Genomic DNA, 121,896 nt, shown 5'->3' with positions numbered 1-121,896 from the left:
TCGGGCTTTCCTGTACAAGGCAATCTCCCCACACACTATTTAGCTCCCGATTACTATAGATGTAAAAAGACTCTTTGTGGAATCTTCTATCAGTGTCAGTGTACTTCCCCTGCTGCATAACATCCCCGGCCCCTCGCGTGGCTATATCATCTAATCTGGCCTGGGCTTGGAAATCTGATAACTGAAGTTGTTACAATAATGTATTCATTATGTTAGCAAGGTTCTTCATGGTATTTGCTGGGTTCTCCCCTGAGGAAAAGACAACAGCTTTTGCTTACAGATTTTGTGGCATTTATGTGGCACACACTGCTTCTCAGTGTTTCTGTGAGCTTAAATATTTTAATTATGTTTTCATTTTTAGCTCTTCCTACAATGTCCTAACATTTACTGCTTAAAAATATTTAAGTAAAAAATGTCCCTAAATCAAATTTTAATTTCCATAAATGTCTAGAGCAATGGCTACAAATTAACATGAAATCTGCATTGGTGTTCTTTGGCAGTATGTTCAGAGAAATGGTGACCAGATCTTAATATCAGGAATTACGAAGAGTTGCCAATACGTTTTCTAGTGAGAAGCATTTTACTTCCTAGTGTTCATCGTGATAAGAAGGTTGATACTTCAAATAATTTATTGCTGCTTTATAGTATACATAATTAAATGAAGAAACATGTTAAACTCAAGGGAATTTTTAATAGTTACTTGCAATTGTTATTGCAGGCAACAACTTGTACATGATTTTATTTCCAAATCCACAAAAAACAAATTTTATACAAATCAGCACTGTAAAAATGTCAATTACAGCCCCAGAGGCTTTGCTGGCAGAATAATTGTCTAAATTCTAGGATATGGGAAACAGGTTTTTTCTGGATTCATTTTTTTCATTTTCAATTTTTTTACAAAAAAAATTTACAAGTGAAATGTTACTACAAAACTTTTTATAAGGAATTTTTGTAAAACATTTACATTTTACCATCAACTATTTGTTTTAAAATCATTATGTAGATTTAATACCCTATGCTGCACATCAATTTATGTGGGATGACAACTTAGTGACATGCATAAAAAAACACCACAAGGCATTAAAATGAAGACTTAAATACAAATATTGTTGCAATAAAACAGTTATAAAATTGAAAAATAGGACCTAAACATCATGCTTATCTAAGTTTGACAAATTAACTTTTTCTCCTAGATTACACACTTTTATTACTGCTCTCATGAGAGTGTGATAAATAATGACTTAACATCAAGTTCTAATGTAATCAGCAACACATACACAAACCTAACCAAAGAAAGTATACTGTAAGAAAAAACTATTCTAACACTGGAGTTCTACCATGATAAATACATATCTTTGCACTGATAATTACAATAAAGAAAAGTTTTATAACGGTGGCAAAGGGAATGAACAGTGAAATGCCATTAAATATGACTCTACTGCACATCTGTGCCCTATTACTTATAACAGCTATATCCCACTGAGTCAAATAAAGGACACTGAAATTTACGATTCTTATAAGACAGAAAAGTGGATTCAGAATGGTATGCAGAACAGACTGTCAAAATATTTCTAATTTCAGTGGTGAAATGTGCACCTGCTAACACAAATTAATATATTTTATATGCTATAAAGCTATCCAGATTCAGTTTGTTAAATTTATAATAGGCCTCATTGTTGATTAAAAAATAACTTCCATTTCTGATGAGCATACACAGGTATGCATTAAAACTGGTTCATGGAATAATGGTGCAGAGAGCTCATACTTGGTATTAACAACAACAAAAAGTGTCACTTTGAGGAAACATGATTCAAACATTAGGAAAGTTTCTTTGCATAAAAAAATTTATAGCACTGATTGTGTAGCATAATGATAGATAAAATATATATTTGATGTTTCAGCTCCTATATAATAAAATTAAAATTAACACTACCAAATGCTCCTCTGTACCAAACAAAACAACAAACTGATTCTGATGTTTTAAAGCCAGATACATCAGTTGTTAAGAGTACATTAAATAAAATATACAAAACAATTTACAAAATCCAACTAAAATTTAAAGACTTTGTTACAAGTCTACAAAAGCTTTAAGAAACTTGAAATTTATAACCACAGTGTAAAAATTTTTTTTCCTTTAATCTCAAAGCTTTTTTATACAAACTGAAAGCACAAAAGACCTTCAGTTTTATATAACGCTACAAAGGGCTGGCCTAAAGTGTACATAGTGTAAACAGTGATCATTACAGTATTTCTCCTTCATCAAAAATACAAGAAACATTATAATTTTGGAAGAGAATTCGCATGAGTAGTACTTTTCCTGAAATAATAGAGAATGCACAAGAAAACACGTACCTTTATTCAAACGGTTCCCAAACTAATAATGTTAATAAACCAGGCAGTTAAAAATTTTAGTTTTCCAATGGTCAATTCCAATTCCATTAATGTTTCCATGTAAATACATTTTTAAAGTAAGAGATATCTTACTAATACATAAGCTGTTGGTATAATCCAAAATTTTTCATGAGACTTTTGGCCATCTTTCCTATAAGACCCTTGCATAAACAATAAAATACAATTTTTTCCTTTAGTCACTTATTTGAACATTATTCTGATTTTTTAAAAATAACTTGCTTCGTAATATCACATTGTTATATATTTGTTAGGCTGTCTTTTTAGGGAAAATTCAGTTATCGGCATAACATAAAGACATTTCTATGTTATAAATTCGTAACCAGCCTTCTAACAGAGTTCTAGAAATAAATGAGATTGGCTAAATTTTAGTAGAGAGGAAAACGGAATTTGAAATGTAGTTAAAAGATAATTTTCTGCTGGCCTTAAAAAAAGGTGTGATAATTCCTTCTTTGGCTACCAAGTCAAAGCATAAAGAATTCTGCACATTGTCAACATAAATCATATTTACAGAATATGAAACTACAGAATGATTTATACTCTATGCAAATATTTCCAATATAAACATTTAAAATGAATTTTGTGGTTCAACCTAGGGTTAGGAATATAATCAATCCTAACTTCAAAACCTTACATGTTAAGTTGCCTCATTTTATTTTTCTGAAGCTATTATGAATTTTGTTTTAACCACCCTCCCCACCCCAGTATTTTTCTAAGGTTTCAATCTAAAATTTAACCTAAAGTTTAGCTCTAAGTTCCTCTTGTGTCTCCAAATGGAGAAAGTAATTGGACTTCACTGATTGTCTGCATACACACTACTATAATGTAGTGGTCATAAAGATCTGAGCTGCATCTCAGATTACTTTTTTGGAACTTACTCTAATTCAAATGTTGAAGAATTTCTAACATTTAGAAAAGACGGCCAAAACTATTTTCAGTTGATTTTCCAAAAACAAGCTAAGGAAATAAAGTATTATCCCTATCATTAGTTAACTGTTTTCTGTGCTATACGGAAAAAAAAAAAACCCTACATAAAAATATTACTGACTGAATTTGTAACAAAGTACTTCCAAAGAAAACAAGTCCAATTAAGGTCCAGCCTGCAAACACTGAGGTCTGTCTTTTTAAACATGTTAACACATGATGTTAAGAGAGGGGGAAGATTCAGTTTAAGGATTATGTGATCTATTTCCAAATAACTACAACTTATAGTATGGAGGAAATACTTTTCTGTTTCTAGTACATCAGTTTGCTTTTTGTATTTTTAAAAATTCAACATTTTATGTGTTGACCCAAAATCTTGGAATACTTAAAAGAAGCCAAGAATGAAAACATGATTTCCTACTCTGTAATCCACTTGACCAGCCCATTTCCAGATTTTCAAAGGTGTGTAAACTTAAGTGCAGCACTAGAGGTCTCTGTTATAAATAACTTTTCAGAATTCTTCCATGTTGGTTGAAACATTGGGAGTTGCTGGGTTTGAATCTTGAGAAATGGCTGCAACTGTGACAATTCTTGGGGAGCCAAGCACCTCTGTAACAGATGAGTCCAGTTCTCCCGAGGTAACAATGGCAAGAGCTGTCCCACCACCTTTCTTATTCTGGTGCGTTTTGACATGTTTGGAGAGATGATCACTCCGCATAAACCTTTTGGAACATTCTGGGCATTCAAATCTCTTTTCACCTAAACAAAAAAAATAGTAATGAAATCATACACATTTTATTTAAATGAAATTATAATTTTAAATAATTTCTCTTCAGATCATACTTTGCTTTTGTTTAACTTTTGACTAGCTGCAAAATATCTTCTTTCTGTTTTTATTTGAAAATGCCATCAAACAAGGGGTGCCTGGGTGGCACAGTCAGTTAAGTGTCCACTCTTGGCTCCGGCTCAGGTCATGATATCAGGGTTTCTCTCTCCCTCTCCCCACTGTGCTCCCTGCTCTCTCTCTCAAATAAATAAATCTTAAAAAAAAAATAAATAAAATGCTATCAAACAAGCAGTGCAGTATAGAAGAGCATGTGATGGGGAATAAATGACCTGAGTTAAAATCCTGATTCTACTAAGGCCTGGAAGTAAAAGCTGGAGCAAGTTAAGTACCACTCAGTTTCCCCATCTACGAAACAAGAGGATTTCTCTTTTTTTAAAGATTTTATTTATTTATTTGAGAGAGACAGCGAGAGAAGGAACACAATCAGGGAGATTGGGAGAGGGAGAAGCAGGCCTCCCGCTGAGCTGGGAGCCCGATGTGGGCCTTGATCCCAGGACCCTGGAATCATGACCTGAGCCAAAGGCAGACGCTTAACGACTGAGCCACCCAGGTGCCCAAAACAAGAGGATTTCTAACAGATGATCCCAAAAATCTCTTACAGGTGTAACAATATATAATGTTCGAGGCTTATGTCCACTCTTCCTTAAAAACTACTGTCTCCAGGGAACCTGGGTGGCTCAGTTGGTTAAGCAACTGCTTTTGGCTCAAGTCATGATCCCAGAGTCCTGGGATCGAGTCCCACATCGGGCTTCCTGCTCAGCGGGGAGTCTGCTTCTCCCTCTGACCCTACCCCCTCTTGTGCTCTCTCAAATAAACTAAAATCTTAAAACAAAACAAAAAACAAGCTATTGTCTCCATTTTAATTATAATACCTAGAGGCATAAACTATCTTAGAACTACTTAAAATAAAATCAGTTAACAATTTAACACTGTACCAAGTTTCTTCACAAGGGAAAAACGAGTCCGGCAAATACTCCATTTCAGATTTAATAGAGTTTTGAGGTGTCACAGAATAAGGCAGTTAGGTTCTTGTATACAAATTGATCCTTACATATGCTCTCCTTAAGATGTAAGATAATTCCACTGGAACTAACTACTTCGCTATTTTGGAATAAAAACTAAATTTTAACTAAAAAGAAAAAATGCATTTCACTTCTGTATATAATGGGTGGAGTGCACAAAAATTTGGTTAAGTGGTATATCATCATGTTCACAACAGATCAACTATTAGCTTTAGTCCTTCCCTCTAAAACTTGTTACTTAAGGGAAAGAAATGTTTTCAATTTGATACTAGAATTTGAATCCTAAGAAAATTGAGTTTGGCTGACTTCTTTACTTAGCCCTACTTTTGACTTATCAGTAGAAAATCTAGAGGCTCAACTTTGTCCATATCAGATAATCCCCCCTCTTCTTTGTGTTTGCTTTTATTTTTAAAAAATTACACTGACAGTATTTCATTAAATTTTTCTCTTTCAGTCTTGAAAAATTAAATGAAAGGATAAATATATGGTTTAAGCAAAATTCTCAAAAACATTTGCATTTTCTGAATGCTGATACTTAGACAAGGGCAAAAAACGATTAAATGCGGGTGTTAAGGTTAAGATAATCTTGAATTCTTCCAACCTTTCAAGTCTCCCATTTTATTACAAAAGAAAAATTCACAACTTACAAATTTTAAAGTTAAAAGAAATCTTAAAGATCTTATTTTACATTTTTCATTTTTTAAGTTGAGGCTCAGAAATTAATTAATCTTGGGAATCATACAACTTATTAATATCACAGTGGGATTCAAGGCACTGTACTTCTGGTTTGTGCTTTTTGTTCTAATCATCAAAGTGCAATTATAGACCTCCTTTCTTTATAGCAACAATGGCCAAGGATAATCAGAAAAAAATCAGGTGGTGATGGCTCCAAGACACATCATTTAGTAAGCACTGAATCAACTGGATGATTAACCTGCACATAGCTGTTTAGTAAGTCTTCGTTAGCTGTGATGCTCATGAACTCAATCATTTTGAACAAATATTTGTGCAACATCTACAATGTACCAGGCACCAGTGATACAAAAATGAACAAGTGAGAGTCTGACACTTTAAGAAGATTCTATTATCTTGAGATAGTCATTTGCAACCATGTGGAGCTATCAACACCAATTAAGAAATTTAAGTCCCAGCCAATCTAGTGGCAAACTGGGATATCATGGTGACAGGGTATGTATGTGGACCTTTTAGTCTGTCTATTCCTAACTGATGTGGGTGTGAATTAATTTTAAGCAATAAAAGTTGGCTAGAATCTCAAATTAAGTAAATTACATTGCACAATTAAACTAACATTATGGAAATGACATTTCAGTTTGCTACCCTTTTCCACAAAGAAGTACGTTTTCTGTAGTATCAATTTCTAAATTTCTTACTATTAGCAAACATTATTATCCTTTATCTCAAGGTCAGAGTTCTTATACTAATAGACTACAGTATCTTCCTTATATTTATAATTATCTTATTTTATAATTATTCTCAGGTTAATACTTCTGTAATTAGTATAACTAATTATTGAAACTTGATACTAGTTACTTATGATAAGCAGGAATGGCCATGCCTTAATCCTTGGAATTTGTGAATATGTTTTATTACATGGCAAAGGGATATAATGAAGATTACAGATGTTAATACAGAGAGATTATTCTGATTTATCTGAGTGGGCCCAACCTAATCACATGAGCTCTTAAAAGCTGAGTTTTCTTCAGCTGGAGTCAGAGTTGCAGCAGGAAAAATCAGAGAGATTAGAACTGAAAGGGACTTGACCTGCTATTGCTGGGAGGGTGCCACATGGAGAATATGACAAAGAATATGGACAGCTTCCAGGAGCAAACAACAGCCCCCAGGTGAAAGCCAGCAAGGAAACAGGGAACTGCGTCCTACAACAGCAAAAACAATTTGGTTGAAAGTGTCGATGAGTTTGGAAGCAGATTCTCCCCTAGAGCCTTTGACAAGGAGTAGCCCAGCTGACACCTTGATTTTGACTTTGTGAGATGCTAGGTGGAGGACCCAGGGCAAGCCTACTCAGATTTCTGACTTAAAGAAATTGTGATATAATAAATGTTCTTTTAAGCTGTTAAATTTGAGATACTTTGTTGTTATGGCAGCGACAGAAAACTAAGAGATATATATGGTATAATCTTGAAAAAAGTAAGGCCTAATAAGGAAATAAATGATAAATGATCTATCACATGATCCAAAATCTGTGAAGTATTTTCATTACAAGTATCCAAAGCATGTCAAGGACAAATCCCATATTTTACTTCTGTAAGAAAATATCAAGAACATAACCCAAACAATTTTGGTTTAATAAACTTGAGTATAGAAAAAAAGAACTGCTTGGGGTGCCTGAGTGGCACAGAGTCAGTTAAGCGTCTGACTCTTGGTTTGAGCTCAAGTCGTGATCTCAGGGTTGTGGGACTGAGCCCCAAGCTGGGCTCTGTGCTCAGCGCGGAGTCTACTTGAGATTCTCTCCCTCTCCCTCTGTCCCTCCCACTCATGTTTTCTCTCCCTCTAAAATAAATAAATAAATGAATGAATGAATAAATAAATCTTTAAAAAAAGAAAAAAGAATTGTTACTTTGACCTAGGTTATCAAGAGAATGCCATGTTGTATTACATGACTGTAAAATATAGTCTTTAAGGGGACGTAAATAGAAGACTCATATTTAGAAACTACTTTAGATTACTTCCTAGCATAATATTAAGAGTAATTTCTCTCAGAAAAGCTGCTGAGATTGTCAATGGAATCACAGATTTGAATAAATGCAACAAATCAGATTTTTTTAAGCTTTATTTGAAGTACCATCAAGAGCCAACTATCTTGCTGTCACAGTTCTGCCTGTATTCTGGTTTTCAACATGTTGCCCTCAAATCAAGCTAATACAATGTATAAAACATACCTTATGAATTATTTGTTTGTCATAACATATTTATAAATTAAAATTAATTTTTATTATATTTATAAATTAAAATTTACAAATTAAAATTAATTCCAGGAGCAAACTAAATGACTGTATTAGTTTCCCTGGATTTTTTTTTTAAGAAAGTAACACAAATTGGGTGGCTTCTAACAATATATATTTATTCTCTCACAGTTCTATATGCTAGATGTCCAAAATGAAGACGTCAGTAGGACAATGCTCCCACCAGACTCTAGAGAAGAATCCTTCCATGCCTCATCCTAGCTCTGGTGACTTCTGGGCAATCCTTGGCATTCAGTGGCTTGGAGCTGCATCCCTCCAATCTCTGCCTCTGTCTTCACATAGCCTTTCCCCATGTCTCTGTGTCTTCTTCCCTTCTTACAAAGATTATCAGTCATTGGATTTAGGGTCCACAGGTCCTGAATTTTAGGCACTAGGCATGGTAAGACCTCATCTTTAATTTTATCTGCAAAAAAACCTATTTCCAAATAAAGTCATATTCATCAGGGATTAGGACTTTGAACATCTCTAAGAGACACAATTCAACTCACTACACAGGGACACTTTTAAATGTCTGGCATTTGTTACAGCTAAGTAAAAAACATACCCCTTGGCTCATGAATAACTTTCACCAAATATCCATGTATAGCATATACAGTTGACCTTGGAACACCAAGGGGTTAGAAGCACTGACTCCCTATACCTGCAGCAGAGGTGAAAATTTGTGTGTAACTTTTCACTTCCCCAAAACTTAACTACTAATAGCCTATTGTTGACTGGAAGCCTTACCAATAGCACAGTTAACATATTTTGTGTTACACATATTATATACTGTATTCTAACAATAAAGTAAATCAGAGAAAAGAAAACATAACTAAGAAAATCATAAGGAAGAGAAAATGCATTTGCAGTTTATTTAAAAAAAAAACACAAATCTACGTATTAGTGGACCTGCACAGTTCAAACCTGTGCTGTTCAAGGGTCAACTATATACAATTTTTAAGTAACAATAACCACTTTTATAACCCACATTAAAGAAGTAATTTTTTTATTTGTTCTAAGAAGCCTAGTTACTCAAACTGTGAGGCTTGTTGGATCCCTCAAGTCCACCCCTCCAACACCTTCAACTTATTAGTCTCTCCTGGACACTCTTCTTTTACCTACCCAGCCTAGAATATCTAAATGAATCTTTTCATGAGTACCCTCAATTCTATTTTTACCTGTGGATAAAAGTAAATTAAAAGGGGGAGCAATGGTAATTTCCAAAAAGTTCCATGGCTTATATTCTTGATGTAGAAGAACTGGGAGTAAAGGAAGGTTGAGTGGGAAGGGCAATGGAAATAAGACTTAAATATTTTTAAGTAATCCCCACCCAACACAAAGCTCAAACTTACAACCCCAAGATCAAGAGTCACATACTCCACCAACTGAGCTAGCTAGGTCCCCCAACAAAATTTAGATAATTATTAAAATAATGAGGAATCTGACCAAAAAAATAATGTAATGCTACTCTGACTGATGGGCTGAGATTTGAGTCTATGACTTTATAGGGACATCAATTTGCAAAATGAGTAATTTTTCATTTACTTCTTAAGCAATTATCTATTTGAATATAGAAATCATTTGATCAATTTTATCACAAATGCTTTTTAAAAGTAATCTTATCTAATCTAATAGTTTTAACTATGATCTATAAAATGGATAATGGCATCAAGATTCAGATTCCTAAATCAAACTGAATTTCACATCTCTTATATGTGCCATACACATCATTCAATGTGTTACAAAATTCATCACTGTTTATTAAAGGAAAATGGCTGAATCTTGATTAGTACAGCAAATTTTATGGTATTTTAACTTCCCTAATTCCATTTTAAATTCCCCAGAAGCCTAGCAGCTACCAGAGGGAGAACAGAGCTGGAACTCTTTCAAAACCTCATTTCCAAGGAAATGATAATGGGATCTGTCTGTGGTTCTTCAGAAGACCTCACTTAAAAGACTATTGTATTGACCCTGACTTGGAGACAGCCCAATGTGAAAAGTCTTTTTCCAGGGATGGAAAAGAACGTGTGTTTGTCTAAAACAACTGTAGGTAACTGTTTTAACTTCATGGATGCCCAGGGCAATGGATAATACTTGGGACAAACAATAAAAAGACTTAACAAAAAGCTTAAAAGGAAAAACTGGGAGTTAAAAATATCCCATAGTGGCTTTGAAAAGTTCTGGCACACTCCCTGGAATCTAGATGACCACATACATGCTTTAAAGCTGTGAGCATGCTCAGGAAAGACCTGAGAAGGCCCAAACTCTCATGTGTGCTTAACTGTTGAGGGTCTGCATAGGCAGGAAGTGAAAGCTAAGGCAGAGTTGTCAATTGAGGGCTGAGGGCATTCCAACATACACACAAAACCTCTCAGCAAGGGGGAGAGATTTATTGATCCAAGATATTTAAGAATATCTGCAGAATATTTACAAATATTTGCAGAAAGGATAGCCAAATACTTCTCAAATTGATGAAAAACATTAATGTATACATCCAAGAAGCTCAATAAACCCCAAGTAGGTTAAATGCAATGAGATTAACACTGAGACATATCATAAACTGCTTAAAGTCAAAAAACAAAGAGAATCTACAAAACAGCAAGAAAAGTGATGCATCACCTACAAGGGATTGTCGAATAATAATAGCTGATTTTTTACTGGAGTTCATAGAGGCCAGAAGCAGTGGGATGATACCAGATGAAAGGAAAATCTTGTCAACCAAGAATTCTATATACAGCAAAACTATCTTTCAAAAATGAGCATGGGGGGGGTACCTCAGTTGTTCAGTCAGTTGGGTGTTTGACTCTTGATTTTGGCTCAGATAGTGATCTCAGAGTCATGGGATCAAGCCCTGCATTGGGCTTCTCACTCAGCAGGGAGTCTGCTAGAGATTCTCTCTCTCCTTCTGCCCCTACCCCAGCGTGCTCCTTCTCTCTCTCTCATATAAATAAATCTTTAAAAGAGATGAGGAGAAATTGAGACATTTCCAGATTAATAAAAACTGAAAGAATTTATTGCTAGCAGATTTGCACCTAGACTATTTTAAGATGTGAACTGTAATCCCCAAAGCAGGCAACCACTAAGAAAATAAAATATCATATTAGTATTATAGAGAAATAACAAGGGGATTAAAATAACATACAAAGAATATTTAACACCAAATGCTAATAACATAGGAATACAGGAACAAAAAAGAAGACACGTAGAAAACAAATATCAAAATGGCATTAACTCCTCATCAGTAATTGCATTAAATGTGAATGTATTAAATGTTCCAATTAAAAGGAAGAGGTTGCCAGAAAGAATTACAGAAAAATATGATCCAACTATACACTATCCTAAAAGAGGTTCACTTTAAACTCAGACATGAATAGGCTAAAAGTAAAAGTTAGAAAAAAGATATACCATGCAAAAGAGAGCTGAAATAGTTATATTAATAACAGACCAATATGATAAAAATAGTTACTACAAAGACACTTTACAATGATAAAAGACTCAATCCATCAAGAAGATATAGCAATTATAAATATATGTGCACCTAACAACAGAGCCCCAAAACAAACAACCATGAGAAACAAAACTGAGAGAACTGAAGGAAGGTAGACAATTCTACAATATACTTATCCTTCTGTAGTCTCCATTTCAACTGGTAGCAGTTATCACTGGTACCTATTATCTCTTTTCTCACATTTAATAATCACCAAGTCCTGTCAATTTTATTACACAATCATTTCTTGACCTGGTCCCACATACTCTTAAAACTTTAAAAAAGAAAAAGAAAAACTTTTGTTCTAGTTAGGATCGTCAACAATAGCTATTGTCTTCACTAAATGGTCTCAAAATTATTCCCTATAAATCTATTCTTCCTATATATACCAAGTGGTCTAAAATAAAAAGATGACCAATCTGATTAACTGCTGAAAACTTTCAGTGGTTCCCCATTTCCTAAGGCTGTGAAAAAAACAAAGTTAAATAGTTTATAACATACAATGGTAACTAACCTCTGCCTATTTTTTTTTTTTTAACCTATTGTCACAAATATTATGGTTCCAAACACTGAACTGCTTGCAGGTCCTGACGTATGATACTTTTGTTTTTCGTAGGAATTGGATTCTAGCTCAGGATTAAAATCTTGACTCTGCTCTACCTACCAGCCATGTAACTTTGGGCAACTTCTCTCGCCAATTCTCAGTTTCTTCATTTCTATTTTTTATTTTTTTAAAAGATTTTATTTATTTATTTGACAGAGAGAGACACAGCAAGAGAGGGAACACAAGCAGGGGGAGTGGGAGAGGGAGAAGCAGGCGTCCCGCCGAGCAGGGAGCTTGATGTGGGGCTCGATCCCAGGACCCTGGGACCATGACCTGAGCCAAAGGTAGACACTTAACGACTGAGCCACCCCGGCGCCCCAGTTTCTACATTTTTAAGTAGGAATAACAGAGATACCTATTTTGTGTTACTGTTCAAAGGATTAAATGAGAAAATGAATGAAAAAGAGCATTTAGAAAAACTCCCACACAATGAAAGGACTCAGAAATGTTAGCTGTGACTGTTATTGCCTGTCTGAATTTGTTTACTCTACGAATCCAATGGCTCATTCTTACTCATCACTTATCACTCAACTTAGTTCAAGGAACTAAGTTTGGGCCTTAGTAAAGAAATCAATCAACCTCCTAAGACTTCAGTTTAGTCCTTATTTATAAAATGATAGGGTTGCACAAAATCGTTTTTAGGTATTCCTCTGGCTCTAAATACTATTATTCCTGGAAGAGTTAAGAGAAGTACTGTATGTTACTGAGGCATATATATGAGGCTGAAAAGAAAATGGTTTTGGATTCTCAAAAAAGAAGAAAAATCTCTCTCCCTTTTTACATTAGAATTTCTCAAAAATGAGTTTGTCTCCCACTTTAAAACCTTATGTTTTCATTTATACAAAGTAAAATTATTCTTTTTGGGACACAGCTCTATGAGTTTCGACAAATACATGAAATCATTTAGTCATCACCAAAATAAAAATATGGAAGTTATGGCTTTCAAAAATTCCTTCACGATGCCTCTAGTTGAATTCTTTTCTCCCTTATGCCCTAGAAAACAATAATCTGTTCTCTGTCTCTATGGTTTTTATTTTTCCATGTATTGTCATACATAAATAGAATCATATAATAGGTAGATTTTGATGCTGGGATCATTCACTTAACAACGCATCTGAATTTCATCACTGTGGTTGTTTATATTAATAATTCATTCTTCTATGTTGGAGAGCAATACTCTGTTGTATATATCTATATGTTGGTACACCAACTGGTCCTGTACACAAAGGGTAAGGAGAAAACAAAAAAGGCAGACCATTCCACATTGGTAGGTGGCAATTTTATAAGAAAGGAAACTTGGGGCGCCTGGTTGGCTCAGTTGGTTAAGCGACTGCCTTCGGCTCAGGTCATGATCCTGGAGTTCCAGGATCGAGTCCCGCATCGGGCTCCCTGCTCAGCAGGGAGTCTGCTTCTCCTTCTGACTCTCCCCCCTCATGTACTCTCTCTCTCTCAAATAAATAAATAAAATCCTTAAAAAAAGAAAAAAAAAGGAAAACTTATGAGGCTTGTTTTGGATGGCCACCAGATGAATATATCTCTACATCTACCTGCCAAATCTTAAAAGTTTACAAAGCGGTCTTAACTGGGTTCAGTCATATATACTGTCCAGATGGTTTCAACATCTTTCTCTCTCAAGGTTACATCCTTCTAACAGCTCCCATTATGGGAACAGTGGGCAGAAAGTATATTCTAAGGACAGGGGACGGGGTGAGAAGCCTCTGATTACCCAGGTCCAACCTGCAGGTCAACCAGCAATCAAGTCTGTTGGATTACCTCCTCCAGCAAAATACCACAGCTCTTTAGCCATTCAACCAGCTGAAGAATATTTGGTTGTTTCCAATTTGGGGTGATTATAAATAAAATCTGCTATATATATTCATTGCTTTTTGTGTGAACATAGTTTTTATTTCTTTGGGGTGAATACTCAAGAGTGGATTGCTAGATCATAGCCTAAGTATATGTTTAAACTTTTATAAGAAAATTCCAAAAACGCTGTGCCATTTTGCATTCCCACCAGCTTGGCATTCTTGCCGGTTCTTCTAATTGTCAGGATTTTGGTGTCCTTGTTTTTAATTTTAGCCATTTTAATAGATGTGTACTGGTTTTTCACTGCAGTTTTAATTTGCATTCCTCAAATAAAGGTGATATAAAATATCTTTACTGTGCTTGTCAGATGTACATCCTCTTCAGTGAAATGTCCAAATCCTTCGCCAATTTTTAAAAAATTGGGTTGTTTACAAATTGTTGAGTTTTGAGAATTCTTTATAGATTCTGGATGAAAGTACATTGTCAGGTATGTTTTTCAAATGTTTTCTGTCTCTGTCTTATGTTTTCATTTTCTTAACAGATCTTTAACGGAGCAAAAGTTTATAGTTTTTATCTAGTCCCATGTATCAGTTCTTTTATGGATTGTGCTTTTGGTGCTGTATTAAAAACTCTAGCATACCCAAGGTCACAAAGACTTTTATATTTTATTAAAAAAATTTTATACTTTCAGGTTTTAGTCTGAGTAATTTTGAGTCAGTTTTTGTAAAAGATATGAGGTATGTAGCTCAAAGTTCTTTTCCTGCATGTGGCTTTCCAATTCTTCCAAACCATTTATTGAAAATAATTTCTCCATACAATTATTTTTGCATGATATGTGTGTGGGTTAATTTCTGAATTCTCTATTTGGTCTTATCTATGTGTCCTTTTTTTCACCAGAACCTCATACTCATAGCATTGAAATACTGTAGCTTTATAGGAAATCTTAAAATCATTTAGTGTCAATTGGCTGACTTTTTGTATTTCTTTCAAAACTGTTTTGACACTCTAATTGCTTTGCCTTTCATATAAATTTTAGATCAGCTTACTATTATCTACAAAATACTGCTGTAATTTTGAGAAGAACTGCACTAGATTTGTATATATATCTGGGAGAACTGACATCAAAACAATATTGGGCCATGGAATCCACTAACATCATCTTCAATTCTCTCATCAATATTTAGTTTTCAGTATACATATCTTGCATATATTTTGTTAGAGTTCCAGTGAAGTGTTTTACTCTTTTCACCTTATTAAAAATGACAGTATTAAGCTACTTGTATCCAGTTGTTCATTGCTAGTATGCAGTAAGACAATTCATTGTGTATATTAACCTTGTAATCTTGAAATCTTACCAAACACTTATTAGTACAAACAGCTTTCTTGTAGATACCAGGGTGTTTCTAAATAGACAACCAGGTTGTCTGCAAATAAAGACACTTATTTCTTTCTTTAGAATCTGCGTTGTGTCTTTTTTTTTGCTTTATTGCACTAGGTAGGACTTCCATACCAGTGTGAAGAGAGTGATAAAAATCAGTCATCTTGAGGCACCTGGGAGGCTCAGCTGGTTATGTGTCCAACTCTTGATCTCAACTCAGGTCTTGATCTCAGGGCTGTGACATCAAGCCATGTATTGGGCTCCATGCCAACTTAAAAAAAAAATCAGACATCTTTGCCTTGTTCCTGACCCTATGGATAAGTATTAGGTCCTTCATCAGTAAGTATGATGCTAACTATAGTATTTTAACAAATGCCCTTTACTTGGTTAAGGATATAACCTTCAATTCTTAGTTATGTGAGAATTTTTATCAAACTGAATGCAGATTTTCCCAAATACTTTTTGTATATATATTTAAGTAATCATGTGATTTTCTTTACTTCTCTTGTTCATATGATAAATTACATCAACCGATTGATTTTGGAATGTTCAGACTTCCATTCCTGGAATAAACACAACTGAGTCATGATAAATTATTCTTTTAATGTATTACTGGACTTGGTTTGCTATTTTGTTGGGGATTTTGAAATTTGTATTTATGAGAATACTGATCTGTTAAGTTTTCTTTTTCCCTAGTAATGTCTTTATCTGGCTTTGGTATCATGGTAATGAAGGCCTCATAAAATAGTTAACAAGTGTTCCTTCATTTATTCTCTAAAAAAGATTGTGCAGAATTGGTATCATTTATTACATAATAAAGCACTTTCCAATAAACAATCTGAGCCTAGAGTTTTCTTTGTTGAAAGTTTTTTGCTAAAATTCAATTTCTTTAATAGATACAGTACTATTCATATTATCTATTTCTTCTTGAGCAAGTATTGGTCAATTGTGTCTTTTAAGGAGCTGGTCCATTTCACCTAAGCTCTTTAATTCAGAGTGTAGAGTTATTCATAGCATTCCTTTATTATTATATTGTCTATAGGGGCTCTAGTGATATGCCCCTCCTCTTCCATTCCTGGCATTGACTGATAAATTTTCTTGGCCAGTCTAGCTAAAGACTTATTAATTCTATCTTTTCAAAGAAAAACAGATTTTGGTTTGACTGATTTTCTCTATTAGGTCATTTGTCTATTTTCAATTTCATTTATTTTTCCTATTTATTGCTTCCTAACTTCCTGTTTTGGGTTTAATTCGTTTGTTTTCTAGTATTTAAGATAGAAACTTATTCTACTTAAGAATTACTAAGGGATGCCTGGGTGCCTCAGTTGGTTAAGTGTCTGCCTTCGGCTTAGGTCATAATCCCGGGGTCCTGGGACTGAGTCCTGCATCGAGCCCCTTGCTCAGTGGGGAACCTGCTTTTCCCTCTCCTGCTGCTCCCCCTGCTTGTGTGCTCTCTCTCTCTCTCCCTGGCAAATAAATAAAATCTTAAAAAAATAATTACTGACTAAAACCTCTGTTACTAATAAAAGCACTTACTGCCATAAATTCCCTCCAAGCACTGTTATACCTATATCCCACAAATTTTGATATGTATTTTCATTCAGTTGAAAATATATTTTCTAATCTCCCTTAAGGTATCTTCCTGACCCAGGGAGTTAATCAGAAATGCAGTGATTAATTTCCAAAATATGGAATTCTCAGTTATTTTTGTTACTGACTTCTAGTTTAATTCTATTAATATCTGAGAATATACTTTGTTAAGGTGTAACTTATGGCACAGAACAAAAGTTCGAGAATGTTCCATGTATTTATGAAAAAAAGTATTCTGTTGCAATTGGCTTGAGTACTCCATGAATGTCAGTTAGGGTAAACTGATAATGTTCTAAACCCTTTCTACTTTTCTGTCTACTTGTATCAATCACTAAGAAAAGAGTGTCAACTCTACAAGAGTAACTGTGGATTGCTTTATTTTACCTTTTAGTTCTGTCAGTTCTTGCTTTTTATATTTTAGAGCTCTGTTGTTAGGTGCCTATTACAACCAAAATTGTTATCCCTTCATGTAAAATGAGCCATTCCATCATTATAGAATGTCTTGTCATATCTAGTACTTTTCATTGTTTTATCAAGTCTATTTTGCCTGTTATATTAATATAGCAACTTTGGTTTTCTTTTGATTAGTCTTTGTATGGCATGTATGTTTTTCCTATCCTTTTTAATTTATCCATATAATATTTAAAGTGGGCTTTTTGTACACAATATATAATCTGGTGTTTTTTTAATGCAATTCAACAATGTATATCTTCTAATGTTAGGTTTAGACCATTAACATTATATATAATTACTGATTTGTTTAGATTTAAGTCTATTATTTTGTTGTCTGTTCTCCATTTGTCCTCTGTTTTTTTTCATTTTTGTTTTTCCCTTCTCTCCTTTCTTTTGGATTATTTGAATATTGTTTAGCATACTAGATTAATTTATTCCCCTTTCCCCCCTGAATCTCTGTATTTTTGGTAATTGATAAAGGGATTACAATATACATAGCTAACTTTTCACAATACATATACACTGTGTTCTATATTTTCACCTGAAAACAACCATACAGGTTTCTTTACCCTCCCCACTTTATTTTATATTCGCATACATTGAAAATCCACCACTACTAAAATTTTTTACTTTAAAAAACATATTTTTTTAAAACTTAAGCAGAGGATTAACAGCCTGCTATATTTACCCAGGTATTTACCATTTATTTTGTTCTTCCGTATTAAATTCCCAATTTCCCGCTGGTATCATTTCCCTTCAGCCTAAAAAACTTCTTTAGCCTTTCTTTTGTGGCGCAGATCTGATGACAAGAAATTCTTAAGTTTCTCTTCATCTGAAAATCCCTTTGTTTTGCCTTTCTTATTGAGGACACTTTCACTGGATATAAAATGCTGAGCTGGCAATTCTTTTCCTTTTCCATCCTTCATAGTTTCTGAAGAGAAATGATTCATCATTCAAATTTGTATTCCTCTATACATAATGTGTAATTATCTTTAGGCTCCTTTCCAAATTTTTTCTTTACCTTTAATTTTTAGCAGACTGATTTTCATGTATCTGGGCATGACTTCCTGTCAATTCCTGTTTGGGATTCAATAACCTTCTCAAGTCCATAATTTACACCTAATATAGGAAGTCACAGCCATTATTTCGTCAAATATTTTTCTACATCGATCTATCTTTTCCTTTCTTCTGGACTCAAATGACACTAATTTTGTAAGTTCCACAGTTCCCTGAGACCCAGTTAATGTTTTCCTCCTGATCTTTTTCTTCTTTGGTCTTCAGACTGTATAATTTCTAGTGATCTGTCTTCAACTTCAGTGACGCTTCTATTATCTCTATTTGCTCCTGAGCACACATAAGGAATTTTTAACTTTGCAATAATGCATTTTTTTCCAGTTCCAAGATTACCATTTAGTTCATTTTTAGAGTCTCAATTTTGCTTCTGAAAATTTCTGCCTTTCTTTTTATTTCAAACATGTTTACCTTTACTCCATGGCTGATGGTTATAATAGCTGCTTTATAGTCACTGGCGGGTAATTCCAACATGAGGATCATCTTGACACAGTCAGATTTACTTGGATTCATAGTCTGTTGAATAATTTTGGGTTGTATCCTAGATATTTTGGATATTATATTGTGGTGACTCTGGGTCCTGTTAAAGAATCCTCTGCAAAATGTTAAGTTTTTGTTTTAGCAGGTAATTGACCCATTCAGTTTCATACTAGTTCTATCTTGCCTTCTTTGGGCATGAGTTCCAATATTAATTCATTTTCAAGGACTTTGTCATGTTTACGTCTGCTCAGCATATGCTGGCAATCAGGTGATGGTTTATAAGATAGTTGAGTTCTTGAAGCCTTTGCTATGGTTCTTTGGGTCTGTTCTGTGCATGTGCAGCTCAGGAATGAGCCCTGTATTTTTGTTCCATTAATGAAATTAGGGATCACCTTTTACAGATCTCTGCAAAATTTTCCTCATGCTTTCTCAACCTCCAGGTGTCCCTTCTTCTTGGTTCCTCTGGCCAGAAAGAATTGAGGCTTCCTATACCATTCTGCACATACATATGACTGACATAACTGTCAGAGTAAAATGGCAAGAGAAAAATAATAGTGATTCCCTAACATTCAATGGAAAAGAAGGTTCTGGTTCCTTTGGCCAGAGATATGGGTATTTTCTCAGGTTTTTAGTGTCTCTGCTGCCACTACTGCAGTGGAAAGTACAAAGAGGGCTGGCCTTAGAGCAAAGGGGCCTTTTTTCTCAGTCCTCTGGCTGGATGTGTATGGTGTTTACACCTGTTATTCAGGGCCCACAGGGTCAATGCTAGGAGACAAAGGAGGAAAAAAATCCTGTGAAACTCACTTGTGTTATGCAATGTTATACAAATTTTGATTGCATCAAATTTCTGCAGACTAGAACAGAGATTATTAAGAGGATATATCTAAAGAGAGCCAATCTGTCTTCTGTAGAATTATGTAGAAGTCTCAGACTCAAAATGGTGAGAGGGAGATATAAAACATAGAAGAGTAAATTAAAGTCTGTACATGGATTATTAATCCTACTATCAAAAAATTGGGTCGGAATATTTGATGATTTGTATCCACAGAAATGTGGTCCCACAGTTTATTACTGTATTTTGGTAATTATGTATCTTGCAGCATAACTCACAGTGTCCCTGCCCAATTGTCTAAAATGAAAGTCACCAGTCCATAAAGCTTTCTCCTTTACCTAAACATAGTTATCAGTCATCAGCATCAACTTGAATAAAAGCCAAGGACCACTGCACAATTCAGGAAAGCCTATAACATCAGAAAAAAGCAAGGTACAGAGAAAAAAATTACCTTGGAAGAAACATAAGTATTAAGAAAAAATATCTAGCTGGAAAACTCAGAGATTTTCAGTGAGCTCCTGCATCTCTACAATGAGAAGAGTATGCTATAAAAAAGGAAACAATAGGGGCGTCTGGGTAGCTCAGTCGTTAAGTGTCTGCCTTCGGCTCAGGTCATGATCCCGGGGTCCTGGGATCGAGCCCTGCATCGGGCTCTTGCTTGGCGGGAAGCCTGCTTCTCCCTCTCCCACTCCCCCTGCTTGTGTTCCTTCTCTCGCTGTGTCTCTCTCTGTCAAATAAATAAAAAATCTTAATAAAAAAAAAAAGGAAACAATAGAAAGCACTCTTGGAAATTAAGAAAAAATTCAAAAGAAATATCTGAATATAAAGTTTAGAAATCTCACAGAAAATAAAAAAAGTAAAAAGACAAAAAAGAAAGAAAAGCTGTAAGATATAAAAAAAAATCAATATAGGGAGGCCAACTTACACAAAGTAAGACCGCAAAAAGAATAAATAAAAAAGGGAGAATGGGGGGTTAGGAAGGGGATGGGGGAGAAAGAGTTGAAGAGCCCAACCAGTTTGCACAATAAATGAAAAACTACGCAACGTACATAATTATGAAATTAACAGAACATAAAGATTAACAGAAGCTCTTATGGTTAAAACAAACAAACAAAAAAACCAGGAGTATGTCAAAAGGACAGAGGAGGAAATCTAAAAAGACTTCCAAATGACCAAAGATGGAACAATTTGAGCAAGAAAATAATGACAATATTGAATTATAACCCAAAAAATAAAATACTCATGGGTCCATAATGGATTATAAATAAATGATTAAATACACAAATAACTGGGGAAGAAGGTATAACTCTTCCCTGCACAAGAATCAAAACTAAACACTGTACAAGCAAAGAGGGAAAGAGAAAATGACCTTTAAAACAAGGTAACTGCTGTAGGCAGGAAAATAATGAGGAATGCTAAAAGGGAAACCTTAGAATTATCTTGACAGAGAAACAGGATATTTGCATAGACTCAAAGAATCCACCCTCTCCACCCTGCCCCACACATTTACTAATCAAAGTGGTTGTTTTACAGTACATCCATAAATTCCTTGCCACTCCTCCCTCCAAGAGGTGGAGCTTACTTCATTGCCCCTTTAGTATAGACTGGACTTTAGTGACTTGCTTCTAATAAACAGTGTATGGAAAGGAAAAAACAATAACTTCACAGTGGTGATACCTGGCGCACACTATCTTAACCAATTCACCAGCAGTAAGACACTGACATTGTCTACTTCCTAATATGACGAAATGAAGAAGGGCAATGGTGTCTGTGATATTTTTCCTAACAATTCATAATCTCAGTCTAATCATGAGAAAATAAACCCAAATTGAGGGATATTCTACTAAGTACCTAACTTTCAAAACTGCCAAGGTAAGAAAAAACAAACAAAAACAATAACAAAAAGTAAAAAGAGTAAGGAAATTTCAGATTACAGGAGACTAAACAGCCATGATTAATAAATGCAATATGGTATTCTGGATTGAATCCTGGAACAGAAAAAGTATTATTTGTGGAAAAGTCAGTAATTTAATTACTAGTAGTATACCAATGTTAACTTCTTAGTTTTCATAAATTATGTGGATATGGAAGTGGTGTAGTATTAGAGGAAGCTGTGTGAAAGGGATAGATGAACGCTCTATACTATCTTTACAACTTCTTCTGTAAATGTAAAATTATTTCAAAGTAAAAATATAAATAAATAAGTAAATAAGCTCTTAAAAGTTGACAGGGGAAAATTAGCTCACCTACAAAAAAGGAAGAAATGGACTTCATATTAGTAAAAGAGCTGCAAGAAAACGACAGAGCACTGCCACTAATATTTTGAATATCATTTTCAACCTAAGATTCTGTATTAGCCAAGCCATCTATTAAGTTGGAAAGCAGTATAAGGACACTTTCAGACCAATTTACTCCCTAGAGCTTTACTGTAGGAAGCATTTCACAATGTTTTTCAGCAAATAAGTAAACCAAGAAAAATGAAGGCAGGAGATCTTGAGACTAGTGGATCAAAACCAATACAGCAGGGAAGAGAAGTCTCAAGATTATACCTATGCAGCAAGAAGAATCAGACTGATTAGAAAGCTGGAACCTCCAAAGAAAAGGAAAAATTGGATGAAGCTGATATTATTCTTTAAAAGGCGAAATAACAAAAGGAGGTGACAAAGTTAGCCAATGCAAGGGGGAAAAAGGCAATTAGAAACTTCAAGAAAAAAGAGGAAAGGATATGTAATTACACTCACCACATCAGAGTCATATCGTAATTATTGTTTATTGGTTTTCCATTTTACGAACTAAGCTACTAGGGTGCCTAGGTGGCTCAGTCAGTTAAGTGTCTGCCTTCAGCTCAGGTCGTATCTCCAGGGCGAGTCTGGGATCAAGCCCCAGCCCTGAAGAGAAGTGGGGCTCCCTGCTCAGCAGGCAGTCTGCTTCTATCTCTCCTTCTGCCCCTCCGTTCCCCCCTCACCTCCCCAGCCCTGCTGCTCATGCTCTCTCAAATAAATAAAAGCTTAGAAATAAAAAAGAACTAAGCTACTAAAAAAAGGAACAGTGCTTATTGGAGAGAAAGTAAACATTTTAACATCAAGAGAAAGAGAAGAGAGATAGTAAAATTTACGTAATTCTCGAGAAGTTAAGAGGTGAAACAATATGGAATGAAGGACATACATGCTAATATCTGTACCACAGAGTGGTGAGTCAAGAGATAGTGTTAGGCCTGCACTCAGTTAAAAAAAATGTGAATGTTGCCGGATGGTGTAAATTGAGGTAAATTCTTAACTCGCAATGCAAGAAGTCAAGAGACAGTGTCTACCATTGATAGATCAGTAACAATAAGCATATTTAGCTATATAACAATCATCACAGGAAGAATACAAATGCAAAAACAATTACAAAATTAAATATGGTTCTCTTGGGTATTAAAACAAGGGATGGGACAAAGAGTCCCCTAAATATTTATAAATGACATATCTAAAATATATAAAGAATTCTTAAAATTTAACACCAAAAAAAAATCTGATTTAAAAAATGGGCAGAGGACAAGAATAGACATTTTTCCAAAGACAACATACAAATGGCCAACAGATACATGAGAAGATGCTCAGTATCACTAATCATCAAGGAAATGCAAATCGAAACTCCAATGAGCTATCACCTCACAACTGTCAGAATGACTGGCATCAAAAAGACAAAAAATAATTCTTGGTGAGGATGTAGAAAAAAGGGAATCCTCGTGCACTGTTGGAGGAAATGTAAACTGGTGAGGCCACCGTGGAATATAATATGGAGGTTCCTTAACAAACTAAAATAGAAATACCATACAGTGCAGTAATTCCTCTTCTGGGAAGAAAAGGAACACTAACTTGAAAAGACATATGCTCCCCTACATTTACTACAGCATTATTGACAACAGCCAAATCTGGAAGCAACCCAAGCGTCCACTGACAGATAAATGAATAAAGATGTGGTACAGACTGATAACGGAATATTACTCAACCAAAAAAAGAATGAAATCGTGCCTTTTGCAAAAGATGGATGAAACTAGAGGACGTTATAAGTTAGTCCGAAGACAAATACCATAGGATTTCACTTATATGTGCAATCTAAAGAACAAAACAAACAAAACAAAACAGAAACAGAATCATAAATCCAGAAAACAAACTGGTATTTGCCAGAAGGAAGTGGGGTGGAGAGAAATAGGTGAAGGAGAGGCAAAATAAGTGAAGGGGATTAAAAGGCACAAACTTACAGTTATAAAATAAGTCACAGGAATGTTAAAGTATAGCAGAGAAAACAGTCATAACTGTACAGTGACAGACAGTAACTACTTACTGTGGTGAGCATTTCATAATGTATACAAATGACAGATCACTGTGTTGTACACCTAAACTAATATATAATGTCAACTCTACATCAAATAAAAAAATTAATTAATTTTTAAAAGCCCCTTAACATTGTAACCTCTGATTTAAATTTTTTTGTATATTTTATTTTTTAAGTAAACTCAACATGGGGCTTGAATTCACGACCCTGAGATTAAGAGTCCTGTGCTCTACTGAATAAGCGAGCCAGGTGCCCCAATGATTTGATTTTTAAATACCAGGTACATGTATCATTTGGAAATTCAAAAACATTTTTTTCCTAAAAAGCAAAAAAATTGGCATTATTTTCAAAAGTGAATAAAAATAACTCATATCTTCATTCACAGTAGGTACTGAGTTTCTACTCAGTGTAGTGGTTGGCCTTTAAATAAAACATCGTTCTTGCAATGAACGGCCAAGGCTTTCAATTTAACTTTTAAATGCTTAATCAATACTTATTTGTTTCAAAAGATACTGTTTCATATTCTCTTCAAAAATTTTAATAAATACTTAGAAGTTACTATATTCAGTCACTAGAAGTCATTTAAGTATACTGACATTAAGCTTGACAGTTTTCAACATAACGTTTAATTACACAATTTTGTGTATGATGTATTCAAGATGTTTGAAACACTGAAAGTAAGCTTAAAATACATTCAATTCTGAATTATTCCAGCTTGTAGATTATAATGGTGTGAATCATTAAAAAACAAAAGAAAATATGCCTTCAAATCATTAGTAATTTGATATTGAAGTATATGTGTTTATAAATCCTTGGATAAATTTTTGTGTATCTCTATGAGTGTGGATAGGGATAAGAGAGACTTTAGAGTCTCATATTTCTCAAATAAAATGATGAAATCACAATGTGAGTTTCCAAATCAAAGAAAGCGGCAATTTTTCTTGTTTTCCTTAACTTGTCCCACTGCTAATCCAGAGTGGAAATATTGCATCCTAACATAATGACATAAACAGCGGAATATTTTTTTTAAAAACAGACATCAATACTGTTATGGGATTAATCACAATATGTTTGCCAATATCAATGGTGAGGTGGCATTATTAGAAGCCCCAATGCAATACCATAAGGAAACCTTTTAAAACTTAAAAAAAAAAACAAACTAAAATTCTTAGTTTTAGTATTATGCTAACTCAGGAATTCAGCCAGTATACTGAGACTCATTTGCCTATTAATTTATTTACATATCAAACTAAACTTTTAATAAATTTAACATCTATTTTTTGTTTTCTGAGACAATTATCTGATCTGTAAAATGAAGCCAATTATCTATCTCATAGTGTTACCGTTAGAATCAAAGGAGATAATTTATTTGAAACATGTAATGCATATTAGCTGATCAATACATGTCAATTCTATTTCCTTTTCTATCCCCCATGTACCTAGGTATAAGTTAAAGGTTAAAGTCTAATTAGAAAATTTATCCAAGGGGAGGAGCAAGATGGTGGAGGAGTAGGAGACCTAAATTTCGTCTGGTCCCAGGAATTCAGCTAGATAGGTATCAAACCATTCAGAACACCTATAAACTCAACAGGAGAGCGAAGAAAAGAATAGGAGCTACTCTCTGAACAGAAAAGCGACCAGTTTCTGGAAGGTAGGACGAATGGAGAAGTGAATCCGAGGCGATATTCGGGAAGACAGACGGTGGGGGGAGGGAGCCTCCATCAGCCAGCTACTGGCAAATGATAGAGCAGCGGAGCACAAAATCGGAACTTGTAGAAGTTTGCTCCACTGAGGGATGTCGCTCCAGTGACTAAGCGGGGGTGGGGGGTGGAACCCTCGCTGGGACAGTGTGGTCTCAGGACCCTCGGGGTCACAGAAAGACTGGGGTGCCTGACTGTGGCAGAGCTCCCAGGTATCGGAGTGGGGAAGCCAGCTGCAAAGACGGAGCCGAGGAGTGGGCTCTCAGCTCTCGGTTGCCATAAACTGATCCGTGGCACAGTTGGGCCACTGCTCTTCCAGCAGGGACCCAACAAGCAGCCCATCTGGGGAGACTCCCCTTCCTCCCCTGGGAGGAGCAGCAAGGGAGCGCCAAGCAAGAATCTGCTGGGTTTGCAGACTCCAAATGGGGTCATGTGCCAGAGACAGAAACGCTCAGTCACAGGCCGGGTGAGCACGGAGTGCAGCCGGAGACCAGGGAGACAGGAGTCATTGACTGCTTTTCTCTAGGGGCGCACTGAGGAGTGGGGCCTGAAGCTGTCGGCTCCACCGGGACCAGAAATTGGGAGGCCGTCATTTTCATTCTCGTCCTCCAAAGCTGTATAGAAAGTTTACAGGGAACAAAAGCTACTGAGAGCAAACCCAAACAGATCACTTAGCCTGGCCCTGGCAAAGGCTATGCAAATCCGACTCCCACAAAGACATTAGAGAATCACTGCAACAGGCCCCTCCCCCAAAAGATCAGCAAGAACATCCAGCCAAGACCAAGTTTACCGATCAATGAGAATGGCAAAACCCTAGCGCTAGGGGAATATAGCACATAGAATTCATGGCTTTTTTCCCATGATGCCTTAGTCTTTCAAAGTGAATTTTTTAAAATTTTCTTATTTTTTTCTTTTTCTGTATTTTTATTTGAATTTTTCTTCTTTTTCAACCATCTATCAATTCCTTTTTAAAAATTTTTGATTTTTCATTTTTACAGTCATAGCTCTTCATTGTATTTAACCTTATTTTTTGTATACATGTAAGTTTTTCTTTCTTTAAAATTTTGGGATACAGTTTCTTCTAATAGACCAAAATATACCCTAAATCTAGTGTATGACGTTGTCCTAGTCTCCTGCCTGATCACATTCTTTTTTTTAAAAAATTTTCTTTTAAAGATTTTATTTATTTTTTTTTGAGAGAGAGAGAAACAGCATGAGAGGGGAGAGGGTCAGAGGGAGAAGCAGGCTCCCCACTGCACCGGGAGCCTGATGTGGGACTTGATCCCAGGACTCCAGGATCATGACCTGAGCTGAAGGCAGTTGCTTAACCAACTGAGCCACCCAGGCGCCCCTCTTTTTTTAAATTTTTTTTCATTCTTTTTTCAACTTCTTATCAATTCTTTAAAATTCTTTTTAATTTTCATCTTTACAGTCATATTCCATCCCTTCATCGTATTTACCCTTATTTTTATATATATGTAAAAGTTTTTCTTTCGTTAAAAATTTGGGAGGCAATTTCTTCTAACAAACCAAAATATACTGAAAATCTAGTGTGTGGCTCTGTTCTATTCACCAGCTGATCATATTCTCTCTCTTTTTTTTCCCTTTCTTTCCCCCGCCCGTTTTGGGTCTCTTCTGATTTGTTTAGTGTATATTTTTCTGGCCTCATTGTTACCCTTTTAGCATTTTTTTTAGCATTTTGTTCTCTCATTCATCTATTCCCCTCTGGACAAAATGACAAGATGGAAAAACTCACCTCAAGGAAAAGAACAAGAGGCAGTACTAACTGCCTGGGACCTAATCAGTACAGACATTCGTAAGATGTCGGAACTAGAGTTCAGAATGACGATTATAAAGATACTAGCTGGGCTTGAAAAAAGTACAGAAGACACTAGAGAATCCCTTTCTGGAGAAATAAAAGAACTAAAATCTAACCAAGTCAAAATCAAAAAAGCTATTAATGTGGTGCAATCAGAAATGGAGGCTCTAACTGCTAGGATAAATGAGGTAGAAGAGAGAAATAGTGATATAGAAGACCAAATGATGGAGAATAAAGAAGCTGAGAAAAAGAGAGATAAACAACTACTGGATCATGAAGGGAGAATTCGAGAGATAAATGACACAATAAAGTGAAACAACATTAGAATAAATGGAATCCCAGAAGAAGAAGAAAGAGAGAGGGGGGCAGAAGGTATACTGGAACAAATCACAGCAGAGAACTTTCCTAATTTGGGGAAGGAAACAGGCATCAAAATCCAGGAGGCAGAGAACTCCCCTCAAAATCAATAAAAAATAGGTCAACAACCTGACATCTAATAGTAAAACTTACAAGTCTTAGAGACAAAGAGAAAATCCTGAAAGCAGCTCAGGCAAGAAGTTGGTAAACTAAAATGGGAGAAACATTAGATTGGCAGCAGACCTATCCAGAGACCTGGCAGGCCGGAAAGGACTGGCATGATATATTCAGAGCACTAAACGAGAAAAATATGCAGCCAAGAATACTATATCCAGCTAGGCTGTCACTGAAAATAGAAGGAGAGATAAAAAACTTCCAAGACAAACAAAAACTAAAAGAATATGCGAACATGAAACCAGCCCTACAAGAAATATTGAAAGGGGTCCTCTAAGCAAAGAGAGAGCCTAAAAGTAACATAGACCAGAAAGGGACAGAGACAATATACAGTAATAGTCACCTTACAGGCAATACAATGGCACTAAATTCATGTCTTTCAATAGTTACCCTGAATGTAAATGGGCTAAATGCCCCAATCAAAACACACAGGCTATCAGATTGGATTAAAAAACAAGACCCATCAATATGCTGTCTGCAAGAGACTCATTTTAGACCCAAAGGCACCCCCACATTGAGAGTGAGGGAGTGGAAAACCATTTACCATGCTAATGGACATCTAAAGAAAGCTGGGGTAGCAATCCTTGTATCAGACAAATTAGATTTTAAAACAAAGACTATAATAAGAAATGAGGAAGGACACTATATCATAGTTAGAGGGTATGACCAACAAGAAGATCTAACAATTGTAAATATCTATGCCCCTAACATGGGAGCAGCCAATTATACAGGCCAATTAATAACAAAAGCAAAGAAACACATCGACAGTAATACGATAATAGTAGGGGACTTTAACACGTCCCTCACTCAAAGGGACGTATCATCTAAGCAGAAGATCAACAAGGAAATAAAGCCTTTAAATGACACACTGGACCAGACGAACTTCACAGATATATTCAGAACATTCCATTCCAAAGCAAAAGAATACACATTCTTCTCTAGTGCACATGGAACATTCTCCAGAATAGAACACATCCTGGGTCACAAATCAGGTCTCAAACAGTACCAAAAGATTGAGATAATTCCCTGCATATTTTCAGACCACAATGCTTTGAAACTAGAACTCAGTCACAAGAGGGAAGTTGGAAAGAACTCAACATGGAGGCTAAAGGGCATCCTACTAAAGAATGAATGAGTCAACCAGGAAACTAAAGAATTTAAAAAGTTCATGCAAACCAATGAAAATGAAAACACAACTGTTCAAAATCTTTGGGATGCAGCAAAGGCGGTCTTAAGAGGAGAGTACAGAGCAATACAAGCCTTTCTCAAGAAACAAGAAAGGTCTCATATACACAACCTAACCCCTACACCTACAGGAGCTGGAGAAAGAACAGCAAATAAAGCCTAAACCCAGCAGGAGAAGAGAAATAATAAAGATCAGAGCAGAAATCAATGAATTAGAAACCAAAAGAATAGTAATACAGATCAACAAAACCAGGAGCTGGTTCTTTGAAATAATTAATAAGATGGATAAACCTCTGGCCAGACTTATCAAAAAGAAAAGAGAAAGGACCCCAATAAATATAATCATGAATGAAAGAGGAGAGATCACAACCAATACCAAAAAATACCAACGATTATAAGAACGTATTACGAGTAACTATATGCCAGCAAATTAGATAATCTGGAAGAAATGGATGCATTCCTAGAGATGTGTAACCTACAAAAACTGAACCAGGAAGAAACAGAAAACCTGAACAGATCCATAACCACTAAGGAAATTAAAGCAGTAATCAAAAACCTCCCAACAAACAAGAGCCCAGGGCCAGATGGCTTCCCAGGGGAATTCTGCCAAACATTTAAAGAAGAATTAATACCTATTCTTCTGAAGCGGTTTCAAAGAACAGAAATAGAAGGAAAATTTCCAAACTTATTTTATGAGGCCAGCATTACCTTGATCCCAAAACCAGACAAAGACCCCATCAAAAAGGAGAACTACAGACCAATATCCCTGATGAACATGGATGCAAAACTTCTCACCAAAATACTAATAGGATCCAACAGTACATTAAAAGGATTATTCACCACGACCAAATGGGATTTAACAACTGCAAATCAATCAATGTGAAAGAATACATTAATAAAAGAAAGAAAAAGAACCATATGATCCTCTCAATAGATGCAGAAAACGCATCTGACAAAGTACAGCATTCTTTCTTGATTAAAACTCTTCACAGTGTAGGGATAGAGGGTGCATACCTCAATATCATAAAAGCCATCTATGAAAAACCCACAGTGGAGTATCATACTCAATGGGGAAAAAGTGAGAGCTTTTCCCCTAAGGTCAGGAACACGAGAGGGATGTCCACTATCACCAATGCTGTTCAACATAGTACTAGAAGTCCTAGCCACAGCAACCAGACAACAAAAAGAAATAAAAGGCATCCAAATCGTCAAAGAAGAAGTCAAACTCTCACTCTTTGCAGATGATATGATATTTTATGTGGAAAACCCAAAAGACTCCACCCCAAAACTGCTAGAACTCATACAGAATTCAGTAAAGTGGCAGGATATAAAATCAATGCACAGAAATCAGCTGCATTTCGATACACCAACAACAAGACAGAAGAAAGAAAAATTAAGGAGTTGATCCCATTTACAACTGCACCCAAAACCATAAGATACCTAGGAATAAATCTAACCAAAGAGGCAAATGATCTAGACTCAGAAAACTACAGAATACTCATGAAAGAAAATGAGGAAGACACAAAGAAATGGAAGAACGTTCCATGCTCATGGATTGGAAGAACAAATATTGTGAACACGTCTATGCTACCTAGAGCAATCTACACATTTAATGCAATCCCTATCAAAATACCATCAAGTTTTTTCAAAGAAATGGAACAAATAATTCTAAAATTTGTATGGAATAAGAAAAGACGCCGAATAGCCAGAGGAATGTTGAAAAAGAAAAGCAAAGCTGGTGGCATCACAATTCCAGACTTCAAGCTCTATTACAAAAGCTGTCATCATCAAGACAGTATGGTACTGGCACAAAAACAGACACACAGATCAATGGAACAGAATAGAGAGCCCAGAAATGGACCCTCAAGTCTATGGTCAACTAATCTTCAACAAAGCAGGAAAGAATGTCCAATGGAAAAAAGACAGTCTCTTCAACAAATAGTGTTGGGAAAACTGGACAGCCACATGCAGAAGAACGAAACTGGACCATTTCCTTACAACACACACAAAAATAGACTCAAAAGGAATGAAAGACCTAAATGTGAGACAGGAATCCATCAAAATCCTTGAGAACATAGGCAGCAACCTCTTTGACCTCAGCTGCAGCAACTTCCTCCTAGAAACATCGCCAAAGGCAAGGGAAGCAAGGGCAAAAATGAACTATTGGGACTTCATCAAGATAAAAAGCTTTTGCATAGCAAAGGAAACAATCAACAAAACCAAAAGACAACCGACAGAATGGGAGAAGATATTTGCAAATGACATATCAGATAAAGGGCTAGTATCCAAATCTATAAAGAACTTATCAAACTCAACACCCAAAGAACAAATAATCCAATCAAGAAATGCGCAGAAGATATGAACAGACAATTCTGCAAAGAAGACATCCAAATGGCCAACAGACACATGAAAAAGTGCTCAACTTCGCTCGGCATTAGGGAAATCCAAATCAAAACCTCAATGAGATACCACCTCAGACCCGTCAAAATGGCTAAAATTAACAAGTCAGGAAAACACAGATGTTGGAGAAGATGTGGAGAAAGGGGAACCCTCCTACACTGTTGGTGGGAATGCAAGCTGGTGCAGCCACTCTGGAAAACAGTATGGAGGGTCCTCAAAAAGTTGAAAACAGAGTTACCCTATGACCCAGCAATTGCACTACGAGGTATTTACCCCAAACATACAAATGTAATGATCCGAAGGGGCACATTCACCCCAATGTTTATAGCAGCAGTGTCCACAATAGCCAAACTATGGAAAGAGCCTAGATGTCCATCAACAGATGAATGGATAAAGAAGATGTGGTGTGTGTGTGTGTGTATATATATATATATATATATAATAGACACTATGGAATATTATGCAGCCATCAAAAAAATGAAATCTTGGGGGGGTGCCTGGGTGGCTCAGTCATTAAGCATCTGCCTTTGGCTCAGGTCATGATCCTGGGGTCCTGGGATGGACCCCACATCAGGCTCCCTGCTCAGCGGGAAGCCTGCTTCTCCCTCTCCCACTCCCCTATTTGTGTTCCTGCTCTCGCTATCTCTCTGTCAAATAAATAAATAAAATCTTATAAAAATTAAAAAATGAAATCTTGCCATTTGGAATGATGTGGATGGAACTAGAGGGTATTATGCTAAGCAAAATAAGTCAATAAAGACAAGTATCATATGATCTCACTGATACGAGGAATTTGAGAAACAAGACAGAGATCATAGGGGAAGGGAGGGAAAAATGAAACCAGACGAAATCGGAGAGGGAGACAAACCATAAGAGACTCTTAATCTCAGGAAACAAACTGAGGGTTGCTGGAGTGGAGCGGGGTGGGAGGGATGGGGTGGCTGGGTGATGGACATTGGGGAGGATAGGTACTAATGGTGAGCGCTGTGGACTGTGTAAGACTGATGAACCACAGACCTGTACCCCTGAAACAAGTAATACATTATACGTTAATTAAAAAAAAAATTTTATCCAAATTATTAATCTATTCAACAATTAAATAGTGAAACCCAAATGTATATCAGACACATTCTAAGTAAAAGGTAGTTGTTCTATGCAAAACTTAGAAAAAGAGACAAAACTTACAAAAAAGAAAACTTTAAAGCCATTAGAAGAAAATGTTTTTAAAAAGTTTACGATCTTGAGGGGCACCTGAGGGCTCAGTCGGTTAAGCATCTGACTTCAGCTCAGGTCATGATCTTAGGGTCCCGGGATCTAGCCCCAAGTCGGGCTCCCTGCTCATGCTCTTGCCTGCACGCATTCTTTCTCTCTCTCTCTCTCTCAAATAAATAAAATCTTTAAAAAAAAAAAAAACAACTTTATGATCTTGGGATAAGAGAGGATTTCATTAAAAATAAGGAAAGCAAAGGACAAGAAAACATATCTAACTAAATAAAAATGTACAACTTCCATGTGGGAAAAAATAGCAAAAGGACTAGCAATATAGGGGGAAATTTCAACATGTAAATCAGTAAGAAAAAGGAAAACAACCCAAAAGAAAACTGAGCGAGGAAATAATGAACAGAAAAAAATATATAAATGACCAATAAACATGAAAAGATGTTTTAGCTCATGGATAACCAAGAAAACTGCTACTTTAAAAAATGAGAAACCATTTTAGATTTACAAAAACTTTTTTTTTTTAAGCAATGCGCATGTTTTTATTTGTTTTTTAAAGTAGTTTCCACACCCAACGTGGAGCTTGAACTCACCACCGTAAGAGTTCCATGCTCTACCGACTGAGTCAGCCGGGTGCCCCAGACAACAATTTTCAAAGGCTAACACTACTGAGTATTGGTGAACACACAGAAAATTGGAAACTCTCAGTCACTGCTAGTGAGGCAGAGGTGGTTAACAGCCATTTTAGAGATTCTTTAGCAGTTATCTAGCAAAACACATAAATTCTCTGTGATCCAATAATTCTACTTCACATACATGTTCACTGTATGTTCACATCAGCAAAGTTTGTGATAGCAAAAAGCCTAATCATAATAAGCAATAGAGGGAATGGATTAATACAGTATGGTAGAGTCAGGTAACAGCATACTATATAGCAGTAAAAAAGTACTACAAACATGCATATATTCATTTATATGTACACATATATGAGCTCAGATCTTAAAACATAATGATAAATGAAATTATACTATATCATTTATGTAAAATTTCATAACACATAAAATAATATTTTACACATATGTCTATGAACCATATATGTAAGAGTATTAAAAACAGTACTAAAAACTTACACTTTAAATTCATGGTAGCTATTTTCCTTGAGAGGACAAATAGAATGTCAACTTTGTATAATTTGCCTTATTAAAAAATAACACATAGATTAACAGCTGTCAGTTCTAGGGGAGAGGTATATATTTGTTATATTAATCTTATACTTTAGTCAATTTTCTAAATTGTAAAAAAACGCAAAAGCTAGTAAAGGTAACCAATAACATTATAATTCAACTCTCTTAACCTATTTAAATACTGACAAAAACGAATATATGTGAATTCAACCTGCTAATACAAGATAAGCAAATGGAAATGAATATATTTCATGTTACATAATTATGCTGATAAACCTTACAAAAAGTAGAATAAAATATATCTCAGAAATGTTGTAAAAAAATTCGATCTTAAACATCTTTCATAAAATCACTAAAGTGAATTGTAGCTAAACTATCTTACAATTTTCACTTAAACACTAAAAAATAAGTAAAATGTACAAGCCCTAAAAAATAAAACAACTAACCTGTATGGGTTCTTCTATGTCTCTGAAGCTCATCACTCCTTGTGAATCTTTTGCCACAAAACATCCAGTTGCATACAAAAGGTCTTTCTCCAGTATGCCAGCGAAGATGTGCTCGTAGGTGAGATGTTTTGCCATAAACTTTTCCACATCCTTCAATATGACAGATATGCTGTTTCTTTTTTCCTGGTTCATTACTGCCTCTAACAAAAACAAAAACCAAACGTTAATTACACTCCCAAACACCAAGCTTGTAATTATGGAAAAAAAATAAAAGGGAATCAAGGTTCCTAAATGATGCATTTCTGAATGGGTTTTTAAAATCATGATGCCACAACTGTAATTCAAAATCAGAAAATTTTCAATTAAAAAAAGTTATGTACTAAACTCAAAACTGCTATGAAAACATGTTTATCCCACAGAGTTCATGTTCTACCATGGACTTCATGTTCCTTCCCTAATAGGCTCTTCCCTTGGGGGGAAAAAAAATCTCTAAGCTTTTCAAGACACTTGAAAATTCTTCTCTAAAAACCCAAAGAATGGTAATCCCCATTTAAAAAAGTAAGGTTCAGAGTTTCACTTCCAGCAAGACAGCCTGAAGAGTTTCATGGGCCTAGTCCCCAGTGAAAATTATTAAAAAACAAACAAAACAAACAATGAATCATGGAACACTGCATCAAAAACTAATGATGTAATGTATGGTGATTAACATAACATAATAAGGAAAAACAATTAAAAAAATTTTTAAAATAAAAAACTAAACAAATACCATATACAATCTCTGGAAATGGTTCTATGAGCATACAGCACATAAATAAATAAATATTCAAGAAAATAAGAGTAAGAATAGTGAGGGTCTGTAGTAACTGAACCAAAACCCAACCCTCTCTGAGGGTCTGTCCCGTCACCTCCTCCGACATAGAAACACTCTAGATGGTGCAGCCAAGAGCAGGGTTCCCTTTTCTCACTTCTCAGTTGGAGGGTTATCTCCCCAGGAAGGGGCAAGATATCAGAACTTCTCATTCTACTACTCCCAGTTATCTGTTGCTAAGGCTAAGTTCCAGGCAAGTATGGCTGACAGATAGGGAACTCTGTTCTCCATCCAAACCCAACTCCTGAGACCTCGGCTCTGCCTTGGATAGGGCACAATGAGCATAGTGCAGTACAGATCATCCTTGACTCAGCTCATTTTTAGTGTATACAGTAGAACTGCCAAGTCAGCAGAGGCAAGGCAAGAAAACCCGAGGCTACTGCTGCTCACTTGCCAACACTCAGCTCCTAGAGCAGGGATGCTGCTCAGAGAGAAATGTGCCACTATCCCAACCCCAAGTTCAGGAGCCATGACAAAGAGATCTTGGCCAGGGAGAGAACACAGCATAAAACAGAACTCCAAATCTCTTCCCAAAGGAATTGAATTCATTTGCAAACAAAGTGTGAAAAAGTTTGAGCCTAAGGGCGCTCACAGCGGAGACTGCTGCAAAACACAAATGGGAGGAGACTAATAGATACATTGGAGAAATAGGCAAAACTATAGGCCGACTAGGCTGCCAGAAAGAAGGGAAAAAAGAGGCAGCTGGGAGTGGCCTTCCAGAGTCGGAATAAATCTCAAACACAGACCTGTTGATCTAGTCCTTAAGAAGAATCTGAATAGATCGGTCTGTAGAGTAATATATGTTACAGGGCACTGTTGAAAACAGTAGAACAATCAGCTGACAGTGGAGTTTAATAGCTGGGTGTGGTCAGGGACAGGACAGTCAAAGTCCCTCCCAAACCACTGTCATCCAGGGTCACTAAGCATACCCAATTCTGCATCCACTGAGGAGCAACATGCTTCATGGGGCGGGGAGGGGGGGCAGTAGGGGCATTCACCAAAATAACCCAGCCAGTCACTAAATAAGCAAGCAAACAATAACAATAAGCCAGGGGTGGGGAAAGGCAGGGGAGGCAGTACAAAGTTGCTACAATATATTAAACCATCCAGTTTCCAACCAAAAGTATGAGACATGCCAAAAGTAAAATAGGGGAGTATGACCCATACACTAAAAAAAAAGCAAGTAAAACTATGAGAGCAAACAGATTTAACAAGACTTCAAAGCAGCCATTAATAAATATATTTAAATAACTACAGGACACCATGATTGAAGCGAAGTATAATGACAGTATCACATCAAATGGAGAATATCAATGAAGAGTTACAAATGATTTAAAAAAAGGGGGGGAAATTGTGGAGATGAGAAGTACAAGTGAAATGAAAAATTTACTAGAGGGACTCAAAAGAAATAGCAAAATTCAACACAGATCCATAGAGATTGTGCAATCCAAAAACAGACAAGAAAAAGAACAAAGGAAAATGAACAGGGTGCCTCAGAAATGCAGGACACCAAAGTAATGAGTGAGGGGAACAGAGAGGAGAGGAGAGGAGAGGAGAGGGGGAAGAGAATGCAGCAGAAAAAATACTCAAAGAAATAATGGCTGAAAACTTTATTAAACTTACTGAAAAACATGGATCTACATATGCAGGAAGCTCAACAAACTCCAAGTAGTATAACTGCACAGATCCACAAATAGACACTTTATATGCTAAAAATCCTGAAACCCAAAGACAAAATCTTGAAAGCAGCAAGGGAAAAATAACTCCTCATTTACAAAGGAACTGCAGTAAAAGAAAGAACTGACTTCTCAGCAGAACAATGGAGGTCAAAAGGCAGGGTGAAAACGTGCAAAGTACTCATGAGAAAAAAACTGAAACAAGAAGACTCTATCCAGCAAAACTACCTTTAAAAAATGAACGTGAAATAAAGATATTCAAAGATAAACACAGAATTTGTTTTGAGCAGACCTACTTTGCAAGAAACTAGACTAAAGAAGTTCTTCAGGTTGCATTAACTGAACCCAGAAAGTAATTCAAATGTACACAAAGAAACAAAATAGCACCAGCAAGGGTAATTGTGTAATTATAGAGGACAGTGTAGTGTGTATTTCTTGTCTTACCAGATTTAAAAAGTAGTTTTATAAAACAATATGTGTAAAATGTATTGTCAAGCCCATAACATAAAAATGTATATATTTAATACATTTGCAGTAACAGCACAAAGCATTGGGAGATGGGAGCAAAGCTGTAGTGGGCTAAGAATATGATGCCAGAAAGGAACTCAAATATCAGGAACAAATAAAAAGAACTAGTGATAAAATTAACATAGCAAAAGTTATATATACTTGCTCATCTTCTCTCAACTTCTGGCCCCCCCCCCGCCCCCAATGTCAGAGTTCTTGGTCAGGCATGAAAACACTTTAAAACAAGTCCTTGGCAACCTCCAGATTATTCTTGGTGATCCTATATCCCTCTGGCCTCTCAACTTCTGTTAAAGATACAACATTATATAAAGTAGTAATTTATAACAATATATTGTTGGATCTGTAACACTTACAGACATAATATGTATTATAATAATATACATAATATTACACTATAATAACATCACAAAAAGAAGCAAAAGGGAATAGACTTATAAAGAAATAACTTTTCTATAATTCACTGGAATTAAGTTACTATTATTATGACAAGACATATATGGTAAGGTCAAGAGCAACTACTATGGAAATAACTCAAAATAATATAGTGAAAAAAATCATTAAAATTAAAATGCTACTTTACAAATTAAAGTGCTATATTATATTCACCTAACGCAAAAGAGGGCAGTAAAGGAGGAAGAGAGAAAAAGACATGAGACACAAAAAAAACAAAAAGCAAAATGGAAGACATAAATTCAACCATATCAATAACATCAAATGTAAATGGATTATACAATCCAATCAAAAAACACATTTTGTCAGACTGGATTTAAAAAAAAAAAAACCAACAGGAGCACCTGAGTGGCTCAGTCAGTTAAGTGCCCATCTGACTCTTGGTTTTGGCTCAGGTCATGATCTCATGGATCATTGGATCAAGCCCACATCGAGCTCCACACTCAGCAGGGAGTCTGCTTGAAGGTTCTCTCCTTCTGCCCCTCCCCCCACTCTCATCCTCATTCTCTCTAATAAATCAATCAAAAAAAAAAAAAAAAAACCAAAACTAAGATCCAATTCAAAGACAAAAAGATACAGTGAGATTAAAGTAAATCAATTAGGCAGAAAAGCAACAAGGAGACAGAAGACTTGATAAACTTGACCTAACAGACATCCATAAAACACTCCACCAAACAGTAGCAAAATACACATTCTTTTCAAGTGCACATAAAATGTTCTTCCAAGATAAATCATACACCAGGCCATGAAACAAACCTCAACAAAAGACAGAAATAATGGCACAGTATGTTTTCTGACCACAGTGTCATGAGAGTAGAAACCAGTTATAGGAGGAAACTGGAAAATTTACAGATATCTAGAAATTAAATACACTCCTAAATAACCAGTGGGTCATAAAAGAATCCAAAGGGAAAGCAGGAAATACTCTGAGAAGAATGAAGATACATCATATCAAAATTCATGGGATACATGTAAAGGCAATACCTAGAGAGAAATTTTTAGCTGTAAATGCCTACATTAAAAAAGATCTTAAATCAATAACCTTCCATCGTAAGACAATGGAAAAAGCAAATTAAATCTAAAATAAAGCAAGCGGAAGGAAATAAAGAATAGAGCAGGAACTAATGAAATTGAGAATACAGAAACAACAGAGAAAAATCAATGAAACCAAAAGCTGATGTGACTTGATTTTTGAAAAGGTCACCAAATTGAACAAGGCTTTATTTAGGTAGACTGACCAAGAAAAAAAGAGAAGACACACATTACTAGAATCTGAAATGAAAGAAGACTCATTACCAACCTTACAGAAATAAAAAGAATTATAAAAGAATACCAAGAATAATTGTATGCCAATTACTTAAATAACTTAGATGAGACGGATAAATTCCCCAAAAGACACAAAGTACCAAAACTGACTCAAGAATAATCAATCAATCAATCAGAAAAAACCCTTACCAGTAAAGAGATTAAATTAGTAGTCAAAAAAATACCCGTAAGAGAAGCCCAGGACCTAGACAATTTCATTGGTGAATTCCACAAAACATTTAAAGAATTATTACCAGTTCTTCACAAACTTTTTCAAAAAATAAAACTGGAGGGAACACTTCCCAACTCATTCTATGAGGCCCATATTACCCTTACCAAAAGCAGACAAAGACATTATAAGAAAACTACAGACCAATTATCTCTCATGAACACAGATGCAAAAATCCTTAAGAAAATACTAGCAAACTGAATATAGCAATACATAAAGAATTATGTACCACGACTAAGTTGGATTTATTCCACAAATGCAAAAGTACTTTAACATCCGACAATCAATTAATATAACACACCATACTGACAGAATGAAACACAGAAACTATGTGATCATCTCAACAGATGCAGAAAAGCATCTGACAAAATCCAACAACCTTTCATGACAAAAACACAATGAAGTAGGAATGGAAGGGAGCTTTCTTCATCAAGGGCATATATGAAAAGCTCAGAGCTAATATCATACTTAATGGTGAAAGACTGGACCCTTTTCCCCTAGGATCAGGAACAAAACAAGGATGTTTGCCACTTCTATTCAACGTTATACTATAGGTCTGGACAGAATAATTAGGTAAGAAAAAGAAATAAAAATCATCCAGAGTGGAGAGGATGAAGTGAAACTATCTCTATTTGCAGATGACATGATCTTACATATAGAAAAATCCTACTGAATCCACTTAAAAACCATTAGAACTGATAAAAAGATTTCAGTAGGTTATGGGATACAAGATCAATAAACAAAAATTAACTGTATTTCTATACACTTGCAATGAACAATAAAGAAAAAGGTTCCATTTACAATAGCCTCAAAAATAATAAAATAGGAATAAATTTAACAAAACAAGTATAAAACTTATAATCTGAAAACTACAAAATAGTGTCAAAGGAAATCAGAGATCTAAATAAATAGAAAAACACATATGTAAAAGGATCAGAAGACAATAGTGTTGAGTTGGCAATATTCCTCAAACGGATCTGGAGATTCCATACCACCCCCCCATCAGAATCCCATCTGCCTTCTTGGTAGAAAGTGACAAGCTGATTCTAAAATTCACATGGAATTACAAGTGTCTCTGTCACTATCAAGAAAGTAAAAAGACAACTCTCTGAATGGGAGAAAATATTAGCAAATCATGTAACTGATAAGGGACTTGTATCTAGAATATATAAGGAGCTATTACAATTTAATTAAAAAAATCTAATTTAAAATGGGCAAAAAAATCTTTTTTTTTTAAGATTCATTCATTCTAGTGAGAAAGAGAGAGCACCCAAGCAGGGGGAGGGGGAGAGGAAGCGAAATCCTCAGGCAGACTCCCCACTGAGCGTGGAGCTCCACACGGGGCTCAATCCCAGGACCCTGAGATCATGACCTGAGCTGAAACAAGAGTTGGATGCTCAACCAACTGAACCATCCAGGCATCCCTCTTTTTTTTTTAAAGATAAAATGAGCAAAAGATCTTAACAGACATTTCTCCAAAGAAGATATACAAATGGCCAATAAGCACACGAAAACATACTTGACTAATGAAGTCATCAGGAAAATGCAAATTAAAACCATACTGAGATACCACTTCACATACACACCAGGAAAGCTGTAATCAAAAAGCCAAATTATAACAAGCGTTGGCAACCACTGGAACCCTCATACACTGCTGGTGGGAATGCAAAACAGTACAGCTACTTTGGAAAATAGTCTGGCAGTTCCTCAAATGGTTAGACCTAGAGTTACTATACGGACCATTAATTCCATTCTTAGGTATACACCCAAGAGAAATGGAAAACCTATGTCCACACCAAAATTTGTATAAAGAAGTTTAAAGCCAACAGATGGGAAAATTCCAAGTGTCCATCAACTGATAAATGGATAAGTAAAATACTGTGTATCTATACAATGGAATGCTATTTGTTCATTTAAAAGAATGAAGTACCAATACCTAATACATGCTATAATATGGATAAACCTCAAAAATACTATGCTACGTAAAGGAAACCAGTCATGAAAAAAATCACATATGATTCCATTTATATGCATGTCCAGAATGGCAAATGCATAATGAAAGCAATTTGTTTAATGGTTGCCTAGAGCTGGGAGGATTGGGGGTGAGGGGGTGATGGCTAAGAATATAGGAGTTTCTTTTCGAGGTGATGAAAATGTTCTAAAATTGTGATGATAAATGCACAGCTATGTGAACATACTAAAAACCAATGAAATGTAGACTGAGGGAATTGTATGGTATGTGAATTTTATATCAATAAAATTAAAATTTTTACATAATAAATGAAACAAGAAAACCATTAAAAAAAAGTATAAGGTACGTGGTAGAAGACCACTAAAACTCCATTCCTAGACTAGTTCAATTTAATCCCTGTCAAAACAACACTGTATCTCAATTTTGCGCTACAAAGCTAGTGACATTCTAGTGATCAAAGTACCCAGCCAATGGCTTGGTTTTAACTATTTTATGCCTTCCAGAGAGATAAAGTTGGTAACAGAGCATTTACCTTCCTTCTCCTTCCCTACAATTAGGACAGGAACAGGCAACTCTTCGAAGCCTCTTGCCAGGCTGCACCTCTTGATCAGAAGCTTGCTGGCCTTGCTGCAAATGCACTTGTGTGAGTTGGTCAGGACTAACAGCACCTATCGTTGCGTTAGCAATTCCTCCAACTGCTACAGTTACAGGAGCTATCGTGGCTTGTTGGACCTTTACTCCATCTTGTCCTTGCTGCTGACCTAAAAATTGGGGGGGGGGGAGGGGGAAAGAGTATTATAATGTTTTCTATTTCTAAAGAAAGGATTAAAAAAAATTCCATGTGGACATTTTAAAGCTAACATATTTGTTCTAACAGTTAATCTGTGTAAAATATAATAGCAAAGGGGTTAATGATTTTTACTATGCAAATCCTCCTAAAATATAATATTCTCATTTAAGTAGCTCAGGCTGCCTCTATATCGGGTTGGTGGGACTATACATAAATCATTTAACCCTCTGGTGGCTTCAGTTTCTCCATCTGTAAAATGAAGATAGTAATACTTGCCACCTACCTACCTCACCAAAGTGCTGTGAGGATTCATGAGATATTATTTGAAAAGCACTCTGAGATCCTCAGATGAAAGATGTTGTATCCATTTCCACAGTAAGCAACATACCTCATTCACTCCAAGAATATATAGGAATGAAAAGTAACTAAAATGATTAAGTTTTATAGATATTTCTCATTCCTCCATACTTTAAAATTAAGCAAACATCTTTTTGAGGAATCTTTTATAATGCACAGTGAGTTAAGTAGTTTTTTAAAATGTAAAACCATCCATGATTATTACATACTATCACTATAATCATAAAACAGACATTTAGGGTATTACTACTTCATTCACTCATGTTAGGTAGCTTAGACTTACTTTACTTTTCAGGTTAGTACGAATACCAACTTGGCATCTTCACTTAAAGAAAACTATGATAAATAATACATAATATGACCAAAAGACCCCATCTACTTTATCTATGGTTTAAATTGATCCTGAAGTGCAAGTGAGTATGCTATAATGATCCTTTCTTTCAACATGGTTCTCTACATCAGGTATAGAACAGCAGAAAACACCAATTTATAAAGTAATGCTCTCACCTCTGAGAGTTGATGTAAGAATTAAGCAAGTTAATTTTTATAAACCCCTTACCACAGTGCCTGGTACAGAATTGTTCATTTGTTAGCTATTATTGCTGAGTCTCCACTGAGTTAGGTGGCAACACAAGAATAAAATATGGTAGCAGAAATAAACATGTGAGTACTGGGTGTAAAATAAAAGGGCTTATTTTAAAGCTGCAAATGTAGTACTTTAAACATGGAGAGCAACCAAGAAAAGAATAAAAATTAACGAGTGAGCAAAGAGTATACCCATTTTCTAAACAGAACTAAACTTCTGATTGTCTCAGCCAAAGTCAATCTCATTCACCTCTGTATTGAAAACACTCTGAAACCTTTGGAATAGCACCAATAACTATAATACAAATAAAAAATGTCTTTTGCACTGTTTTAATAAGGATACATATTTTAGTTTTTCTACTAAAATTTAAATTTCTGATCATCTTTGAATTAACATACTGTGATAGGTAAAGCAATGCAAGTAAAGTCAGATGTGAATTCATGTGCCATTCGATGACCATGCACTTGAGTATCCTCAAGTTTCCTCACCTCTTAATAATGATGACCTCCCTAAAATTCCTGTCTCCTACTTCAGAGAGTTCTTTATGAAGATCAAGGTGATTTCCTAAAGGGTAAAGACTCTGTAAACTGTGAAACAATACACCATGTAGAGTGTAACTCTTATACCCCTATGTATCTTCTGAATACTTAATTTTTCCAGCTGTTGTTCATACAATACTAGGTCATTCCTTTCAGGCTGCAAAGGTATTTAAGATGTCCTTCATTATGTGAAAGAAGTGCTACGAATCCCCAATCAATGGCTCATCATTCTCAGATCCCTTGACCATTTCCTTGATAGACTCCTCAACCCTTCACACTATGAACATTTATTTGTTCAATGCCTAAACAACTTGGCAAGTTATTCCAATGAATAATACCAAGCCAATCATATTTGAATTTATATATTTAAGCCTGACAACTCTCTTGACTTCTTCACCTAGACAGTTCAACATAGCTCAGTATTACTTTTCTTTCATTTCCACTGCTACCAGTCAAGTATAAATCACCAAATTCTATTTAAAAAAAATTTTTTTTAAGGTTTTATTTATTTGGCAGAGAGATAGAGAGCACAACTAGAGAGAGAGCACAAATAGGCAAAGTGGCAGGCTGAGGGAGAGGGAGAAGCAGGCTCTCAGCTGAGCAGGGAGCCCGACGTGGGGCTTGATCCCAGGACCCTGGGATCATAACCTGAGCCGAAGGCAGCCGCTTAACCCACTGAGCCACCCAGGTGCTCCTAAATCACCAAATTCTTTATCAAGGCTTCCAGGCCCTCCTGCTCCAGTTTAACCCTACACCCTCAAACCTCATCACGTATTATCAGTCTCTCCCCTGTTCACTCTGCTCCTGACACATTGGCCTTTTCCCCTAGCCCTCAAACAAATCAAGCTCATTCCTTTCTTAGGGCCTCTGCACATCCTCTCCAGTCTGGGTAGGAATGCCTTGGCACCCAAATCTTTGCACAGTTGATTCCTTAGTAATATTCTAAGTTCAAAACTCTCCTCTTTAGAAATACCACTCCTGATCACATCATCTAAAATGGTACCCTTTAGTCCATTTCTGTATCATCACCAAGTTTTTGTCTTACTTGGATTAAATTATCTTGTCCTTTTTAACTTTTTTGTCTTTGCCTCACTTCTGAATGTTAAGTTCCATGAGAACAGGGATCTTGCCTGTCATGTTCACTGCTGTCTCCAGCATGTGGAACACTACTCAACACCCAGAAGCCACTCAATAACATAAGCTTAATAAAGGAATGTTTAAAAATTAATTCATCTTCAAAACTTACTCCTATTAATGATTCTGTTTTGGTAAATGCTAAATACTACTTTCCCTATTAACTACAATCGAAACATTAAAACATCATCTTTTAGGCTAAAGTTCTCCTTTACCCATTAATTACATCCATATGATAGCCAGGTTAAAATGTACATAAAAGCATAATGCTCCTGCATTCACCTTACCTTTCTGTTGCCAGAACCATCACCCTGGTCCAGGTCCTTATTATTTCATGCCTCTAACAGCCTACATGGGACCCACACCTCCTATCTCATCCTTCAAACTGTTGCCAGAAAATTTTTAAATGCTGTTCTGATCATATCACTTCCCTGCTCACTAACTTTCAATCATTCCCCATCAGACAAAGTCTAGCATTCAAAGGACTCCACCACAAAGACCTAACTCCTGGCTCTCAGACTTCCTCCTTATGGCCAAATCCAATCTGTATTTTCTCACTGCTGCATGTGACACAATCAACCATTCTGTTCTTCCTAAAACTTGACTGAATGAGCTGTAATTCCTTACATTCTGAGAAACCCCTTACTCGCTATTAGCCATTATCAGCATTTAAATCTAAGCTTGTATCACATTTTTAGTTTTTTGAAAGATTTTATTTTTAAGTCATCTCTACACCCAAGATGGAACTCAAACTCACAACCTCGAGAACAAGAGTCACATGCCCCACTGACTGAGCCTGCCAGGCGCCCCTGTGTCATATTTTAAAAGATTTATCCACACTGGTTGCCTTTAGTCCACATTTCCCTTTCCTCAAACTACTAAAATTGTATGTCCAACCCATTACTCTACTAAAATCATGACAGAATTATCAATTCGTCTAGGAATGAGACCAGTTATCCCACTCTCCTAAACTAGTTCCTTCTCATTGCCCAAACTGAAAACTTGAAGCCATTCTTAACTCTCCTCCATCTCCTTCTACCCCTACAATAGCAGCTATCATTTTATACTTAGCTACTGGATGTCTTACATCTGTTATTTTACCTATTCCTCACATCCCTATGGACTGAGTACTGCCGTCCCTATTTTAAGTTAAGAAAACTAAAGTTCTGGGGGAGCCTGGGTGGTTCGGTCAGTTGGGCGTCTGCCTTCGGCTCAGGTTGTGATCCTGGAGTCCTGGGATCAATCCCAACGTTGGGCTCCCTGCTCAGTAGGGAGCCTGCTTCTCCCTCTCCCTCTGCCCATTCCCCTGTTTGCGCTCTCTCTCGCTCACTCTCTCAAATAAAAACTTAAAAAAAAAAAAAAGGAAACTAAAGTTCTGAGAGGTACATAAAACACCCAAGGTCACAAAATAGCTAAGTGACAGAACTGGGATTTGAATCCAGGTCTAGCTAACTCCAAAAGCTATTCTCTTTCCACTGCATGTATTACTTATATTGATCAGTAGTCTTTGTTGAGTATATCTCTTCAAAGTATCTCAAGTTTGTCCATTTTCTCCATCCTTATTGCCTATACATTAGCACAGGTCCTTTTCACCATTATGCCAATTCTGCCCTTTCCAATCTCATAATGCAGATACAAATCTGGTTCTCCAAAAGTCAATGAGTCTTCAAAGCATTCACAGTAAAGTCAACATTTCTTGGCACAGGATGTAAAAAGCTCTTCATAATCTAGCTTTTGCTTACTTTATTATAGCTTCATCTCAGTAATCCTCCTCCATCCCCACTCTCAACACCAGCTACATTGAACTCCTACTTCCTCTAATGTTCCATGCTTGATTGTCTCTGGGCCTTTGACTAATGTAGCCAGTATCCAACATATTTTCCCATTCCAAATCTCCATCTCTGTTGGTCTGACAAAAGCCAATTCATCTTACAGAACTCAGTTCATGTGTCATTCCCTTTGGGGAGTCTTCCTGAAAGGTGTCTTTCTGAATCTAGGTCAGAAAACTCTTCTTTCTTTTCCCATAGATATCTTGTGCATAATTTTATTATATCAACAGACAAACTATATAGTGAACGCATACTGTAAATGCTTGTTTTGTCTTTCCAAAAGATCATATACTCTTGTCTCTGAGGAGCTAAATACACCTCCCTTTTTTCCATTCCTAAAAATGGATTGCCTGAGTATGTTAAGACTTAAGAAGAGATGATTGGCCCATGTGGTAGTGGATGCTGTCACTGTGTCGAGTTGAAATTATGAGTACAAAAATTTCTCAAGTGTCATTTATAGGGTAAGTTGGGTATAGGATGACTTATAAACCAGACAATGAAATTTGCATCAATGAGACCACTACTTTACTTATAATTCAATCTGGAAAGTTAGGACTATAATAAAAAAAATAAGCACAGGAAAAAGCTCTTATGTAGGAAAAATAGTTGGTTTGTTGCAATGACTTTGTGTTCAATTTGTCAAGGAAAAGTTAATAATAAAGATGCCCAAAAATATAAGAAGCTGTGCTAATGATATTGCTGGTGAAAATGGGAAAGACAAGTAATTATAGAAACTACACATTTATAGTTATTAAAATGTCTGAAGGAAAAAGTTATTAATGCTCTTTTAAAATTCTAGTCTCTAACCTCTGTGTTATCACTTAAATTGTTTTATAACATAATCTTACAAATAACTCAAGATTTCTTGGTCCTGTAACTATGCATCATGATGGAATATAGAATGACCCTTCTTTTCTTTTCCTTACATGCTGTCAGAGGTAAAAAACATTTCAAGGCTGCCTGGAACAACCAAGCCATCTTTCCTATTTCTTTCCTTTTTTGTTCTGCTCCCAATTTTCAAATACAAAAACTGGGCCAAGGGTAATGGGGGCCAGATGCTTGGTAGGTGACGTGATATTAGATCGCTAGATACTCAAGAACATCTAGAATGGGTATTTAGGAGAAACTGTTTCTTGCACATTTTCCTTTAGCAACAGCTGGAGTGGTCTTTTGTCTCAAAATGGTACTAAAAGACTTGACTTTAAACTTAGAGGAAGAAAGGAAAAAGGAGATTTAACGAGTAAAGAAAAACAGCTTGTTCCATATAGACTAACCTAGTTCTCTGAATTTTGAGACGGGGGCCTACACCTAAGCCAGTAATGTATTACTCTGACTTGAGTTTCAGTATATTTAGATCCCTAAGAGACCTTAGGGATTGAATTAGAATCTCAGTATTCCTGGTTTCTCTTATCAGATACCCTCTCATTCCATCACAGTATTAATCACAAATTATTCCTCACAAAAGCTGCTCAGGACATAGGGCCTCTGTGTGGTTTTCTGTCCTTTGGCTAGCAAAGTTCCTGGCACACTGGGAGTACTCAGTTTCTTAAATAAAGTGGATGGCAATCTAAAATCCATATAAACACAGCAAGCTTTCTTATTAAAGTAGGCCAACATCAGGTCACAAGGCTACTAGATGATACCAAGCTTGCAAAAGACCTGTAACATGGGTGGCAAGTCAGTAAGAAACAGAGTAAGTGTACATTTACCACAATCATCTCCTGCTTCATTGATACAGAATTCAGATCATTCAGGAGTACATCCCAAAGTATAAGTCACAACTGCCACTGAAACTACTGTTTCTTTTCTCTCACATATATGTTTTACCGTATGACAGGTGTTACCCACATTCAGCAAAACCTTTTTTTGAAGAGTATGAGTATACTTTAAAAAAATAATTATAACCAATCTTGACATTTAATGAAATGGGCTAAGATTTCTTCCTTTGCACATTATTTTGAAGAGGGTAAATACAGTTTTGTATTACAGATATATACACTTTTAAGTTTTTTCTTCTGATTTTAACAATGCATACTCACCACAGAAAAATATTAAGAAAATAAAATCATCCATATATTCATTATTCACAGATTACTATTACCATTTTGATGTATCTGCTTCTAATCTATTCTGCATTTTGATAATGATGCAACCCTACTACATAAAAATTCTGTTGTATTGTTCTTTTTTACTTATTTAATAATGTAAGTGCCTCCAAGTTATTACAAATTCTTTTAAAATAGTATAATGATTATATAATATTCCATCATACACATATATCAGAACTTACAAAACCATTACCCTAGTATTAGACATTAAGGTTATTTTGAAACACACAAGTAACCCATAGCAATATAAATAATGAGCAACTTGAACAAAAATATTTGTTCTTATTACTTCCAAGAGATGGAGGCCTAGAAGTGAGATTACTTGTTCAAAGGATATGGAAACACTCTTAAAATTTTATATACAAATTAAAAAATCATAGGAGCATATATAAAGAGCTGCAGTCATTTAAATTTCCACTAGAAGTATACAAGAGTACTTTTGCATCTCATGTACAAGAGAAATTCAGTAAGATTTTAAAAAAACACAATAGAAAAAAACTGGTATCTGCGGTTTTTAATATAAGTGATTCCTACTCTTGTCTTTAATCTTCTATATATTGTGAAGGTGCAAGTCAATGCAATAAGATAAAGGAATAACAAATCTATATGAGAAAAGAAATTCTAGAAAATCAACAAATTATTAGAACAAATAAGACATTTCAGCAAGATGGCCAAATACAAGATCAATATAAAAAATCAACAGCTTTCCTCTATAACAGCAATAACCAATTCAAAAAAATAAAAGAAAAAATAAACCACGAATACCCAAGAATCAATCCAATTAGAAATGTGCAAGTTTCATGTGGAGAAAGAATGGGGAAGCCTCTTACACTGTTGATGGGAATGCAAGCTGATGTAGCCACTCTGGAAAACAGAATGGAGATTCTTCAAAAAGCTAAAAATAGAGCTACCCTATGACCCAGCAATTGCACTATTGGGTATTTACCCCAAAGATACAAATGTAGTGATCCGAAGGGGCACGTGCACCCCAATGTTCATAGCAGCAATCTCCACAATAGCCAAACTGTGGAAGAATCTGAGATGTCCATCAACAGATGAATGGATAAAGACGACGTGGCATGTGTGTGTACACACACACACACACACACACACACACACTAGAATATTACTCAGCCATCAAAAAGAATGAAATCTTGACATTTGCAATGACATGGATGGAACTAGAGGCTATTATGCCAAGTGAAGTACATCAGTTAGAAAAAGACAAATACTGTTATGATCTCACTCATATGTGGAATTTAAGAAACAAAACACTACTGGCTATCTGGGTATGCTTTGGGGGTGGGGTGGGGTAAGGAAGTTCAGATCTCAATCTTAGACCATTCACAAAAGTAAACTACAAACAGGTATTAAAAAAAACGCAACTAAATATAAAAGCAAAACGAAACTACAAAAAATATGAGAAGAAAATACAGAACTACAGCGTTTTCTTAAACAAAATTCCAAAACAAAGACAAAGGAAAATATTGATAAATTTGATCATTATCAGAATTTTATATTTCTTAAGACAAAAATACAACTTCACCTATGTAACTCCGCCTTTGCTTAGATCAAAACCTGTGGAATAATCCTTATTCTTGATTCCTGTCTTTCTCTCATACTTTATTCCCTACCCTGCTGAGTGCTCCTTCAAAACAGAGCCAGGACCCAAGCACTTCTCCACCACCCTCCACTACTTGCACCTTAGTCCAAGCTACAGTTAGTCCAAGCTTTTCTCCTGCTTGACTACTATTAATTGTTAACTGCTACCACTGCCCTACTCTATAAATTCATTCTTAACATAGTTCCCAGAAAGACAGTGTTGCTCTTCTGACTACAATCCTACAGTGGCATCCTACTGTATTCTGAGTAAATGCCAAAGGCCTTATAATCACCTACAAGGTCCTATATATAAACTAGCCACCCATCACCTCTTTAATCTCATCCTCTGGCTCACTGAACTTCAACCATGCTGGCCTCCTTACCATTCCTTGAACACACTAGGCATAATCCCAATTTAGGGCCCTTGAACTCTGTTCTTTCTGCCTAGAACAGTCTTTCCTCAGCACATGTATGTTCAACCTTCTTACTTCTTTCAAGTCCTTATTCTAGTATCACCTTCTCAATGTGTCCTATACCCAGACTACTCTATTTATAAATAGTTATGGCCTTCCCTCCCCAGCAATCCCATTCTGCTTAATTTTACTTTTTCCATAAACTATGAAAAGATGAATACACTGTATCAGTGTTTAGAATAGTAAAAAATCAGAAACTACCTAAATAGCTATGAATTGGGGAATACTTAAATAACTGTAAAATAGTTATACAATAGCAATATTATATAGTAGTTAAAAAGAATGAGAAAAATCTTTACAGACAAACCTAAGACAGATCTCTAAAAAATATGATTGAGTGAAACGATCAAAGTTCCTGATGTTTACATTACAAGCATTATAGATTTCCTACAATGATATTTACATGTAACAAACTGGAAAAGGTCTGAAAGGACATGTAACAAACTGATTAAGAGTGCTTACTTCAAAAAGGGGATCTGAAGAATGGAATGTAATCAGCAGGAGCTTGTTTAGCTTTACTTATACTAGGTGCACTTTTTTTTTTAAAAAAACAAGGGAAATGTTTCCATGTATTACTAACATAGTAAAGATTTATTTTAAAATGAAAAAAAAGTTGGTAATTCATAAACCCAATATGGCATTTCATTATTGTTTTATCTGCATTTTTAAAAATTCCTAATGGAGCTGAAATGTTTACTGGCCATTTGAATATTCTTTCTGAATTAAGTGCTCATGACCTTTGCCATTTATCTACTAAGATTCAGGCCTTTCCTTTTGTGTAGTTCTATTTATTAAGGACCCTTTGTCTTATTTGTTGAAAATATTTTATAAGTTGTAACCATATACATGAAAATCAAAGGAAATGTGGCTTGGTCAACCTCTGTGAAGTCAGCTATAAATGACATTTTAAAAAATTATGACCCCTTAATAACATTTAAACATAATAGGAAAATGAGGGGGAAATAGAAATAAAAAAATGAAGGTACAATCTTACCATCCACTTCCTTCAACTATTACTGATTTGATTCTTTTAGCATTTCACACCAACCCTTTGAGGTAAGTAGGGCACTTATTAGTATTTCCACATTAATGATAAGAAACACTCAAAATAATCCAATTGGCCCTTACTTCTTATGGGAAAAAAATGTTTTACATGTTTTTTTTTCTCATAATGAGTACCACGTTAACATTTCTGTGTAGGTAAAATAGACCCACAAATTTGGAAAACAAAGGAAACTATCTACCTTTTTAAAAAATTAACCCAATTACCAATTCACTGAAAATAATCTACTTAATAATAGTGAAGCAACAGGTTCACAATGCTATTTTAGGTATATGCGTTTCATAGTTGTGTTTTTTACACATAGACTAGGAATGTTTATCTACTAGAACTGATCAGGAAAAACAAAACTTCATTTCTATAACGTAAAACTTGCCATGGAGGGCCAGGGAGACTTCTTACTTTTCTGAATAATACTAAAATGATTCTTAACTCAGCCTATTTAAGGTTAATTTCCTCTAGAGACTAAACTTGGAGTCTACCTAAATAAATCTAAGGGCCTCTAAAGGTATACACAGGAAAGAATAGAAGTCTCTGTACCTTTCAAATGATTTTCACTAAATATACTCTGAAATAGAAGTTGATTTGCTTTATAATGACTTAACACAGACAAGGAGAATGTATATTCCTAAACATAAAAAGAAAACCAGGTATGTCTAGGGCTGGAGGACAGGAGGGAGAAATGGGAAGTGACTACTTATATGCCTGGGGTTTCTTTATGAGGTTAGGAAAACGCCCTAAAATTATGGCTGTATTGTATATGAATCATACCTCAATAAAACTGTTCTAAACAGGGAATAACTAGAAAAAAAAAGTACTTTTTTTGGTTCTAAATCTCTTCAAAATAGTGTTCTCAACTGTAGGTAATTTTGTCTTCTAAGGGATATTTGGCAATGTCTGGAGATATTTTTGGTTGTGCAACTTGGTGGATCATTACTGGTATTTAGTGAGTAGAGGCCAGGGATGCTGCTAAACATTTTACCATATACAGGACAAATCCCCAAATCAAAGAATATCTAGCCTAAGATGTCAATAGTGCTGAGGTTAAGAAACTCTAATTAAACTGAGCTCCCAAATAACTAATGTTCATGGCTCTCATATATTCATATCATTATAAACAACTATAACCAAAATTAAAATTACAAAAAAGTAAAATATGGTACATTTGTATGATACCCATAAAAACTATAAAAAACTAGATGATGGATTCTGAAAAACAAATTGAGGGTTCTAGAGGGGAGAGGGGTGGGGGGATGGGTTAGCCTGGTGATGGGTATTAAAGAAGGCACGTTCTGCGTGGAGCACTGGGTGTTATGCACAAACAATGAATCATGGAACACAACATCAAAAACTAATGATGTAATGTATGGTGATTAACATAACAATAAAAAATTAAAAAAAAAAACTAAAAAACTACATGAGTCTCCATTAAAAAAAAACAAAACAAACTACATGACCAAATTAAAGTCTTTACAAAGAGAGTAATATAAATTTTGGAATGGGCTTGGACAGCTTTGACAAATGACTTGGATAGATTTCATAGTACAGTGGCAATACAAAGAATAATATCCTAAGTTTGGTAATTCTGCTCATTAATTACAAAATACTTCTTTACTTTATTCAAGAACTGTAATAAGTGTTTCCTATAGAGAAACTATAACTTGAGAATATTAAGAAGTAACTTAGTGCTCTCTGCATTCTTTAAATGAAGATGAACCATATTAGCCAATACTTCTGAGACTATTTACACATCATGGAACATGTATAATTTTTAAACCAATACTGAGTTTCTGAGTAGGCATAACAGACAGTTTAGCAGAGCATATAAATTTAACAAAGCTTTGGAGTCAGGCAGACCTGTCTTTGAGTTCTAATCCTCTCTACAGTTTCTTTTTTTGAGGACCTGGGAGTGGTGGGAATTAACTGAGATAATGTATGTAACACACTTAGCACAATGCCTACAATAAGATGAACACTCAAGAGGAATGTTAACTCCAATACATTTGAAATTGCATAATTTATTAAGTACAAATAACTAGTAACAGCCATCCTGATTTTTGTAAGTCTTAGAACTTTGAATGAGAACTTAGGGTACAAGTGAGATTTATTCATTCAACAAACATTTCCTGAGTACCCACTGTGTGCTTAACACTGCTGGGTAAATAAAGATGAGTAAGATCTGACCTGAAACTCTCACCTGTAGGGGAGACAAGCAAGTAATTATAATATGTACAACAACAAAAAGCATAAGATGCTTAAGTAGTAGAGAAGAAAGTAATCCACTGTCAAGAAGAAACATGAAGGCTTCATGGAAGAGAAGAAACCACTGACTGGTGGAAACAGTAAAGGCAAATAGGAAGGCCACGGGAAGAGTATATTTAAAGGCGTAACTCTGAGACAACATACTGCCAGAGATTAAAGTTCAAGGAAATGAGGAGCTAAAGATAGAGTTGGAGAGAGAGGTCAAGAAGGACCTTATTCAATAATTTCCTAAAGCAGTGACTTTTGGGGGTAGGTGAGGAGTGGGTTCTTATTAAGGTATCATGCTCATCCCTCCCATTCCCCAATTCAGATAATACCTGCCATATAATAATTACTTATGTTTACTGAACTTACTAAATTAGGCCAGAACTGTACTCAACTACTTTAAACTTACACTTTGTCATCTAATACTCTCTCCTAAGGCTCTGAGAGGTTATACAAACTTCACTATCACGTGGCAAAGCCAAGGTGTGAACCTAGGTCAGCCTAAACCCAAAGCCTTCCACTCTTCTATAGGCTATACCACCCTCCCCAGGAACCAGGGATATTATTTGGGCTTTGGAGGCAAAAGAATTATAAATGGTTTTAAGTAGGAAATTAATGGGTTCAAATCCACATTATAGATACAACATTGCCAACTGCTCTGAATGGAATGCAATATGGAAGTTCTATTCATCATTTTTAAATAAAACCTGTAGGAGATCTATCATATTCTCTACATTACATTATAGATATGATTACATCAGTGTGCTAATATGACCTTTACTTAGATTAGATAGGAAAGTTGCTTTGACCAAAATATGCATAAATTTAAGATGTGGGATTTTCATTATCTTTTATTAAAAGAGTGACTGGGTCAAGCTTGATTTACAGGCTAAACATCTCTTAAAATTAAGGATCAGAAATTCAACAATGCCTAATACACAGTAGGCTGCATTTCTAGAGCAAATATCTCAGAGGTATACATAGGCAAAACCTGCCTATCAATTCTGATTCTTGAAGATACTGCTCTATTGAGCCTCGAACAGGAAGGAAAGGCAATTCCAGTCACTTAGAATCTGCTACTGATGAGGGGTGGTAGGTGGTACTTAAGCTTTTTTCTTCCCATTTAAAGTCCCAGAGAAGTTGCCATTATTCACGAAGAGCAGATGTGGACGTTTTTGAAAACGTAGCCTAAACTTCATGAATGATTTGATACCTATTAAATTCAAGAAAGTTTAAGGAAGAACTAACACATTCCTAACAGAACAGATACACTTATGAGGGACATCTAAGCATAATTAAGAAGCAAGCACAGAGAATGCTGATTTTAAGAAAATAAACACCAGTGGACTCAAAACTTTCTTTACTATATAACCCTATCGTAAAAATACCTGAACTTTACAACCTAATATATTTATTACATGCATATAAGTGCATATCAATGCATACATTATAAAATAAACACAGAAACCAGACATTTGCAGTTATGTGATTAGAAAAATAAACTCTAGCATTTTCTTCCTACTTTCTGTTTTGGAGAGCAATGTCTTTCAAAACAACATGAATAAGATATAAACAGAGAAGTATTACAAAACAAACAAAACCCAACTAGACACACACTGGCAAAAGTTCACCCAGGGAAACTGCTAAAAGCTCACAGCTAAGTTTGCTCAAAACCCACTGTATTGATATGGTTTGGGATGGTTATGATTTGATTTCTAGATCTATCTAAAATGCTTAAGGAAAAAAAAAAGCAGTGTATCCATGAATACAGAGAACTGGCGGTTGCCAGAAGGGAGGGGGGGTGGAGAGATTGGCAAAATGGGTGAAGGAGAGTGGGAGGTACGGGCTTCCAGTTATAGAATAAGTTAAGTCATGGGGATAAAGGTAGAGCATAGGGAATATGGTCAATGACATTGTAATAGCATCGTATGGTGACAGATGGTAGCTACAGCTGTGGTGAGCATAGTATAATGTATAATAGAGTTATCTTGAGAGCTGTAGGAATCACCCTGTTGAACACCTGAAACTAATGTAACATTGTGTGTCAGCTATAGCTCAATAAATAAGTAAATAATGGGACACCTGGGTGGCTCAGTCAGTTAAGCAGCTGCCTTCGATCCGGGTTATGATCCCAGGGTCCTGGGATCGAGTCCTGCATCAGGCTCCTTGCTCGGCAGGGAGCCTGCTTCTCCCTTTCTCTCCCTCTGCTTGTGCTCTGTCAAATAAATAAAAATCTTAAAAAAAAAATAAAAAATAAAAAAATAAAAGCAGCCCACTCATCACAGGAGATCGTATATTTCCCAGAAATGTCACACCAAGATTTGAGGACACTTGGCTAAAAAAAATCAGCATTTAAAACTGCTTCTGACAAGAAGAAACATTAGATTCAAAGAGTCAATGTGAAAATAATTTTTCCTACAGAATTTCATATGTAACATTATAACTAAAGTTTAATTTTAAGATGTTCTTCTTGAGGAAATCTAATGACATTTTTAATGTTTGATACAGAATATAGGAAAAAATATGGGAAAAAACAGTAAGAAGAATTTATCACTATCACTGGAAGGCAACAATATTCTAGTTATTAGATGTAGAAAGATGGATAACAGCTTCTATCCTGAGGAAAATCATAACCACGTCAGGCACTGTGTTAAGCACTTCCACGTATTTCACACATAACCTGCTGAGACAGATTATTACTCCAAAAGACTATCTACCCCCTAATGCTCTGATTCCATGCTCACCAATTAATTCTGATTATTACTTGGTTTCTCAGGTACCTTTACACCAGAAATAGATTAACAGCATTCCAGTAATTAGAGATATTTATCTCTTAGCTTATATTAGAAAGAAAAAACAGTATTCTACTTGTCAATCTCGTCAATCCTGATTTTATAAATCAATTTCTCTAGGATCTGAACCTGAAAACCAGTTCTTGAAATTTCAAAGCCACAAACTAAATCATAAACTATTTTGACTCTATCACAGAACACTTTAGGAAGCCATACACTAAAAGAGGAAAAGCACCTAATCATCTTAACTACAAATAATTACATGCATGTGCACACACACACATACACACACTCTTCAATAATGCAGTAATAATAAATTACTTTAAAAGCAGGCTGACAACTTTTAAAGTTTATATGACCAAGTATGTCTCCAAATTATGCAAAAATATACAAAATACATATTGAGTCATAAGGATTCAATGTGCCTACAAAAGAACTCTGGGAAAACAATGGTAGAGGCCCCCAAATTAATGTCTCAGGGAGTAGCAATACCCTAGTGTCACGAGAAAGTTAACAGACCTCCCTAAATGCCTAATTTTAAAAATATGACACTGACTTTTAAATAAATTTAAGTATTTAAGTGTGTCCCACTCATTTCCTAAAGCCCATGTTTCACAGAACACCTTATGTATTTTCTTATATTTAACTTGTAACAGTACTGTTCCTACAATCTACCACTGAAAATGATAAAAATATCTGATGTTAAGTTTGTAACAAAAATTCACATTTTCCAAAAAAAATCACATTTTCCTCTAAAATTACTTGATTATAGAATATCAGGCAGTTCTTAGGGTTACAAATTAATAACTGGCACACAAACAAAAGGACTCAATTTGTATTTTCCCTCTTCATCATTTAGAAAGTTGACACACAAATAATCCAACATAGAAAGCAGCTCCACTCCATGTATTCAGTTGAACTTATAATAAGTGTTTACTGAGTGCCTCCCATAGGTGAGGAATACATAGAATAAGGCAGGAGTTGGGGAGAAAAGTTCAGTCAAAACAAAGACAAACACTTGTCTTCAACTCCTGGTTATTTCTATTTATTCTGGCCTTAATCCAGATTAAGGGTCAACTCTTCTCAACTCTTTGTCTACATAGGGAAAAGTTTACATTATAGAAACCCTTCCCAAGAGGCAAACAACTGACCCATAAGGTTCTGAAGATTTCCTTTAAAATTGCAATATTAAAAAAAAAAAAAATCCAATTTCCTAGCATCCCATTCATTCTTTACTGAACCATACCCACTTAAGAAAGTAGAAGAAAAAAAAAATCAAAGGAAAATCTGACTCCTTCTACATGGAATTTTAATAGTTTTTAAAGATTTGAAGCTTGTTTCAGTTCTTCAGAGGTGAACTGAGTTACCATAGATTGTCCTGAACAGATAGAGCCTCTATCACAAACTTTATTCCACATCAGGCTTTTCACTTCTTGAAAAATGTAATGTATAAAAGTTTAATAACTTGAAAAGTCTACAACTGGAAACCTAGGAAGGTTTTGAGGAAGGGAAAAGGAGTACATGACCAAATCTGGGTTTTAGGAAAACTCTGGAATGTCAAGTATATGACAGAAAAGCTAGAAGCAGAGAAGCCAGTTAAGAAGCTATTCTACCTGGGGCGCCTGGGTGGCTCAGTCGTGAAGGGTCTGCCTTCAGCTCAGGTCATGATCCTGGGGTCCTGGGATTGAGCCCCACATCGGGCTCCCTGCTCCGCCGGAAGCCTGCTTCTCCCTCTCCCACTCCCCCTGCTTGTGTTCCCGCTCTCGCTGTGTCTCTCTCTCTCAAATAAATAAAATCTTTAAAAAAAAAAAAAAAGAAAAAGAAAAAGAAGCTATTCTACCTTCTAGATAATGAAGCCCCGAAAAAGAACACTGATAAGAGAAAGAACTAGATATAAGAATAATTATAATAATAATAAATAGCTGCTAACACTTAGTGAAAACTTTTCTGTGTTTCTAAGCACTGTGCAAAGCACTTTACGTTCATTATCCCACTAAAGCAACGTTGATTATTGCCATTTTACAAATGACACTCATATCTAGAGAAACACTTGATCAAGATTTAAGTGGCAAAACCAAGACTTGAATCAAGGTCTAATTGCAGGATTCAGACCTAAAACTAAAAACTTCATTTAAAATCACTGTTATGAAGATCAAATCAGTCTGCAAGAATTCTGGTCTGGATCACAAGGAGGAGAGTAAGCACTTCAACTGAGACAAAGAAACTCAGGAGGGAAAGCAGGTTGAGAAGGAAAATCGGTTCTATACTCAAGAAGTCTCCCAACGAGCAGAGCTCCAGCTCAAGCTTTGTCACCAATTAGACTCCACCTCCAAGAAGTCAAGTTCAGCACTGTCTCTTCTCTGACCACTATCATTTAACCTTCTGCCACCTTTTCTCCCAATACTCTTGAACTTCACCCTCACTTTGTTCTATTGTCATTTGACTGGACGCACACTCTCAATCCAGCAACCCTCCTGACTTCATTTGGCATCCTTTGCTAATCCCTTGCCTCTCTGAACTTTGTCATATCGAGTGGCAATTCTCCTCAGAAATGCCTCAGGAAACAATATGATTTCATCTCCTACCACTGCCTCAGAAAACATACTCAGTTGTTCTCTTAGTCTCCACCCTCTCTCTCTAGTCCTTCCCTCTCCTCTATGTTCCTACTGCACCAACCAACCTCCTTGAAACTAGATTAGCCTCCTCTCATCCGTGTCCAAACTGTGCAATCCAAAATGTAGATTTGACCATGATATTCCACTTCTTAAGGCCCTTTGAAGGTTTCCCATTGCTTACAGAATACCACTTAAATTCCTTATCATGGCAAGGGAAGAATATCCCATCATGTGGTGCTTGCCACCATGACTACAGCACATGAACTCTTGGTCTGAACACATAAAACTGTGTTCCCTTCCCTGATCATATCTTGCTATTACATGACTCTGACCTTTTGCCTAGAATATCCCTTCTCTGCCAACCTGGCTAATTTCTACTCATCCTACCTGAGCTATCCTGTATCATTCACCTCCTCGAGGAAACCTTCCTCACAAATTCCCTCTGATTATACAGTACACTTGTATGTTTCCACAGAAGATGGGTCCTGCCGTTTAAAGCATTATCACAGTATAATCACTCATCTGATTTCTAACCCCCAACATTCCTGCTCCAATTATATGCCTATATACTCCTTAGTAACTTCTTAAGCATTGTGGTATCTATAACCTAGCACAGTACTTGGTAAATAATAGGCCCTCAATAAATACTTACTATATGAATAAACATAAATCATAGTCTTACAAAGCCTTTATCCGCTCCCAAGATACTATCCTCTTACTGTTTTCATCAAACTTTTCCAAATGTATCCTATACTTGCTAGGTCAGTATTTTCACCATTCATTCACATAAATGCTTTCAGTTTTGCTGTAGCATTCCTTAAATTTTATAAAGTAGTTCTACCCTATAGAACTTTCTAAAAGAATGAAAATATTCTGAATCAGGGCTGTCCAATATTGCAGCCTCTAGCCACATGTGGCTATTAACTATTAAAATGTGGTCGGTGCCAGGGAACTCTCTTACACTGTTGGTGGGAATGAAAACTGGTGCAGCCACTCTGGGAAACAGTATGAATGTTCCTCAGAAAGCTAAATATAGAACTACCCTACAACCCAGCAATTGCACTACTAGGTATTTATCCGAAGGATACAAAAAACAGTGGGCGCATGTACCCCAATGTTTGTAGCAGCATTATCCACTATAGCCAAAATATGGAAAGAGCACCAATGTCCATTGACTGATGAATGTACCAAGATGTGTTATATATATGAAATGGAATATTACTCAGCCATCAAAAAGAATGAAATCTTGCCATTTATGCTAAGCAAAACAAGTCAGAGAAAAACAAATACCATATGATCTCACTCATATGTGGATTTTTTTTTAACATTTTTATTTATTTTATCCATTCGAGAAAGACAGAGAGAGAGAGACAGAGCACAAGTGGAGGAGAGGGAAAAGCAGGCAGAGAGAGAAGCAGGCTTCCCGCTGAGCAAGGAGCCGGATGCAGGACTCGATCCCAGGATCCTGCGATCGTGACCTGAGCCGAAGGCAGGCGCCTAACCAACTGAGCCACCCAGGCATCCCTCATATGTGGAATTTAAGAAACAAAACAGATGAATATAGGGGAAAGGAAGGAAAAATAAGATAAAAAACAGTGAGGGAGGCAAATCATAAAAGACCCTTAACTATAAGGAACAAACTGAGGGTTGCTGGAGGGGCAGGGGGTGGGTGATGGGGTTAATGGGTGATGGGCATTAATGAGGACACTTACTGGGGTGCCTGGGTGGCTCAGTCGTTAAGCAGCTGCCTTCGGCTCAGGTCATGATCCCAGGGTCCTGGGATCAAGCCCCGCATCGGGCTCCCTGCTCAGCGGGAGGCCTGCTTCTCCCTCTCCCACTCCCCCTGCTTGTGTTCCCTCTCTCACTGTGTCTCTGTCAAATAAATAAATAAAAATCTTTAAATAAAAAAAAAAAGAGGACACTTGTGATGAGCACTGGGTGTCACATGCACATGGTGAAACACTAAATTCTACCCCTGAAATGCATATTCACTATATGTTAACTAACTTGAAGTTAAATAAAATGTTGAAAGAATAAAAGAAATAAAGAGAGAGAGAGAAAGAGAGAGAGAAAGAGAGAAAGAGAGAGAGAAAGAAAGAGAGAAAGAGAAAGAAAGAAAGAAAGAAAGAAAGAAAGAAAGAAAGGAAGGAAGGAAGGAAGGAAGGAAGAAATGCGGTCACTGCCACTGAGGAAATGAATTTTTAACTATAATTAATTACCTTAAATAGTCACATGTGCCTTGTAGCTTTCATACTGAACAGCACTGTTCTCAGGTCTTACCAAATGATCCAAACAAAATCCATGAACTTTTCCCAATGCTCACTCTCCAAGTCATCTTTCCAACATTCAACACTCTGAGATTTCTCTTAGCTGTTGATATACCATCCTGTTCTCTTCCTATCTGTTTTCACTTTTCTTGACTCAACATTCTCCTTTTGTCCCCAAATGATTGAGTGTAACCCCTAAGGCTAGGTCTCATCCTTCTGCACTTCAAACCCAAAACTAACTCCTTCATCAATTTCACACGCTGCCATAATTTCAATCACCACCTGGATGTACAAGATTTCCAAATCCAGATGCTGACTCTGATCCCTCTTCTCAGATTCACACTCCAAATACAAACTGGGTACCTCTAATGGATGTCAAACCTAACAAACATAAAATTCAGGTTCATCACCTTCTTTTTCTCAATGCCATTTCTTTTAATGAAATGGTGGAATCACTCTCACAGTGACCTAGGCTCAAACTCTTAAGAATTACCTTTATTTTTCCTCTCTATATTCACGAATTAAATCTTGTTGATTATTTTCTTAAAGTCTCTTGAGTCACATGCTTTACACCCAAGGTCAGATTTCCCATCACTGATATGTGAACTAACTCTATGGTCCCAAAACTGGCTTTCCTGTTATCTCCTATGTCTGCTAGGTAATAAAACAAAAACACCACTTTATACAAGAAACTTCCCTTCCCCTAACCCTCCACAAATATACACATTCACACACACCTTTAATCATTTGTCACCTGTCTTTCGTCTGACATTGTCATTCTAAAATCAGACTTTTACCAACCTTGCCAACTTCATTTTCTATCATTTCCCTCAAAGTCTCCACTAACTCAAATGGCCTACCAATTTCAGCTTCCTCTTTTGTACCTGTTGTTTCTTGAGCCTATAATGCCTTCCTTTATTCGTGTTTTTTTTGGGGGGGGGGCACTTTCCTTTCCTTCAAGAATCAGTTCATGCTTCCTAGGTAGGCTTCACAAAGTCTTTTATTTCTGCCCTGGCCCTCATTTTTCCTGCTCCTAATTTCAACACTGCTACCTTTTACCATTCAGTCTGCTTTTAGCATATATCACTGCATATTCCTTCTATGTACTATCTTTAATTTTAATGAATATTCTGTCTCCTCAACTAGAACAGAAGCTTTTAGAAAGCAAACACTGTCTTATACCACCCTTTTGTTCTAGGAAATTAACCCTGTGCCCACACTTAGTAGGAATTAAGGAAAAAATACAAAAAACAGATATGATGTTGAAAGGTTGTAAGTAATAAGACAAAGAGAAAATTGGTAACCAAGGACACTAACTACTAAATGGATAAAATAGGAAATAAGAGGGGAAATAAGTAACCTAACACAAGAGCTGAGAATATGGGCAAAGGCAATCAGAGAATCAGGCATCAGTGTAATAACCACCTAAAAATAGCAAAATATTATAATGGTCATCATCAAATGACTCTGGGTTTTTCTGTTTTATAGGCAGTTCCCTCAACAATGCTTAAAATAAAGAGGTAAAACACAGGATTTGTGGGGTTTTTTTCCTACAATGGTATTTATTTTAATGAAATCCTATATATAAAGGCAAGCTAGCAGTTTGTGCAGGTGGGTATGAAAATTCTCAAAATATTAGAATGATAGCCTTAACTGCATAGAAATTTATAGCTGATCTGTCCAGCCCTGGAAATACAGAACTGGCACTCAGTGCTATGAGGGTATAGTATGCCCTGTCAGTTCTTAAGGTCAGAGCTTAAAATAGTTACACAATTCAGGGCCAACAGAGGCTGGGCCAACACTATTAGGCTGTCATGGATCAGTCTAACCCCACAGATGTCTATTTTAAGCTTCATCTCTAAACAGCAAATTGAGCAACCAGGAAATACTAGTTTTCTACTTTCAAATGCAGATGAACAAGCCAAAGGTCGTCTCTAAAAATGTGGATGGGATCATTCCAACCATATAAGAACCATATATTGTTTGCCATGCAATCCAGACCCATCTATGGTTGTGGGGAATTCAATTCTGGTCATCTCTTTTCACTTTCAATGTAGATGAGAAAAGTATGAGCTCATCTTTGTGGGGAAAAGACTTCTTAAAATTATACTGACTTTCTCAGATACAAATTTTGGCATATTTTCGGGGGGAGGGAGGTTAGAACACCAGCAAAGAGGAAGTTTTATTTACTTACATGAATTCACAATCTTATTTAAAAGAAACCTCATTTATAGAAACAAACCTTAAGGTAAGACAACTATGTACATTTGATAGAAGAGACTAACTTAAATAAAGATGTGTGACAAGGAAAAAAATACATTTCACTGTAAAATTATAGTCAAAGCCTAATACTTTTAACAAATGATCTTTATATTTTCTCTGCAAAAGTTATAAGAACTGTTGGGGCACCTGGGTGGCTCAGTCAGTTAAGGGTCTGACTCTTGGTTTTGGCTCAGGTCATGGTCTCAGACACCTGAGATTGAGCCCCACATCAGGCTCTGCTTGTCTCTTTCCCGCTGCTCCTCACCCCCGCCCACAATGTCACTCTCTTAAAAAATCTTAAAAAAAAAAAGTTGTAAGAACTCTTCAGTTTAATTACTTTGTCCTCTCAGTTTCTTCATCACAATAAAAGCTCCAGAAGACCATGAATTTATAATACCTCTATTACTATTTTCTAAATTAGTGGTTTATTTCAGTAATTGCTCACAGCTAAGATTAGATCTCAAGATTATATCCACATACTTGCACTTAATCATGATATATGGCAACAGACAGAAATTATTTAAAGCAAAAGAACTACTGAAAAGAAAAAACAGTGGATCACATTTGTATCCCTTTCCCCTTTATATAAGGGAGTTTATTATTTTATATTTCTATTCTGCTGTCCCTTAGAAGAATTCAATGCGCTTTATCACAGCTTGGGCAGGCAATAATCTATTCATTATCAAAGAATACTCTTTGCCATTATCAAATACCCTTGATGATTCTGAAAAGGAAAGGAACATAAACATTTCTAGACCTAGTAAATATTATATAAACTAAGAGAACAGCTTGAAAAAAAAAAAACTACATTTAATTATTACTTAGCCTAAAAAGTTCTTAAGTTAGGTTCTTTCAAAGGCTACCAGATTTGGATCATATTAAAATTTTAGTTTCAATTAATATGAAAAATATTATGAATGATTTTAAAATCCTCAAAAAGAAAGTGTAAATTTTGACTAGATTTACAATATCTGGAGTACAGCTATCCAGCTGAGTATCTAATGTTTTAGTACAAAAAGGAACTAAATGCTAAAACACAAGAAAAAACTTAATGTAATGTTAACGTTTTATTAGCAGTTATAAAACACAAGGTCAATTTAAAATTGATAGATACCATTATATAAAATCAGAGGATTTTACAGTAACAGAATACTGAGATTTTTAATACTACCAAAGAATTAATAAAATAATTATCTTTTATTCAATTAACAAAAAAGGCAAAGCATTCCAAAAGGTGAAATCCAAAGTTTCTGTACAAGTGAAATAAATATCAGTCCTTGAAATAACTGATAAATTTTAAAGAATGCCCATATACTTAGGGAAAATGAAATCAAATCATTGAATATAAAGCAATTTTTTCAAAAGAGCTATAAATATTTACCAAGTACCAACCATATGCAAGGCACTATCTATGCACACTGGAGGAAGCCAAGATGATCACAGTACGATCAGAAGTAGTAGAGTAGACCATAACTTAGTTACCTCCCATTCAAAACTGTTTTCCATTACGAAAACTGAACGCTATGGCAATAAGAGCATCTCAGGGCCTCTAGATCAGGTACAAGGGTTGGCAAGAAAAGGGTAGATGGGAAATCTGGCAGGGAATGGAAAACTTTTTTTGAAAATCCAAATGAACCAGATTATTCTAGATCACTCCTCCATGATTTAAGGTCATACTATAAAGAAGTTGTTAAGTGCTTTTCTCTATGTTAAAAAATATAATTTCTCTTATTCAGAAAATTAGAGGATCCCTGGGGAGTAGCTGACATGCAATTCTAGAACAAGCTAGAAGGCAGTAAGAATATGAGATTTTCATGGGCAGACTGAACAACCTTCCTCAATAAGTTATACCTTGTTCAATTACTTAATATACTTCCTTAATTTAACCTAAATTTCACCTCCCAACATAATTACACTTTGTTCAGTTTTCTAAGGAAATGGAGAACTATCATTAGTATCTGTATGGAGAACCAATTTAAAGCCACCTCTCATGCTTTCCTTCCTTTCTGTTTCTTTGATGTGGAAAACCAAACTTGATCCAATATTTATATAAAGATCCAGCAAAAGAGAACAAAGAAAAAAACTCTTTCACCCCAAATCCTGTTCAGTTACCTCTTATTATGTCTACCAAAAAGCAAAAAAGAAACAAAAAAAACAAAACAAAAAAACTCCAAGAAAAACCCATGAAAAGCCCTAACTCATTCTTTGTTAATTATAATTCACCTCTCAACAATTTCTCCCCATATTATTTCACGCACAGTATGATTATTTAACCCAGTCAAATGTATCATAAAAGTACAAATACTAGAAAATGTTTACAAGAAAGTAGCTACTAGCGTAAAGGCCATTACAAGTTTCTAAGTTTGTGACTCTAACACCAAAAATAAAATTGGGGGGGGGAGAGCAGAGATACAAAATGGGTGAATTCTGGACATAAAACATCTGGATTTGGACATAAAATATCTATTAAAATAGTTTATGAAATAAAATTTAAATAAAGTTTTAATTTTGTTAGATGAAAAAAATTGTATCAATAGGAACAATTACTTAGCAACCAAACCACTGCCGCTTGGGACAGGAGAAAACAAAATTAACTTTAAGACCTTATTCCCCTGAGAAAGGAAGAAAAATTTGCCTGTAATTTTCTTTCTAGTAAAAAAACTTATAATTCTTGCATGTCTACTTAAGCCTCAAAGAGTTAGACCTAAGTTACCTGGGGTTTGCCAACAACTAAAGGTGTGATTTGGGTAACTATCTACTGTGGGCCTTGGTTTTTTTACTTAAACAAAAAAAGCTGAACCAAAGATGATCTGTCAAGGTAGCTTGGAAATCAGAATTTGTCACCTTTCAATGAGGTTAAAAAAAGTTGTATACACATACATACATATTTGTGTGTATATATATACATACATACACATGCACACATTTAATTACCTACACACACACATAGCTCAGTATCATCCTGAATATTCAAGTTACTTCTAAAGACATCTTCCCATTTAGCAGTATTTAATACTATTTCTTTTTTTTTAAGGGAGGGGAAGGGCATACGGAGGGGGAGAGGGAGAGAGAGAATCTTAAGCAGGCTCCACACTGAGCAAGAAGCCCAACACAGGGCTGGATCTCACGATCCTGAGATCCTGAGACCATGACCTGAGCTGAAATCAAGAGCTGGACACAACCGACTGAGCCACCCAGGAATCCCAATACTATTTCTTTGTAAGATTCTTTGCCATAAGCATTATAAAAGAAATCAGCAGCTTACTGTTTTAAAATATGTGTTAATAGAAAATGTGGGTATAGTAAGGCTGACAGATGAGAAGAATGCCTTGAAAAGACTTTTGTTCAATTCCCAAGAGGAGAGGGCAAGCCATGCCACAGGGGGCCACACAGGGAAGCACCAGGATTAATCAGAAGGCAGAGAGAAGGGGGAATTGTGGACAAGATTCCCACAGGAAGGAAAAGACAAGACAGGGGCAAACAGGTTTAGGATTGGCTAGTTTGAGTAATTTCAGAGGGTCCTGGGGCACTGAGGCTGTCCCTGGTTGTCTGGGCAGGTAGACGGTAGCCTGAAATGTGAGAGGCTAAAAAGGATGGACTGGGGAGTGGTTGGTTTGTATTTGAAAAGCACACAAAAGGGGGAGTTGTTTACTCTCTAGGAAATGATGAATCCTTGAAGGGGCAGTCCTTTCCAGGGCCAGCAAGGCCCCAGATGTCAAAACATCAGAAGACAGAAAATAAAGCCACAGTTTACATATCCAATTAAGGTGGTAGCAGAGAAGTCTCATTTCTGCTGGGTATTTACTGAACACTCAGTATATACCAGCACTGCACTATATGCTACAGATACAAAAATGACCATGTAATAGAAAATGAGACCGCAAAATGCTAAATAGACACATCTATTAATTTAGAAGAAAAGAGTAAGGGTAAATTTATAATAATAATACTTTACATCTATTTAGTCCTTTGGTATTTATAAAACATTTTCACATACCACTCCATTTAATCCTCAGAAAAACCCTGTGCAATAGGCAATATAATCTTCATCTTACAGATGCTTACTAATCACTCAAGAAAGCTATAGGAGGACATCACCATATCACAGATAGTAACCAGCAGACCAAGGGACTGGAGCCTGGTCTTGATTCTTGTCCTCTGCTACTTTCACCAGCATCACAACGTCTCCTTCATTTTAAGTTAAAGCTATAGTATTGTGTAGAAAAAAATACTTACCTATTCTTAACCACTGAGAACTGACTGCTCAATGGCCTCTAACACACAGAAAAGCATGTAGGATTCTTAATAACTAAAGCAACATAAATAACTTACTGGGGTACTTTTAATAGTATTTGAGGGCACAATTTGTATGGGTTTTTTTTTTAACTTCTGTATAATAGTAGAGTGCTAGACCCCACATAACCTAAGACATGATTTCCAAAAGAGCTTTTATTTCTCAGTAATCAGGGGTAACTAAATACTTTTAAAAGTGTTTCGATAAATTTAAATTAACTTACCAAATGAAATCCAAGCAAATATTGTAAGTGCTTTTGAAACTCATGTTTAAGAACAATCCATTTTATCATTATTTAATTAAAAAAAAAATACTGGGGTGCCTGGATAGCTCCCTCGGTTAATTGACTCTTGATTTCAGCTCAGGTCATGATCTCAGAGAGATGGAGCCCCATGTCCAGCTCTGAGCTCAGTGGGGAGTCTGCTGGAGATTCTCTCTCCTTCTGCTTCTACCCCTCCACCCTAAGAAAAACAACTCCACAGAAAACATTCTACAAATGCATCTTGACGTTAGTACGATCCAGCATTTAAAGTACTTTCTTCCCAAGGTAGCAACTGGAATCTATTATTAAACTCCAAGCGCCAGCAGTTGTGAGGCTGAAAATGGTGTTCTTCCTGCTATAATACTTTTAAGCTTAAAATTCTAACGTTCCAGCAGATGAAGATACTACTGCTCTCATGAGACATCTTTGGACTACAAATCAGCTGTCATATCCTCCACCTTCCAGAATAAGCAGTAAAAAGTTTTCTCCTTTGAAACTGAGATATAAAGATCCACCTAACTCTTTTACTTCTATATTCCTAGATTTGACTCTATTATCCCTGGGGCAGGCTGACTAAAAGTCTAAGTCATGAGGTGGTAAGGTAATAAAATAGGTAGGCTGGATGATCACTGTTAAGTTGCAGAGCAAGAAGGCAACAAGGACTGTAGTAAAATCACTGGTCTGAAGATCAGGATCTAGCTTTTAGAAAAGTTAGGAGGTAATACTGGGTAAGAGAGCTCTCTGTGAAGTTACTGCGGCTGCAATATTTATTCTCACAGAGCTAATCTATGCTGCTTGTTAGCTAGAGGAGCTCAAGCCTAAGCAAGCATAGTCCCTGGCTTAAAGGGCAGCTGGTCTCTGACCAGGCATCTTCAATGTCTATATCCACTGGCAAGGGCATTTTGAGGAGTCAGATGAGTTCCCAAATGGCAATCTGAATGCCCACGGGTACAGAGCCCTCTCATTTTTGGTGTTGCTGAAGGCTAGGCATGTGCTTAGTTTAAAAGGATGGTAGCTTATCATTTTCTATAAATTCTGCAAATCCTTAATAATGACTCAAACTTAAATGACTGACCTTTTTTTAAAGGACAACAGCATTAGACTCAATATTAGATTTGGCTTCAAAAATTTGCCACAACAAAAACAAAACCCTACATATTTAGAAATACGGACATATCTCATTCACGGTTTTACTCCCAAAAGTAATCAACTTGACTTAAAAAAGAGAAACACGGTTAAATGATACTTTTCCTGAGTTTTCCTCTTGGCTTATGGAAATAAAATCTAAGTCCAATTTGGTTTTCACATGCTTGTGCTTAAAATTTTTAAATTTTAACACTAAACAAAAATCTCAAATATCATACTTTACAAAATACATACACAAACATTTCATTATAAAAAAAGGAGAAAACCAAGACTTCCATTCCCAAAGGTGACATAACTATTTAGTGGCAGAGTTAATCTGCTACCCAGCAACAGAGCTCTTTTCCTAAATATATCATGGTTACCTCTGCTCATCAAACTGCTTATGGAATGAAACATGTTTGCCTTCCAGTTTGAAAATTATACACAGTAATCATTATCTGTTCCGATAGCTACCAGAGAATCTTTTTAAAAGCACATGAAAGCTGTGAACATTTTGATTTTCAACAATCAAGTTTTCTTTGTGATTTGGAGTAGGGGTGGGAGTGTGAGGAAGTATGTTAATTTTTTAGAATTACCCCAAAATGAGTTGGTATCCTTAATTAAAAGACAGTGTTGGGGCGCCTGGGTGGCTCAGTCGTTAAGCGTCTGCCTTTGGCTCAGATCATGATCCCAGTGTCCTGGGATCAAGCCCCACATCAGGCTTCCTGCTTGGCGGGAAGCCTGGTTCTCTCTCTCCCACTCCCCCTGCTTCTGTTCCCTCTCTCACTGTGTCTCTCTCTGTCAAATAAATAAATAAAATCTTTAAAAAAATAAAAAATAAAAAAAAAATAAAAGACAGTGTTGGTAGAACAAGGAAGGTGATGATGAATAGGCCCACAAATATAGAATCTCCTGAAGTTTTTACTCAATGTTTACAATGAGTAAATGTATATATGTAAATGTGTACACACACACAAACTTAGAGATAGATGAAATGAACTCAAACATATCTTTTCAAAATAGAGACTAAACTAAATTTACTCCATTCTCATAGACTATAAATTTACTCGGGTGTATCAATCTCTTGTGAAATGTAAACTGGTCTTTAATTTTCATTGGTAGTTACTTTATTTTAGTCTTTTAAAAAGATTTTATTTATTTGCTAGAGAGAGAGAGGGCAAGTGCACGGGCGAGCATGCAAGCGAGCGTGGCGGGGGGGGGGCAGGCAGAGGGAGAGGGACAAGCAGACTCCCAACTGAGCAGGGAGCCTGATGTGAGGCTTGATCTCAGAACCCTGGGATCATGATCTGAGCCAAAGGCAGAAGCTTAACCAACTGAGTCACCCAGGTGTCCCTGGTAGTTACTTTAAAAAGGAGAAAAAAAAAAAAACTTTTAAAACTTTTCATAAAAACTAATTTTCCCAGCCACAAGGATTTATGATCAAACTGGAGTAAGAGGTTTTTGGGCTTTTTTTTTTTTGGAATAAGAGTTTTGAAGCCAGATGGAATCTGGGTTCTTTTCCCAATATGCCCATGTATTAATTCTCTAACACTGGACAAATTATTTAACCTTCTTGAGCTGTGATTTCCTCATCTATTAAGAAGAGCAATAATCTAAGATTGAGATAAAACAAAATTCACCTAAAATAAAGAATAGGACCCACGATTACAGAACATGTCTGTTTTGTTTCCCCAGCATCTAGAACAATGTCTGGTATACAGTGGCAGATATTCAAATATTTTTGTTTATTATTTATCCCCTAGACAACAATAATAAAGTTAAAGCACCTGTCAATTGTACTAATGGTACACAAAAATGACTAAAGAATTATCTGAAGAACATAAATTCTATACATAAAATTCTTACTGTCTTTGGGTTCTCCTAAAGTCATTTCTTAACATTTCCTTCAGAAAGTAAATTCCTACCTACTGACATGTCACATGCTGATCAAGAAGCAAGTCATGAAATATAGGCCTCATAAAGCATATATTTTTTGGCATGCCTGATAATTTAATTTTTGTATCAGTATAATATAAATGACATATAAAATTAATATAACATACTCATTACTATATATCAATTGTATTTAATGTTTAATATACTGTTACATATTAAATATTAATATATTATAATGAATATTAATATTACTGTATTATAAATATTAGTGAAAATGAATTGTAAGACCCCTCTATGGTTTATATTCTTAGAATGTTTTAAAAAATTCATTCAAAATTGATTTATGGTACACATATATTTAATAAAGGAAATGTTCTTACTAACCTCAAATTCCCAATCAACACAGGATACACAAAGTAGTAAAATCTTTTTTCCCCCCTAATCCTCTCTGTGGCATTTATGCCCTGTGCCCCTAAAGGGTGATAAAGAGTAGAGTGCTCAGCTAAAGATACAGGAATCAATGCCTTATTGAATATACTATGCCTTATTGAATATACTACACTAATTACAATAAGTTACTTAAAATAGTATCGCTTAGCTGTAAAGGTAGGTGATAGTCCTGTTCACCCAGACCAGCCTTATCAAAAGTACTTTCATTTACTAGCCGACTAACATTTTGACTGTATAACCTTGGCCAAGATATTAACTTCTGATAGCCTTGGCTTCCTGTTTTATGAACTGACGTCATCTTTACCTTCTTCATAGAATTGCAAAAATTGAATGGGTTAATATACATAAAATGTTTAAGCACAGTGTCTGACACATAGGAAACAATGAATTAATTCCACTAATGATCACAGGAAACACTGTGGCACAAGGGGAGTGTCTAGTGAGAGACAATTTAAGTGGTAATGGACAAAGTACAGGGTTCTAGAGACAAAATATGTTTAGATTATGTGAGCTTGAGCAAGTTATTTAATACTCTAGGCCTTAGTTTTTGCACATGACCACAATGCTTAACTTTATACAGTGTTCTGAAGAGTAAATGAGTTAATATATCAAGTGCTGGATACAGTATCTGGCACACTACAAATATGCAGTAAATGTGAGCCAAATATAAGAGTTAAAAAATCCTTTTACTTGTTTCGTTCATAAAAGAAAAATGAACTAATTTCTCTCTCCATTAAAACATTACAGAAGAGGGAGTTCAATCCCATGTTATTTGATCATATAAGGAACACATCAAGCCTCATGATACAGATGCTGAGTACCCAGCTGCTGAATTTATGAACGCAGTCTCCCAGCAGAGAGTCCATAAAATGGATAAAAGTATATTAAGAGATTACCAAAACCATATACCTGCCCTACCATTAGAATCAATATAGGTACTGAAATCCTGCCAGTGAGAACAAAGGGTGAAAGAAATTCTAGAAATAAAAATACAATGTGTTTTAATTTTATAAAACTATATTAATAAAACCACAATTGTGATAAAATTAAAATAATCCAATTACTGCTTCAACAAGCATATTATCATAATTTGTAGCATTTCTGACAAATATCTTTCAAATGTTAACACCTCAAATTGGTTCATACGTAGATTTAAATATATGCGAAAGTGTATAAGACTTACAAACCACTTTAAGTATAATAATTTCTCCTATATAAATTCAGTTAGTACTTGTCACCATATGCACCTACTCTTTTCTTCTTCCCTCTTCTTTCTCAACTCCTCAGCCTAGGCACCCTCAACTACAGCCAAAAAAGGATGTTCCACCCCCTCTCCCACCCCCACACCAGGGACAGGTACCCACTTACCACAGCACAGATCACTATTTGGTTCCTATACTCCTGTGCAAAAGCAGCTCCGCTTCTGTGAACAAAAAGCTATGGTGACTTGACTCATTATTTACAGAACTATACTAAACCATCTCTGGCTACATTATGAGGCACCTACATAATAAATTCAGAGAGACAGAAATCTGTAAACTTTAAATACCTTTGGATTCTCCTCAAAACTCCCCTCACTGCTAAGATTCTCACCTGTAACTGTCTACCACAACATATGGAACAATCAGATATAAGTTCCCTTTATTTCATTTTACTAATCAATTTTCCTTTTATGAACATAAACTCTCTCATTCCTTTTTTAAGTATGCATCTTGAATCTATTCCAAGGACCTATTGATCCCATTCTCCTATGAAATCAAAGTTCTCCGCCTGTGTCCTTTTCCCCAGTTCAGTACCAGGATTATAAGGTACCAAGCAACATTCATCAATGTGCAAGTTGAAAAATACCGTAATAGGTAAGACACAGCCCCTGCCCACAGGTTTACAATTCGCCTTTAAAGTGTGTTAATATTTCTTGATCCCAGTCCGAATTTTATAACATTTGTAGAAAACTCCTTAAAATGGATTTCCAAACTGCATGTAAAATCCAACATAACCATTTAAAATGGCCCTCCTCATCCTGACCTGGCAAAACTTTAGTAATCCATTAAGGCCTCCTTAAGGGTCAGTTATAACCCTCTCCATGAAAACATTTTTGGAACCCTAGAAGCAGAACCAGTTTTTCTTTCCTGTGGGCTTCTAGAACACCTCACTCATAGTCTTTATAAACCAAATGCCACATTGTAATTTAATTAACTATATATTTATCATATCCCGTTGAGTCTAAGATGTAAGTGACTGTAAGGACAAAAAAATTCTGCTAATTAAATTATGACATGCCTTTGACTATAAGATGCATTTCAATCTCAAAGAGTTAAAATGTTTAAAAAAAAGTACGTTTTAGAAGCAAAGAAATAAAATACAGTGTATCTCTGCAACAGATAATAAATTCGGTGAAAGCAGCAAACATATCTCACTTCAGCTTCAGTTTCTTAATGCCTGTTACTATACTTGGTATGGAGTAGAGGAAAAGAACCAGCAAACATGATGTTTTTACCTAATCCCTTACCACTTCTTTCAGGTCAACATTCTCGGTACTTAAGGGAAGTCTGACAACCTGTTTTTTGTATTAGGCAAGTTCACTGCCATAGCCTTTCTAAAGTCCATTGTGAATTCATGACTAAATTACTCCAACAAGATGCTTGTTTACTGGCCTCCTGATTCTAACTTCTCCACACTTTTATCTATAAACACTTTAATAATATCATTTGCTCTGCCAATCTTTCCATTCAATCTCTTCTATCCACTAGATTCATGTTTTTCAAACTTATTTTTATTATTATTTTGGCAGAGTCCCTTCTTCAAACAACACGTTAGGAAACAATCCAATAAACATATAACTTCTCTGAAGCAGAGGTGACAGGCTGCTCACTTGGGATACTCTGAGCTACTCTATAAGACCACTGCACTGCTTATGGAGCTCAGACGAGAGAATGCCACTTGCCATGTTAGCTTCCTGCTTCCTCGTGAGGACTTTATGGTTTTTACTTCAGCTGCTTGGCTCAAGACATCCTCTCTCTTCACCTCTCTATCATCAGTCTCAAATGTCCACTTTCCAAACCAATCTTCAAGTCCTGTTTCAAGTCTTCACCACAGAAAACCTTCCTTATTTACTCCAATCCACTGATCTCAGCTGTCTCTGAACTCTTGTAACTTGTTTTCCATATCTCAAAACCCAGTATTTAAGAATAAACTCTCATATGCAATTGTAGCTGCTCTGTAATTGTTTCATGCATGTAAGCCTCACCTCCCCACCATGAGCATCCTCTTAAGACAAGTGAGTACTTTCAGAGTCTAACACAGAGCATGCAGCAGACACTTAGCTCTTCTACAATGAAACACACTGCTTTTTTCCCCACCTGTAGATTACCTCTCTCCATCCTTAGCTGAACTTCAAAGGTTTCTGATACTCCTTTTATACAACTTTCTTTTTTGCATCTGATATTTAACTCAAGCTAATATCCACATCTAAAACTACTCATTCTCCCACTATATTTTCTCTTCCTTATGATTTTCTTAATAACATTTTCTTTTCTCTGGTTTACTTTAAGAATATAGTATATAATACATACAACATAAAAAATGTGTTAAGTAACTATGTTATCGGTAAGGCTCTCAGGCAACAGTAGGCTATTAGTAGTTAAGTTTGGGGGGAGTCAAAAGTTACATGCTAATTTTCAACTATGTGAGGGTCATCACCCTTAATCCCCATACTATTCAAGGGTCAACTGTAGAATTTTCTTTAGAATATTCAAACCTTTTTTGTATGTACTATGTCATGTATCTTTGCAACTCTATGAGGTAAAAAGGGAAGGAATACTATTTTTCAAATGAGAAAAGGACAAAACTCCAATTATAACATGTTTGCCCAGGATAGATAAGTTTATGGGGAGCAGCACCTGAGCAAAACTTAGGAGTTCTTAGTCCTGTTGTACTATAAATTTTAAAGTGTTTTCCTACAGCATATACATCTTCTCAAGCAAGCTGTAAGCACCCCGCCCAGGCAATCAGGTGCACCAGCATGATAAGGGGAGCTCCTGCAGCATAGTTTCCCTTCTTATCTTCCCCTATGACCTAGTAACATTTAAATGAAATCCCCTCATGTCTTTTCTTGTGTAGTGCATCCTGACCCCCCAATAAAAGCATGTGCCCAGGGGTCCTCCCTCTCTCTGTTCCCCAGCTGCTTAGCTAAGCCATATCTTGGCATTCCCTCTCATGTGACCCCCTCTCTGTGTACAGTGACAGTCTCTTTAGCACATGTGAGTATAATAAACTTTCTTTTTCCTCTGCCTCTCCTGTCTCCTCTTTCAGCCACACCCGACTCTCACCTAGAACACAAAATACCTGGGCTCTAGGAAGCCTCTCAGTACGTATGTCTGCAGTAGGAATAAACCTACTACTTGAACTGCACCTCTCTGATAAAGCAGAGAGTCCCTACTCCTAACTGTATTACCATCCCTAAGGATAAGAAAACCTTCATTTATCTCAATTAATACTTTTTCTATTTAAAAGGGTCTCGAGTCTCAAATGACTTTTTTTTTAAGACTTTCTCTTTTTTATTTTAGCAATGGATTGTGGAAAACTGTGATTTTTATCTTGATGTGAAAATACAATGCATGGTGATCTTGCCTGATGGGTTTAGTATTTTCTGCATAATTTTTTAAAAAATACCTATGTGCTACATATTCTGCGCCAAAAAGAGATATTGGATCTGTTTATTCCAAGGAGTAAATTCACAAATTCGAAGCTGTGAGTGCTCCCAGAGTTTGAACTCTGTAAGAATCCTAGATTTTCCAAATGTTCTCCAATTTCACTAAAGAAAAAGTAATCACATTGTTCATACTAAAGTGACAGTATCAGAAACATAACTAAACATGGTTAAAGAGCTACTGAGATAAAATATCCTAACTAGAAATGTTGGACAATGAAATGTATGTTTAAAATACTAATGCTTTGGTAGTTACCAAATAAAAGTGCAAGTAACATAGAAAAATAGCATCTAAGAGTGTAGTAAGTCTAACAAATAGTGAAGAACAGAAATCTATTTATGAATTAAATTATTATACTTATTACTTAATAGAATTCACCTTAATTATACTCCCTCTAAGAAAAACTGTAAATGTGACCCTCAAAATCCCCATCCCCAGTCCCTAAATATTGGGTCAGTCATGAAGTTTAACTAAGACAGAGAACTCTCACCATATGCTGGATGGAAATACCCAGAATAGGACCATATAATCAAATATTCATAGAATCTTCAATTTTAGATTAGAAGACTTACAGTTTACCTAATCAAACTTTCTGTACAAGAAATTCTTCTACATTCTGCATTGTCTCTGATAGATGGACATCCAGCCTCTAATACAGGAAGAGCTCTACTCTCTGAAACAAACCATTCCATTATTTTATAGCACTAGTCCCTGTGTGTAAATATACATATTCTATTGGTTTCCCAGGGCCAAGCAAAACAGATTAAAAAAAAAAAAGCCAAAGACAGTGGTCACACTTTCTCTTGTTTTAAAAATAAAACCCCCCACTCTTTAATTATTGCTAATGAAATGTTTTCCACACTCTGCATCTCAGGAATCCCTCTTGATACACTTGCCAGTTTGTCAGTGTCTCATTTAAAATGTGCCACACCTAGCAATGCATACAATATTGCAGAAATGGTCTGACAAACACAAAATAAAGGAGGAGCTTTACTCTACTTAGCTCATATTAAGCCAATAAATCCCAAATCACCTTCACATGTCCTGCTGCCAACCTAGGTTTTTCATCTTGTGGGTATACGATTTCCCCTACCCCTTTAAACAGAGGATCTATTGTATTTACCTTGATAATTCTGACCCAGCATTCCAGAGTATTAAGATCACTTCGAATCTCAAGTCTATCCCCATCATAATTATTAGCAAAGTCTCCCGGCTTTGCCTCACCTTTAAATTCATTAAATAGGCCATCTTTCACTATAGTATTTGTAAAAAATATTCAACAGGACTATATCAAGGATAGAATCTTACGCAATACCACCAACGACTTTCACTGAAGTAGACAATCATTTTTCATGTAATTGAGCAACCAGGTATGGGCCTTTAAAGAAATCATGACTATCAACACTGATATCAAAATACATTGTGGCGACATTATTTCTTTTCTATACTCATCTGGACACCCTAGAGGAAGAATACATAAACCTAGTTTCTTAGTGAACCCATACAGGTTCCCAGTGATCCCTGAATTCTTTTTTAAATGCTCACAAGCCAACTACTGGATAATCCACTCAGGGACTCTGTTAAAGACGTTATCAAACTCATCTATCTGCAATATAGGATGTTTTCAGAAAGTGAGGTACTTAATTCATGCTCAATTCTTTCATGCTGCGTAACTTTTAAGTTATTTATACTGGCCTGAAACTGAATTTGAAAGTTCCTTCTGACCCGAGGATGGCATTTATCTGGATCATTCTGACTTCCAAAAGGCAACTAAATGTCCCTTATCTTCTCACTTACCTTGAACAAATAATCTCAGTGAATTACAGCTCTAGTCATTTCAGCTAGAAGTGCATTTTCCTTGCTGGTTAACAGAGGCACAGTAGAGCATCTCTGTCTTTTCTTCATATTGCATCATTTTGCTCAAGCAGTGTCTTTTGCTGTGATCTGAAGCCTTATGAGTTGTTTAGAATTATTTTTAAAAAGCCTACTTTATTATGAGTTTCTGCTTTCTTGACATTCTTAAAATGTCAAGCTGCTCTTTGTTTTCATTCTTAATCCTATGTCCTTCCTTCTACCTTCCACGTATAGTATTTTAAAATGTGAGTTTAACACAGAGATCTCCATGCAGCCACAATAGTTTCTATTCACCATTTCTTTTACTACTTTTAGTCATAATTGTCCGTCAGTGCCACAGAATGTTAGGACTAGAACAAACTTTAACTGCACAGTCAGCATTTCAATTTTCAAAACCACCTACCCTTTATGGGATGTAAGGACATACCAGACACAAAAGGGTGAAAAACAGCCTTTACCTGGGAACTCATCCTTTTACCTTATGTCTCCTGAACAAAAACCTCAGAATCACAGGTAATTTTAAATCATGGTTCTACCACTTACTGGAGGGCAAATTTTCTTAAATTAAAGCTCATGAGGCTATCTGTAAAATAGGCACAATAAGACCATCTTACAAAGATATTATGGGTTTTAATGAGATAACATAAAAAATACCTATCTTAGCACCTAACACACTAAGGTAAACAATAAATGTTTTCTTCCTCCACAAGTCTCATTTAAAAAAAAAAAGCCATTTCTAAATATAGTTTGAGAAAAGACAGTATCTGGACAGCCTAATGATTTGCTTACCTACATACAGAATGTACTAATCTCATTAAGTTCTGAATTTGCTCTTTTAGGGACAAAATAATACCACTAAGATTCCACCATTAAACTCAATAACAAGGAGACCTAGGGAATTGTGCTTTTACCAACACTATATTCAATATACTAAAGCTGAATATCCAGTGACAATAGACACAATCCATCTGAAGAGGACCAAGTCAAGCTATTCTCCCTGTCTGGTCCCTAAACTTCAACTACATGTACTCATTTACTAGCAAAAGATTTGAGTAACAAAGCCAGCAATAGAGCAGAAAGACAACTGGAGCGGCAGTCAAGATTCCAGTCCTCACTCTGCCAAAATGTACAAGAAATTCAACCTTCTGGGCTTCAGTTTCTTCATTTTTAAAAATACCACTAAGAAATGAGGGAGGGGGAGAGACACTCAATTATCTTTAAATTACATTAGTTAACTACAATTTCATGAAGCCTTTATCTCACGACATACATACATAAGCAATTTGTGGTTCAACAGGTTTCCCTTTGCCACAATCTGCTCATTCATTAGGTAGCAAACTGACAGGCATTATGAACATCCAATCTTAAAACTAAAAAGAGTACAGAAGAGCCCACATGTCCCCCCTCAATTCTTACTGTCATCCCCAAGTACTTCATGTAGCACTCTAGAACCTCTTACCCATATTTCTGCTCTCACTTATAACAGAAAGATACAAAATTCTTTTATAAATACTTCAGCGACGATACCAAAAGGCTACAACTGGTGAGTGATAACCTCAAAGATCCTTCCAAACTAAAATTCTATCATCCTGTAAATCTATGTTATTTAAGATCTATGTATGGCACTTTCCCATCTTCCTTCTTAATCAAGCTTCCTTCTTTTTCCTCTCCAACTTGCTTTTATGCCTGCTCCAATATTAAGTATTACTTATTATATGTTCCCTGATTCAGATTCAAAAAACAGATAATTAAAACTATTTTCCCTTGCGCCTCTCTCTATCCTGAAATCCTTCTCAAAGATGCCCTCTAAAAATTAATGTGGTTTTACAACGGATATGTTTTCATCTTCCATGAAAAACTTAAAAATTAGTAATGATACTGTTACGTCATCATCAACAAATCTTAAAGGTCATGCCACACATCATCTAAAGGGTAAAACCAACTTGGTAATTCAGAACCTAAATTACTTGTACAGGGTACAAGATATAAGTTCCTCATAAATTCAATATGTAATAAACAGTATTATAAGATTTTAGAGAAATAAAATTATAAGAGCAAACTGACTTAAAAAAAAAATTACCAAACACAGGAGGCATTTGTATAGTTACACACACAAATGTGTGCATGTTTATATATCTGTATATATGTATGATACACGTATCTTATTTTAAGACGCCTAAGAAAATCCAAATTAACAGAACATATATAGCTAAGAAAAATCATATTAGTATTAAAATTCAAGTCAATTTCTACTTTTAGGAGCTCTGTAAAAAAGTTTGGTGTAAGAAGTTGATTCTACTAGTTAGGTTTCTAGATTAAATATAAATGTCAATTATTTTGTTTGGCCCCCATTTTCCCTAATTATGAAGAACTGGCCTTCCCATTCCTGATTCTGCTACATCCCCAGGTGTCATACTTTAAATCCCCCAAAAAGTAAAGGAAGCTTAGACAGTCAAGTTCTTGAAGAGCCAGCAACATCTTTTGAGTTGAACTTCCTTTGTGTAGGAATTAGCCTAAAAATGTGAACTGCCACTAAAATGAAAAAAAGAAATACCCATCCCTCAAGCAAAAACATGACCTGTTACAACAGATGGATGATTAAGGCCAAAACCAAATCAAATCCCCAGTCAATGCAAGTTAATTACAGATTTAGATATCAATGGTCCCTACATTTTCTAAATTTTTTAACTAAGGAGATGTAACTCCTAAAGTTAATTTTATCTAAGGCTCATTGGTTACCTGAGTACACTGTGCAAACAGGTAGTTCTCTAGAGCAAAAATCTTACTTCCGTCACTTAGTTAAAACAAAGGATGTTCTTAAACCAGCAGTAGGATGTTACCTTTGTTCTTAAAAAGAGAATTCTGCTTTTCCTTCAGGCAAAGTCAAACTCACAATCCCAACAAGGAATAAACACTAAGTATGTAGGGGGAACATGTACTTAGTTCCTACTACAATTCCAACTAATTAAATGCTAGATACTCAGCCTGGAAGTCAGGATTCTGAGAGGAGACCAAACCACAGAAACACATTATGCTGAATTCATTATCATGGAAAGAGATTCCCCCTGGGTTGTCACTAACATTCTCATTTCATAAAATCAAGTATGAAGCTCCCTAGCTTCAAGAACTGGTTTCATTTGATTACCATATAAATTTTTTTTCCTATCATCCAGACCCTTCCCATGTCTCTTGAAGAGTGACATGAGCATGGATGGTAACTTTTAGCCCGTTCTTATTGAGCTAGTCATTACATTCTGTCAAAGACAACTATTAATAATTTTTTCAAGCCTGGTAATAGTTGTCATAAATATTTAGAGCAAAAATTTTCCCATTAATTAAACAAAATTAAGTAATACCATTTAGGGGGAAGGAACAGACACATGAAATAATCAAAAAGTACCAAAAGGTGGTACTTTCACAGCATGTGGCATGGTAAGTTATTTGAAATAAAAGTTCTCTCTGCCATCAAAATCCATTCCATGAGGCACACATGAACTAGCTCCAACACCCATCTGCTTCCATATTTTGCTTTACAGTTCACTACTGATGTCTAGATCCTTGGTTCTCAAATTTCAATGAGATTTAGAATGAGCTGGAAAGTTTATTTGAAAAGCAAATTCCTTGACCACACCCCCAAAAGTTATAGTTCCAGGAGGTGGATCCTGCCTTCCTAATAATGCATCATTCAAGTAAATCTGAGTTAGGTAATCAGAAGACCACACTCTTATCAATGACTTGCTCTCACGATGGGTAAGGGGGAAACTCTGGGTTGTAACTGATACCAATTACAGTACAGAAGAATTAACTATTCCTAACCTAAATTATAACTCATTCAATTCTCTTAAACATGATTCACTAACTAATGCTTAAAGGGCAAATCAAAATGTAACTGAAGTAACTTTTGATAATGCAAACTGTCATTCAACCCATCAAAAAAAGATATTTTTCATTAATACTTAAGATATTGTCAAGTTTTAGGAAAGAGTATGAACAAAGCAAGCAAGCTATGGATTGTAATCCAGAGAAATACTTATATAATTGTGCTGCAATAGCTTTAGGGGGGAAAAGTACCACACTCAAAATACTTTGATTAGGTTACTGTGCTATCAATACAGAAGCCACTAATCACATGTGGCTATTTAAATTGAAATTAAATAAATTAAAAATTCAGTTCCTCAGTTGCACTAGCCACATTTTAAATGCTCAATAGCTGCACATGGCTAACACACTGGATAGGATATACAACACTTCATCATCACAGAAAATTCTACTGGATAGGTCTGGTTTAGAGGTAATGGGCATCTAAATAAAACACATAATCTCTGTTCTTCATCACAGAACTCATCTGACAACATCCAATTATAAATATATACATCTACTTTAGGTATTAACTGTAAAACAAAAACCCTAGCATAATTTTTCTGAAACCTGTTTCAAGAAAGATCATTAAAAAGTGATGTGCTTATTCATTTCAGATTATCAAAATAAAAATATTTAACTAAACAGATCTGACAGTATCAAAGGTGCTAAAACCACAATTAGGTTTTCACCAAATCAGAATCAGTAAAAAGTGTTTAATTACTAGAAAACAAAAGGTATTATTAGGTAAAAAAAGATAAATCAAGAAAATTTAAAATAATAAGACTTTTCCAAATACTTCAGAAATCCCCATATGCATAACAAATAACCGCTTTATAATTGGTTTTAAAATAACCTTTAATACAATTCAAATTAGCGACATTCTATTTCATTTTTAATTGCTTTTCAACAACTTCACACTAAAAATACCTGAAAATAATATAACAACCATAAAATTTAGGTATTATTTTATATGTAAGTAACTATTCAAAATCCTGGGAAAATCCTGGTTTTAGCAGAAAAACAGACATAAAAATTAATCAATTTGTAACTTACAATTGTATCTCTAAACTGCATCAATATCTAGTTTAAAACACTAATAAATAAATAAATAAAACGCAAAAACATGAACAACGAGATACTGAAGCAGAACTTCCAATTTAAGGAAAAGTTAGCCTTATTACAAAGTAGAATTAAAACAACAGATTCACAACTGTATACTAATTCAGCTTTAAACCTACTTTCTTTTAAAGAAGATACAAACATCATTTTTATCAGAGTTCTTTCTGAAGAGTTCAAGTGTATTCAAATATGATCTCTAAATTACAGAAGACAATTATGATTCTAATTAGGAAGTGTTGCTCCATGGAAGAATAACTTTATAAAAGTGTCTAGCAAATTTTACACGGAAAATCTAATATTAAAATGTACAGATGTGAATGGGTCACACTGATGATGATATTCATGGCAGTTAATATAATATTCCTGTGATTTTAGATTCCTTATGATTATGTTTATTTCAGAGGTCTACATCAAATCTAAGAGTTAGCAAAGAAAAGCAGTAACTGTTATTAAAAACTGCATGAAAGGATCTTACAGAGAAAAGATTGTAGTAACTTACCTGCAACACTAGTGATTGTAACTGGAACTCCTTGCACTTGAACACCTGCAGCACCCAGGTTGGCAACACTCACTGTCTGAAGGTTAGGCACTGATGCAAGCTGAGCAGTATTCAAAGTTATTGGGGCACCAGCAACAGCCACAGGAGCAATCTGAGCAAGAGTTGTGCCACCACTTGAAGACACTGGGGTGATGGTTAATTGTTGGGATAACCCAGCATTCTGAACTTGCAAATTTGAAAGACTCTGAATATTCTGAACCTGTACAGTTTGCCAACTGATTTGCCCTGAAGGTGTTAAAGTTGGAGCCCTGATAAGCACCTGAGTCGGATTTACTGCTTGAAGTTGAACATTCTGCAAAGGCTGCTGCTGGATGGTCTGAATTGTCTGCCCTGACTGCAGCTGAAATGACTGCGGTGGAATAGCCTGAATGATCTGTTGCTGAGGCTGTTGGATCTGGATCTGCTGTAAGATAGGCTGGCCTACAATTTGCACCTGCTGAAGAGAATTGGATTGATCCTGTGTATTCTGTATTCCATTAGACTGAAGCTGACTGGAGCTCTGTGCTTCAGACTCAGTAGCAGCAGGTGTTTGAGATTCTTCAATAGTGCGTTCAGAACTACTGGCTGATGTGCTTGCATACTGGCCCGTGTCCGCTGAGCTCACTAATGTGTCACTGCTCGTCAGAGATGTTGAAGCAGTGGTTGTGCAGGTAGTGGAGGAGGAGGGAGATTCCGGCATAGTACTGGCAGAAGCAGTGGTGGTGGTGGGTGTGGAAACTAACTGACTCCCATTGGAAGTCCCACTATCAGTAGTAGTAGCAGGCTGGCCAACCTGTCCAGTCCCTCCTCCAGGAGTCACGTTGTTTATCACTGGCAAAGCTAAAGTCACTCCTCCAATGTTAATTGGTAGGGTTGTTACAACTTGAGCCTGAGTACCAGGAAGGGTCTGTAATTGCAGTGGTATTGAAACACCAGGTCTAATTTGGACTGGAACGGTCTGATTTGCCAGGTTTTGAGCAAGAATATTCCCGGAAGCTGTCCTGTTAGCAGCTGTGAGTATAGCTTGATTATTACCTGCAGAAATGAGCTGAATTTGACCCTGCAAATCCTGTAGAGATGAACTACTAGTTGGATTGATTTGAATTTGCTGGCCTTCCACTGTCTGAAGTTGTGGGATCACTTGGTACTGTACACTACCACTTGGATTTTGTACTTGTATGACTTGAAATTGACCAGGGGTGGAAGAATTACCTGATTTAGTTTTTGTAGGAGACGCACTCCCGTTATTACTGCTGGAAGAACTAGATGAACTAGAAGCTGGTTGAGAAACGTTATTTTCTTTTGAAGCAGGAGGAGTGGAGGCAACAAGTTGCCAAGTGTTTCCAGCAAGTTGTGTTGTTACCAGTTCTAGCTGTTGTGGTTGATTTTGAAGTTGCACCAATCCTTGGCTTGGATCTATAATTATTTGTTGTTGTCCAGTTGCTTGATTTTCACCAGGAGTCCCTATTTTGCTGCAAGTAGCTGCCAGTAAAGCCAGAGGAGAGGGCTGAGAGTCCTACCCAAAATGAGATGGTAAAGGAGAGGGGAGGGGGGAAAAAGTGGGCGGATTTAGTGGAGGCCAGTAGTTGGAAGGGGTTTATTTATTTATTTATTTTGACAGCTCTACATTTCAGAACTTACTCAGGAAGTGACAGAAATCAAAAAGAAATAGTAACAAAAGCAGTAAGATAGAAGAATAAGGAAGCAGATACTGTAATATAAAGTTCAAATAAAAGGAAATGTCTAACAAACTTTCCTAAAGTATATTCTCATGAATTCAAAATGCCCTTGGGAAAATACACACCGTTTTCTACTAGTCTGAGTTCCTAATGTAATTTTAAACAACGTCATCCCTCAAACATGTGAAATCTTTATGAATTTACAATTTAACTTCCTCACTCTCAGAAAGATGCTTTGAGTGGATGAACATTTGTATTCTGTTCTTCAGTTCTGGGCAATTAAAGGACAAAACTCCCTCTCTCCCCTAACGTTTCGTGATGAATTTTTTTTATATGTTTGCTTTTACCTGGGAGCCTGAGGTTTTGGGTTTTTTATTGTTATTCTCTGGCTCAGAGGTTTTCCCTCCTTCTGTAGCCATCGCCGCTGCTGCTGCTGCTGCCGCCGCCGCCTCCTCCTCCTCCTCCTTCTTCTGATCTGCAACAAACCCCCCCCAACGACAACAGGTTATTAGGATTATTATTATTCGTCTCCCCCCCTCCTCCTCTCCCCCTCCCCCTGAACATTAATCTCCATAAACCCGCGATCCACGCACACCGGCAGGGGGTGGGGGAGAAGGAGGGAAGGGAGGAGGGGGATATCACAAAACGTGGTTTGAAACCCGACCCATCCGCTCCACAGCAACACCCAGAAGGTTGTTCTCTCTCAGACATTAAGACAAAACACAACCCTCCTTCCCACCCCCTGATACCCTCCCTTCCTCTCCTCCTCCCCTTAAAGCATCTCAGCGGCCCCGGGGGAGGGGGGAGAACCGAGCAGGGTCTGGGGAGGAGGGAGGGAGGGAGGCGGTGAAGGAGACCGAGGGGGGTGGAGAATACGTACCGCTCATCCCGCATTAACAGGACAAACCCTCAGACGGAGACACAGGGATAGAGGTGGGTGGGGGTGGGGGCGAGGCGGGAGGAGAGGCCGGTCCCGCCCGCCCGCGGTGGCTCGGAGGAGGCTGTAGCTGGCACAGGCTCTGCCTCTTTTTCCGCGAATGGCCGCCGCTGGGCTGTGGCGTAGCAGCTCCTCTCTCCGCCCGAGCCCGGCTGACTCGCCCTTGATTGACAGCGGCGGCGCGCGGCGCGGGCGGCGGCGCGGGCCGGGGGCGGGGCCAGGGCGGCGCGAGCCCGGCCGACTCCCCACCCCCCTCGGCCTCTCTCCGCCGGAGCCGCCGACTCTCCACCCCTTCCCCCAGCGGATTGGCCGCCGACCTGCCGGGGGCCGGGGCGCTGGGGCCGCCTCCTCTCCACCCCCTTTCTCGGGGTTATCCTTTCAGCCGCTTTTTTTTTCCTCCCTTGGCTTCTCCGGTGCTCCTTCTCTCGGCGTTCTAGCTCAGGCTCGCTGCCGGTAGGCCCTCCATACAGCCAAACTTGTTGTTTCAGGATATCCCGCCCCCTACTCATTTCCCAGCGCCCTCCCCTCAAAAACCTGCTCCAGCATCCTTCGGAATTGCCACTAAAGAAAAAAGTAGGGCTGTCGCTCAAGAGAAGCGAGCAGGTCGGATGAGGGGGCTTGCGAACCACCGACGACTCGGCGCGCCGGGTGAACTGCCCGCTGCCCCTGCGCAGGGAGCATGGCTTTCCTGAGGCGCATCCGGACCCGGGCGCCCTTTTTCCCTGACTCGGTCCCCATTGGCTGAGCCCCTGGTGACGCGCGCTGAGTGGTGGGAGAAAGGGGGCGGTTCGCTGCCGCAAAGGCTCTCGGCCCTTGTAGTTTCCGCTGGCCGCGGCGGCCCATCCCAGGCACCGCCTTCCCTCCCGCCCCCGACCGAGGCCTGGCTGCGGAGCGGAAAGCTGCCCGAGGGGGCGGTGGCGGCAGGGCGTGGCCGGGGCCGAGTGGGAGTTGAACTAAGCGAGGGGGAGGGGGAATGGGTGTTGTTTGTCTGGGCCTATCCGCCGCGCGGGGCTGCCCAAACCACCTCTGCCACCGCCTCCTCGGCTCCAAGCCGCTCCCCGCGGGGCGAGCTCACACCCGGAGCGCTTGGCGATTGAGCGGGCGGCGGCGTGGGGAGGCGGGGTTTGCTGTCCTCCGGGTTTGAATGAACCCGGTTTCTAGGAGCAGTGCCTTCGCCTTTCCTTTCTTTGCTCACCTCCCTCCTTCAGGCCTTCCGTTTCAAATAAGAGGCCTGCTTTGCCACAGAGAAGGATCTTCCATTTTAGTTGTCTCTGGCTGGCTGCTGGAACCGAGCAGTGACCCACCTTCTAAGGTTGCATCGTGTTTTGCCAAATAGCCCCTGTGATTGGCGGATCTCTTGCTCTTACCGGTCCCCCAAGATTCTGGAAGCGAAGAAAAGCCCAGCTCCGTCTGGGTCAGCCCCGGTCACAGTTCAGCATAAGCTTCTGGGCAGGTGGAATTGACATCTGGCTGCACAAAGCATTTTAATGTTAAATGCAGTTGAGTAGTCTTCAAAACTGCCCTTCAAAGTCCTGAAGTCGAGATGACACCATGGAATATAATAAGCGCCTGATTAAGGGGGAAGTGAATTGCTAATATAAACTTTGGCCCTGGGAACAAGGCGCTCTTACACACCTAGGCTCGCAGTCACCCGCTCCGTTTTTTACCTGGGCTCCACACACAGCCTTGAGCGTGTTTTGTCTTCTGCTTGAGGCCTAATGTGTTGCAAGGGTGAGGAGGTCCCAGGTGCTGCACTTGACTGGCATTTCCTTTGCTTGTTAAAGTAATTGCAACATTGGCTGATGACAAAGCCAGCAGTGCAGAAAGACAAAGCACTTCAAATAAAGAATTACATAGTATTGTCTACTATGAGACTAAGATCCTTAAATAACCTGCTTCCCCCCACCACCATGTGCAATATAGAAGCTCAAAAGTGCTCCTTGCATTTACAGATAAACCGTCTATTCTTGAGTCTTTTTTTTTTTCTTCAATTCACTATGATAAATGAAGGAAGACATTTTGCAGTCTTATGAATTGGGGCATTCCTTGGCAGTTTTCTTACCTTACAAAACCTGCTTCAGAGGAACAGTGTCACTGGCTCTGAACCACAGATTTTAAAAAGAATGCTTATCCATTCAGTATAGATCTACAAAGTCTTTTAAATATTCTGTACCCTCTATTAGTGGTAATTCTGGTATTCACGAAACACACTGTAGAGGAGGAAAAACCCTCTGGTCTCTTCTGTAATAATTGACAGCAACAAACCCCCCCCCATAATTTTATTAACATGTATACGTCATGTATGCATGGGAGAAGCCCAGGAAGAAATGAATAACTCCCCAAAATGGCTTAAAATTCAGTGTTAAATATCTTTTTTCTTTCAGGGTTAAATATCCTAATAGGAAAAGGGGATGTAGACCTCTTAGGGGGAAGGCAAATAACTTTTAGGAAAGACAAATTGGCCAGTAGCCAAATAGTTGGAAGGTATGATAGTTTGTGAAAAAGTTTTCTGGGTATGGTTTAGCTTGTTGTCTCCTCTTCTGTGAGTCTTTCTTCCCTGGTTGATGAAACTCCCTGGGAGATTTATGATAATTGAGTTCCTTTTAGGGGATCTGTCTTTAGACAGATAAGGTGGGTTGAGAGATCCTCTCTCTGCATTTGCTGTTTGTCAAGCGCCTACAGCTCAAAATAATCAATATGCCAAAGTGCCATATTTTGGAATGGCATATTCTGCTACCCTTCAATAGTTAACCAGGCTTGCTTTTTGTGATGAACCAAAAGCTTCTCATCCATGGCTGAGCCATAAGACCACGGCTGAGCCATTAGGGCTGGGGACCTAAATTAATCACTTCTCAGGTACCATCATTTTATCTAATTGATAGATGAGACAGTTTATTCTTATAGCACTTCCTAATTTAAGCTATGAAACACCTATACTATGATATACTTAATATTTTCCTTTAAATCGTTATATTTTTAGTTTTAACATAATTAATTAAAGAAGCTGGTATCACCATGGCAAATGGAAAGCCAGTATCATTCTCTATGTAGGTAAGGATAAATATAAATTCAATAAAATTCTTAACCTTAGGCCTGTCAGAGTGGTCTCTTCTTGGGAGGAAGTAGTTGCTTTAAAAGTTTCCTTCCTACGCTCATATGGCCTATAGAAAGAACAGTGGCTTTCACACCTTTTTTTTTTTTAATCATGACCCAATGTGTTACACACACACACACACACACACACACACACACACACAGAAAAATGAGCATTTTTATTAAAAGTGTTTAATAACACTGAGCACTGACCACTCAGATAAAACACTGCCTCCATGATCTAACCAGTATCCCTGAGGTCCCCTGCCAGGCATTACCCCTATAGTTGCTGGGTAGAGTGCTCCAGAGGGTGGAGAAACAATGTTGGGCATGGGAGGTGACTTGGACACTCTTTATTTGTCTGGGGGCAACAGCTTTTAGAGCCATATTAATATGTATTAGTTGAATATCAATTAATTACATTAACTGAAACAGCTTCAAGAAAAAAAACACTTAGTTCTTCCTACTCTCACCCCTTAAAAAAAAATTCTAGTAGCATTCCAGAATTTGAAAAAACAGTGTCCTATAGACTTTTTTCCCCCTTCCCTATCACCTTTGTGGAGCAGAAAGTTCATATTTCCAATTATACTGCAGAACAAGTCTAGAATCTAGGTAGGTATCCTGTGCATTGCTCTGCATTCCTAAATCAACTCTTAGTCTACATTTGGAAAAATGCTGCTGGAATTTTTAACAGGTCTCTTTCAGATATAAAATATCTCCTGGTCCTCACTTTCTAGGACCTGGCATTTCTCAACTGACCATTCAATCAATATCCCTTGAATGCTCATACGATCACAATGAAACCACCACCCTCCTCCACGCCCCCTGCCCCACTGCCCCCAGGGTAGCCCTCAGCTCTCTGAGGGCAAAGGCCAAGGCTTTAAGCCCCTACAATGCCGAGGATACATTTAGTAAGATTTCAATAAGTATGCTTACAGATGAATGTGTTAGAAGCAGCTCCAGAGGATACTTAAATATTACCGGAAAAGAAACCAAGGCCCAGACATAACAGGTGACTTGAATGAAAGAGACCAATTCCAAATGTCTCGCTTCTTGTTGAAATAATTGTTAAACTGCTTCACTTTGTCTTTGGGAAGCAGAAAGCAAAAGTTTGGAAAGGCCACAAACCAGAAAGAGATCAAAGTTTAACACGCACCTCTGCTTCAAAGTGTATTACCTGAAAATGTAGTCAATTAGGAAGTGGACATAGATGCAATGAGCATATTTTGTTGAGAACAAGTAGCTTCATTAGTATATCTAGGAGACCATGCATAGTTGCTATCATGATAAAACCGTGGTAGTGTACAAAATAACATTTAAAAATAAATGTCTTAAATACCAATAATAATTGTTTTCAAGAAGCAGAGAAAGTTTTGGAAATTTAATTGTAATGTAACTGGGACCTGGATATAGAACATTTATAGGGGAATGGGTAGAAGAGGTGACTATACATGTGTAGGCTTTTGAAAGTCATAAATAGTGTTATAACTAACATTGTCAAATAGTGAATAAAGATAGATCTTCAGGGGGCGTCTGGATGGCTCAATTGGTTAAGTGACTGCCTTCGGCTTGGATCATGATCCTAGAGTCCTGGGATGGAGTCCTGCATCAGGCTCCCTGCTCCGTGGGGAGTCTGCTTCTTCCTCTGACCCTCCCCCCCATGCTCTCTCTCTCTCTCAAATAAATAAATCTTAAAAAAAAAAGATCTTCAGACTGTGTTTTCTTTAGCAAGAGTTGATGGCATTGCTGTTCCTCATATGCACTTATAGCTATTCCATGGATTGCGCATATAGAATTTCAGATTTAAGGGTGCCTGGGTGGCTCAGTCGGTTAAGCAACTGCCTTCGGCTCAGGTCATGATCCTGGGGTCCTGGGATCGAGCCCCACGTCCGGCTCCCTGCTCAGCAGAGAGCCTGCTTCTCCCTCTCCCTCTGCCTGCCTCTCTGCGTACTTGTGCTCTCTATCTCTCTGTCAAATAAATAAATAAAATCTTAAAAAAAAATAAATAAAATTTCAGATTTAACTTGATTTTTAAATGTGTAACGTTTGTGATTTTAACCAAGTTACATTTATTGTTAATTTATATGAGAACATAATATCTATTGGTAGTTAATGGGTATAGTATAAACATGTATTCAATTTTTATATCAAGTTGTATGTGTAAAGGAGTATAACGAGGCTCATTGTTGCCACAAAATGAAAGATATTTGGTAAGTGTGGAAGTTAAGACATAGATAAATTAATTTTCTTAAGACTTTATATAAACTTAGTGATTAAACATCATGGAAACACAAATGCCCAGTATGTTTGCAATTATTAACTTTCGAAAGCATGCCAATTCCATATACTCAGTTTATATTTTTTCTTGTTATTTGTTTATTTACTTTAAGTAGGCTCCACACCCAATGTGAGGCTTGAACTCACAACCCCAAGATCAAGAGTCACATTCTGTACTGACTGAGCCAGCCAGGCGCCCCTTATATTTTTTTATTAATAAAAAAATCTTTCATTGGATTTTTGTTTAAAGAGAATAAGCGTTGCAAAAAAACTATGTCGATTTAAATTCTGGTCGGCCTATTACTAAAAGTGCAGCCTTGGACAAGTGACCAACCCCTCAGCGCCTCATTCCTTTGTCTATAAAATGGTGAAGATGATAATATTACCATCCTAAGAGATTAAAAGCTCTTAGGACAGTCTCTGCTACATCTTAAACTCTCATTAAATGTTAGCTATGATATTAATCATCATTATTAATATTATTCCTAAGAGATATTATTTGCAACAAGCCAAACACAGAGTAAAACCCTCTTTCCATTCACCTCCATTCCAAACACTAAGCAGTAATAACTAATTGGCAAATACTTTCTCACTTTTATCTGGCTTACATGAGTTTTATCTATTACACTTATATATTATACGTATATATAATGTGTGTTTTTAATGTAAAATTTCATGCATGAATGCAACATATAGATATATATGCAAACTTGCTCTTTTTTACCTTAATATATAATGATCATATCTCCAGTTCAAAATATAGAAATCAAAATCACTATTTTCATAGAATTTACTGCTCTATGGTATGAATATATTTTATTCAATAAAAATATTCCTACTGATAACTTCAAGTTGTTTACTATTTTCATCCCACCACAAGCAATTTGCAAGAAACTTACTTGTACTGGTACTTGCAAAGATTGTCTCTTCTGTTAGTATTTTTGTTTTAGTAGAAAGATTTCCAACAGTGGGAATGCTATCACTAGGTGTATGCATATTTAAAATACATAGAGTAAGATCACTGTACAGAAAGTTATTTCATTTCACAAATGCATCTGTTAAGTGTGAGTACTCGTTTCCCTATAATTTCTTCAGCACTAATTATTCCTGGCCTTGTAAATTACTACATCTCTAATGGCTGAAGAGTATACCTGACTGCTAGAGAGGTTGAGCCTCTTTGCGTTTGCTTAGTGGCCATGTGCATTTCCCACTGCAGCAAATATTCCATTCCTACCCTTGCCTCTTTAATTTCCTATGGTATTGTTTTTCTGTTATCAATTCCTAGGAACTGAATATATATGATAATATTAAGCCTTTGCTTATCATTTGTATTGCTAATATATGTCTTTGGTTCTTCGCCATATATTCTGTATAATATATTTTATACCCTATTTCAGAAAGGATAATACTAACCTACATGAATGCTTTTCCTAGTTCATTAAAATATTCTTTATACATGGGATAAGATACCTTTTGTACTATTTAGGTAGAGTTGTTTTCTCCACTAGAGTAAGAATGGATTATTATCTCCCCACCCACCCTCTACACCTCCATAACCCACCCCTCTCCTATCTGGTACACATAAGCCTAAATGTGCAGAATAATGCCTGGACAATCGTAAGTATTCAATATATATTTATTCAGTCAGTGAACTTTAAAGTTTCAGTACATGATCTGTAAAAATAAAATAAAGTAACCCTGCCACAGCAAAATGGCTGGAATTATTTTACATTAAATTTGGAAGATATTTGGAACGGTTTGAATTAAAACAGACTATCAAATTCAGCAGGAGTGGGGTTAGAGATATGTATACCTCTGGGAGCAACCTAAATATTATAAGCGTTTATTCTCCCTGGTAGCTGCAAGCATTGATTTTTAGTGATGGTTATGGATTCTCTCAACTATCCCAAGGACAGCTAGCAATACTAATATTCAGCTCTATTTCCTTATTTATTTTCATTGATAACATTTTTCTTTTCACAACGACCTGAGTCATATGTAATAAAATAGTGAAATATAAGTTAAAATAAAAATCAGGGCCAATGAAAAAGAGAAAGCAAATATGATCATTAATAGTGTCAACAAATATGTTTTATCTGAGCTTTAATTTTGACATTGAACTTCCTAGCAGCCAGAGCATATAGAGAAACATGATTAGGTGTACAATTCTCATTCAGAAAAGAGAAAAATGCCAGTTCCTCAGAGAAAGTAAAACCCTTCCTATCTCCAAAGATTGATAGCTGTTTTATAAACGCCACCTGCATGTTAGGGCTGTGAATTTGCCAATTTCAAGTATTTAAAATGTTTGGAAGGGGGTTGCCTGGCTGCTCAGTTGGTGGAGCATGCAACTCTGGATCTCGGGGTTGTGATTTTAAGCCCCATGATGACTGTAGAGATTACTTAAAAATAGAATATTGGGACACCTGCATGGCTCCACTGGTTAAGTGTTGAACTCTTGATCTCAGCTCAGGTCTTGATCTCAGGGTCTTGAGTTTAAGCCTTGTGTTGGGCTCCCCACTGGGCCCGAAGCCTACTTTAAAAACTAAGTAAATAAATAAATAAGTAAAATCTTAAAAAAAAAGAAAATGTTTGGAAGAATTAATTATATTGAATTTAAGAATATGGTTTGAAATATTTAATTAATGTAATTCCTATATGAGATTATTTAGACAAATTTTATGTGCTTGAAATTAATAGAACATTAATCAGAGATTAAATAAAAGTATTATTTTATTCAAATACTTCTAGATTCAAAAATTGACTAAGAAGATCTGAAAATTGGACTTGAAAGCTTGAGAAAAATTGTGACTTTAATAAAATGAATGTTAATCTAAAACCCAAGAATCTATAAATTTATTGTTCCAAACTGTCCAAAACGCTCCCTTGGACATTGAAAAAAACTCACACACTTTAAGATCACTAAATGAATCAACTCAAAACTAGATATCTAAGAATTTGTGTCAATGCCAGAGATTTTAATTTTAGATTTTAGTTTTAGTTCTTCCTTCTATAATATCAGGAGCAGTTATTTACTGAGGCTACTCTGTTTTGTGATAACACCAAATCCTTTGTCTAAGCATATTAGCCAAATAGGGCTCAGGGGAACAAATAGCCAGGTAACCTAAGAGTGAATGCAAAGTTTAAAGGTATGGTATAAGGAAGAGGTGAGGAATGTGAAACCCTGCATTTGTTCTAAATTGCTCAGGATTGGGGCGCCTGGGTGGCTCAGTCAGTGAAGCATCCAACTCTTGATTTCAGCTCAGGTCATGAACTCAGGTTTATGAGATCAAGCCCCTGGTCAGGCTCCTCACTCAGCGGGGAGTCTGCTTGAGCTACTCTCTCCCTCTCCCTCTGCCCCTCTCCCTGCTGCTTGCACATGTACTCTCTCAAATAAATAAATCTAAACAAAAAAATTGCTCAGGATAGTTCTCTAGTTTATCAAGCTGCTATTCTTCCTGACTATCCAGATTCTCATGGAGTTATGAAAATGCAGGTTTCTTGAGAACATTAGTAATGGAATTCATGCAGCTTGGCTAATAGCCATTCCAGAGTAAGGCAGGTCAGGTAGGATGAGCATTGTCTGATTTGGAACCTGGAGAGAAGTGCTGCCATCTTGGCTCTCAGGCTGGTTACTTAACCGCTCCAGGTTTCCTCATCTATATGTAAAGTCTTCATAATTATTCCTACTATACAGGTTATTAACGAGATTATACGAGGTAATTTCGATGGCAGTCACTTAATAATTAATTTAGATTTCTTTCCTTTCTGTTTCACAGTGTTTTTATTATCTTCCACAAAAATTAAATCTTCATTTTGCTATTCTTCTAGTTCTAAAATATGGTGAGCAATCTAAGTGAGTAAGAAGTGTTTTCCATGAGCAAATAGTAGCTTCTGGGGTCATCAGTGGCCCTTTCAGGTCTCAGCATCTGTATGTATTTAATTTTTTTAAAAAAGATTTATTTATTCTAGAGAGCAAAGGAGAGAGAGGGAGAGAGAGAGAGCAGTGGGGGCGGGGGCAGGGGAAAAGGGAGAGAGAGAATCTCAAGCAGACTCCCCGCTGAGCACAGAGCCCCATGCGGGGCTGGATCTCACAACCCTGAGATCATTACCTGAGCCAAAATCAAGAGTTGGACGCTTAACTGACAGAGCCACCCAGGTGCCCCTGTATTTAATTTTTTAAAGCAATCTGCTATAAAACTTATAGAGAGGAATTTAATTAAAATTTAATAGGGAAAAAAAATCTTCACTTGTGTCCAAAAGATCCTGACCTCTGAAGTTCTAACTTCTCTACCTAAAAGACACAGTGAGGAGTTTGTCTAACAAAAATAAAAAGCATGAGAGAGATAGGAAGAAATCTTTGGGAGATATAAAACAATGTGGAAGAAAACAGGGAAAAGGGCAACAAGAATACCAAAAGCTGAAACCCTGCAGGGAATACATTGTTTGGCTTCCCTCCAAAAGGGCATATCACCTGAGTGTGATGTGCTCACTCAGTGTAGGAGATACATGGGCTTGGGGCGCTTCTCTATCCCTACATCACCAGGACAGGACAGAAGGAATCCTAAAAAAATAAATGAATGTGCAAAAAGGTGAGAGAAATTCATGTAGAAAATAATATAAATGGTAAATGGAACTAAGAGGAAAAAAAATCGTAATTATCTTGTTCAATCTTCCTAGAAAGATTTTTTCTGAATGTGACAAGTGGCTTGAGAAAACCTAGATTAAGAGTGTGAGCTTAGAAGGGGGAATGCCCACCAAGAGGTATAGACATGGTCGTATTATACACAGGGACAGCTGTAGGTGTGCTGTCTTCCCAGAACACGTGTCTGGAATGTGTCAGGAAGCCTTCTTGCTAAGTCCTGCTAAATCCAACTCCTGAAAGATCATGTGATGTGAATAATATCACCATGAGAAAAGTAGGAAGCATCTTTTGAGAAGATGAAGCTTGGGGGGTTGGGCAGAGAAAGAAGAAGATGAAGCCTGGGGAAAGAAACAAAACAAGGGTACAACATGATTGGGCAAACTACAACAAAGAGTCAAATATAACAGCAAAGATAAATTTCCACAGTGGGTAAATGCAAACTCTTCAGGAAATAAGAGTATCAAGGAAGTTGCTTTGTTCTGTCAGTCAAGACAGACCTAGAATGCTCTTTAAGAAGGACATCAACAATTAGAAGAGAAGGTGGGCCAAGATGGCAAGAGATGAGAAACGGTTGTAAACATCGAGGATAGCTTGGGAGAGGGTACTAGAACAGCCTTTAGGTACTGTCAGACCTATTAAATGGAGAGGAATTAGATTTACTTTATGTAGTTTCAGAAGGCTGAACTGAGATCAATAAGTGGATACTGTCAGGAGGTAGATTTTGGCACGATATAAGAAGAACTTCCAAGGAATGAGAACTCTCTGAAACGAAACAAACTCCCTGCAGAGTGGTGAGCTCCTCTTAATTGGAGAAATTCAAGTACAGGCTGAACTACTACTCATTAGGAATGTTGTAAGAGAATTCTATATGGGGGCGCCTGGGTGGCTCAGTCGGTTAAGCAGCTGCCTTCGGCCCGGGTCATGATCCCAGGGTCCTGGGATCGAGTCCCACATTGGGCTCCTTGCTCAGCAGGGAGCCTGCTTCTCCCTCTCTCCCTCTGCTTGTACTCTCTCTGTCAAATAAATAAAAAAAAAAAAAAAAAAGAGAGATTTCTATATGATAGTAACAGAAGCAGATTCAGCTTTATGGGGCCCCAGTTTTTTAAGTTTAGGGAACCCTTTTTAAGAACAAAGAACAGGGCACCTACCTGGTTTAGCTTGTAGACCATGTGACTCTTGATAGCAGGGTGGTGAATTCAAGACTCACATTGGGCATGAGTCTTGAATTTTTTGGGGAAAAAAAAAGAATACAAAACTGTGAATAAAAATTAGAGAGCCTTGGAAGGTACTTTTATACGTCAGGAATCCTTGAAACTTAAGCTTCATTAGCTTTGTCATAAATTCACATCAAGTGAGTCCATTGATAACAAAAGCGTGACTTAAATTTTTTAAATGACAATTCTCCTTAATTTTGAAATAATTATTTGTTATCTATGGGACATCAAGGAGGTAGTAGAAAGAGAGAAGAAGTGAAATTAGACTTACCTGGGTTCCTAGCCTAATTCTGTTTTCACAGCTGGGTAACCTTGAGCAAATTACTTAAACTCTCTGAGCCTGAATTCATCTGTCAAATGGAAGTGATCATCTCTATTTTGAAATATTGTTTGGGAAAAATCAAATAAAGTTCTGTATATAAAGCATTGGTATACTGAAGTTGTGTATTTAATGACAGTTAAAATGGAGGACTAATAAGATTTGGGTAGTCATAATGAAAAGGTTTTTAACAATGACAGCTGGGAGTGTCATCTGTCATCCTGAAGATAATGATGTGACATTGTGCCATGGATCCCACTTTAAGGCTTGTGGACAGACTAGAAAAATCACTCACAGGACTGGTCGGTCATGATAAACATCTTTGTCCTCCTTACCCCCTCTTCACTCTTCCAAAATTTGGGATCAGAATGAAGGACTGGGACATTTCTTGTCACTCCACTCCCAAGAAGGAGGTTGGCCAAGTTCAAGTGTACACAGATGGGCCACACTATCTAGAGGGTAGTAACTTAACAGGAGTTCCTATGCATCACACAACTCTAGGTCACCATTCATCTAGAAGACTCTTCCTACTCAAAGAGAGGTCCTCAACCAGCAGCAATAGCATCACCTGGGAGCCTGCTAGAAATGAAGAATCTGGGGCCTACCCAAGATCACCAGGTCATCTGATGCACAGCAATTTTGAGAAGTGCTAATCTAGACTCCAATGCAACTGGCTTTCTCCCAGTGCTGTGAGGTTGAGGTCCTCTCCTTTGGGCTCTCGAATGCATTTCCTTTTATGAGGTCAGAGAGGTGAGAAGAAGCGAAGAGGGCTGCTCCCCTCAATTGCCAGGGGCAGGCCCGGTCCACCTGATTCTCATTGACCTTTTATTCTTTGGATTCTCCTCCTTTCCTTTAACCTAAGAGATCAAAATAGTTCAAATTTGAAATGGCAAATTATTCTTGACAGAAGGTCCAGCCATTTCTCTCTGGCTACCACATTTCTTTCTAAGAGGTGGGGTAGAAAAGATGGGACCAGGGGTTGGCTCCCACTTCAGAAAGTCTCTAAACCACTTCTCCCCTCTTCCTTCTCACCTTTCTCCCTTCCGCCATCACCCCCCACCTCTCCTACAAGCTGGGCAAAATAAGCCAGGGAACAAATTCTTTGGGAATGATTCCACCGGCCCTGGGAGGATCCAAGTGGCAGACCCAAGCAGCACTGGGACTCAATGTCTGTATCTTCATCTAATTGGCGTGTTCTGGGTCTACCTTTCCTAGCCTTGGCTGTGGTCTTAGAGAAAAGCGGAAAGAGGAGGAGTGACCAGTTAGGCCTGTATTACTTATAAACATCTGGCCTAGACAAAATGAGTCCTCCATCTGTCCCAGGGGTGCATCGGCATTTGGAAAGGCTTATCTAGTACCAAAAGACATGCCTTTGCTGGCACTGAGTGCATTATATTAATAGTAAATACTGGGGTATCTGGGTGGCTCATGGGGTTTAGTGCCCAACTCTTGATTTCGGCTCAGGTCATGGTCTCCCAGTCATGGTCACCGGGTCTGTGGGATTGAACCCCACTTGGGGCTCCAGGCTCCACTCTCAATGTGGAGTCTGCTTTAGGTTCTTTCTCCCTCTGCTCCTCGCCACTCATGCTCTCTCTCTCAAATAAATAAAATCTTTAAAAAATAGTTGATACTTATCTAGCACTCACTTATATATAAACACTTCACGTATATTTACCCACAGTAACCCTATAAGGTACACCCTATAGCTGTTTCCATTTTATGGATGTGGAATCAGAGGCACTCAGAGGTTAAGGAATTTGCAAGGTCACCCAGAAAATAAGTAGTAGAACTGGGATTCAAATCCAGGCCACAGAGCCAGAGACCTTGCTCTTAACCTGCCTCTGACACGCATCTCCCAGGAACCCCGGAGGGGAGGGCTGCCTGGTTTGGGTGTTCTTACTCCCCCAGCCAGTTACTGTCCTAATCGTATTACCATTCCCTACAGAGCTCTTTAGTCAAAGCACAGCAACAGATTTTTTTAAACCACAAAGATATGTATGACTGCAGTTGTTTGTTTAGTATTCCAACCAGATTTGCAAATGAGAAAAGGAAGCATATCGCGGGCACAGAAAGACTTCCCACAGCACTAGTAGTAAAAAAAAAAAAAAAAAAAAAAAAAAATGAAGGCCACATAAGATAATCAGGAGAATCCAATCAAAGTGAGACAAAGAGTTACTCTTTTCCTGAAGCAAATTTTCTAAGGGTAAGATTTTCAAGACAGAACCAATTAAATTTGTTTCCTGTTCTCAATCCCAGTTCCTTGCTTTAGATAAAGCAAGCTGCTATTTAAAAAGGACTTTCACAGATGTTTACTCCTTGATCTTTATGACATCCCAAAGAGGTTGAGTGTCTTGCTTAAAATAACACACGAACTAAGTGGCAGAGTTTAGACCACAGCCTGGTCTCCTGAGGTAGACACCAGAGCCTTTTAGCTTCACCCCACAATCCTTCCTTAGTGGTAAAAGTAGGGTGGAAAGAGGTATGAGAACCTCATACTTTAAATCTAGAAATTTCTAGTCACCCACAAAAAACAGTAAGTATTGAGGGCTTTATCATGCACCAGTGTCAACCTAAGAATGTCACATGGTATAATTCACTTAGTCATAAATAAGTCACAATAAATCAAAGAGAAACATATTATTATAATCTCCATTTTGCAGATGAAGAAACTGAGGTGTGGAAAAGTTAAATACCTTGCTCAGGCTCAGCCTCCTAGTAAGTGGCAGAGCTCATAATCAAACCAGGACACATGATTTTATTTATTTTTTATTTTTTAAAGATTTTATTTATTTATTTGACAGAGAGAGACACAGCGAGAGAGGGAACACAAGCAGGGGGAGTGGGAGAGGGGGAAGCAGGCCTCCCGCTGAGCAGGGAGCCTGATGCGGGACTCAATCCCAGGACCCTGGGATCATGACCTGAGCCGAAGGCAGACGCTTAACGACTGCGCCACCCAGGTGCCCCAGGACATATGATTTTAGAAACTCTTATCCACCAAGCTCTCTGGACTCTGCTGAAAAATTAAGACCGAATTGTTCAACAGAGATCCCCACAGCATCAGTCCCCAGAATCATCTGTGAATGGAAAAGGGAGAGTACATAACACATTTATGGTAAGAAAAAAATAATAATATTATAGTGTTGTTATGTTAAACAATCATTTGAAGGTAAACAGAACTATCATTTGGGTGTCAGCATGGAATATTAATGATTAATAAATCAATATGCATCAATTTATATGATCTGAATATCTTCTATGTGTCGGGTCTGTGTCAGATAATGTGGGGGCTGCAAAGACAACAAAACCTGCCCTGCCTTCAAGAAACCTACAAGGAAGAGACAGAAAGGCATTATCACACACACACCACACACCACACACCACACACACACACACACACAAAGTGCCACCCAGAAGGTATAGATAAGAGTTCAATGCAATCATTGAAGAGATGTCACAGGGCAGTAGGTGATTAAATGTTAAATGAATTCTACAGTCAATAAGCGCTATAGGAGTTCAAGGCAAGGAGCAATTCTCTAGGCTTGGGTTATAAAGGAAAACTGTCCTGGAGATTGGGTTTGAGTTAGGTGTTAAAGAATGCCAAAAATGTAAGTAGTTCTAGGGGAGGAGAAGGACATTCCAGATAGAGAGGGCAGTGTGAGCATAGGTGTGGAGGCAAGAAAATGCTGGAAGGGCACATTTGTGGTGAGGACAGGAAACACAAAGCCTGCCAGCACCCAACATGACTTCATTGCCAACCTCTCATCCCTCAGGGCTACTGCTGTGGAGAACTCTGGGTAGAGTGCCCTGGTACTAACCAATCCACCTGCTCCCTGTCTGCCAGGGAGCCCTTAGTAACACATCCGTCCACAGGTTGGGCAACTCCTTTCAACAAATCTTCCTTCCACGCCCCAGGGACTGCTGTTGTCCCTCACAAGGATTTCTTCAGAAGTACAAATCAATCCAGATGTACAATCCAAGGGCTGTTGGTTCTAAGTCTTTGGGAACTCTAAAGCCAGCAAATGTCACCACAGTTCCCATCCCTGTCACTGTCTTTGGAGACTTCCCAGAAGGCAAGTTCCTCCAATCATCCACGCTTGCTGTATTTGTGTCCCCATACAGCTCCAGGCTTCCTCTCAATGACCTGTGCCCACTGGCCCACCAACACTTCCCAGAGTTCCCACTGGAAAGCCATTGCATGGCAACAACCCCCCTACCCCTGACATGCTTGCATGCTTCCCTCTACACATTTTCCTGCAGTTTTCTCACATACAACCTTCTCAAAACCCCCTGCCACTGCCTTCATTCAAAAAAATATTAATTTAGGGGCGCCTGGGTGGCTTAGTCGTTAAGCGTCTGCCTTCGGCTCAGGTCATGATCCTGGGGTTCTAGGATCGAGCCCTGCATCCCTCTGCCACTCCCCCTGCTTGTGTTCCCTCTCTCGCTGTGTCTCTCTCTGTCAAATAAATAAATAAAATCTTTTAAAAAATAAAAAATATATTAATTTATACCTCCTACATCATAAAGCAGTGAACAGAACGACCCCAAATCCTGCCTTCAAGTAACTTCTATTCTTGGGGGAGTGTTGCTAGGGGGAAAAAAGAGTAAACGTATGTCACGTCAGATGGTGATGAGTGCTCTGTAGGAAAATGAAACAGAGGTGGAGAATAGGACCTTCCTGTAGGAGTGGGTACAGGAAAGCTGGAAGGCCTTGCTGAGCAAGTGACAGTTAAGCAGAGAGGGGATGAGCAGGCACCTGGGGAAGGCCTTTCCAGGCAAAACCATAAGCAAGTGCAAAGGCTCTGAGGTGGGGATAAGTTTTGTCATGTTTGGAGACAGCAAAGAAGCTGGTGGAGCTGGAGCAGGATGGGCAAGTAGAAAAGTGGTACTAGATAAAGTCAGAGAGGAAAGACAGATAGCCTAGTGAGGGCCAAGGTGGAGATACTGGAGTTACTCAGAGGGAGGTGGGAAGCCATGAGCAGAAGACCAATATGAGGGTGCCTGGGTGGCTCAGTCAGTTAAGCATCTGCCTTTGGCTCAGGTCATGATACCAGAGTCCTGGGATCGAGTCCCACATCGGGCTCCCTGCTCAGCAGGGAGTCTGCTTCTCCCTCCCTCTGCCTCTTCCTCTGCTCGTGCTTGCTTGGTCTCTCTCACTCACTCTCTCTCTCAAATGAATAAAAAAAAGTCTTAAAAAAAAAAAAAGACCTACATGCTCAAAAGTGCATCAAAAAAAATTTAACCCAACTCCTGTGTGAAGAATAGACCGAACCAGGGAGATAGTTCCTGAATCGCTCACTCTTCCATTCTTTTGTAGAAATTTTGCGTCTTTAGAGGTCATGTCATCCAGTTGTAGAAACCTCTTCACCAGACCATTACCTTCGTAATTCTTCTTCCTCTCCATCATTCCTGAGGACTTCAGGCTTTCTTTCTCAGTCTTCTCCCTAAGACTTTCCACCAACCAAGGGAATTTGGCGTACACTTGGATGCTCCATGCCACTCACTGGCTTCTCGGTTCATTGACTTCCTTGATCCCAATTACCTTCACATGGTTTTCCCAATTAGCCACTCAGTCCCACTGCCAGGTCAAGATCTTAGCATCACCTGGGTTTGATCTGCTCCTGAAGGCATAAAACAGCACATTCCACTCTCAAATGCCAATCTCTTATCTTTGCAATTTTCTTACTTATTTACTCTTAGGTTAGCTGTTCCCCAACTTCATGGAAAACACCAATTTGTTTGCCGTTCACTCAATCATTCCTACTCAGTCCTTCTGCAGTCGTTACAGCAACTTCAAACATGCTTCACACTCTGCAAACCATCTACCTGATTTGTCCCCTCACTGACTTTGCAAATGAAATCCATCAAATTCCTGCCATCCTATTCACCACATCCATCTTTGGTCTTTCTTCGAATCCCACAGAATGGGTCTGAAGACTTCACCTTCCCAGCCTCTCTCACAGTAGACGTCTTGCCCCAGAGCTCCTCCCCCCACCCCCTCCTGACTGGCTTCTTTCCTTCAGCACTGGAACTTGCTCACATCTCTCTTATCTTAGAAACACACACACACATAATGACCTCAAACACTCCCTCTCTTTGCCCAATCTTACTGAAGGGGCCCATGGGCAGGCCAAACTCATGGCTGGGATATTCTTCCCTCCACTACACTGCTCTTGCTGTTGGTTTCAGAAACTTCCAGCCTCAGAAAAGCCATTTCGAACACCCTTTACCCCCTACCCTAAATTACTGGGTAAGATGCTCTATGTGCTGGCATAGTGTCTTGTCCTTGTTCTTTATTGACATTTGTCACATTGTATGGAAATTTCTTATTTACTCGCGAGCTTCCCTTTCTAGACCACGAGCTAGCTGAAGTCAAGGTCTGTATCTGTATCACAATTTCTCATATATTGAATACGTGCTCTTTTGAATTAAATTTACAGAGAAAATTGAATTATGAGTAACAGCATATAGAATTTGGGTTTTCATCTCTGCACATTAAATAATAATTGAGAGTTGTCCACCAAAGTTGTGACATGACCAAAGGGATAATTTATTGAATCTATTTCATTTCCCTGTTCTTTTTGTGTCTATAAACCTCCCCATTTTGTTGGGCCCTATGAAACCACTACTCTGTTGTGTGCAAAACTGAGCTGACTCTCAAAGTCTTTCCCAATTTTCAAGATAGGGAGTAGAGGCTGATAAGCTGGATGGAGAAGGAACAATGTGGGGCATTTGAGTTGGGACATGTACGGGACAATCAGGTGGAAATGTCTAGTGGGCAGGTGAATAACAGGGGCTATGCTCAGGGAAGGTCTGAGCTGGGGACATATACTTTGGACCCAGCAATATATGCATAGCAGTTGAAACATGAGAGAGTCTGTGCTCACCAAGAGAGAGCATGCAGAGCAAGAAGACTAGAGAGCAGCCCCTGTGTCCAAAGGACACAGATACTTGAAGGATGGCAAGAGAAAGGAGACCATGGTCAGAGAAGAAAGAAAGAACCCCAGGAAGGACATATGCTAACCAAGGTCTGCACCCTGACCTTTGTCCCCTTTGTGCAAAATCTTCTAGTCTGTTCTCTTGTCCTATCCTCCAGTCTCTGGGCTGAAGAATTCTGACTTTGTATGCTTGATATTCCTATATAGGCATATAATCTAGTTTTAACTGGTTTCTCACCAATGGACAGAAATAGTTTATCTTTGGCCAATTCCTACTACACTTACCCCAACAGCTATCTTAAACCTTCACTCTCCCAAGGACACTAATCATTTTCTACTCTCACTCTTTTTTTCAGTAACAGCTCTTTTGAGATATAACCACTCGAGGCACTCATTAAAATGTATAATTCAATTTTTTCAAAAGTATATTCACAGAGTTGTGCAACTATTACCAGAATCACAGAACATTTTCTCATGCCAAAAGGAAATCCCATACTCTTTTGCCATCACCATACAAACCCTACCCTCCACCCCTCTAGCCCTAAGCAACCATCAGTCTATTTTCTGTCTCTATAGACTTGCCTGTTCTGGACATTTTATGTAAATGGAACCATGTGGCCTTTTGTAAGTGGATGCTCTCAAGGTTCATCCATGTTGTAGCATAAATCAAAACATGATTCCTTTTTATGAACACATACACCTGAATAAGATTCCACTGTGTGAATATACTACATTTTCTTTATCCATTCATCAGTCGATAGACATTTGGGTGTTTCTACCTTTTGGCTATTGTGAATAATGCTGCTATAAACATTTATGTACAAATTTTTGTGTGGACATATGTTTTATTTCTCTTGGGTATGTACTTAAGAGTGGAATTGCTAGGTTATATGGTAACTCTGTGTTTAATCATTTGAGCAACTGTCAGACTATTTTCCAGAGTGAAATCCCAGTCTTAAACTCCCACCATCAGTATGGTGTTATGAAGGTCCCAGTTTCTCTACATCTTTGCCAACCTTTTTTTTCTCTTTTTTTAAGCCATTCTAGTACCTGTAAAGTAGTATCTCATTATGGGTCTGATATCTCTTATCATTAATGATCTTAAACAAATATTCATGCTTATTGGCCATTTGTATATCTTCCTTGGAGAAATGTTTATTCAGATCCTTTGGCTCATTTTTAATTGGATTATTTTTTTATTATTGAGTTGTATATTAGTCTGCTTGGATTAGAGCATCCACTTACAAAAGGCCACATGATTCCATTTACATAAAATGTCATAACAAAATACCACAAACTGTGTGGCTTAAACGACATAAACGTATTTTCTCACAGTTCTGGAGCCTAAAAAATACAAGATCAAGTGCTGGCAGGTTTTGGGTTCTGGTAAGAGCTCCCTTCCAACCCTGCAAATGAATACTTTCTATTCACATGGCCTTTTCTCTGAGGAAAAAGAGAAAGAGGGAGTTGTCTGCTGTCTCTTCTTATAAGGATGCTAATCCTATTGGTTCAGGGCCCTACCCTTATGATCTCATTTAACCTTACTTACATTCTTAAATGTCCCATATCCAAATATAGCCACACCAGGCATCAGGCCTTCAACATAGGAATTTTGCAGGGTCAGAACATTCAACTTATAAAAGTTGTAACCGTTCTTTATATATTCTAGATACAAGCCCCTTATCAGATAAGATTTTTTTTTTTTTAAGGTAGGCGCCATGCCCATTGCAGACCCCAATGTGGGGCTTGAACTCATGACCCTGAGATCAAGACCTGAGCCGAGACTAAGAGTCAGATGCCTAACTGACTGAGCCACCCAAGTGCCCCTATCAGATACCATTTTTAATATTGGGTTGTTTTTTCACTTTCTTGATGTTCTTTGAAGCTCAAAAGTTTTTAATTTTTATGAAGTCCAGTTTATTTTATTTTTTTGGTTGCTTGTACTTTTGGTGTCATATTTAAGAAATCATTACCTAATCCAAGGTCATAAAGATTACTTTTCTGTTTTTTTATGTGTTGTTCTACTGTCATAGTTTGGTAGTTAGGAGCACCTACCTCAAAGTAATGACAGACTGGATTTGAGCTGTGCCTCCTCCTTTATCAGCTGTTTAACCTAAGGCAAAGCGTACTGAATTTAAGCCTTGTTTCCTCTTCTCTTAAGTGGAGTGAGTGAATACAAGCAACGTTCTTCCTAGGAAAGTTTTCAGGCTCCATTGAGTTCATATTTGTTAAAGCTCCTAACACAGTGTCTGGTGCATGTAAGTGCTCTATCTGTGTCAGCTGTTAATGACCACCAACTGTAGCTTCTCAATATTTGCTCACCTGCAACTTAAATGTCTGTTTTCCCTTCACTTTCAAATCAGAACAAGGGTGTAATTGACTTTCAAGTTATTTATTGCTAATACTATATAATCACAATTGTATTGTTTAATGTGCATTCTTTATCTAAAACTATGATTAATACTTTCCAAGATCTAACTTTTGGGTGCATTCCTATATTTTTGTTATGCAAGATGTCACATTATATTGATCATTTTGGCATTACCATACAAGCTGTGTTTTTCATGAAATGTAATTATGGCAATTTTACATTGCATTATGTAAATCAGAATGTAATATAGCTATTAATTTGGATAATAACAACAGCGTATTTATACAGAATGAAAAAGAAAAAAACCCACCAAAACATTTTGTTTCCACATAATTATACAGTACATTTATTTATGGAATAAATGACCAGCTAACAGTATAATCTACACTGAAGCCATGATAATTCTTCATGAACTTGGTTGGGAGTTATTTGGAATAACAACTCCATTTTCTTTTGACAGATCAATAATGTGAACCATAATAAAGTGTGTTTTAAAGAGTCTGGCTAGTAATAAACAAAGGAGGCGTCTGGGTGGCTCAGTCAGTTAAGCGTATAACTCTTGCTTTCGTCTCAGGTCATGATCTCAGGATCCTGGGATCCAGCCCCATATCGGGCTCTTCACTCAGTGTGGAGTCGGCTTGTACCTCTCCTCGCCCCTCCCCCGTCCCTGCACGCCTGGACTCGCTCTCGCTCTCTCTCTGGAATTAAAAAAAAAAAAAATCTTAAAAAAAAAAGTCTGGCTAATAAAGTTCATTTCCAGTGTGGTCTGGATCAGTGGTTCTCAGACTTAAGTTGCATTAGAATCAGCTGGAAGGGGGGCACCTGGGTGGCTCAGTTGGTTAAGCGTCCAACTCTTGATTTCAGTTCAGGTCAGGATCTCAGGGTCCTGGGATAGAGCCCTGAGTCAGACTCCCCACTCAGCGGGGAGTCTGCTTCAGGATTCTCTCCCTCTTCCTTTGCCCTTCCCCTGCTTGTGGTCTCTCTCTCTCTCTAAAATGAATAAATAAACCTTTTTTAAAAAATTTAAAAAAGAATCACCTGGAAGGTTTGTCAAAACAGATGCTGGGCCCCCTCCCCAGGGTTTTTGCTTCAATAATCCTGGGTAAGGGCCTGAGAATCTGCATTTCTAACAAGTCCCCCAGGTGTTGCTGATCCTTATTAGAGCCCAGACTTTGGAAACCACAACCCTAGCACGTAGTTAACACACACTGGGAATATCTGGTCTACTACATTTCTAATTTGGCCAGCATCCACGGAATTCCATGGGTCTTCTTGACACCATCCAGTCTGCTAGAGCTCCCTAGAGGATCCATGGAACTCCAGACATCTCATAAATTCTTTGAACTTACTAAAAAAATTTGAGGAATAGCACGTTTTAAATTTCTAGGAAACCATCAGGCCCTTGGAGACTCTGTTGACTCCTGAGTCCAGACCATAGAGTTAGTCTTCAGCCTCACTAATAATGTGCTTGTTCCACTTGATTTTGTTCTGACTTGTTCTCCACTGCAGAGGAGATCCCACAACTGGCTTTTACCCTCCTACCCCTGCCCAATTATTCCCTTGTAATATTACAGGTCTATTATATACATTCCTAAATTTACAGCCATTTCAGTGGGTTTTATGACGATTATAATTTGCTTCCTGATCCCTCCCACATTACATTTTTTTGGCTAACAAGTTTTTATTCCTTTCCTCTTCTTCACTAGTTGTTCTGTTTTTTTCTGCCAACAGAGGTTGGTGTGTAACTAATACTTGGGCAATTGCCTTGGTAATGTTTGGAGTTGGAGTACAACCACCCCAAGCAAAAATTAGCAGGGCAAGTTTATCTTTCATATAGACTCCCAATGTGGAAAGGTATAACTCTGGGGCCCTCATTAACCATTATCTGTGTACCATGGAGATTGCCAATATACAAAGAAAAGCAGACCCAAGAAAACTTGATGATATTGTTTGAACCTTGATTAAGTCATGCCTGGCAACAGAAATCATTTCTGGGAACAGAAGTACCCTTGTCATTATGGATTATTTGAGCCAATATATTTCATTGCTAAAAAGTCCTGATTATATAGATCCTGAAATTAATTACCATAGAGGGGAAAAACACTCCTGTGTTTCTCCTCTAGTCTCAATACTACACTCTATTCACAGAACACTTCACCTCTGACCCGTCTAGTCACCAAATGTGTGGGAATATTTCCGCATACCAAGCAATTCTCTAATTCTCCAAATACCAGCTCCGTGTCCTACAATTTAACTCAATTCTGACACTGTCTACACTATGCTACCTCGAGTTAGCATCAGATACCACACAGTATGAGTTTAGTCCCACAAGACTGCTCCTTACTTCCCTTCAGATGCCAAACACAAGTCCTGATTATCATCTGGGCTTCTGACCTATCAACTGCCTATGAACATGACCCCCTCCTCAGGTTCATTTATTTCCTAGAATGGCTCAGAGAACTCAGTGGAACACATAACTTACTATTAATGATTTACTACGGATTAAAAAAAAAAGAAAGAAAGAAAAGAAAAAGAAAGAACAGGCCCCCAGTGGCATCACTTGCTCCCCAGACAGCAAGCCAAGACTGAATTGAATGAATGTGACCTTTAACCAGTCAATGTGGAATTTCCTGATCAGCACCAGTGAGGTCATCTGCTCTTCCCCCAAAGGAAGGTGAACTTGCCTGAAATGATCCTTTCTTTTCTTTTACTAAAAACTTTCTTGTCCCGCCCTGTTTCTGCCCCCATTTTGTACAGTTCCCAGGAGCAACTTTCCACTTGCTACATGGGAGGATGCATGATTTATGAATAATTGAATAAAGTCAATTAGATCATCAAATTTACTCAGCTGAATTTTTGTTTTTTAACATAAAGGGTATTTCAAAAGATATGAATAAACATCCCAATGGAAGAGATGTGTAGGGCACAGTATGGGAGAAGGGCATGAAAAATATTCTTTGCTTGACCAAATTTTAGGCTCTCCTGAACCTACTCTCCCACAAGGCTCATCCCTTGGGCAGTACTTCCTTGTAGAATCCAGTTTCAGCAAGAATCCTTTTAAATCATTTTAGAGAAAATTCCCCACTCTTGATATCCGATCAAACTCTAAACCCCCACTATTCTGAATCCCCCATAACCTCCCCTCCCCTCTCAACACACACACACATGTTATCTGATCACTCTGGCCTGCCTTCAGCAAGAATCCCATTAGATCAGTTCAGCCAGAATCCCCCAGAATTAATGTTGGCTCTTAGTAATTTCCATCCACCAATGCTTCTCCCCTCAACTAATTTCTTGGGTATAATTCTCCACTTGTTCTGGTTGTATTTGGAATAGAGCCCAGTTCTATTCTGAGGAATGTCTCTTTCTCTATTGCAATCTTTTTTTTTTTTTTTAAATGACATCTATCTCTACCACTTTATTTATTTATTCTAAGATTTTATTTATTTTCTACCACTTTAACTTCTGTTCTCAGCTTAGGACATAGAACTCTCATGGCCTCTCCAGACATGATACCCTCTTAGCACCTCTCCGGTATCAACAACCCAGAAACTCCCTGAATCCCATCCTTTTGCATTCTTATGGAGGCTTCATTACATAGGCACGACTGATTAAATCTTGAGGATTAATTCATTGATGATTAATTCAAATTCCAGTCACTTCCTCCTACCCAGAGGTTAGAGGGTGGGACTGAAAGTTCCACTCCTATAATCACGGTATTGGTTCCCCTGGCAACCGGATCTCGTCCTTAGGGAATTTCCAAAAATCATCTCATTAACATAAACTCAGGTGTAGTTGAAAGGGTCTTGTTATGAATAACATAAGACACTTTCACCTTTATTACTTGAGCTATTTGGAGAAGAAAGACCAAAACAGAAGATGCTCCCATTACTCTTATCACTGAAGAAATCCTAAATGTTTTAGGAGGTTGGTGCCAGGAATGAGGAATGTAGATCAAATATATATTTCTTATTATAAATCACAATATCACAACTACTAATGAAAGATCATTTTTCATGAGAAAAGGTTGAATTATGCACATATAATACAACCAGTTTACATTCATAGTCTTCAAATGAAATACTGACCACCATATTTTGAGCCTTACTTAGTTACTACTATTACTAAAAACTTTTAAAGAAATCTAAGTTGTGAGGTACCTGGGTGACTCAGTTGGTTAAGCATCTGCCTTTGGCTCAGATAATGATCCTGGAGTCCGGGGATTGAGCCCCGCATCCAGTTCCCTGCTCGGTGGGGAGCCTGCTTCTCTCTCTGTCCCTCACCCTACTCTCATGGTTGCTCTCTCTCTCTCAAATAAATAAAAAATCTTAAAAGAAAAAGAAAAAGAAATCTAAGTTGTTTGACCATGGTGGCAAGAGTCATAAAGAAGGAGCAAAAGAGGGGTGCCTGGGTGGCTCAGTTGGTTAAGTGACTGCCTTCGGCTCAGGTCACGATCCCGGAGCCCCAGGATCGAGTGCCACATCGGGCTCTCTGCTCGGCGGGGAGTCTGCTTCTTCCTCTGACCTTCCCCCCTCTCATGCTCTCTCTCTCTCTAATAAATAAATACAAATCTTTTAAAAAAAAGAAGGAGCAAAAGATGTCAAGAGGGTCACTAATTTATTGTTAGAATTGTTAGGATAAATATTAATATGATTTCCCTAATTTGCCATTGAAAATTAATAATCCCAAATGGTGTTTGTAATATGGAATTTCTCATAATTTGAAAAAATTGTTTATCTCTATGAAGCTCTCAAATTTACATACCGTTGTTTAACTGACATAAGTTCATAGTACTCATAGAAGTGTCATTGGAATATTTATCTTCCTAATAGCTAGATGCTCAACCTTATATTGAAGAAATCAGAGTTAAGCTACTTCAAACACTTGGAACAACCAAATGGCAGCTACGGATGGTTCATTGAAGACTGATGATGACATCTACCATTGAAGACTGATGATGACATCTACCTTTGAATTTGGCTTTTCAAGTGCTTTCATGAATTACCAATTTTATATTTTACTCACATAATGAAAAAAATCAATGCAACTGTTTATAGAGAATTTAGGCCTTAAGCTGTTTTGTTGTATGAGTGAATACTTTCCATTTTGATTTACAGGTCCTCTCATGATACCCAGTCCTGATCTGAATTTAGTCTCACAGCCAGCTGCAGACAGAGCTGAGTACTTCTCATCCTCCCCATGTGAGGCTGTCATAACTCTACCATGTGCCATCCATCCAGCAGTCCTCATCAGTCTATAGAAAAACTTTCCTTTGTTTCCTGCCTCCATGGAGCTTCTGCTCTTCAGTTACCTTGATCTAGCATAGGGTATGAAGTAGGGGTTGTGGATAGCATGCTTCATAATTCCCAGACTGCTGTAAATCATCAGTGATGGGCTTATATTTACTTGCTGGAGGAAGAACTGGTTAACCCAATTGAGGAAAGGTTATTTGAACCTTAAAAATTCAATCATATGCCTGCGTTAAAGTAATTAAACAAGGAGGCCATTAGACTGAGATGGTCAAACCAAAACTTAAGCCAGCAAATGCCTCAAGGTTAAGAAATAAAAAACTAAGGACAACCAATCACAAACAGCCAACTAAGCTTTTCTAAATAAGGCAAATGCTTAAACTATAGCCAATTAAAGTTTCCTTGTTTTGTTTCTGCCTTTTCTTTTCTTTTTTTAAGATTTTATTTATTTATTTGACAGAGACACAAGTGGGAGAGGGAGAAGCAGGCTTCCCATGGAGCAGGGAGCCCGATGCGGGCTCTATCCCAGGACCCCGGGATCATGACCTGAGCCAAAGGCAGACACTTAATGACTGAGCCACCCAGGCACCCCTATTTCTGTCTTTTCCTTATAAAATTCTTTCCTCTGGCTCTGGCTGGTAGAGTACTCTTAACCACTTCCGGTTTGGCCCTGCCCAATTCAAATTAGTTTTTGCTCAGCTAAACTCTTAGATATTTAATACACCTCAATTTATCTTTCAACACATGTTATCAGGCCTTTTTTTTTTTCAATTATGAGTTTTTGTTTCTTAAGAACACAAAATGTAAGAACAGGAAACAGAAGATAAGAAAAAAAGATCAAAATGTCAACTGTTAAGATTTAGACAGGAGGTGAAAAAAATAAGGAAAAATGTCCATATAGTTGTCTTCTTTGATTATAAGACACTTAATAGTAAATGTGCATGTCTCTCTCCATTCACAAAATGAATCAAAAGCTAATTTTCTCTGGTGCATGATAATATGCCTCAACAGATAGCCACCTCTGGTTTTAAAGCCAAGGAGAATTTGTGATTTCAAGAATTGTACACGGAGCCTCCAGAAAGGAAAACTAAAAACAATAGTGCTTAGAGCTTGAAATAACGGAGCATTTATCCCTTCCTCCAATCCCACCCAATGCTTCTCACTTGCAAAGGCATTGTGCTGAGTGAAAGGCTCAGCTTCAACAACTATGGAGCAAGGCTTTCCTATTTCCCTTCTTGACAGGGCAGAAAGTTAACCTAAAACCAAACCAAAACAAAAAACCAACACCTTAAACTTCTCAATCATTAATAAGAATTTATACCAGGAAGGGCAAAACTTTTTGCCCTAATATCTGTGATTATGTCCTGGTCCAGTTCATTGGGGGGGTAGCAGAATATTTTGAAATAAGCTTCATTGAACTCCCTAGGACAAAGAGGAGAAGGGAATTTTGGAGTATAAAATTTTTACTATAGAAACACTTTACCAGCAATAGATGGAAGTAAGGCACATCTTTGCTGTAGTAGAGATATGGATTACATGCCTAGATTATAGGAGAAAGACTTAAAAGAGTTACGACTCCAAAATAAAGCAGGGGGAACTCTCTTTTTAATTTACATTTTAAATTATTTTTGCAAAGGAACAAGGATGGCATGAAAATTTTCATGATGGATTCTTTGTCAGGGTCAAAAGAGCAGATAAAATACTTAAACTCTTGACGAGGAACCACCTCATAAGCATTGTATGATTCCTGGCGAGAGACACTCCCTATAGCAGGTCAGCAAATGGCTTGAGCTGCCTAAAATAGCTTATATACTGGACTGAGAATTACTTAAGATAAATGGAATCTTCTATAAGAAAATTTAAGATTTTCGACCTATACTTGACCAGAATGATGGTACACAAGAGTAGCTAAAGTGGTGTTTTGTTTTCATTCTTGTTATTGTTGTGGTTTTGAAGAACCAGAAAGACTTTATGGAAGTTTTCAAGTAAACTAAAGGTAAGGGCTGTACTTTCTAGGTGGAATCATCACTGGAGAGACACAGGTATGGCCCCTCAACCGAATTCCTTCATCAAATTTTTCAATAGAGTCTACTAAGTGGATTCTTTTTCTCTCACAAATACATATTTAAATGAACAACTTAAATAAAGGGAATCAGTTCATTATATGTAATATTACCTTACAGAGGCTTATCACAAATGCATTCATTTCTTAAACTGAAAGCCTCTGTAATGTTTTATAACTATAACATTGACTGTATTTAATTATTTTAAGTAGCCCTGCAAAATATTTTAGAATTTAATACCATTTGGTGTTTTATAATATATTTACTTCCTGGTGATTTCCTTTTTGTATTTACTAAGGCTGGGCTGCTAACTATAATTTTGGCTTATAATAATAATTATTATTATAATAATTTTTAAAATCCATAATATGTGTCTAGATGGTTACTGTTTCCTTTTTGATAATGTCTACAATGTTCCAATATGCCCTAGTTCTAATTCTTGAATTTTGGTCACAAAACAAGAATAATTAGTAGGATCATCAGTCAGAAAAAGAAAATGTAATAATTTCACTTATTTAAGTTTTTCTATTTATTTTTAAAAGATTTATTTATTTTTTTTTAGCGAGATTGAGAGAGAGAGAGAGAGAGCACGCGGAGGCACAGATGGAGAGGAGGTAGGAGAGAAGCAGACTCCCTGCTGAGTGCAGAGTCCAAAGCAGGGCTCAATCTCAGGACCCATGAGATCCTAAGCCGAAATCAAGACTCAGACGCTTAACTGACTGAGCCACCCAAGCGCCCCTAAGTTTCTGACTATTTAATAAATACATTGCTAATTTAGAGCTTTTATAATTGTATATCATCAATAACACCATCATCTAACCTGAATATTTTGATTCTTTATGTCAGGTTGATGATTTGCTTAATTCAGCTGGATTTATCCAAGCTAATTTGTATATTATTTAACACGTGGATGAGTAAAAGGTCAAAGAAAGAAAGCAATCCACTCACTCATAGAAACAGTAAAATCATAAAATCATTAAGATAAGTAAAGTAGGTCCAAAGCAAGTAACAACTGAGGTGGCCAAGGCGTAATTAGGTGCAAGGGAACATAGCCTAAGGGAAACTATTTAAATTCAGCTAAACTTGACTTCATTTTGGGGACAGCCAATTGCAAATGAAATTGTGATGTGTTACAGACCATCCATACCTGTGTATCAAGATGAACAAACTTCCCTACTTTGTATTTCAGGAAGTATATATCCTATAGGGATCCTGATTGGCATAATAAAAGGTATTCAGAAGTTTTTTTAAGTGAAGAATAACTTTATCCCACTGAAATTTTAGTCTCACTAATGAAGAGCATAAAATGTTAACTAACAGTTCTGTGAAATTCCTACGGGGAACTACTGTGATCCATGCTGACAGATTACTGATGAATTACCTCGTTCGGGCAAAAAGCTTAGAGAACTTAGGGCATTGATCTTTAGACATTTTTGTTCATATACTAAATATCCTAAAATAAATTTTAAAAACCACATGTCCCCTCATTTTAAAATTAATATCTAAAAATTTCCATGAGAAGTTTAAAAAGTTAAAAGAATGTAACTTTAACTATGGCATTTTAAAATCAAACTTTTACAGCATATTTAAAAGTTTAAAAGAATGATCCCAGTGTCCTGGGATCAAGCCCCGCATCGAGCTCCCTGTTCAGCAGGAAGCCTTCTCCCTTTGCCTGCCACTCCTCATGCTTGTGTTCTCTCTTTCTCTCTCTGACAAATAAATTAATAAAATCTTAAAAAAAAAATCTTTAAAAAAAAGTTTAAAAGACAACTAAAATACTATATAGATTTAATACCATCATTATCCACTTAAAATACATGAAGAAGATTTTCTTCAGTAGTTAGAAATTTTACACTGTTCCTTATTAAACTTAAACTCATATTTCCATTCTGCTTCCACCATCAGTTTTTTTCTGGGGATGAATTATTGAAATAACTTGGCATTCAAAACAATTGTTCAAAACAATCCAATTATATACATTTCTAGAAATTATTTTAATTAAAATTGGTAAATATGGCTGTCTATTTCCATTCAGACTTTCCTCCTCTCACACTTCCCATTGTATTGGATATTTTGGAGTGGTTGTGGGCATTTTTGGGGAACCAGCTAAAAGGAGGTTGAGTTGGACACAAGTTTGGTGTGTATTTAATGGGTTATTTATGAGGTTGACAATTCCTTCCCTACAGGTAAGTAATAATTAGCCATCTCAGAGTATGAGGAACATCTATACAACTAAGACAACTCACCTTTCTTGACACAAAGGTGCAGGGCTGGAGGTAGAATGATGATATGAACATATCCTGTAACAGCACTAACACCAGAAGCGTGTAGATGGTAGAAAAGAAACAAAGCTTGAAATTAATGGAGACAAAAGCTAGGCTATGGAAAAGGATTTGGTTTTCAAAAGCACTGGTCAAAATAGAAGTTCCCACTTAACAGAAATGTAATTAAAAACACAGGAGATGCCTCAGAAAATTAAAAATAGAGCTACCCTATGACCCAGCAATTTCACTACTGGGTATTTACCCCAAAGACACAGATGTAGTGAAAGGAAGGGCCATATGCACCCCAATGTTCATAGCGGCAGTGTCCACAGTAGCCAAACTGTGGAAAGAGCCAAGATGCCCTTCGACAGACGAATGGATAAAGAAGATGTGGTCCATATATACAATGGGATATTACTCAGCCATCAGAAAGGATGAACACCCAACTTTTACATCAACATGGATGGGACTGGAGGAGATTATGCCAAGTGAAATAAGTCAAGCAGAGAAAGTCAATTATCATATGGTTTCACTTATTTGTGGAACATAAGGAATAGCCTGGAGGACATTAGGAGAAGGAAGGGAAAAATGAAGGGGGGGAATCGGAGGGAGAGATGAACCATGAGAGACTATGGACTCTGAGAAACAAACTGAGGGTTCTAGAGGGGAGGGGGTGGAGGGATGGGTGAGCTCGGTGATGGGTATTAAGGAGGGCATGTTCTGCATGGAGCACTGGGTGTTATATGAAAACAATGAATCGTGAATCACCAAATCAAAAACTAATGATGTATTAATATGGTGACTAACATAACATAATGAAATAAAATTAAAAAAAAACACAGCGGATATAATTACAGTTTTTTCCCTCTTTCTGATCAAAATCACATAAACTAGAATTTTTTTGTCAGTCATGTATCTGTAGCAATATTACAAACAGCATTTGTGCCTGTGAGTAAAGTCACATGTTTTATGCACCTAACTGTCAATAGTAATTTTTAAAATTGATCAGTCGTGTTGGGGAAATCCTGAATCATATTCTTGTTCTTTCCATAATAATAGCATATTGAAATTATCATTATACAAAGAGGCTATCAAACAGTATTTAGGCAAGAAAAATGAAAAAAATGTTAGAGATGTGTCAGCACTGATATGGTCTGAATGTTTGTGTTCCCTTAAATTCATATGTTGAAATCATAATGTCCAATGTGATGGTATTGAGAGGTAGGGCCTTCAGAAGGTGAAGGTGTAGCCCTCATGAATGAATTAGTGTTCTTCTAAAGGAAACCCCACAGAGCTCCCCAACCCCTTCTACAACGTGAGGACACAGCCAAAAGGTACTGGCTACGAACCAGGAGGAGGACTCACACCAGAACGTGAGCACACTGGCATCTTGATCTTGAACTTCTCAGTCTCTAGAACCATGAGAAATAAATTGCTGTTGCTTATAAGCTACCCAGCCTGTGTTATTTTGTTATAGGGCAATCTGAATGGACTAAGACCAGCATTTAATTAAAATATAATATTTCTAGATTTAGAAATATTTGTGTTATTTCTTAGCATTATAAAACATTTGTAATGTTTTCTAATTTTCCATTCTAAATAAATATTTGCATTCAAACTTAAATTTCTATGCCTTTTCTTAAAGAACACTTCCCCTCTCCCCAAATTATTTAAACCTCAAGCCTAATAAAAGCTGCCTCTACTTTGATTTATGGGCTTCTGCCCCAGTGGTGATAGACTGCTTTTTCTTCTATGTTTTCAATAATTTTTTTGACTTCTAAAATTCACATACTACAATAGCATCAAAGATCTCAAGGAGACAATAATGTCTTATAGCCACCCAATTTCCTTCTCTAGAGGCAACATCATTACCAGCTTCTTTTTAACCTTCCAAGCTATCCTATATATAAATGTATGTGATTGCATACTTGGTTGACTTTTATTTATACAATAAAGTTATGTGCATTTATTTTGGATTTGCCCACATTTGGTCTAATTGTGTGCATTATACTTGAAATTTTCTGGTTTTCTGTAAAAAGGGCAAAAATAATCTATAATTTTGTATTGACAAGCACACAATTGGAATTTTCTGATAAAATCTGCATCTGTTCTTAAATCGTAGTCAGTCAGGCTACAGTAAAAGAGGCTTCTGCCCCAATCTATAGCACATTTCAATTTAGAATATCCCCAAATGCACCAAAATAGCCTGTTCTAATGTACAGTCTTCTCTTAATGGAGATAAGATTAAGTCAAAGAATAAAGCACCCTAGAGCCTTGATTAGGGATGTTTCACAGATACCAATTGTTTTGGGCTCATGAGTTTTTCCTCCCAATATTTTTTTAAAAAGATTTTATTTATTTATCAGAGAGAGAGAGAGAAAAAAAAGAGAGCGAGCACAAGCAGGGGTAGCAGCAGAAGAAGAGGGAGAAGCAGAAACAGACTCCCTGATGAGCAGGGAGCCTGATGCAGGGCTCGAGCCCAGGACTCCAGGATCATGACCGGAGCCGAAGGATGATGTTTAATCCACTGAGCCGCCCAGGCGCCCCTTTCCTCCCAATTTTTTAATTTGAAAATGTTCAAATGTATGTGAAAGTTGCAAGTAAAGTACAATGAATATCCATTCATTCTTTCTAGATTTACCAATTGTTAACATTTTACATTTGCTTTCTCTGTGTTTTTAATGAATAATTATTATAATAATAGTAAGTGTACATTACTATTATTGCTGAACCATTTGAGAGTAAGTTGCAGAGATATACCACTTGACAAACCCTTAAAATCACAGACCTATGCTTTACTGGCTTTGTCAGGTCACGAGGAAACGTTCTTATCTCATCTCATCTATTTCCTCTCAAAGCCATTGTACTTAAATGTGAAAAGGCAGAACCTTGAACTTGCTATCCATCTCTTTGCTAGGCATGCTGAAAAGAGGCTAAACAGTGATCTCATTTACAATTTTCACTACTTTCCTTAATTCTGAATTAAGATCTGGAGACATATTTTTACCTTCCTGCTGTTCTTTGCTGAGAAAGCAGCCTGGAGGTTGGCACTTGGGGAAAACCCACATTTATTCACGTACCAATGTCCTTTCTTGTTGCACATGTCATGGGTGCCTATCATACACTCTCCATTTCAGATCATGGTTTTCAAAGAGATCATTGAAACAAAACAAGACAAAACAAAAAATCTCTTCTCTAATAGCATGGTGAGGGGATCTTTGCATAATTCTGCCTTGCAATGACCATTTGTCATTCAATGACCCTTCTTTCATCTGGGAAGAGGTGATTTTGACAAAACACACCAGGAAAAAGTGGAACCATAAGGCTCGGATCATTTCCTTGAGAAGAGATAATTTGTGTATATTACAACAAGCAGATGGAAGACATGTATGAGATGTTCTTCAGACTTTTTATCTTTCTCTATGTCACAAGAAATTTTGCATACTAACTGCTTGGTAATATTTCTCCTAAAGAACATAGGGAAACTGTCAATCAGTGCCCCAAATGAGAAAGAAAAAGCTGTAATTGGTTGTCATATGTCAATCACCTCAGATATAAAAGATGGAGGCAGGTCACTAAATTTGGGGAAGGAAGATCTAATTAAGGCCATGAGGCTTGACACAAACTACTTTCTGTCTTTTCCTCCTAAGAAAAGGCAACTCTATTGCCAGAAGCACGAGCAATTCAAATCAAGGACCCTACAGCAGACAGCAAACTAAATTAGTTTACTTGAGGGCAGTTATATATATTATATATTTAAATGGAGCAAAACCATGGAAAATTTCATGTTATTATTTCACAAAGCTTCATTACAGGGGATGGTGTAAATGAACTGTCTGTACAATAAAATACAACATCCAGATATTCATAATGGCATTTCCCATCTGCACTTTTTTTTTTTCCCAGTTCCTTGTATAAAACCACTCCCCTCTATATTCATTCCTGCCCTGAAAGAGTCACCCAGGCACCCCTCTGGACATCTCCTTTTAGATGTTGATGTGTGCAGTCATCTTAAAATTGCATCAAAAATTTCAATATGTCCTAAACATGGTCACTCAATCTGTTTTTGACAACTACTCAGAAAATCGAGAATTACTTAGGAATTCTTCCCTTGCCTTCATGCTTCACTTAGATTCAGCCACCAAACCCTGTCAGTTCTACCTTCTAACTATATTGAACCTGACCTCTTCTCTCCATCCCACTGATAGTGCTTTTCTTCAGGACTGTGCAATTTCCTGCCTGTTTTACTACAATCTCTTCTACATTGGTCTAGCCCTCTTGTTCTTCTCCAACTTATATTCCATTTTGATTCCAGGACTACCTTTTAAAAAATGCAAAATTATCATGTCTTAGCTCTTCTTAAATTTCT

At 37.2% G+C, this 121,896-nt stretch overlaps 1 protein-coding gene across 1 annotated transcript; it reads right to left on the bottom strand.

Annotated features, from left to right (window-relative positions):
- Positions 1-671: 671 nt before the first annotated feature.
- Positions 672-87,254, bottom strand: SP4 (Sp4 transcription factor). Its single transcript, XM_028119327.2, has 6 exons — positions 87,044-87,254; positions 86,511-86,638; positions 84,446-86,000; positions 42,248-42,476; positions 34,688-34,887; positions 672-4,092 (listed from the first exon to the last, which is right to left on the bottom strand). The coding sequence occupies exons 1-6, from the start codon at positions 87,048-87,050 to the stop codon at positions 3,845-3,847; spliced, it is 2,367 nt and encodes a 788-aa protein (XP_027975128.1). The 5' UTR covers positions 87,051-87,254; the 3' UTR covers positions 672-3,844.
- Between the last annotated feature and the right edge of the window lie 34,642 nt (positions 87,255-121,896).

This window comes from Eumetopias jubatus, unplaced genomic scaffold (genome assembly GCF_037043125.1).
Source record: "Eumetopias jubatus isolate StellerSeaLion01/CBP00866 unplaced genomic scaffold, mEumJub1_p1.0 scaffold_14, whole genome shotgun sequence".
NCBI classification, from domain to species: domain Eukaryota; kingdom Metazoa; phylum Chordata; class Mammalia; order Carnivora; family Otariidae; genus Eumetopias; species Eumetopias jubatus.
Note: the sequence above shows the minus strand (reverse complement) of the source record. Positions and strands in the feature narration are given on the sequence as shown.

What these genes read in the sequence shown, in the direction of transcription:
- SP4 (XM_028119327.2), bottom strand. An exon ending in TACAATCACTAGTGTTGCAG is followed by an intron (nt 42,477 to 84,445) that starts GTAAGTTACTAC and finishes CCCAATTTTTAG; the next exon opens with GTCAGCAGCAAGGACAAGAT. An exon ending in TGTAGGGAAGGAGAAGGAAG is followed by an intron (nt 34,888 to 42,247) that starts GTAAATGCTCTG and finishes TGTTTTTGTTAG; the next exon opens with AGGCAGTAATGAACCAGGAA.